Here is a 139,206-nt window from a genome sequence, read left to right as displayed (position 1 = left end):
CATCTGGGTTCTGGGGAGCCTGGGTCATTGGGGGACAGGGGGACCAGGGGGATACAAGGAGCTGGGGAGCCTTGAAGACCTGGGGAGCTGGGGGTCCTGAGGCGTCTAAGGGGCTCTGGGAGGCCTGGGGGGCAGGGTAGCTGGGGAGAGTCTGCAGACTGGGACCAGGGGGGGTCTATGGGCTGGGGATCCGGGGAGAGTCTGCAGACTGGGACGGGGTGGGGGTGGTCTGGGGACTGGGGATCCGGGGAGAGTCTGCAGACTGGGACCAGGGGGGGTCTGGGGGCTGGGGAACCGGGGAGAGTCTGCAGACTGGGACGGGGAGGGGGTCTGGGGGCTGGGGATCTGGGGAGAGTCTGCAGACTGGGACCAGGGGGGGTCTATGGGCTGGGGATCCGGGGAGAGTCTGCAGACTGGGACCAAGGGGCGTCTGGGGACTGGGGATCCGGGAAGAGTCTGCAGACTGGGACGGGGTGGGGGTGGTCTGGGGGCTGGGGATCCGGGGAGAGTCTGCAGACTGGGACCAGGGGGGGTCTGGGGGCTGGGGAACCGGGGAGAGTCTGCAGACTGGGACGGGGAGGGGGTCTGGGGGCTGGGGATCTGGGGAGAGTCTGCAGACTGGGACCAGGGGGGGTCTATGGGCTGGGGATCCGGGAAGAGTGCAGACTGCGACCAGGGGGGGGTCTGGGGGCTGGGGATCTGGGGAGAGTCTGCAGACTGGGACTAGGAGGGGGTCTGGGGATCCAGGGAGAGTCTGCAGACTGGGACCTGGGGGGGGGGTCTGGGGTCTGGGGATCCAGGGAGAGTCTGCAGACTGGGACCAGGGGGAGTCTGGGGGCTGGGGATCCAGGGAGAGTCTTCAGACTGGGACGGGGGGGGGGGAGGTCTGGGGGCTGGGGATCCGGGGAAAGTCTGCAGACTGGGACCAGGGGGGGGGTATGGGGGCTGGGGATCCGGGGAGAGTCTGCAGACTGGGACCAGGGGGGGTCTGGGGGCTGGGGAGCTGGGAAGAGTCTGCAGACTGGAACGGGGAGGGGGTCTGGGGGCTGGGGAGCTGGGGAGAGTCTGCAGACTGGGACCAGGAGGGGGTCTGGGAGCTGGGGATCCAGAGAGAGTCTGCAGACTGGGACCAGGGGGCGTCTGGGGGCTGGGGATCCGGGGAGAGTCTGCATACTGGGACCAGGGGGGGTCTGGGGGCTGGGGATCCGGGGAGAGTCTGCAGACTGGGGCCAGGAGGGGGTCTGGGGGCTGGGGATCCGGAGAGAGTCTGCAGACTGGGACCAGGGGGGGTCTGGGGGCTGGGGATCGGGGAGAGTCTGCAGACTGGGACCAGGAGGGGGTCGGGGGGCTGGGGAGCTGGGTAGAGTCTGCCGACTGGGACCAAGGGGCGTCTGGGGGCTGGGGATCTGGGGAGAGTCTGCAGACTGGGACCAGGGGGGGTCTGGGGGCTGGGGATCTGGGGAGAGTCTGCAGACTGGGACCTGGGGGGGTCTGGGGGCTGGGGATCCTGAGGGGCTGGGGCTGTGTGGCTTGAGGAAGTCTAGGGTCCCTGGGGGACTGGGGGCTCTGGGAGAGTCTGGGGGGGCTGAGGGACCGGGTGCCGGGGAATTGGAGGAGTTCTGAGGCCTAGGGTGTTTGGAGGGCTCCTGGGAGGTAGGGGAGTCTGGGGGCTGGGAGAACCTGCGGAACCTAAGGGATTAGGGGAACCAAGGGAAGTGAGAGTTCTAGATGTCCACCTGCCTGGTCCCCACATGGATGGCCCTGGGCAGGCGTCCTTAGGATGCTAGTATTCACATGAGTGAGTGAGCAAGGAAAGGAGGAAGAAAGGGAGGGAATGAGGCACTCAGGAAAAGCTGCCACTTCCAAGGAGGCTAGGAGAACCCCATTCAGTGGTCAACAACTCAGAAGAGGTCAGGTGGGGGAGGTGGTGGTTGTGAACTGACAGTAACGGCCACCCACTCCCTGGGTGCCCTTGGTGCTGGGACCATGTATGGGGAAATTGAGTGTCCAGGACTCAAGCCAATGAGAGATCCCAGGGGGTGGGTGTGTAGGAAGAAGGCAGGACCATTCTGCAGCGTCTCAGCAGAGCAAGCTGCCCCACACCCTGAAACTGATCGCTGAAATGAAGCCGCAGCTAAATAATTCAGCTCCACAGGATCCAGGCAATCCCAGATGTCACTAGCTCCAAATGGCTCTGTGAGGAGTGTGCACTGAATGTGAGGAGTGTGCACTGAGTGTGAGGTGTGTGCACTGACAGTGAGGTGTGTGCACTGACTGCGAGGAGTGTGCACTGAATGTGAGGTATGTGCACTGACTGTGAGGTGTGTGCACTGACTGTGAGGAGTGTGCACTGAGTGTGAAGTGTATGCACTGACTGTGAAGAGTGTGCACTGACTGTGAGTAGTGTGCACTGACTGTGAGTAGTGTGCCCTGACTGTGAGGAGTGTGCCCTGTGTGAGGAGTGTGCACTGACTGTGAGGATTGTGCACTGACTGTGAGGAGTGTGCACTGACTGTGAGGTGTGTGCACTGACTGGGAGGAGTGTGCACTGACTGTGAGGTGTGTGCACTGACTGTGAGGAGTGTACACTGACTGTGAGGAGTGTGTACTGACTGTGAGGAGTGTGTACTGACTGTGCGAAGTGTGTACTGACTGTAAGGAGTGTTCACTGACTGTGAGGTGTGTGCACTGACTGTGAGGAGTGTGCCCTGACTGTGAGGAGTGTACACTGACTGTGAGGAGTGTGTACTGACTGTGAGGAGTGTGTACTAACTGTGAGGAGTGTTCACTGACTGTGAGGTGTATGCACTGACTGTGAGGAGTGTGCACTGAATGTGAGGAGTGTGTACTGACTGTGATGAGTGTGCACTGACTGTGAGGTGTGTGCACTGACTGTGATGTGTATGCACTGACTGTGAGGTGTGTGCACTGACTGTGAGGAGTGTGCACAGACTGTGAGGAGAGTGCACTAAGTGTGTTCACTGACTGTGAGGTGTGTGCACTGACTGAGATGTGTATGCACTGAATATGAGGAGTGTGCACTGACTGTGAGGAGTGTGCACTGACTGTGAGGAGTGTGTACTTACTGTGAGGTGTGTTCACCGACTGTGAGGTGTGTGCACCGACTGTGATGTGTATGCACCGACTGTGAGGAGTGTGTACTGACTGTGAGGAGTGTGCACTGACTGTGAGGAGTGTGTACTGACGGTGAGGAGTGTGTACTGATGGTGAGGAGTGTGTACTGACTGTGAGGAGTGTGTACTGACTGTGAGGAGTGTGTACTGACTGTGAGGAGTGTGCACTGACTGTGATATGTATGCACTGTGATGTGTGTGCACTGACTGTGATGAGTGTGTACTGACTGTGAGGACTGTTTACTGACTGTGATGTGTATGCACTGACTGTGAGGTGTGTGTACTGACTGTGAGGAGTGTGTACTGACTGAGAGGAGTGTGTACTGACTGTGAGGAGTGTGCACTGACTGTGATGTGTATGCACTGACTGTGAGGTGTGTGCGCTGACTGTGAGTAGTGTGTAGTGACTGAGAGGAGTTTGTACTGACTGTGAGGAGTGTGTACTGACTGTGAGGAGTGTGTTCTGACTGCGATGTGTTTGCACTGACTATGAGGACTGTGCACTGACTGTGAGGTGTGTGCAATGACTGTGAGGAGTGTGCACTGAGTGTGAGGTGTGTGCACTGACTTTGAGGTGTGTGCACTGACTGTGAAGAGTGTGCACTGACTGTGAGGAGTGTGCACACACTGTGAGGTGTCTAATTGACTGTGAGGAGTGTACACTGACTGTGAGGAGTATGCACTGACTGTGAAGAGTGTGCACTGACAGTGAGTAGTGTGCACTGACTGTGATATGTATGCGCTGACTATGAGGAGTGTGCACTGACTGTGAGGAGTGTGCACTGACTGTGATATGTATGCGCTGACTGTAAGGTGTGTGCACTGACTGTGAGGAGTGTGTACTGACTGTGAGGAGTGTGCACTGACTGTGAGGAGTGTGCACTGACTGTGAGGAGTGTTTACTGAATGTGAGGAGTGTTTATTGACTGTGATTTGTATGCACTGATTGTGAGGTATGTGTACTCACTGTGAGGAGTGTGTACTGACTGTGAGGAGTGTGTACTGATGTGAGGAGTGTGTACTCACTGTGAGGAGTGTGCACTGACTGTGAGGTGTGTGCACTGACTTGTGGAGTGTGCACTGACTGTGAGAAGTGTGCACTGACTGTGAGGAGAGTGCACTGAGTGTGAGGTGTGTGCACTGACTGTGAGGAGTGTGCACTGAGTTTGAGGTGTATGCACTGACTGTGAGGAGTATGCACTGAGTGTGAGGTGTGTGCACTGACTGTGAGGAGTGTGCCCTGAATGTGAGGAGTGTGCCCTGTGTGAGGAGTGTGCATTGACTGTGAGGATTGTGCACTGACAGTGAGGTGTGTGCACTGACTGTGAGGAGTGTGCACTGACTGTGAGGAATGTGCACTGACTGTGAGGAGTGTCCGCAGACTGTGAGGTGTGTGCCCTGACTGTGAGGAGTGTGTACTGACTGTGAGGAGTGTGCACTGACTGTGAGGAGTGTGCACTGACTGTGAGGATTGTGCACTGTGAGGAGTGTGCACTGACTGTGAGGAGTGTGTACTGACTGTGAGGAGTGTGCACTGAGTGTGAGGTATATGCACTGGCTGTTAGGAGTATGCACTGAGTGTGAGGTGTGTGTACTGACTGTGAGGAGTGTGTACAGACTGTGAGGAGTGTGTACTGACTGTGAGGAGTGTGCACTGACTGTGAGGAGTGTGCACTGAGTGTGAGGAGTGTGCACTGACTTGAGGAGTGTGCACTGACTTGCGGAGTGTGCACTGACTCTTAGGAGTGTGTACTGACTGTGAGTAGTGTGCACTGAGTGTGAGGTGTATACACTGACTGTCAGGAGTATGCACTGACTGTGAGGAGTGTGCAATGACTGTGAGGAGTGTGTACTGACTGTGAGGAGTGTGCACTGACTGTGAGGTGTGTGTACTGACTGTGAGGAGTGTGCACAGACTGTGAAGAGTGTGTACTGATTGTGAGGTGTTTGCACTGACTGTGACGAGTGTGCACTGACTGTGAGGAGTGTGCACTGACTGTGAGTAGTGTGCACACACTGTGAGGTGTCTACACTGACTGTGAGGAGTGTACACTGACTGTGAGTAGTGTGCACTGACTGAACAGTGTGCACTGACTGTAAGGAGTGTGCACTGACTTGAGGAGTGTGCACTGTGTGATAGTGTGCACTGAGTTGAGGAGTGTGCACAGACTGTGAGGTGTGTGCACTGATTGTGAGGAGTGTGTACTGACTGTGAGGAGTTGAACTGACTGTGAGGAGTGATCACTGACTGTGATGTGTATGCACTGTGAGAAGTGTGCACTGACTGTGAGGAGTGTGCACTGACTGTGAGGAATGTGTACTGACTGTGAGGAGTGTGCACTGACTGTGATATGTATGCGCTGACTGTGAGGAGTGTGCACTGACTGAGAGGAGTGTGTAATGACTGTGATGAGTGTGCACTGACTGTGAGGAGTGTGCACTGACTGTGAGGAATGTGTACTGACTGTGAGGAGTGTGCACTGTGATGTGTGTGCACTGACTGTGAGGAGTGTGTACAGACTGTGAGGGGTGTTTACTGACTGTGATGTGTATACACTGACTGTGTTGTGTGTGTATTGACTGTTAGGAGTGTGTACTCACTGTGAGAGTGTCTACTGACTGTGAGGAGTGTGCACTGACTGTGATGTGTATGCACTGACTGGGAGGTGTGTGCACTGACTGTGAGGAGTGTGTAGTGACTGAAAGGAGTTTGTACTGACTGTGAGGAGTGTGTACTCACTGTGAGGAGTGTGTTCTGACTGTGATGTGTTTGCACTGACTGTGATGACTGTGCACTGACTGTTTGGTGTGTGCAATGACTGTGAGGTGTGTGCACTGAGTGTGAGGTGTGTTCACTGACTGTGAAGTGTGTGCACTGACTGTGAGGAGTGTGCACTGACGTGAGGAGTGTGCACACACTGTGAGGTGTCTACACTGACTGTGAGGAGTGTACACTGACTGTGATGAGTGTGCACTGACTGTGAGGAGTGTGCCCTGTGTGATAGTGTGCACTGACTGTGAGGAGTGTGCGCAGAGTGTGAGGTGTGTGCACTGACTGTGAGGAGTGTGTACTGTTGTGAGGAGTTGTACTGACTGTGAGGAGTGATCACTGACTGATGTGTATGCACTGTGAGGAGTGTGTACTGACTGTGAGGAGTGTGCACAGATTGTGAGGAGTGTGTACTGACTTTGAGCTTTTTGCACTGACTGTTACAAGTGTGTAATGACTGTGAGGAGTGTGTACTGACTGTGAAGAGTGTGTACTGACTGTGAGGAGTGTGCACTGACTGTGAGGAGTGTGCACTGACTGTGATATGTATGCGCTGACTGTGAGCTGTGTGCACTGACTGTGAGGAGTGTTTACTGACTGTGATGTGTATGCACTGATTGTGATGTATGTGTACTCACTGTGAGGAGTCTGTACATACTGTATGGAGTGTGCACTGATGTGAGGAGTGTGTACTCACTGTGAGGAGTGTGCACTGACTGTGAGGAGTGTGCACTGACTGTGTGGTGTGTGCACTGACTTGATGAGTGTGCACTGACTGTGATCAGTGTGCACTGACTGTGAGGAGTGTGCACTGAGTGTGAGGTGTATGCACTGACTGTGAGGAGTATGCACTGACTGTGAGGAGTATGCACTGAGTGTAAGGTGTGTGCACTTACTGTGAGGAGTGTGCCCTCACTGTGAGGAGTGTGCCCTGTGTGAGGTGTGTTCACTGACTGTGATGTGTATTCACTGACTGTGAGGAGTGTGTACTGACTGTGAGGAGTGTGCACTGACTATGAGAATTTTGTACTGATGGTGAGGAGTGTGTACTGACTGTGAGGAGTGTGCACTGACTGTGAGGAGTGTGTAGTGACTGAGAGGAGTTTGTCCTGACTGTGAGGAGTGTGTACTCACTGTGAGGAGTGTGTTCTGACTGTGGTGTGTTTGCACTACTGTGAGGACTGTGCACTGACTTTGATGTGTGTGCTAAGACTTTGAGGAGTGTGCACTGAGTGTGAGGTGTGTGCACTGACTGTGAGGACTGTGCACTGACTTTGAGGTGTGTGCTATGACTTTGAGAAGTGTGCACTGACTGTAAGGAGTGTGCACTGACTGTGAGGAGTGTGCCCTGTGTGATAGTGTGCACTGAGTGTGAGGAGTGTGCGCAGACTGTGAGGTGTGTGCACTGATTGTGAGGAATGTGTATTGATTGTGAGGAGTTGTACTGACTGTGAGGAGTGTGCACTGACTGTGAGGAGTGTGCACTGTGATATATATGCGCAGACTGTGAGGTGTGTGCACTGATTGTGAGGAATGTGTATTGATTGTGAGGAGTTGTACTGACTGTGAGGAGTGTGCACTGACTGTGAGGAGTGTGCACTGACTGTGATATATATGCGCTGACTGTGAGGTGTGTGCACTGACTGTGAGGAGTGTGTACTGACTGTGAGGAGTGTGCACTGACTCTGAGGAGTGTGCACTGACTGTGAGGAGTGTGCACACACTGTGAGGTGTCTACACTGACTGTGAGGAGTGTACACTGACTGTGAGGAGTGTGCACTGACTTTGAGGAGTGTGCACTGAGTGTGAGGTGTATGCACTGACTGTGAGGAGTGTGCACTGAGTGTGAGGTGTATGCACTGACTGTCAGGAGTATGCACTGAGTGTGAGGTGTGTGCACTGACTATAAAAAGTGTGCACTGACTGTGAGGAGTGTGCCCTGACTGTGAGGAGTGTGCCCTGTGTGAGGAGTGTGTACTGACTGTGAGGTTTGTGCACTGACTCTAAGGAGTGTGCACTGACTGTGAGGATTGTGCAATGACTGTGATATGAATGCGGTGACTGTGAGGTGTGTGCACTGATTGTGAGGAGTGTTTACTGACTGTGAGGAGTGTGTACTGATGTGAGGTGTGTGTAATGATGTGACGAGTGTGTACTCACTGTGAGGAGTGTGCACTGACAGTAAGGTGTGTGAACTGATTTTGGAGTGTGCACTGACTGTGAGGAGTGTTCACTGACTGTGAAGAGTGTGCACTGAGTGTGAGGTGTGTGCACTGACTGTGACGAGTGTGCATTGAGTGTGAGGTGTATGCACTGACTGTGAAGAGTATGCACTGACTGTGAGGAGTATGCACTGAGTGTGAGGTGTGTGCACTGACTGTGAGGAGTGTGCCCTGACAGTGAGGAGTGTACTCTGTGTGAGGAGTGTGCACTGACTGTGGGGATTGTGCACTGACTGTGAGGAGTGTGCACTGACTGTGAGGAGTGTGCACTGACTGTGAGGAGTGTGTACTTACTGTGAGGTGTGTTCACTGACTGTGAGGTGTGTGCACTATGAGGAGTGTGTACTGACTGTGGGGAGTGTGTACTGACTGTGAGGAGTTTGCTCTGACTGTATGGTGTGTGCACTGACTGTGAAGAATGTGCACGGTGAGGAGTGTGTACTGACTGTGAGGAGTGTCCACTGACTGTGAGGAGTGTGTAGTGACTGAGAGGAGTTTGTCCAGACTGTGAGGAGTGTGTACTCACTGTGAGGAGTGTGTTCTGACTGTGATGAGTTTGCACTGACTGTGAGGACTGTGCACTGACTGTGAGGTTTGTGCAATGACTGTGAGGAGTGTGCACTGACTGTGAGGGTTGTGCACTGACTGTGAGGAGTGTGCACTGACTGTGAGGAGTGTGCACACACTGTGAGGTGTCTACACTGACTGAGAGGAGTGTACACTGACTGTGAGGAGTGTGCACTGACTGTAAAGAGTGTGCACTGACTGTGCGGAGTGTGCACTGACTGTGAGTAGTGTGCCCTGTGTGATAGTGTGCACTGACTGTGAAGAGTGTGCACAGACTGTGCGGTGTGTGCACTGACTGTGAGGAGTGTGCACTGACTGTGAGGAGTGTGCACTGACTGTGATGTGTATACACTGACTGTGTTGTGTGTGTATTGACTGTTAGGAGTGTGTACTGACTGTGAGGAGTGTGCACTGACTGTGAGGAGTGTGAACTGACTGTGAGGAGTGTGCACTGACTGTGAGGAGTGTGCACTGACTGTGATGTGTATACACTGACTGTGTTGTGTGTGTATTGACTGTTAGGAGTGTGTACTGAATGTGAGGAGTGCGTACTGACTATGAGGTGTTTACACTGACTGTGACGAGTGTGTACTGACTGTGCATAGTGTGTACTGACTGTGAGGAGTGTGCACTGACAGTGAGTAGTGTGTACTGACTGTGAGGAGTGTGCACTGACGGTGAGGAGTGTGTACTGACTGTGAGGAGTATGCACTGACTGTGAGGAGTGTCTCCTGACTGTAAGGAGTGTGTACACACTGTGAGGAGTGTGTACTGACTGTGAGGTGTTTGCACTGACTGTGACGAGTGTGTACTTACTGTGACGGGTGTGTACTGACTGTGAGAAGTGTGCACTGACTTTGAGGAGTTTGCACTGACTGCGAGGATTGTGTACTGACTGTGAGGCGTGTGCACTGACTGTGAGGAGTGTGAATTGACTGTGAGGAATGTGCACTGACAGTGAGGTGTGTGCACTGACTTGCGGAGTGTGCACTGACTCTGAGGAGTGTGCACTGACTGTGAGGAGTGTGCACTGAGTGTGAGGTGTATGCACTGACTGTGAGGAGTATGCACTGAATGTGAGGTGTGTGCACTGACTCTTAGGAGTGTGCCCTGACTGTGAGGAGTGTCCTGTGTGAGGAGTGTGCACTGATTGTGAGGATTGTGCATTGATGGTGAGGTGTGTGCACTGACTGTGAGGAGTGTGTACTGACTGTGAGGAGTTTGCACTGACTCTGAGGAGTGTGTACTGACTGTGAGGAGAGTGCAATGACTGTGAGGTGTGTGCACTGACTGTGAGGTGTGTGCACTTTTTGAGAAGTGTGCACTGACTGTGAGGATTGTGCACTGACTGTGAGGTGTGTGCACTGACTGTGAGGAGTGTGTACTGACTGTGAGGAGTGTGCACTGACTGTGAGGTTTGTGCACTGACTGTGAGGTGTGTGCACTGTGTGAGAAGTGTTCACTGACTGTGAGGATTGTTCACTGACTTTGAGGTGTGTTCCCTGACAGTGAGGAGTGTGCCCTGACTGTGAGGAGTGTGCACTGACTTGAGGAGTGTGCCCTGTGTGCTAGTGTGCACTGACTGTGAGGAATGTGCGCCGACTGTGAGGTGTGTGCACTGATTGTGAGGAATGTGTACTGACTGTGAGGAGTTGTACTGACTGGGAGGAGTGATCACTGACTGTGATGTGTGTGCACTGTGAGAAGTGTGCACTGACTGTGAGGAGTGTGCACTGACTGTGAGAGTGTGTACTGACTGTGAGGAGTGTGCACTGACTGTGAGGTGTGTGCACTGACTGTGAGGAGTGTGCAATGCCTCTGAGGAGTGTGTACTGACTGTGAGGAGTGTGCACTGACTGTGAGGTGTGTGCACTGACTGTGAAGTGTGTGCACTGACTTGCGGAGTGTGCACTGACTGTGAGGAGTGTGCACTGACTATGAGGTGTGTGCTCTGACTGTGAGGTGTGTGCACTGACTGTGAGGTGTGGGCACTGACTGTGAGGAGTGTGTACTGACTGTGTGGAGTGTGCACTGACTCTGAGGATTGTGCACTGAAGGTGAGTAGTGTTTACTGACTGTGAGGAGTGTTTACTGACTGTGATGTGTATGCACTGATTGTGATGTATGTGTACTCACTGTGAGGAGTGTGTACTGACTGTTAGCAGTGTGTACTGATGTGAGGAGTGTGTACTCACTGTGAAGAGTGTGCACTGACTGTGAGGAGTGTCCACTGACGGTGAGGTGTGTGCACTGATTTGCGGAGTGTGCACTGACTGTGAGGAGTGTTCACTGACTGTGAGGAGTGTTCACTGACTGTGAGGAGTGTGCACTGACTGTGAGGAGTGTGCACTGAGTATGAGGTGTATGCACTGACTGTGAGGAGTATGCACTGACTGTGAGGAGTGTGCACTGACTGTGAGGAGTGTGCACAGTCTGTGAGGTGTGTGCACTGACTGTGAGGTGTGTGCACTGACTGTGAGGAGTGTGTACTGACTGTGAGGAGTGTGCACTGATTATGAGGAGTGTGCACTGACTGTGAGGAGTTTGCACTGACTGTGATATGTATGCGCTGACTGTGAGGAGTGTGCACTGAATGTGAGGAGTGTGTACTGACTGTGAGGAGTGTGCACTGACTGTGATATGTACTCGCTGACTGTGAGGTGTGTGCACTGTCTGTGAGGAGTGTGTACTGACTATCAGAAGTGTGCAGTGACTGTGAGGAGTGTCCACTGACTGTGAGGAGTGTTAACTGACTGTGAGGAGTGTTTACTGACTGTGATGTGTATGCACTGATTGTGAGGTATGTGTACTCACTGTGAGGAGTGTGTACTGACTGTGAGGAGTGTGCACTGACTTGCGGAGTGTTCAATAACTGTGAGGAGTGTGCACTGACTGTTAGGAGTGTGCACTGACTGTGAGGAGTGTGTACTGACTGTGAGGAGTGTGTACTGACTGTGAGGTGTGTGCACTGATTGTGAGGAGTGTGCACTGACTGTGAGGAGAGTTCACTGACTGTGAGGAGTGTGCAATGACTGTGATATGTATGCGCTGACTTTGAGGTGTGCTCACTGACTGTGAGGAGTGTGCACTGACTGTGAGGAGTGTGTACTGACTGTGAGGTGTGTGCACTGATTGTGAGGAGTGTGCACTGACTGTGAGGAGTGTGCACTGACTGTGAGGAGTGTGCACTGACTGTGAGGAGTTTGCACTGACGGTGAGGAGAGTTCACTGACTGTGAGGAGTGTGCAATGACTGTGATATGTATGCGCTGACTTTGAGGTGTGCTCACTGACTGTGAGGAGTGTGTACTGACTGTGAGGAGTGTGCACTGACTGTGGGGAGTGTGCACTGACTTTGAGGAGTGTTTACTGACTGTGAGGAGTGTTTACTGACTGTGATGTGTATGCACTGATTGTGAGGTATGTGTACTCACTGTGAGGAGTGTGTACTGACTGTGAGGAGTGTGTACTGATGTGAGGAATGTGTACTCACTGTGAGGAGTGTGCACTGACTGTGAGGAGTGTGCACTGACTGTGTGGTGTGTGCACTGACTTGATGAGTGTGCACTGACTGTGATCAGTGTGCACTGACTGTGAGGAGTGTGCACTGAGTGTGAGGTGTATGCACTGACTGTGAGGAGTATGCACTGACTGTGAGGAGTATGCACTGAGTGTAAGGTGTGTGCACTTACTGTGAGGAGTGTGCCCTCACTGTGAGGAGTGTGCCCTGTGTGAGGTGTGTTCACTGACTGTGATGTGTATTCACTGACTGTGAGGAGTGTGTACTGACTGTGAGGAGTGTGCAATGACTATGAGAATTTTGTACTGATGGTGAGGAGTGTGTACTGACTGTGAGGAGTGTGCACTGACTGTGAGGAGTGTGCACTGACTGTGATGTGTATACACTGACTGTGTTGTGTGTGTATTGACTGTTAGGAGTGTGTACTGACTGTGAGGAGTGCGTACTGACTATGAGGTGTTTACACTGACTGTGACGAGTGTGTACTGACTGTGCATAGTGTGTACTGACTGTGAGGAGTGTGCACTGACAGTGAGTAGTGTGTACTGACTGTGAGGAGTGTGCACTGACGGTGAGGAGTGTGTACTGACTGTGAGGAGTATGCACTGACTGTGAGGAGTGTCTCCTGACTGTAAGGAGTGTGTACACACTGTGAGGAGTGTGTACTGACTGTGAGGTGTTTGCACTGACTGTGACGAGTGTGTACTTACTGTGACGAGTGTGTACTGACTGTGAGGAGTGTGCACTGACTTTGAGGAGTTTGCACTGACTGCGAGGATTGTGTAATGACTGTGAGGCGTGTGCACTGACTGTGAGGAGTGTGAATTGACTGTGAGGAATGTGCACTGACAGTGAGGTGTGTGCACTGACTTGCGGAGTGTGCACTGACTCTGAGGAGTGTGCACTGACTGTGAGGAGTGTGCACTGAGTGTGAGGTGTATGCACTGACTGTGAGGAGTATGCACTGAATGTGAGGTGTGTGCACTGACTCTTAGGAGTGTGCCCTGACTGTGAGGAGTGTCCTGTGTGAGGAGTGTGCACTGATTGTGAGGATTGTGCATTGATGGTGAGGTGTGTGCACTGACTGTGAGGAGTGTGTACTGACTGTGAGGAGTTTGCACTGACTCTGAGGAGTGTGTACTGACTGTGAGAAGAGTGCAATGACTGTGAGGTGTGTGCACTGACTGTGAGGTGTGTGCACTTTTTGAGAAGTGTGCACTGACTGTGAGGATTGTGCACTGACTATGAGGTGTGTGCACTGACTGTGAGGAGTGTGTACTGACTGTGAGGAGTGTGCACTGACTGTGAGGTTTGTGCACTGACTGTGAGGTGTGTGCACTGTGTGAGAAGTGTTCACTGACTGTGAGGATTGTTCACTGACTTTGAGGTGTGTTCCCTGACAGTGAGGAGTGTGCCCTGACTGTGAGGAGTGTGCACTGACTTGAGGAGTGTGCCCTGTGTGCTAGTGTGCACTGACTGTGAGGAATGTGCGCCGACTGTGAGGTGTGTGCACTGATTGTGAGGAATGTGTACTGACTGTGAGGAGTTGTACTGACTGGGAGGAGTGATCACTGACTGTGATGTGTGTGCACTGTGAGAAGTGTGCACTGACTGTGAGGAGTGTGCAATGACTGTGAGAGTGTGTACTTACTGTGAGGAGTGTGCACTGACTGTGAGGAGTGTGCACTGACTGTGAGGAGTGTGCCCTGTGTGATAGTGTGCACTGACTGTGAGGAGTTTGCACAGACTGTGAGGTGTGTGCACTGATTGTGAGGAATGTGTACTGACTGTGAGGAGTTGTACTGACTGTGAGGAGTGTGCACTGACTGTGAGGAGTGTTCAATGACTGTGATATATATGCGCTGACTGTGAGGTGTGTGCACTGACTGTGAGGAGTGTGTACTGACTGTGAGGAGTGTGCACTGACTCTGAGGATTGTGCACTGACGGTGAGTAGTGTTTACTGACTGTGAGGAGTGTTTACTGACTGTGATGTGTATGCACTGATTGTGATGTATGTGTACTCACTGTGAGGAGTGTGTACTGACTGTTAGCAGTGTGTACTGATGTGAGGAGTGTGTACTCACTGTGAAGAGTGTGCACTGACTGTGAGGAGTGTCCACTGACGGTGAGGTGTGTGCACTGATTTGCGGAGTGTGCACTGACTGTGAGGAGTGTTCACTGACTGTGAGGAGTGTTCACTGACTGTGAGGAGTGTGCACTGACTGTGAGGAGTGTGCACTGAGTATGAGGTGTATGCACTGACTGTGAGGAGTATGCACTGAGTGTGAGGTGTGTGCACTGACTGTGTGGAGTGTGCCCTGTGTGAGGAGTGTGCACTGACTGTGAGGAGTGTGCACTGACTGTGAGGAGTTTGCACTGACTGTGAGGAGAGTTCACTGACTGTGAGGAGTGTGCAATGACTGTGATATGTATGCGCTGACTTTGAGGTGTGCTCACTGACTGTGAGGAGTGTGTACTGACTGTGAGGAGTGTGCACTGACTGTGGGGAGTGTGCACTGACTTTGAGGAGTGTTTACTGACTGTGAGGAGTGTTTACTGACTGTGATGTGTATGCACTGATTGTGAGGTATGTGTACTCACTGTGAGGAGTGTGTACTGACTGTGAGGAGTGTGTACTGATGTGAGGAATGTGTACTCACTGTGAGGAGTGTGCACTGACTGTGAGGAGTGTGCACTGACTGTGTGGTGTGTGCACTGACTTGATGAGTGTGCACTGACTGTGATCAGTGTGCACTGACTGTGAGGAGTGTGCACTGAGTGTGAGGTGTATGCACTGACTGTGAGGAGTATGCACTGACTGTGAGGAGTATGCACTGAGTGTAAGGTGTGTGCACTTACTGTGAGGAGTGTGCCCTCACTGTGAGGAGTGTGCCCTGTGTGAGGTGTGTTCACTGACTGTGATGTGTATTCACTGACTGTGAGGAGTGTGTACTGACTGTGAGGAGTGTGCACTGACTATGAGAATTTTGTACTGATGGTGAGGAGTGTGTACTGACTGTGAGGAGTGTGCACTGACTGTGAGGAGTGTGTAGTGACTGAGAGGAGTTTGTCCTGACTGTGAGGAGTGTGTACTCACTGTGAGGAGTGTGTTCTGACTGTGGTGTGTTTGCACTACTGTGAGGACTGTGCACTGACTTTGAGGTGTGTGCTAAGACTTTGAGGAGTGTGCACTGAGTGTGAGGTGTGTGCACTGACTGTGAGGACTGTGCACTGACTTTGAGGTGTGTGCTATGACTTTGAGAAGTGTGCACTGACTGTAAGGAGTGTGCACTGACTGTGAGGAGTGTGCCTTGTGTGATAGTGTGCACTGAGTGTGAGGAGTGTGCGCAGACTGTGAGGTGTGTGCACTGATTGTGAGGAATGTGTATTGATTGTGAGGAGTTGTACTGACTGTGAGGAGTGTGCACTGACTGTGAGGAGTGTGCACTGACTGTGATATATATGCGCTGACTGTGAGGTGTGTGCACTGACTGTGAGGAGTGTGTACTGACTGTGAGGAGTGTGCACTGACTCTGAGGAGTGTGCACTGACTGTGAGGAGTGTGCACACACTGTGAGGTGTCTACACTGACTGTGAGGAGTGTACACTGACTGTGAGGAGTGTGCACTGACTTTGAGGAGTGTGCACTGAGTGTGAGGTGTATGCACTGACTGTGAGGAGTGTGCACTGAGTGTGAGGTGTATGCACTGACTGTCAGGAGTATGCACTGAGTGTGAGGTGTGTGCACTGACTGTGAGGAGTGTGCCCTGACTATGAGGAGTGTGCCCTATGTGAGGAGTGTGCACTGACTGTGAGGATTGTGCCCTGACTGTGAGGTGTGTGCACTGACTGTGAGGAGTGTGCACTGCCTCTGAGGAGTGTGTACTGACTGTGAGGAGTGTGCACTGACTGTGAGGTGTGTGCACTGACTGTGAAGTGTGTGCACTGACTTGCGGAGTGTGCACTGACTGTGAGGAGTGTCTACTGACTATGAGGTGTGTGCTCTGACTGTGAGGTGTGTGCACTGACTTGCGGAGTGTGCACTGACTGTGAGGAGTGTTCACTGACTGTGAGGAGTGTGCACTGAGTGTGAGGTGTATGCACTGACTGTGAGAAGTGTGCACTGAGTGTGAGGTGTATGCACTGACTGTCAGGAGTATGTACTGAGTGTGAGGTGTGTGCACTGACTGTGAGGAGTGTGCCCTGACTGTGAGGAGTGTGCACTGAGTGTGAGGAGTGTGCACTGACTGTGAGGATTGTGCACTGACTGTGAGGTGTGTGCACTGACTGTGAGGTGTGTGCACTGACTGTGAGGAGTGTGTACTGACTGTGAGGAGTGTGCACTGACTGTGAGGAGTGTGCACTGACTGTGAGGAGTGTGCACTGACTGTGAGGTGTGTGCACTGACTGTGAGGTGTGTGCACTGACTTGCGGAGTGTGCACTGACTGTGAGGACTGTGCACTGACTGTGAGGAGTGTGCACTGAGTGTGAGGTGTGTGCACTGACTGTGAGGAGTGTGCACAGAGTGTGAGGTGTATGCAATGACTGTCAGGAGTATGCACTGAGTGTGAGGTGTGTTCACTGACTGTGAGGAGTGTGCCCTGACTGTGAGGAGTGTGCCCTGTGTGAGAAGTGTGCACTGACTGTCAGGATTGTTCACTGACTGTGAGGTGTGTGCACTGACTGTGAGGAGTGTGCACTGACTGTGAGGAGTGTGCACTGACTGTGAGGAGTGTGCACAGAATGTAAGGTGTGTGCACAGACTGTGAGGAGAGTGCACTGACTGTGAGGAGTGTATACTGACTGTGAGTTGTTGTCACTGACTGTGACGAGTGTGTACTGACTGTGACGAGTGGTACTGGCTGTGCAGAGTGTGTACTGACTGTGAGGAGTGTGCACTGACTGTGAGGAGTGTTATCTGACTGTGAGGAGTGTGTACTGACTGTGAGCACTGTGCACAATGTGAGGAGTGTGCACAGAATGTGAGGAGTGTGTACTGACTGTGAGGTGTTTTCACTGACTGTGACGAGTGTGTACTGACTGTGAAGAGTGTGTACTGACTGTGAGGAGTGTGCCCTGACTGTTAGGAGTGTGCACTGACTGTGAGGACTGTGTACTGACTGTGAGGAGTGTGCACTGACTGTGAAGAGAGTGCACTGACTGTGAGGAGTGTGCACTGACAGTGATATATATGCTCTGACTGTGATGAGTGTGCACTGACTGTGAGGAGTGTGCACTGACTGTGAGGAGTGTCTACTGACTGTGAGGAGGGTTCACTGACTGTGATGTGTATGCACTGACTGTGAGGAGTGTGCGCTGACTGTGAGGAGTGTGTACTGACTGTGAGGAGTGTGCACTGACTGTGAGGAGTGTGCGCTGACTGTGAGGAGTGTGTACTGACTGTGAGGAGTGTGCACAGTCTGTGAGGTGTGTGCACTGACTGTGAGGTGTGTGCACTGACTTTGAGGAGTGTCTACTGACTGTGAGGAGTGTGCACTGACTGTGAGGAGTGTGTACTGACTGTGAGGAGTGTGCACTGACTGTGAGGATTGTGCACTGACTGTGAGGTCTGTGTACTGACTGTGAAGAGTGTGCACTGACTGTGAGGAGTGTGCACTGACTATGAGGAGTGTGTACTGATTGTGAGGAGTGTTTACTGACTGTGAGGAGTGTGCACTGACTGTGATGTGTATGCACTGATTGTGAGGTGTGTGCACTGACTGTGAGGAGTGTGTAGTGACTGAGAGGAGTTTGTACTGACTTTGAAGAGTGTGTACTGACTGTGAGCAGTGTTTTCTGACTGTGATGTGTTTGCACTGACTGTGAGGACTGTGCACAGACTGTGAGGTGTGTGCAATGACTGTGAGGAGTGTGTACTGAGTGTGATGTGTGTGCACTGACATTCAGGAATGTGCACTGACTGTGAGGAGTGTGCACTGACTGTGAGGAGTGTGCACACACTGTGAGGTGTCTACACTGACTGTGAGGAGTGTACACTGACAGTGAGGAGTGTGCACTGACTGTGAAGAGTGTGCACTGACTGTGAGGAGTGTGCCCTTACTGTGAGGAGTGTGCCCTGACTGTGAGGAGTGTACACTGACTGTGAGGAGTGTGTACTGACTGTGAAGAGTGTGGACTGACTGTGAGGAGTGTGCAATGACTGTGAGGAGTGTGTACTGACTGTAGGAGTGTGCACTGTGAGTAGTGTGCAATGACTTTGAGGTGTGTGCACTGACTGTGAGGAGTGTGCACACACTGTGAGGTGTCTACACTGACTGTGAGGAGTGTAGACTGACTGTGAGGAGTGTGCACTGACTGTGAGGAGTGTGCACTGACTGTGATGTGTATGCACTGACTGAGGAGTGTGTACTGACTGTGAGGAGTGTGCACTGACTGTATTGTGTATGCACTAACTGTGAGGAGTATGCACTGACTGTAAGGTGTGTTCACTGACTGTGAGGAGTGTACTCCGACTTTGAGGAGTGTGCGCTGACTGTGAGGAGTGTGTACTGATTTGAGTTGTGTGTACTGACTGTGAGGAGTGTGTACTGACTGTGAGGAGTGTGGCTGACTGTGATGTTTATGCACTGACTGTGAGGATTGTGCACTGACTGTGATGTGTATGCACTAACTGTGAGGAATGTGCACTGATTGTGAGGAGTGTGTACTGACTGTAAGGAGTGTGCACAGACTGTGAGGCTTGTGCACTGACTGTGAGGTGTGTGCATTGACTGTGAAGAGTGTGCACTGTGAGGAGTGTCTACTGACTGTGCGGAGTGTGTACTGACTGTGTGCACTGACTGTGAGGAGTGTGCCCTGACTGTGAGGAGTGTACACTAACTTTGAGGAGTGTGTACTGACTGTCAGGCATGTATACTCACTGTGAGGAAGTGTACTGACTATGAGGAGTGTACACTGACTGTGAGGAGTGTGTACTGACTGTGAGAAGTGTGTACTGACTGTGACGAGTGTACTCTGACTTTGCAGAGTGTGTACTAACTGTGAGGAGTGTATACTGACTGTGAGGAGTGTGTACTGACTCTGAAGTGTGTGCACTAACTGTGAGGTGCACTGACTGTGAGGAGTTTGCACTGACTGTGAGGAGTTTGCTGTGACTGTGAGGTGTGTGCACTGACTGTGAAGAGTGTGCACTTTGAGGAGTGTGTACTTACTGTGCGGAGTGTGTACTGACTGTTCGGAGTGTGTACTGACTGTGAGGAGTGTGCACTGACTGTGAAGTGTGTGCACTGACTGTGAGGAGTGTGCACTGACTGTGATGTGTATGCACTGTATGTGAGGTGTGTGCACTGAATGTAAGGAGTGTGTACTGACTGTGAGGAGTGTGTACTGACTGTGAGGAGTGTCTACTGACTCGGAGGAGTGTGTACTGATTGTGCGGAGTGTGCATTGACTTGAGTTGTGTGCAGTGACTGTGAGGAGTGTGCACTGACTGTGAGGAGTGTGTACTGAATGTGGGGAATGTGCACTGACTGTAGGAGTGTGTACGGACTGTGAGGAGTGGGCAGTGAATGTGAGGAGTGTACACTGACTGTGAGGAGTGTGTACTGACTGTGAGTAGTGTGCACTGACTGTGAGGATTGTGTACTGACTGTGAGGAGTGTGCACAGACTGTGAGGAGTGTGTACTGACTGTGAGGAGTGTGCACTGTGAGGAGTTGCACTGACTGTGAGGAGTGTGTACTGACTGTGAAGAGTGTGCACTGTGAGGAGTGTGCGCTGACTGTGAGGAGTGTCCACTGACTGTGATGTGTATTCACTGACTGTGAGGAGTGTGTACTGACTGTGAGGAGTGTGCACTGAATGTGATGTGTATGACTAACTGTTAGGAGTGTGCACTGACTGTAGGTGTGTGCACTGACTGTGAGGAGTGTACTCTGACTTTGAGGAGTGTTCACTCACTGTGAGGAGTGTGTACTGACTGTGAGGAGTGTGTACTGACTGTGATGTCTATGCACTGACTGTGAGCAGTGTGTAGTGACTGTGAGGAGTGTGTATTGACTTGAGGAGTGTGCACTGACTGAGATGTGTATGCACTGACTGTGAGGAGTGTTCACTGACTGTGATGTGTATGCACTAACAGTGAGGAGTGTGCACTGATTGTGAGGAGTGTGTACTGACTGTGAGGAGTGTGCTCTGACTGTGAGGAGTGTGCACGGACTGTGAATTGTGTACACTGACTGTGAAGAGTGTGCACTGTGAGGAGTCTGCACTGACTGTGAGGTGTGTGCACTGACTGTAAGGAGTGTACTCTGACTTTGAGGAGTGTGCACTGACTGTGAGTAGTGTGTACTGACTGTGAGGAGTGTGTACTGACTGATGTGTATGCACTGACTGTGAGGAGTGTGTACTGACTGTGATGTGTATGCACTAACTGTGAGGATTGTGCACTGACTGTGATGTGTATTCACTGACTGTGAGGAGTGTGCACTGAATGTGATGTGTATGACTAACTGTTAGGAGTGTGCACTGACTGTTAGGTGTGTGCACTGACTGTTAGGAGTGTGCACTGTGAGGAGTTGCACTGACTGTGAGGAGTGTGCACTGACTGTGAGGAGTGTGTACTGACTGTGAAGAGTGTGCACTGTGAGGAGTGTGCACTGACTGTGAGGAGTGTTTACTGACTGTGAGTAGTGTGCACTGACTGTGAGGATTGTGTACTGACTGTGAGGAGTGTGCACAGACTGTGAGGAGTGTGTACTAACTGTGAGGAGTGTGCACTGTGAGGAGTTGCACTGACTGTGAGGAGTGTGCACTGACTGTGAGGAGTGTGTACAGACTGTGAAGAGTGTGCACTGTGAGGAGTGTGCACTGACTGTGATGTGTATTCACTGACTGTGAGGAGTGTGTACTGACTGTGAAGAGTGCACCGACTGTGATGTGTATGACTAACTGTTAGGAGTGTGCACTGACTGTGAGGTGTGTGCACTGACTGTGAGGAGTGTGCACTGTGAGTTGCACTGACTGTGAGGAGTGTGCACTGACTGTGAGGAGTGTGTACTGACTGTGAAGAGTGTGCACTGTGAGGAGTGTGCACTAACTGTGAGGAGTGTTTACTGACTGTGAGTAGTGTGCACTGACTGTGAGGATTGTGTACTGACTGTGAGGAGTGTGCACAGACTGTGAGGAGTGTGTACTGACTGTGAGGAGTGTGCACTGTGAGGAGTTGCACTGACTGTGAGGAGTGTGCACTGACTGTGAGGAGTGTGTACTGACTGTGAAGAGTGTGCACTGTGAGGAGTGTGCACTGACTGTGATGTGTATTCACTGACTGTGAGGAGTGTGTACTGACTGTGAAGAGTGTGCACCGACTGTGATGTGTATGACTAACTGTTAGGAGTGTGCACTGACTGTGAGGTGTGTGCACTGACTGTGAGGAGTGTACTCTGACTTTGAGGAGTGTTCACTCACTGTGAGGAGTGTGTACTGACTGTGAGGAGTGTGTACTGACTGTGAGGAGTGTGTATTGACTGTGATTAGTGTGCACCTACTGAGCTGTGTATGCACTGACTGTGAGGAGTGTGCACTGACTGTGATGTGTATGCAGTAACTGTGAGGAGTGTGCACTCACTGTGAGGAGTGTGTACTGACTGTGAGGAGTGTGCTCTGTCTGTGAGGAGTGTGCACGGACTGTGAAGTGTGTACACTGACTGTGAAGAGTGTGCACTGTGAGGAGTGTGCACTGACTGTGAGGTGTGTGCACTGACTGTGAGGAGTGTACTCTGACTTTGAGGAGTGTGCACTGACTGTGAGTAGTGTGTACTGACTGTGAGGAGTGTGTACTGACTGTGATTTGTATGCACTGACTGTGAGGAGTGTGTACTGACTGTGATGTGTATGCACTGACTGTGAGGATTGTGCACTGACTGTGATGTGTATGCACTAACTGTGAGGAATGTGCACTGATTGTGAGGAGTGTGTACCGACTGTGAGGAGTGTGCACTGACTGTGAAGTGTGTGCACTGACTGTGAGGAGTGTGTACTGACTGTGATGTGTATGCACTGTCTGTGAGGTGTGTGCACTGAATGTAAGGAGTGTGCACTGACTGTGAGGAGTGTCTACTGACTGTGAGGAGTGCGTACTGACTGTGAGGAGTGTATACTCACTGTGAGGAGTGTGTACTGACTCGGAGGAGTGTGTACTGATTGTGCGGAGTGTGCACTGACTGTGAGTTGTGTGCAGTGACTGTGAGGAGTGTGCACTGACTGTGAGGAGTGTGTACTTAATGTGGGGAATGTGCACTGACTGTAGGAGTGTGTACGGACTGTGAGGAGTGTGCACTGAATGTGAGGAGTGTGCACTGACTGTGAGGATTGTGTACTGACTGTGAGGAGTGTGCACAGACTGTGAGGAGTGTGTACTGACTGTGAGGAGTGTGCACAGACTGTGAGGAGTGTGTACTGACTGTGAGGAGTGTGCACTGTGAGGAGTTGCACTAACTGTGAGGAGTGTGCACTGACTGTGAGGAGTGTGTACTGACTGTGAAGAGTGTGCACTGTGAGGAGTGTGCACTGACTGTGAGGAGTGTCCACTGAATGTGATGTGTATTCACTGACTGTGAGGAGTGTGTACTGACTGTGAGGAGTGTGCACTGACTGTGATGTGTATGGACTTAATGTTAGGAGTGTGCACTGACTGTGAGGTGTGTGCACTGACTGTGAGGAGTGTACTCTGACTTGAGGAGTGTTCACTCACTGTGAGGAGTGTGTACTGACTGTGAGGAATGTGTACTGACTGTGATGTGTATGCACTGACTGTGAGGAGTGTGTACTGACTGTGAGGAGTGTGTATTGACTGTGAGGAGTGTGCACTGACTGAGATGTGTATGCACTGGCTGTGAGGTGTGTGCACTGACTCTGAGGAGTGTACTCTGACTTGAGGAGTGTTCACTCATTGTGAGGAGTGTGTACTGACTGTGAGGAATCTGTACTGACTGTGATGTGTATGCACTGACTGTGAGGAATGTGTACTGACTGTGAGGAGTGTGTATTGACTGTGAGGAGTGTTCACTGACTTAGATGTGTATGCACTGACTGTGAGGAGTGTGCACTGACTGTGATGTGTATGCACTAACTGTGAGGAGTGTGCACTGATTGTGAGGAGTGTGTACTGACTGTGAGGAGTGTGCTCTGACTGTGAGGAGTGTGCACGGACTGTGAAGTGTGTACACTGACTGTGAAGAGTGTGCACTGTGAGGAGTGTGCACTGACTGTGAGGTGTGTACACTGACTGTGAGGAGTGTACTCTGACTTTGATGAGTGTGCACTGACTGTAAGGAGTGTGTACTGACTGTGAGGAGTGTGCACTGACTGTGATGTGTATGCACTGACTGTGAGGAGTGTGTACTGACTGTGAGGAGTGTGTATTGACTGTGAGGAGTGTGCACTGACTTTGATGTGTATGCACTGACTGTGAGAAGTGTGCACTGACTGTGATGTGTATGCACTAACTGTGAGGAGTGTGCACTGATTGTGAGGAGTGTGTACTGACTGTGAGGAGTGTGCACTGACTTGAGGAGTGTGCACTGACTGTGAGGTGTGTGCACTGACTGTGAAGAGTGTGCTTTGTGAGGAGTGTGTACTGACTGTGCAGAGAGTGTACTGACTGTGCAGAGTGTGCACTGACTGTGAGGAGTGTGCGCTGACTGTTAGGAGTGTACACTGACTTTGAAGAGTGTGTAATGACTGTGAGGAGTGTGTACTGACTATGAGGAGTGTGTACTGACTGTGAGGAGTGTGCACTGATTGTGAGTTGTGTGCAGTGACTATGAGGAGTGTGCACTTACTGTGAGGAGTTTGTACTTAATGTGGGGAATTGCCGGGATAACCTGAGGGTACTTCTTCCCGAGCTACTGCTCCCTGGGTTGGAGAGAACTCAACTGGAGCTGATCTAGGCTGCTGTGTGGGAGAGGGATCAGGAACTCGTGCTGCACCAACTTCCGCAGGAGATACACTCTGGAACTCTCGGAGCCGGAAAGCAATTTCCAAGTGTCTTTAATCAGAAGAGCAGCTGTTTTTATACTCTCCAAGTAGGGTGGAAACAGGATGTGATATAGAGAGGGTGGAGAGAAAAGTGACTGGTGAAAATCAGAGTGTGACAAAGAAGGGATCAGTGTGTGACAAGGAGGGGGTGGAGCAGGAGAGAATCCTATCATAGAACCACCAATGCCCTGGAGTGCTTTATGTAAAAGTGATTTATGTAAATAGACCAAAGCTTTGGATCAGTAAAATCCCTATATAGGCATATGGTTAAGCAGAAACCAGGGGGAGATGGCAACTACCCAACATCTCCCCCTTTTCTTTTTAACTTTTTGCCATAGTATCAGGAGTGCGGGGCACTTTGTGAGGCAGGGAGACTGATAAGAGGCACACCTTTTTTGGGGTTCTACTGTCCCTCCTTGCTCAACCTCTCCGTGGAGAGAGAGACTAACAGGATTGACACACCCCTCAGGCTCAAGCCCTTCCAAGCTCAACCATATCCTCACAATTCCCCAACATCTCTCTCTTACTTAATGGCCATATAGAACTGGGTCAATGTCTGTAAAAGGCTTCATCTCTGTCAGGGGAATAGCAGTGTAGGGGTGAACGGAAACCTGTTGGGAAGAAAGCAGAATGATAGTGTGTAAGTGTCTTCAAAAAGAACTAGCACAAGACAGGGAGGGATAAGTAAGAGTAGCAAGAGACAGAGTGAGCCTGATGGGTGGAGGAGTGGGGGCCTGATAAGCCGAGGGGCTAGAGGGGTGATCTGGCATTGCAAAATCCCGAGTCAGCTGGCGGTAAGTTCTATGAACTGCTACAGTCATTCTTCAAGAAGTCCAGCAGTATAAAAGGAGTGTCCAGCAAGTTCTATAGAAGCATCAGTCCAATGTCAACGGCCAGGAAATAAATGCCACACGTCTATCTTGATGGAGGAGGACGGCCACCGGAACTTTTCTTCTCTGTAGAGAGTGACCTGGAACCGCCAAAACATGATGGGCGAAACAGAAGCAGGAAGAGCAGACACCGATGGTTGAGAGAAAGGCAGTAGGAAAGTCTTGTCCTTTGGAGTCTGTGAATCAGGTTCTCCAGATCGTGTCAGGTCACATCATGGGTTTTGGAGTATGGCTGTAATTGTGGGTGATGTCAGAGGTCAGGGGTCCAAGATGGATTTCTGGGGATTCTATATGAGCAGATGCTTCTTTATGCGAAGGCTTGTCATAGCTGTAGTCAATTACTTATGAAAAAACTTTGTAACAAATTAGAAGTTTACTACAATTGATAACTCAATGATTATAACTGGTTTAGGTATCTTTATAATTTTGTGTAAAGGTCATCTTACGTGACCTCATGTAGCAGTCTTTATATAGCAAAGTTTTCATACCGAATTTAAGTTACATATATTGATTCTTAACTATTTTTACATTGGGTTTTTAAGCAAACTCAGGTTACTAGAGTTAACACATTTTAGTGACAATTTTTTTTTTGGTACATTTACAATATCAGATTGATGCCAAATTTGTTGTGGATTAATTTCCACAAGATAGCTTACAGGACATTTTTGGGAGCCCTCCAAAAATGTCCTGTATAGAGAATCTGTATTTTAACTTAGGAGATGATGAATTGTCACATTGAATATTTAGAGTTTTACCTTAAACACTCAGTTACTTAAATGAATTGATTTTACCTCTTCTCGTAAAATTGTAACTTCGAAGTTACAATTTAACTGTTAAGTTAATGTTTACCAAACTTGAAACACGCATATTAAACATATAGTTTATAACACACAGGAGGAGAAAAACTTGTAAATAAGATATATAATTTCAAATGTGAATTTAGGACTACTGTCATAGTTGAACCATCTTTACTCACACAGTTTAAGACTAAACATTTCATATTGGTATCAAGACTTAAAAAAGAAATCAAAAGGGGGAATGAACAATTTTTGGACTGTTTCTGGACGTCTCCAGAAACCATGGCTGCGTCCAGCCGTTTGATATAAAGTCAGTTAACTTTCAGAGTACTCTGAGCACAATGGGTCATACAAAAATTTTGGTCACTCAATTTTTTTTTCACTCACTCACTCACAAAACACAACTGGCCAGTCATAGCATAAGACATTCATTCGGGGGGGGGGGAAGTTCTGTGAATCAGATTTTTTTTTTGATTCTGCCATGCTGTATTATGGATCCTGGGGTGCATCCTGTAGCCAGTCCTCTTGCAGCCAGTCTTCTTGCAGTGTTTCTTGTTCTTCAGGGATATCAGCGCCATCATGTGGGTATTGCCGGACATGGCGGGCAGGAACCCAAACAGGCTTGGAGTAATTTTGTGGAAAAATACATGCGAAACCCCTCCCCATAGTCAACAGGGGGTCAGGTCCTTTCCAAATTTTATCAAGTGGGTCTTTCCATTTGACTTTAATAGCTGGAAGGGTGGGTGGTGTTTGCCAATGAAGAATTATAGGAGGTTGGTCTGAGTTTTTGTAAATATTAAAGAGATTTAATGTAGTTAAGGCTTTTGCCAGCTGGATATTAGGGGGGTACATTTCCCCTTTTTCTTTATTTAATTGAGCCTTAAGAGTTTGATGGGCCCTCTCAACAATGCCTTGTCCCTGTGGATTATACGGAATGCCTATAGTATGAGTAATGTTCCAGAGGGAACAAAAATCTTTAAATTGTTTGCTGGTAAAAGCAGGTCCATTATCCGTTTTAAGTTGAAGAGGTAAGCCCATTACAGCAAAACAGGAGAGCATATGGCTTATAAGCTTTTTTGAGTTTTCTCCAGTCTGAGCTGTAGCCCACATAAACTTAGAGAAGGTATCAATTGAGACGAACACATATTTTTGTTTGCCAAAGTTAGGTATGTGGGTAACATCAATTTGCCAAAGAGCGTTGGCTTTTAAACCTCGAGGATTAACCCCCAGAGTCTGAATAGCAGGTGTTTTGATTAGACCTGCACAGGAGGAACATGTAGCAAGAATACGTTTTAACTGTGGCAGAGGAATATCAGGAAATCGAGCTCGAAGACCTTTAAGATTAACATGGGTTAGGGAATGAAAGTCAGCAGGATTAGAGACAGAGGCTAGGAGAATTCCTGTGGAGGCAAGGCGGTCAGCTGCAGCATTCCCTTCGGACAGGGGACCAGGAAGAGGGCTGTGGGAACGTAGGTGCTGAACATACAGTGGATGGGTTCGAGAATAGAGCATAGAGGCAATTTGAATTAAAAGAGGAGAAAGTGGGTTGTCATCAATTCTTACATAAGATCGAGCAAGCCATGGAAGTAAGTTAACAGTATACACACTGTCAGAAAAAAGGTTGAAGGATTCTGGTACAGCTTTTAATGCAAGGAAAACAGCATAAAGTTCTTTGTACTGAGGGGAATTATCAGGAAGTTCAGTAAAGAGAGGTTTGGGGTATTGCTGGTCTGGATAATATATAAGGGCAGCAGCTCCCTTTTTTCCACCATCAGTGAACACTGTAGGAGCAGAGGGGATGGGATCTCGAGAGAAAAGTTTAGGTACTAGTAGAGGCAACAGAGGTAAAGAAGCTATCAAATTATTAGAGGGAAAATGATTATCTAATTGTCCTGGAAAACCCATTAAACTTATGGCAAAACAAGAATGGTGGCGTATGAGCCATTCTGTATCAGTGAGAGAAAAGGGAAGAATGATTGAATCTGGTTCCCTTCCTAAGACCTGAACTGATCTGTTTCTTCCTTGGTGAACCATAAATGCTAAGGCATCAATCTCGGTAAGGAGTCTTGGAGCTCCACCTACTGGCGTATGAAGCCATTCGAGAACGCCATGTTTCTGCCACAATGCCCCCACTACCGTGGGGGTGGAGTTAAAGATTAGAAGATTTACTGGAGAGGAGGGGGAGAATCGAACGAGGTGCATGTCCTGGAGAGCCTGGTTAACTTTTTCCAGAGCCAAGGATGCTTCAGGGGTTAACATACGCTTTGAGGAGGGCTGTTTGTTTCCTTTTAACAGATCGAACAGTGGTTGCAGGCAGCTCGTAGGCAGATAAAGATACTGCCTAAGCCAATTCAAATTTCCAAGAAAACTTTGTAAAGAAGCAAGAGTGAGATTAGAAGGAAAAGTAACACAAGGTTTTAAAGGACGAATCTGCGTTAGGGAAATCTCTGAGCCTAAGAAAGATATTGGAGGGATTAGCTGTATCTTCTCAGGAGCTACATTAAGTCCACTTCTCTTTAAGGCAGGGATTAGAAAATCACGTAGGGCTGAGAGATCTGTATCTAATTCTCCCCATATTAACACGTCATCCATATAATGAAAAACCTTAAGGCCCTTATGAATATATGGAAAAAGGGCAGATTTAACAATCTCTTGACAAATAGTAGGACTATTAGCCATGCCCTGGGGCAGTACCACCCATTCAAATCTATCGGCAGGGCTGGCATTATTAATAGAAGGAACAGAGAAAGCAAAACGTTTACAATCTTGTGGGTGTAAGGGAATAGAGAAAAAACAATCCTGTATATCAATAGCTATGATTGGAATTCCTGTGGGAATTGCGGAAGCAAGAGGCAAACCCCTTTGGGGGGAGCCCCAAACCTGCATGGTTTTATTAACTGCACGAAGATCTTGGAGGAGGCGCCATTTTCCTGAGCGCTTTTTAATTACAAAGACTGGAGTATTCCATGGGCTCCGAGAATGACGAATGTGTCCCAAAGATAACTGCTCTTGGACGAGTTTTTTTTAAACATTTCTAGCTTCTCCTTAGGCAAAGGCCACTGTTCCACCCAGACAGGCTCATTAGAAAGCCAATCTAAGCAGGGAGTTCTGTTACGAACAGTGGCAGTTAGTATTGGGGGTGCTGGTTGGGTCTAGCAGTCTCACAGGAGTGAGTGTGGTGTCCTGCAGAGGTGTCTGAGGATATCACTACATCTAAAGATTCCAGCAAGTCTCTTCCCAATAAATTGGTGCTTATATCAGCTATTAAAGGCTGAAAGCGTCCGGTAGTCCCTTCTGGATCTTCCCACACAAGGGAATCTCGTGTGCGGAATGCCTGAGTCAATCCTCCAACACCATGTAAGCGTGGTCCTGGGAGGAGTTCCCAACTCTGGGTAACCTCTGCTTGTCTTAATATTGTCTTATCTGCTCCCGTGTCAATCAAACACTTAAAAGAAATATTACCAATCTTTACTGTCATAGTTGGGTGACCCCTTTCTAAAACAGGGGTGGTCCATAAAATCTCAGGCTCTGAATTCGAGCTGTTCTCTTGCTCCAGCCGGTTATTTCTATGCTGGAAGTTCCCACATACCACGGGTTCCTCCTTCTGCTCACCCTCTGTTATTGTTACTTGGCGTGGTGGGTATAGCGACGGATTGGGTCCCAAGCTGGGCTTCTGTTTGTGGAAGAAGGGCACAGCACCAAGCGGGCGACCTGCTTCCTTCCCTCTTGGGGGCGGGGCTAAGGGAAGCCCCACACCTAGTTTAAATCCCTGTTTACATTTGGCAGAGGCATGCCGTTCCTATGGAACCTTGACCAACAATCTCTCCTCCAGTGAAATCCTTTCTGGCATCTGGGACAAGGCATTCGTAGTCTCTGATTCTGTCTGGAGGCGGGGTTGCCCTGACTGGAGGCGGGGTCGCGGTCTATTTTCTGGACATTGGTTACGCCAATGCCCTTGGCGACCGCACTGAAAGCAAGCTCCTTTTTGCTTATGTAAGGTAGCTGCATAGGCCTGTAACATAGGTCCTTGAAAAGAGCTTGATCTGAGATCCTGTGTAGCTAGAATCCAAGTATCTGGGTGTTCGTTTTTAAGAGTGATACAGGCCTGTCGAAAATGCGGAAGCATTCCATCCCAGACTATGGATCGCAGAAGGAGAAAACGAGCGTCAGGATTATAAATCTTCCTTTCCAAACTCGACTGGACCCTGGCAATGAATTTAGCGAGGGATTCATCAGGTTCTTGTTGCAGGGAGAGAATGGGGGCTGAGGCTGCTCCCATGGGTGGTGTTAATCGCTCCCATGCTTTTAATGCACACAGGCGTACTTGATCAAAATACCCCGCTGGAAACTTGGCTTCCGCCTGTTGAATCCCTGTTTCTAATTGGCCTGTTCCAAACAATGCATCAAAATTACCCTCTGGCTGATTTTGAATATTTTTCCGTGATTGTTGTAAACATTCGTCACGAAAGAATGCCTCCCATTGCAGGAAGAGGGGGCCTGGGAGCGTAGCACGAGTCACATCTCTCCAATCTTGAGGGGTATTAAGGTTCTGAAGCAGGCCTTGTAAAATGGACCTGGTCCATGGGGCGTGAACACCGTCATCTTTGATAGCCTGGCGTAGTTCCTTCAGGTCTGTGGCGGAATATGGATACCAGGCCTGAGGTTTTTGTCTATTGGGGGCAACACTGACCGGAAATGTGTGGACTTGCTCTGATAAGTGTGTAGCGGTAGGAGGAGTCATCGAAGTGGAAGCTTCTGGACAAGTGGCCGAAGAAGTGGTTTTGGAGGCTACAGGAGAATTAGGACATGTGTCTATCAAAACAGGGTGGAGTGAAGAAGCAGCCGTGGAGGCAGCAGGAGGTTCCGGACACGTTTCTGCCAAAATGGGGGTGCCCGAAGAAGTGGCTGTGGAGTCCAAAGGAGAATTCGGACACGTGTCTGCCAAAATAGGGGCCTCAGGGCAAGATGCAGAGGAATTAGGGTGGGTCAAGATCACGACGGGCCTTTGCTTCTTCTTGTTTTTAAGGTGCTGGTTAAGTTCTATGATTACTTCCTTTATCTCTTTGACCTCAGCCTCTAGGTCCTTAAGCCTTTTGAGAGGTTGACCTATATATCCCTTAAAAGCTGCTATGATGATCAACAGGATATAAGGTGAAGCCCTGAGAAAAATGTCCCAGATATATAAAAATTGTATACTGGAAAAAGAATGCAGGATTTGGAAAAGATTTTCCACGGTGGAAAGATCTCCGGAAAACAATAAGAAAGAAAAAAAATCACAGTGCCTTAACACAATATTGCAGATACCCAAAAGGTGTGTACTTATCTAAGATGTCTTCTTGTAAATCTGCTGCTTATGGGTCCCTGTTCCGGGCGCCAGATGCCGGGATAGCCTGAGGGTACTTCTTCCCGAGCTACTGCTCTCTGGGTTGGAGAGAACTCAACTGGAGCTGATCTAGGCTGCTGTGTGGGAGAGGGATCAGGAACTCGTGCTGCACCAACTTCCGCAGGAGATACACTCTGGAACTCTCAGAGCCGGAAAGAAATTTCCAAGTGTCTTTAATCAGAAGAGCAGCTGTTTTTATACTCTCCAAGTAGGGTGGAAACAGGATGTGATATAGAGAGGGTGGAGAGAAAAGTGACTGGTGAAAATCAGAGTGTGACAAAGAAGGGATCAGTGTGTGACAAGGAGGGGGTGGAGCAGGAGAGAATCCTATCATAGAACCACCAATGCCCTGGAGTGCTTTATGTAAAAGTGATTTATGTAAATAGACCAAAGCTTTGGATCAGTAAAATCCCTATATAGGCATATGGTTAAGCAGAAACCAGGGGGAGATGGCAACTACCCAACAGGGAATGTGCACTGACTGTGAGGATTGTGTACGGACTGTGAGGAGTATGCAATGAATGTGAGGAGTGTACACTGACTGTGAGGAGTGTGTACTGACTGTGAGGAGTGTGCACTGACTCTGAGAAGTGTACACTGACTGTGATGTGTATGCACTGGTTGTGAGGATTGTGTACTGACTGTGAGGAGTGTGTACGGACTGTGAGGAGTGTGCAGTGACTGTGAGGAGTTTGCACTGACTGTGAGGTGTGTGCAATGACTGTGAAGAGTGTGCACTGTGAGGTTTGTGTACTGACTGTGCGGAGTGTATAGTGACTGTGCGGAGTGTGTACTGACTGTGAGGAGCGTGCACTGACTGTGAGGTGTGTGTACTGACTGTGAGGAGTGTGCACTGACTGTGAGGATGTGTACGGACTGTGAGGAGTGTGCACTGACTGTGAGAAGTGTGTACTTTCTGTGAGGAGTGTGCACTGACTGTGAGGAGTGTACACTGACTGTGATGTGTATTCACTGACTGTGAGAAGTGTATACTGACTATGAGGAGTGTGTACTGATTGTGAGGAATCTACACTGACTGTGAAGAGTGTGCACTGACTGTGAGGAGTGTGCACTGACTGTGAGTTGTGTGCACTGACTGTGAGTTGTGTGCACTGACAGTGAGGAGTGTGCCCTGACTGTGAGGAGTGTACACTGACTGTGAGGAGTGTGTACTGACTGTGAGGAGTGTGTACTGACCGTGAGGAGTGTATACTCACTGTGAGGAGTGTGCACTGTGAGGAGTGTGCACAGACTGTGAGGAGTGTGTTCTGACTGTGAAGAGTGTGCACTTTGAGGAGTGTGCACTGACTGTGAGGAGTGTGCACTGACTGTGATGTGTATGCACTAACTGTGAGGAGTGTGCACTGACTGTGAGGAGTGTGTACTGACTTTGAGGAGTGTGCACTGACTGTGATGTGTATACACTAACTGTGAGGTGTGTGCACTGACTATGAGGTGTGTGCACTGACTGTGAGGAGTGTGCACTGACTGTGAGGAGTGTGTACTGACTGTGAAGAGTGTGCACTGACTGTGATGTGTATGACTAACTGTTAGGAGTGTGCACTGACTGTGAGGTGTGTGCACTGACTGTGAGGAGTGTACTCTGACTTTGAGGAGTGTTCACTCACTGTGAGGAGTGTGTACTGACTGTGAGGAGTGTGTACTGACTGTGATGTGTATGCACTGACTGTGAGGATTGTGTACTGACTGACTGTGAGGAGTGTGCTCTGACTGTGAGGAGTGTGCACGGACTGTGAAGTGTGTACACTGACTGTGAAGAGTGTGCACTGTGAGGAGTGTGCACTGACTGTGAGGAGTGTGCACTGACTGTGAGGAGTGTACTCTGACTTTGAGGAGTGTGCACTGACTGTGAGGAGTGTGTACTGACTGTGATGTGTATGCACTGACTGTGAGGATTGTGCCCTGACTGTGATGTGTATGCACTGACTGTTAGGAATGTGCACTGATTGTGAGGAGTGTGTACTGACTGTGAGGAGTGTGCACTGACTGTGAAGTGTGTGCACTGACTGTGAGGAGTGTGTACTGACTGTGATGTGTATGCACTGTCTGTGAGGTGTGTGCACTGAATGTAAGGAGTGTGCACTAACTGTGAGGAGTGTCTACTGACTGTGAGGAGTGTGTACTGACTGTGAGGAGTGTATACTCACTGTGAGGAGTGTCTACTGACTCGGAGGAGTGTGTACTGATTGTGCGGAGTGTGTACTGAATGTGGGGGATGTGCACTGACTGTAGGAGTGTGTACGGACTGTGAGGAGTGTGCACTGAATTTGAGGAGTGTACAGTGACTGTGAGGAGTGTGTACTGACTGTGAGTAGTGTGCACTGACTGTGAGGATTGTGTACTGACTGTGAGGCGTGTGCACAGACTGTGAGGAGTGTGTACTGACTGTGAGGAGTGTGCACTGTGAGGAGTTGCACTGACTGTGAGGAGTGTGCACTGACTGTGAGGAGTGCGTACTGACTGTGAAGAGTGTGCACTGTGAGGAGTGTGCACTGACTGTGAGGAGTGTCCACTGAATATGATGTGTATTCACTGACTGTGAGGAGTGTGTACCGACTGTGAGAAGTGTGCACTGACTGAGATGTGTATGCACTGGCTGTGAGGAGTGTGCACTGACTGTGAGGTGTGTGCACTGACTGTGAGGAGTGTACTCTGACATGAGGAGTGTTCACTCACTGTGAGGAGTGTGTACTGACTGTGAGGAGTGTGTATTGACTGTGAGGAGTGTGCACTGACTGAGATGTGTGTGCACTGACAGTGAGGAGTGTGCACTGACTGTGATGTGTATGCACTAACTGTGAGGAGTGTGCACTGACTGTGAGGTGTGTTCACTGACTGTGAGGAGTGTGCTCTGACTGTGAGGAGTGTGCACGGACTGTGAAGTGTGTACACTGACTGTGAAGAGTGTGCACTGTGAGCAGTGTGCACTGACTGTGAGGTGTGTGCACTGACTGTGAGGAGTGTACTCTGACTTTGAGGAGTGTGCACTGACAGTGAGTAGTGTGTACTGACTGTGAGGAGTGTGTACTGACTGTGATGTGTATGCACTGACTGTGAGGAGTGTCTACTGACTGTGAGGAGTGTGTATTGACTGTGAGGAGTGTGCACTGACTGTGATGTGTATGCACTGACTGTGAGGAGTGTGCACTGACTGAGATTTGTATGCACTGACTGTGAGGAGTGTTCACTGACTGTGATGTGTATGCACTAACTGTGAGGAGTATGCACTGACTGTGAGGTGTGTTCACTGACGGTGAGGAGTGTACTCTGACTTTGAGGAGTTTGCGCTTACTGTGAGGAGTGTGTACTGACTGTGAGGCGTGTGTACTGATTGTGAGGAGTGTGTACTGACAGTGAGGAGTGTGCACTGACTGTGATGTGTATATGCACTAACTGTGAGGAATGTGCACTGATTGTGAGGAGTGTGTACTGACTGTGAGGAGTGTGCACAGACTGTGAGGATTGTGCACTGACTGTGAGGTGTGTGCATTGGCTGTGAAGAGTGTGCACTGTGAGGAGTGTGTACTGACTGTGCGGAGTGTGTACTGACTGTGTGGAGTGTGTACTGACTGTGTGCACTGACTGTGAGGAGTGTGCCCTGACTGTGAGGAGTGTACACTAACTTTGAGGCGTGTGTACTGACTGTGAGGCATGTATACTCACTGTGAGGAAGTGTACTGACTATGAGGAGTGTACACTGACTGTGAGGAGTGTGTACTGACTGTGAGAAGTGTGTACTGACTGTGAGGAGTGTACTCTGACTTTGCAGAGTGTGTACTAACTGTGAGGAGAGTATACTGACTGTGAGGAGTGTGTACTGACTGTGATGTGTTTGCACTGACTGTGAGGAGTGTGTACTGACTGTCAGGAGTGTGCACTGACTATAGGAGTGTGCACTGACTGTGATGTGTATGCACTAACTGTGAGGTGCACTGACTGTGAAGAGTGTGCACTGACTGTGAGGAATTTGCTGTTACTGTGAGGTGTGTGCACTGACTGTGAAGAGTGTGCACTGTGAAGAGTGTGTACGGACTGTGCAGAGTGTGTACTGACTGTTCGGAGTGTGTACTGACTGTGAGGAGTGTGCACTGACTGTGAAGTGTGTGCACTGACTGTGATGTGTATGCACTAACTGTGATGTGTATGCACTGTCTGTGAGGTGTGTGCACTGACTGTGAGGAGTGTCTACTGACTGTGAGGAGTGTGTACTGAATGTGGGGAATGTGCACTGACTGTAGGAGTGTGTACGGACTGTGAGGAGTGTGCACTGAATGTGAGGAGTGTACACTGACTGTGAAGAGTGTGTACTGACTGTGAGTAGTGTGCACTGACTGTGAGGATTGTGTACTGACTGTGAGGAGTGTGCACAGACTGTGAGGAGTGTGTACTGACTGTGAGGAGTGTGCACTGTGAGGAGTTGCACTGACTGTGAGGAGTGTGCACTGACTGTGAGGAGTGTGTACTGACTGTGAAGAGTGTGCACTGTGAGGAGTGTGCACTGACTGTGAGGAGTGTGTACTGACTGTGAGTAGAGTGCACTGACTGTGAGGATTGTGTACTGACTGTGAGGAATGTGCACAGACTGTGAGGAGTGTGTACTGACTGTGAGGAGTGTGCATTGTGAGGAGTTGCACTGACTGTGAGGAGTGTGCACTGACTGTGAGGAGTGTGTACTGACTGTGAAGAGTGTGCACTGTGAGGAGTGTGCCCTGACTGTGAGGAGTGTCCACTGACTGTGATGTGTATTCACTTACTTGAGGAGTGTGTACTGACTATGAGGAGTGTGCACTGACTGTGATGTGTATGGACTAACTGTTAGGAGTGTGCACTGACTGTGAGGTGTGTGCACTGACTGTGAGGAGTGTACTCTGACTTTGAGGAGTGTGCACTGACTGTGAGTAGTGTGTACTGACTGTGAGGAGTGTGTACTGACTGTGATGTGTATGCACTGACTGTGAGGAGTGTTTACTGACTGTGAGGAGTGTGTATTGACTGTGAGGAGTGTGCACTGACTGTGATGTGTATGCACTGACTGTGAGAAGTGTGCACTGACTGTGATGTGTTTGCACCAACTGTGAGGAGTGTGCACTGATTGTGAGGAGTGTGTACTGACTGTGAGGAGTGTGCACTGACTTGAGGAGTGTGCACTGACTGTGAGGTGTGTGCACTGACTGTGAAGAGTGTGCACTGTGAGGAGTGTGTACTGACTGTGCGGAGAGTGTACTGACTGTGCGGAGTGTTCACTGACTGTGAGGAGTTTGCACTGACTGTGAGAAGTGTACACTGACTTTGAAGAGTGTGTAATGACTGTGAGGAGTGTGTACTGACTATGAGGAGTGTGCACTGATTGTGAGTTGTGTGCAGTGACTATTAGGAGTGTGCACTTACTGTGAGGAGTTTGTACTTAATGTGGGGAATGTGCACTGACTGTGAGGATTGTGTACGGACTGTGAGGAGTATGCAATGAATGTGAGGAGTGTACACTGACTGTGAGGAGTGTGTACTGACTGTGAGGAGTGTGCACTGACTCTGAGAAGTGTACACTGACTGTGATGTGTATGCACTGGTTGTGAGGATTGTGTACTGACTGTGAGGAGTGTACACTGGCTGTGAGGAGTGTGCGCTGACTGTGAGGAGTGTGTACGGACTGTGAGGAGTGTGCAGTGACTGTGAGGAGTTTGCACTGACTGTGAGGTGTGTGCAATGACTGTGAAGAGTGTGCACTATGAGGTTTGTGTACTGACTGTGCGGAGAGTATAGTGACTGTGCGGAGTGTGTACTGACTGTGAGGAGCGTGCACTGACTGTGAGGTGTGTGTACTGACTGTGAGGAGTGTGCACTGACTGTGAGGATGTGTACGGACTGTGAGGAGTGTGCACTGACTGTGAGGAGTGTGTACGGACTGTCAGGAGTGTGCACTGACTGTGAGGAGTTTGCACTGACTGTGAGGTGTGTGCACTGACTGTGAGGTGTTTGCACTGACTGTGAGGTGTGTGCACTGACTTGAAGAGTGTGCACTGTGAGGTTTGTGTACTGACTGTGCGGAGTGTGTACTGACTGTGCGGAGTGTGTACTGACTGTGAGGAGTGTGCACTGACTGTGAGGTGTGTGTACTGAGTGTGAGGAGTGTGCACTGACTGTGAGGAGTGTGCACTGACTGTGAGGATGTGTACGGACTGTGAGGTGTGTGCACTGACTGTGAGGAGTGTGCACTGACTGTGAGTTGTGTGCACTGACTGTGAGGAGTGTGCACTGACTGTGAGGAGTGTGTACTGAATGTGAGGAGTTGCACTGACTGTGAGGAGTGTGAACTGACAGTGAGGATGTTTATGGACTGTGAGGTGTTTGCACTGACTGTGAGGAGTGTCTACTGACTGTGAGGTGTGTGCACTGACTGTGAGGAGTGTACACTGACTGTGATGTGTATGCAATGACTGTGAGAAGTATGTACTGACTGTGAGGAGTGTGTACTGATTTTGAGGAGTGTACACTGACTGTGAGGAGTGTGCACTGACTGTGAGTTGTGTGCACTGTGAGTTGTGTGCACTGACTGTGAGGAGTGTGCCCTGACTGTGAGGAGTGTACACTGACTGTGAGGAGTGTGTACTGACTGTGAGGAGTGTGCACTGACTGTGAGTGGTGTGCAGTGACTGTGAGGAGTGTGCACTGACTGTGAGGAGTGTGTACTTAATGTGGGGAATGTGCACTGTCAGTGAGGAGTGTTTACGGACTGTGAGGAGTATGCACTGAATGTGAGGAGTGTACACTGTGAGGAGTGTATACTGACTGTGAGGAGTGTGCACTGACTCTGAGAAGTGTACAGTGACTGTGATGTGTATGCACTGTCTGTGAGGAGTGTGTACTGACTGTGAGGAGTGTGTACTGACTGTGAGGAGTGTGCACTGACTGTGAGGAGTGTGTACGGACTGTGAGGAATGTGCACTGACTGTGTGGAGTGTGTACTGACTGTGAGGAGTGTGCATTGACTGTGAGGAGTGTGTACTGACTGTGAGGAGTGTGTACTGATTCTGAGGAGTGTACACTGACTATGAGGAATGTGCACTGACTGTGAGGAGTGTGCACTGACTGTGAGTAGTGTGCACTGACTGTGAGTTGTGTGCACTGACTGTGAGGACTGTGCACTGACTGTGAGGTGTGTACACTGACTGTGAGGTGTTTGCACTGTGAGGTGTGTCAAGTTTTTGTTGAAGGAGAGACTTGCACTTGAAATCAACACCACACTTTATTACCTCCTTTACTGTCTTTCTTGTCCCTGATTCTGTTCCTGACCCTTATCTTTGTCCCTGTCCCTCTCCTCTGTTTCTGTCTTGTCCTCTGTCTTTGCCTTCTCTCCTCTCCCTGCCCTCTCTTATGTCCTCTATCCCCTGTCTCTGCCCTCCCCTCTGTCACCTGTCCCCTCTCTTCTGTCCCCTGGTCTTGGCTCTGTCCTCTGCCATCTCCCCTATTCCCTATTCCCTGTCCCTGTCCCTCTCCCCTGCCTTTGTCTTTATCCTTCTTTCCTGTCCCTGTCCCCTATATACTGTCCACTTCCCCTGTCCCTATCCCCTGTCCATGCCCCCTGTCCCTGTCCCTCTCCCCTGTCCCTATTCCCTCTCCCCTGTCCCCCATCCCCAGTCCCTGTTCCTCTGCCCTGTCCCTTGTCCTTGTCCCCTGTCTCTGTCCCCTGTCCCAGTCCCCTGTTCCCTGTCCATCTGCCATGTCCCCTGTCCCTGTTCCCTATCCCCTCCTTCTGCCCTGTCCCCCTGCTCTGCCCCTACCCCCTGCCCAATCCCTGTCCCTGACCCTGACCCCCACCCTATGACCCCTGTCCCCTGCCCCTGTCAGGAGCCTAGGCAAGCAGGCACATTCCTGACTTGGAGGTGGGGGCTGAGTCCTCAGCCACAATGCCCTTCATGTCGTCGGGCATCTGCCCGTCTTCTCGCCACACGTTCAGCTCCCCAAACACTCCTGTCTCAATCATCTCCTCCTGCCAGGGCACTGGGCAGTTCCCGGTGGCAAACGCCTGGAAGAAGGCGGCATCACTCTGGTCCAAGACCACGCCCTTGACAGTGGAGAAGGCCCCCACGTCCTGGATGCTCTTGGCGTACACGGTCCTGGAGTCAGGCACGAAGGGGGGCGTCAGCAGTCCTGCAGAGAGGACCCAGTGAGTGCCAGGGTGCCACCCTCAGGGCGCCCGGGCACTGCGGATTCTCCAGGGCCAGCGGCCCTACCTCACCGGGTACCTGGGCCGTACCTCACTGGGTACCTGGGCCCTACCTCGACGGGTACCTGGGCCCTACCTCACCGCGTACCTGGGCCCTACCTCGCCGGGTACCTGGGCCCTACCTCGCCGGGTACCTGGGCCCTGCCTCACCGGGTACCTGGGCCCTACCTCGCCGGGTACCTGGGCCCTACCTCACCGGGTACCTGGGCCCTACCTCGACGGGTACCTGGGCCCTACCTCACCGCGTACCTGGGCCCTACCTCGCCGGGTACCTGGGCCCTACCTCGCCGGGTACCTGGGCCCTACCTCACCGGGTACCTGGGCCCTGCCTCACCGGGTACCTGGGCCCTACCTCACTGGGTACCTGGGCAGAGGGGAGTCATGAGGATCCAGAGATTCTGCCCCACAGGACACCTGGGGTGCGCAGAGCTGGGCGTGCTCCAGCAGTGTGGGTGCCCAGCCCGACCTAAAAGGACCTGACCTCACCTGCTCCCCTCCCCCAGCCTCACCTGCTCCCCTCCACCAGCCTCACCTGCTCCCCTCCCAGCCTCAACTGCTCCCCTCCCCCAGCCTCACCTGCTCCCCTCCTAGCCTCACCTGCTCCCCTCCCCCAACCTCACCTGCTCCCCTCCCAGCCTCACCTGCTCCCCTCCCCCAGCCGCACCTGCTCCCCTCCTAGCCTCACCTGCTCCCCTCCCCCAACCTCACCTGCTCCCCTCCCCAAGCCTCACCTGCTCACCTCATCTCAAGCCCCTGAACCCCAGAAATCCAGAGCCACAGAGACCTGAGCCCTGAGCCCCTGAGCCTGATCCCCTGAGCCTGAACCCCCTGAGCCCAACCCCAAGCTCTGCACCCCTGAGCCTGAACCCGAGCCCCAACCCCGAGCACTGCACCCCTGAGCCTGAACCCGAGTCCCGGCCCCAAGCTCTGCACCCCTGAGCCTGAACATGAGCCCCGGCCCCGAGCTCTGCACCCCTGAGCCTGAACCCGAGCCCCGGCCCCGAGCTCTGCACCCCTGAGCCTGAACCCCCGAGCCCCGGCCCCGAGCTCTGCACCCCTGAGCCTGAACCCGAGCCCCTGCCCAGAGCTCTGCACACCTGAGCCTGAACCCCCGAGGCCCGGCCCCGAGCTCTGCACCCCTGAGCCTGAACCCCCGAGCCCCGGCCCCGAGCTCTGCACCCCTGAGCCTGAACCCGAGCCCCAACCCCGAGCACTGCACCCCTGAGCCTGAACCCGAGTCCCGGCCCCAAGCTCTGCACCCCTGAGCCTGAACATGAGCCCCGGCCCCGAGCTCTGCACCCCTGAGCCTGAACCCGAGCCCCGGCCCCGAGCTCTGCACCCCTGAGCCTGAACCCCCGAGCCCCGGCCCCGAGCTCTGCACCCCTGAGCCTGAACCCCCGAGCCCCGGCCCCGAGCTCTGAACCCCTGAGCCTGAACCCGAGCCCCGGCCCCGAGCTCTGAACCCCTGAGCCTGAACCCGAGTCCCGGCCCCGAGCTCTGCACCCCTGAGCCTGAACCCGAGCCCCGGCCCCGAGCTCTGAACCCCTGAGCCTGAACCCAAGCCCCAACCCTGAGCACTGCACCCCTGAGCCAGAACCCGAGTCCCGGCCCCGAGCTCTGCACCCCTGAGGCTGAACCTGAGCCCCGGCCCTGAGCTCTGCACCCCTGAGCCTGAACCCGAGCCCTGGCCCCGAGCTCTGCACCCCTGAGCCTGAACCCCTAAGCCACGGCCCCGAGCTCTGAACCCCTGAGCCTGAACCCGAGCCCCAACCCCGAGCTCTGCACCCCTGAGCCTGAACCCCCGAGCCCCTGCCCCGAGCTCTGCACCCCTGAGCCTGAACCCCCGAGCCCCGGCCCCGAGCTCTGAACCCCTGAGCCTGAACCCGAGCCCCGGCCCCGAGCTCTGCACCCCTGAGGCTGAACCCCCGAGCCCCGGCCCCGAGCTCTGCACCCCTGAGCCTGAACCAGAGCCCCTGCCCAGAGCTCTGCACCCCTGAGCCTGAACCCCTGAGCCTGAACCCCCGAGTCCCGGCCCCGAGCTCTGCACCCCTGAGTCTGAACCCGAGCCCCGGCCCCGAGCTCTGCACCCCTGAGCCTGAACCCCCGAGCCCCGGCCCCGAGCTCTGCACCCCTGAGCCTGAACACGAGTCCTGGCCCCGAGCTCTGCACCCCTGAGCCTGAACCCCTGAACCCTGACCCGAGCTCTGAACCCCTGAGCCTGAACCCGAGTCCCGGCCCCGAGCTCTGCACCCCTGAGCCTGAACCCGAGCCCCAACCCCGAGCACTGCACCCCTGAGCCTGAACCCGAGTCCCGGCCCCAAGCTCTGCACCCCTGAGCCTGAACATGAGCCCCGGCCCCGAGCTCTGCACCCCTGAGCCTGAACCCGAGCCCCGGCCCCGAGCTCTGCACCCCTGAGCCTGAACCCCCGAGCCCCGGCCCCGAGCTCTGCACCCCTGAGCCTGAACCCCCGAGCCCCGGCCCCGAGCTCTGCACCCCTGAGCCTGAACCCCCTAGCCCCGGCCCCGAGCTCTGCACCCCTGAGCCTGAACCCCCGAGCCCCGGCCCCGAGCTCTGCACCCCTGAGCCTGAACCCCCGAGCCCCGGCCCCGAGCTCTGAACCCCTGAGCCTGAACTCGAGTCACAGCCCCGAGCTCTGAACCCCTGAGCCTGAACCCGAGCCCCGGCCCCGAGCTCTGCACCCCTGAGCCTGAACCCCTGAGCCTGAACCCCCGAGTCCCGGCCCCGAGCTCTGCACCCCTGAGTCTGAACCCCCGAGCCCCGGCCCCGAGCTCTGCACCCCTGAGCCTGAACCCGAGCCCCGGCCCCGAGCTCTGCACCCCTGAGCCTGAACCCCCTAGCCCCGGCCCCGAGCTCTGCACCCCTGAGCCTGAACCCCCGAGCCCCGGCCCCGAGCTCTGCACCCCTGAGCCTGAACCCCCGAGCCCCGGCCCCGAGCTCTGCACCCCTGAGCCTGAACCCGAGCCCCGGCCCCGAGCTCTGCACCCCTGAGCCTGAACACGAGTCCTGGCCCCGAGCTCTGCACCCCTGAGCCTGAACCCCCGAGCCCCGGCCCCGAGCTCTGCACCCCTGAACCTGAACCCGAGCCCCGGCCCCGAGCTCTGAACCCCTGAGCCTGAACCCCCGAGCCCCGGCCCCAAGCTCTGAACCCCTGAGCCTGAACCCGAGTCCCGGCCCCGAGCTCTGAACCCCTGAGCCTGAACCCCCGAACCCCTGAGTCCCGGCCCCGAACCCCGGCCCCAAGCCCCGGCCCGCACCAGCCTCCAGCTGCCTCCAGTCCAGGTCCTTGAAGAGAGGCTGGGCTCTCAGCTTGTCACAGCTGCCGCCTTGGAAGCCCAGCCTCCGCTCGGGGTCCTTCTCCAGCAACGCCTCGCAGAAGTCCCTGCTGGCCGGGCTGAAGGAGTCCGGGTACTGCACCCGCTCCGAGAGGATCCTCTGCTTCAGCTCCTTGTTCTCCACCTGCAGGGCCGCACCCGGGACCCGGGACACAGCCGGTCAGCCCCGCCGATCCGCTCCGCCCCTGCGGTGGGCACGCTGCCGCCCCCCTGCGCCCCAAGCTCCCTGCACGAGCTCCCGAGGGCCCACCTACCCGTCTGCTGAGAGGCCCCCACCCTGCTGCACCGCGGCACCTGCCTTCTCTCCTCGAGCTCGAAAGGGCCCTCTGGCCGCAATCATCTCATACAGGGTGACGCCCAGGGCAAAGTAGTCCACAGAGAAGCCGTACTCCTCACCACGCAGCAACTCAGGAGCCATGAAGCCTGCGGGACATGGAGACTCTGCGTGAGGACAGCAACAGGGACGGGGCATGGGGACATGGGGGCCAGGAAGACACAGGACAGAGCACCAGACAGGGACAGGGGGACATGGGGACAGAGCATCAGACAGGGACAGGGGGACATGGGGACAGAGCACCAGACAGGGACAGGGGGACATGGGGACAGAGCACCAGACAGGGACGGGGGACATGGGGACAGAGCACCAGACAGGGACAGGGGGACATGGGGACAGAGCAGTAGAGAGGGGCATGGGGACAGGGGGACACAGGGACATGGGGACAGGGGGACACAGGGACATGGGACAGAGCACCAGACAGGGTCATGGGCACAGGGGCAGTCTCCATGAGGACCCCAGACAGAGACACATCCCCCTAGCCCTCGGCCCGTGTGGCCCTTCCTGACCACCGAGTGCGCAGCTCAGCAAGTCCAGGGGTGTCTGGGCAGTGCTGGCCATGGCCCCTCCAAGAGGAGCCTGACCTCTGGGTCCACTCCGCAGCCTCCCAGCCGGGGTGCCCACACTCCATCCCCAGAGAGTGGCATCCTGGACTGTGGCCATGCTGAGCTGACCGCAGAGCCGTGTCCCCAGACGTCCGCGGTGGACACCGGTGAAGACAGGCTGTTTGGGGAGTCCTCAGCTGGACGACCTGGGTCTCAGCACCCAACCCAGAGACACAGACACCCACCCCACGTGACCGTGAAGGATGAGCGGGAGTCTGTGGACGTGTGGGCTCTGGGCACCAGACTGGCAGGGTTGGCAGGTGCCAGGAAGGTTCTGGAAGCCGTCCACTTTGCTGCACTGAGCAGCCCTGGGCTCTGAGCGCGCCATGCCCCCTGTGGCCAGTGGCCAGCGCTCGGCACGCCAGCGCCCTCTGGTGGCCCGACGGATGCTTGCAGAGGGTAAAGGGGTCTTTGGGGGGCAGGGGTCTCTGGGCTTAGCTGAGGGTCGCCCTACCCAGGGGCCAAGGGTAAAGACGCCTGACACGGGGGATCCCAAGTATGTTGGGACCATGTGTAAGCCTGACAGAGCTTAGGGAGAACCACCCCCGTCCTTGGATGGAGGTCTGAGAAGATACCCTCTTGGTGAGTCTCTCAGCCGAGTGAGCATAAGGGGGAAACTCAGACTTGGTTCTTTAATCTCGACTCTCAGGCCCACAGAAACCCCAGTACTTCCCTCCATTAACTGCAGGCCATGTGGCCGCCTACTTTAAGATTCACGCACTCAGAGTTCACACATTCCACCTCACCTTTTGATCCCAGAGGAAGAGCACATCCTGTCACACATCCTAACACCGGACAAGTGAGAAGCCCCCAAGACCTTATTTCCTGGAGCCCTTCTGATGTCTTTGAAGCCTCGTTCTTCCTTCTCTATCTCACCCCTATTCTTCTCTCAAATGCCTTTGGATCATTAAATGCCTGCGTCAGGAGACTAATTGTATTGATCTTTATGTGTCAACTCTTGGCACACCAGCCCCTGCCATAGGGGCAAGCTGACCTTTAAGAAACCTGTGAATTCTGACGTATGTGAAAACTGTTCTTTCTCTAGCCTTCTAGATCAACCCAAACCTCCCCCCAATAAAGGAGTGTGTTTGTACCAGAATCCCCCCCCCCCCAGTTTCTTTCTTTTCATGCAGTCTCTTGAACTGGTGATGGAAATTCGCTAGTTTACCTTTCACCTACGCGAGCTCCAACACAAGTAAAGGACAGAGGACAGCCACCTGGGGACACTGTGACCCAGAGTCTGGGGCAGGAGAGGGGTCAGCCCACACCCCATCTCTACCCCAGATGACCCCTGTTGTGACCCCTGGCCCCTTGGCCCCAGCTGACCCCAATATACCCCTTGGCCGTCCTGGCCCCAGCTAACCCCTGCCTTGTCCCCAGCTGGCCCCCTGTCCCCAGCTGACCCCTGTCCTGCCCACCAGGCCCCCTGCCCCCATCTGACCCCTACACTGCCTACCGGGCGTCCCCGCATAGCCCTTGGTCTTGGTCTGCCCTTCTTGGAACTCCACGGCCAGCCCAAGGTCAGAGATGCGGACATTACCTGGGGATAAGCAACCAGGTCACAGCAGGGCCCTGGGGACACTGGCAGGGAGGCGTGGGGGAGGCAGGCTAGGACTTGAGGGGTGAGCAGGTGGGGCCCCGTGTGGGTCTGGGGGGCCTGGGGTGGGTTGGTTGGGCAGTGGGGGCCTAGGGTGGGATTGGGAGGGCCCTGAGGATGGTGGAGGGTTAACGGGCAGAGGGGCCTAGAGGGGCTATGAGAGCCGGGGGTGGGGGCCCTGGGAGGGTTGCGGGGTTGGGGGGATGGGGGTTTGAGGGCCCTGGGGGGCTGAGGTTTGGGGGTGGGGAAGTGGAGAGGCCCAGGGAAAGAGCTGGGGACCGGGGTGAGGCCCGTGGGGGAGTGGGGGGGGGGTGGGATGCCTGGGGTGGGGGGGTGTGGAGGGTTGGTGGCCCAGGAGGTGCTGTGGCAGTGCAGGACCTGGGATGAGGTGCTATAGGCTGGGGTCCCAGGAGGTGCTGTGGGCTGGGTCCCAGGAGGTACTGTGGGCTGGGTCCCAGGAGGTGCTGTGGGCTGGGTCCCAGGAGGTGCTGTGGGCTGGGTCCCAGGAGGTGCTGTGGGCTGGGTCCCGGGAGTGCTGTGGGCTGGGTCCCGGGAGTGCTGTGGGCTGGGTCCCGGGAGTGCTGTGGGCTGGGTCCCGGGAGTGCTGTGGGCTGGGTCCCGGGAGTGCTGTGGGCTGGGTCCCGGGAGTGCTGTGGGCTGGGTCCCGGGAGTGCTGTGGGCTGGGTCCCGGGAGTGCTGTGGGCTGGGTCCCGGGAGTGCTGTGGGCTGGGTCCCGGGAGTGCTGTGGGCTGGGTCCCGGGAGTGCTGTGGGCTGGGTCCCGGGAGTGCTGTGGGCTGGGTCCCGGGAGTGCTGTGGGCTGGGTCCCGGGAGTGCTGTGGGCTGGGTCCCGGGAGTGCTGTGGGCTGGGTCCCGGGAGTGCTGTGGGCTGGGTCCCGGGAGTACTGTAGGCTTGGTCCTGAGAGTACTGTGGGCTGGGTCCCGGGAGTGCTGTGGGCTGGGTCCCGGGAGTGCTGTGGGCTGGGTCCCGGGAGTGCTGTGGGCTGGGTCCCAGGAGTGCTGTGGGCTGGGTCTCAGGAGTGCTGTGGGCTGGGTCCCAGGAGTACTGTAGGCTTGGTCCTGAGAGTACTGTGGGCTGGGTCCCGGGAGGTGCTGTGGGCTGGGTCCCAGGAGGTGCTGTGGGCTCGGTCCCGAGAGGACTGTGGGCTGGGTCCCAGGAGGTGCTGTGGGCTGGGTCCCAGGAGTACTGTGGGCTTGGTCCCGAGAGTACTGTGGGCTGGGTCCCGGGAGTGCTGTGGGCTAGGTCCCGAGAGTGCTATGGACGGGGGTCCCCGGGAGGTGCTGTGGGCTGGGTCCCGAGAGTGCTGTGGGCTGGGTCCCGAGAGGACTGTGGGCTGGGGTCCTGGGAGTGCTGTGGGCTGGGTCCCAGGAGTGCTGTGGGCTGAGTCCTGGGAGTGCTGTGGGCGGGGGTCCCGGGAGAGTGTGGGTGGGGGTCCCGGGAGAGTGTGGGTGGGGGTTCCGGTAGTGCTGTGGGCTGGGTCCCTGGAGAGCTGTGGGCTGGGTCCCAAGAGTGCTGTGGGCTGGGTCCCGGGAGAGCTGTGGGCGGGGGTCCCGGGAGAGTGTGGGCTGGGTCCCGGGAGAGTGTGGGTGGGGGTCCCGGTAGTGCTGTGGGCTGGGTCCCTGGAGAGCTGTGGGCTGGGTCCCAAGAGTGCTGTGGGCTGGGTCCCGGGAGAGCTGTGGGCGGGGGTCCCGGGAGAGTGTGGGTGGGGGTCCCGGTAGTGCTGTGGGCTGGGTCCCTGGAGAGCTGTGGGCTGGGTCCCGGGAGAGCTGTGGGAGTACTGTGGGTCGGGGTCCTGGGAGGGTGCTGTGAGCTGGGGTCCTGGGAGGGTGCTGTGTGCAGGGTCCCAGGTGTGCTGTGGGCTGGGTCCCGGGACTGCTGTGGGCAGGGATCCCGGGAGAGTGTGGGTGGGGGTCCGAGGAGTGCTGCGGGCTGGGTCCCAGGAGTGCTGTGGGCTGGGTCCCAGAGGTGCTGTGGGCTGGGGTCCGGGGAATGCTGTGGCCTGAGTCCCGGGAGTGCTGTGGGCTGAGTCGCAGGACTGCTGAGGGCGGGGGTCCGGTACCATTGTCATCTAGCAGCAGGTTCTCCGGCTTGAGATCTCTGTACAGGATGCTGTGCTGGTGCAGGTGCTCCAGGCCACTGATGATCTGGGCCGTGTAGAAGACAGCACGTGGCTCCTCGAACCCAGGCTGCTCTTCATTCACGTTGTAGATGTGATACCTGGGGGGCACGCTCCATGGGGGCCGTGTGTCAGGGACTGGGGGACTGTGCTCCATGGGGGCCGTGTGTCAGGGACTGGGGGACTGTGCTCCATGGGGGCCGTGTGTCAGGACTGGGGGACTGTGCTCCATGGGGGCCGTGTGTCAGGACTGGGGGACTGTGCTCCATGGGGGCCGTGTGTCAGGACTGGGGGACTGTGCTCCATGGGGGCCGTGTGTCAGGACTGGGGGACTGTGCTCCATGGGGGCCGTGTGTCAGGGACTGGGGGACTGTGCTCCATGGGGGCCGTGTGTCAGGGACTGGGGGACTGTGCTCCATGGGGCCGTGTGTCAGGGACTGGGGGGACTGTGCTCCATGGGGGCCGTGTGTCAGGAACTGGGGGACTGTGCTCCATGGGGCCGTGTGTCAGGGACTGGGGGACTGTGCTCCATGGGGGCCGTGTGTCAGGACTGGGGGACTGTGCTCCATGGGGGCCGTGTGTCAGGACTGGGGGACTGTGCTCCATGGGGGCCGTGTGTCAGGACTGGGGGACTGTGCTCCATGGGGGCCGTGTGTCAGGGACTGGGGGACTGTGCTCCATGGGGCCGTGTGTCAGGGACTGGGGGACTGTGCTCCATGGGGCCGTGTGTCAGGGACTGGGGGGACTGTGCTCCATGGGGGCCGTGTGTCAGGACTGGGGGACTGTGCTCCATGGGGGCCGTGTGTCAGGACTGGGGGACTGTGCTCCATGGGGCCGTGTGTCAGGGACTGGGGGACTGTGCTCCATGGGGCCGTGTGTCAGGACTGGGGACTGTGCTCCATGGGGGCCGTGTGTCAGGAACTGGGGGACTGTGCTCCATGGGGGCCGTGTGTCAGGGACTGGGGGACTGTGCTCCATGGGGGCTGTGTGTCAGGGACTGGGGGACTGTGCTCCATGGGGGCTGTGTGTCAGGACTGGGGGACTGTGCTCCATGGGGCCGTGTGTCAGGGACTGGGGGACTGTGCTCCATGGGGCCGTGTGTCAGGGACTGGGGGACTGTGCTCCATGGGGCCGTGTGTCAGGGACTGGGGGACTGTGCTCCATGGGGGCCGTGTGTCAGGACTGGGGGACTGTGCTCCATGGGGGCCGTGTGTCAGGACTGGGGGACTGTGCTCCATGGGGGCCGTGTGTCAGGGACTGGGGGACTGTGCTCCATGGGGCCGTGTGTCAGGGACTGGGGGACTGTGCTCCATGGGGGCCGTGTGTCAGGACTGGGGGACTGTGCTCCATGGGGCCGTGTGTCAGGGACTGGGGGACTGTGCTCCATGGGGCCGTGTGTCAGGACTGGGGACTGTGCTCCATGGGGGCCGTGTGTCAGGACTGGGGGACTGTGCTCCATGGGGGCTGTGTGTCAGGACTGGGGGACTGTGCTCCATGGGGGCCGTGTGTCAGGACTGGGGTTCTGTGCTCCATGGGGGCTGTGTGTCAGGACTGGGGGACTGTGCTCCATGGTGCCGTGTGTCAGGGACTGGGGGACTGTGCTCCATGGGGCCGTGTGTCAGGACTGGGGACTGTGCTCCATGGGGGCCGTGTGTCAGGACTGGGGACTGTGCTCCATGGGGGCTGTGTGTCAGGACTGGGGGACTGTGCTCCATGGGGCCGTGTGTCAGGGACTGGGGGACTGTGCTCCATGGGGCCGTGTGTCAGGGACTGGGGGACTGTGCTCCATGGGGGCCGTGTGTCAGGGACTGGGGGGACTGTGCTCCATGGGGTTTTTGTCTTGGCACTGAAGGGGGCAGGGTTTCAGGGGGCTATGACCCCGGGACTGGTAAGGGGTCCATGCTGGCTCCATGGGGTCTGTGACCCCAGACTGGGGTTGAGGGCTGACTCCATGGGCGGGGGGCAGTGGGTCCCCATGTTGTCTCAGCGGCCCAGCCTCTCAGTCTGAGCCCTGGCAGCAGCCCCCCAGCCTCTCAGCTCTGCTCTGCAGTCCTCAGAAACGTCCCCCATGTGCCCCCGACCCCCACTGCAGGATCACCAAGCCCAGCACCCAGGCCTCAGCACTGAGTTGCCCCTCGGTGGAGTGTGGGCAGCCTTGAGTGATGTGGGGGGTGTCACAGTGCTGTGTGAGCAGGGGCAGGGCTCACAGTGCGGGGAAGGACCTTCCCTGCCGCCCCCGGGTCCTCCTCTGCCTCCACGTCCCTGCTGGCCCCTTGACCCCATCTGTCACCCAACCCCATGCCCGCCTGCCCTGCCCCACATCCCAGCCTGTCCCTCTGTCCTTACCTGGCCAAATTCTGTCCCTGCCTGCCCCCTCCCCACCTGTCTGCCCCCATCCCTGCCTGCTCCCCTGCCCTGTCCCTGCCAGCCTGAATCCCCACCTGTCCAGCCCCTGGGTCCTAGCCTGCCTCCATCACCTGCCCCCCTGGGCCCTGGCCTATCCACCCATCTCACCTGCCCCTTCCATGCCCACCTGCCCACCTTATCCCCACCTGCTGCCCGTCCCAACCTGTCCTCCCATTTCGACCTGTCCCCTTCCTTCCTCTCCTGCCCCCCTTCACCCCACCTCCCTCCCTGGGCCCTGGCCTATGCATCCACCCCTCCCCACCTGCCCCTTCCATCCCTGCCTGGCCTCATCCCCACCTGCCCCCTGCCCCCCCGGCCCTGGCCTATCCACCCACCCCTCCCCACCTGCCCCTTCCATGCCCACCGGCCCACCTTATCCCCACCTGCCCCTACCCCAGCCTGCACTCATGACACACTGCTGGCGTGTGGCGCCCAGCCCGGCCTCACCTGAGGTCACCGCCGTTCATGAGGGTCATGACCAGGCAGAGGTCCGTCTTGGTCTCGAAGGCGTAGGCCAGGGACACGATGAACCTGCTGTGCACCTTGGACAGGATCTTCTTCTCCACCATGGCGCCCTGGGGTGGAGGAGCCGGTTGGGGCAGGACGTGGCCACAGCGCCACACCAGAAAGCAGCCCCGGCCGCCGGCGCCACAGAGGCCACGTGCCGGCACGCCTGCCGCTCCCGTGCCGGGCGACACATGTGCACGCGTGTGCCGTGCGGACACGCCGCCCAGGGCCGTGCGTGTACACACGTGTCCTCGCGACGTCACGTGCACACAGCCCTCCCCCACGGTGTCACGCGCACGCAGCCTCGCGCACGGCCTCACGCAGTGCACACGCAGGGCTCCCCGCGCCGCCCACCTGGTAGCCCTTCCTCTTCTTGAGCCGCTTCTTGTTGAGCTTCTTGCAGGCGTACAGCTTGCCGGTGGCCTTCATCTGGCAGGCGGACACCTCGCCGAAGCCGCCCTTGCCCAGCACCCGGAAGTCCAGGAACCAGTCCTGGCCGAGCGGCTGGGCCTCCAGCCACTTCCACTGCAGAAAGCGCAGGAAGTGCAGGCTGTCCAGGAAGGCCTGGAAGGGCCGCCCGGCCAGGTGGGCCAGCGTGGCCTCCAGCAGCGGCCCGAAGCGCCCGTCCCCGCCCGCCTCCCGCACCTCCCGCGCCAGCTCGGCCAGCCCCGCGTCTGGGGCCTCGCAGAAGAGCTCGGCCTTCGGGTCCAGGTGGTCCCGCAGGATGGCGCGGGCCTTCTGTGGCCGCAGGGCACCCTCGGCAGTGCCGTAGTCCTCCAGGGCCCGCCACAGCCCCAGGGCCGCGCCGTGGCCGCCCGCCTGCAGGAACTGCTGGAACAGACGCTTGCCGATGGGCTGCCGGGCGCACACCGCGGAGAAGCTCAGGTCCAGGCTGTGGCGCAGCCCCTCGCAGCGGGACAGGGCCGGCAGCCGCAGCCGTGCCAGGTACTTGCGGTCCCGCGCCGCCGGCCCACTGGCCCCGTCGAAGCTGCCGCGGGCGGCGATGAACGCCGAGTTGGCCACCACCGTCTCCAGGGACCCGAAGTCCATGGTGGCCGCTCAGGCCCAGGGGCGCACAGGGGCCATGGCCGGGGAGCCCGGCACAGAGCAAATCCCAGCTCAAGGAGGACACTGCCCTGGCCAGCAGGCACCTGTCTGCCGGACACAATCCCCTAAGCCGTACGGATTAGCCCGCCACCACCTCAGAGCAAGCGCCCCTGCTGATGACCCCCCCGCCCCCGTCTCCCGGGGGGACAGAGGGCACGGCCCCAGGAAGGTCCTGACCCAGACACACAGCTGTCCTCCCCGCAGGCCTCACCCCTGCCTGAGACAGACAGTAAGCAGCGGGGCAAGAGAACGGGGGCTCAGGCCATGGGCCACCAGGCCACCAGGCCACCAGGTCACCAGGTCACCAGGGCCACTGAGCCCCCAGGGCCAAAGGCCACCAGGTCACCAGGTCACCAGGCCACCCAGCTACTAGGGCCATAGTCCACCAAGGCCAGCAGACCACCAGGCCACCAGCAGGACCACCAGAGCAGCTGCCCTCAGGGTCAGCTCCACAGCCCCCCGCCTGAGGGTAGATGGACAGAGACAGAGCAGAACTGAGAGGGAGAGGGAACGGAGACACCTGCAGCTCTGCCTCACTGCTCGGGAAGCCTCCCCCCACAGGTGGGGAATGGGAGCTCAGACCTGGGTCCTTGCGCACTGTCACATTTCTCTCTGTCTCTATCCCAAATGAGTGCACAAGACAAACAAGTGTTAAGGTATTGATCTTAAAAAGAGGGGTGATAGGAGCTGCCGGCTGGGGAGACACCGTTAGCTTTGAGCTGTACAGCAGGCGGCCACTCTCGTAAGCTACTCCTGGTCTTCTTATAACGGTGCCTTAAACTCTGTGGGGTTCCCATCCCTTTTTAAAAATCTTTTATTTGGTTCGAGCCCCCGGCTCCCCACCTGCAGGGGAGTCGCTTCCCAGGCGGTGAAGCAGGTCTGCAGGTGTCTGTCTTTCTCTCCCCCTCTCTGTCTTCCCCTCCTCTCTCCATTTCTCTCTGTCCTAGCCAACAACGACGACATCAGCAATAAAACAACAAGGGCCACAAAAGGGAATAAATAAATAAAATAAATATATTTTTTAAATCTTTTATTTGTTTTGGATAGAGACAAAAAGAAATTGAGGGGCTGGGCGGCGGCGCACCTGGTTGAGCGCACGCTCCAGTGCGCAAGGTCCCAGCTTCAAGCTCCTGGTCCCCACTCGCAGGGGGAAAGCTTCCTGAGTGGTGAAGCAGGGTTCAAGCATCTCTCGGCCTCTCTTCCTCTCTGTCTTCCCCTCCCTCTCAAATCTGGCTGTCTCTATCCAATAAATAAATAAAGATATTAAGAAAAAAAATTGCGAGGGAAGGGAAAAAGAAAGGGGGAAGTAGAGAGGGAGGGAGACAGAGAGAGAAAGGGAGAGAGGGAGAGAGACACAGAGAGAGACCTGCAGCCCTGCTCCACCTGAAGATTTTCCCCTGCGGGTGGGGACTAGGGACTCAGACCCAGGTCCTTGTGCCTGGTGACATGTGAGCTCAACCAGATGTGCCGTTACCTTCTCTAATAATGTTACTTGTTTGCTTTCATTCATTCACTCACTCACTCATTCATTCACTCACTCATTTACTCACTCATTCATTCATTCATTCACTCACTCAGTCATTCATTCATTCACTCACTCACTCAGTCATTCATTCATTCACTCACTCATTCATTCATTCATTCATTCACTCACTCATTCATTCACTCACTCATTCATTCACTCATTCATCCGCTCACTCATTCATTCATTCACTCATTTACTCACTCATTCATTCATTCACTCACTCACTCAGTCATTCACTCACTCACTCATTCATTCACTCACTCACTCATTCACTCATTCATTCATTCACTCACTCATTCACTCACTCATTTACTCACTCATTCATTCATTCATTCACTCACTCACTCAGTCATTCACTCACTCACTCATTCATTCATTCACTCACTCATTCATTCACTCATTCACTCATTCATTCATTCACTCACTCATTCACTCACTCATTCATTCACTCATTCACTCATTCATTCATTCACTCACTCATTCATTCACTCATTCATTCACTCACTCATTCATCCACTCACTCATTCACTTTCATTCACTCACTCATTCACTCATTTACTCACTCACTCATTCATTCATTCATTCACTCATTCACTCACTCATTTACTCACTCATTCATTCATTCACTCACTCACTCAGTCATTCATTCATTCACTCACTCATTCATTCACTCATTCATTCATTCACTCACTCATTCATTCATTCACTCACTCATTCATTCACTCATTCATTCACTCCACTCACTCATTCACTTTCATTCACTCACTCATTCACTCATTTACTCACTCATTCATTCATTCATTCACTCACTCATTTACTCACTCATTCAATCATTCATTCATTCACTCACTCATTCACTCACTCATTCACTCATTCATTCATTCACTCACTCATTCATTCACTCACTCACTCATTCACTCACTCATTCATTCATTCACTCATTCATTCAATTGCCACCAAGGTCGTCACTGAGGCTTGGTGCCGGTACTATGAATTCACTACTCCCAGTGGTTATTTTCTCATTTTATTCAATCTTATTTTTGTCAGGTACAGAGAGAAACTGAGAGGGAAGTGAGAGACAGAGAGGGAGAGAGACCCCTGCAGCCCTGCTCCACCACTCCTGAAGCCTTCCCCTGCAGGTGGGGAGCAGGGCTGGAACCCGGGTCCTTGCACATGGTTGACGTGTGCGCTCAACCAGGTGTGCCGTCTCCTCCCCCCACGCTCATCTTGTACCCGCTGTGTGGCGTGGGGTCGCTCATGACTGGCACGAGGTCCTGTGGGGGAGTGCGTGCCACCAGCAATGTCTCTGACTTTATTATTATTATTTTTTATTATTTATTTTCCCTTTTGTTGTCCTTGTTGTTTTATTGTTGTTATAGTTGATGCTGTTGTTGTTGGATAGGACAGAGAGAAATGGAGAGAGGAGGGGAAGACAGAGAGGGGGAGAGAAAGACAGACACCTGCAGACCTGCTTCACTGCCTGTGAAGCGACTCCCCTGCAGGTGGGGAGCCGGGGGCTGGAACCGGGATCCTTACGCCGGTCCCTGCGCTTTGCGCCACCTGCACTTGACCAATGCCTCTGACTTCTACAGCCAGCCACTGTCTATCCCCATGGCCGCTCGCGTCGGCTATCTGCCTGCCAGACTCTCCCTCTGCTGCCTCTGTCCAGGTGGGGCACAGAGGAGACGCCGGTCAAACAGGGCGTAGGGACGCGGCCGGGACTTTCTGGAGGCTGCGGCATGCCAGGCTCAGCCCTGGGGAATGCCACGTGGGGCACTGCCGAGAGGGCCTTCGAGGCCGGGGGCTTTGTGGTACTGCTATCTGGGCTCCGTCCCCTCAGAGACGCAGGGGATGGATCAGTGCTGTCTGGGACCCTGGGGGGCTGGGAGGGGTCGGAACCCCTAGGTTCTGCGGGTCAACCTGCTGGCCACACACATTACAGTCACGTCCCCCGTCCCCACCTGCAGGGGGGAGGCTTCACGAGCAGTGGAGCAGGGCTGCCGCTGTCTCTGTCTCTCCCCTTCTCTATCTCCCCATTCCCTCTCAATTTTTCTCTGTCTTCTGAAAGAAAGAAAGAAAGAAAGAAAGAGAGAGAGAGAGAGAGAGAGAGAGAGAGAAAGCAAGATCACTGGCCATGAAAGCCTTGGATTCAGCATGTTGGCACTCAGAGGCAACTGTGGTGGCAATAAAAAAATAAAACTCAGGGAGTCGGGCAGTAGCGCAGCAGGTTAAGCGCAGGTGGCGCAAAGCACAAGGACCGGCGTAAGGATCCCGGTTCGAGCCCCCGGCTCCCCACCTGCAGGGGAGTCGCTTCACAGGCGGTGAAGCAGGTCTGCAGGTGTCTGTCTTTCTCTCCCCCTCTCTGTCTTCCCCTCCTCTCTCCATTTCTCTCTGACCTATCCAACAATGACATCAATAATAATAACTACAACAATAAAACAACAAGGGCAACAAAAGGGAATAAATAAATTAAATAAATATTTTTAAAAATTTGAAAAAAAATAAAATAAAATAAAAATAAAAATAGAATTAGATTAAAGAAGGACTCCAGAGCGACAGCAGTCTGCTCTGTGTGCAGGGGGGGGGGGGGCTCTGCTCAGTGTTGAGGCGGCCCTCAGCCCACACCCAGTGCACCCCAACTCTGCAGCCTTTCCCCAGGAACAAGACAGGCCCAGGTGTCCCAGAGTCCCGCCCGCCCTGGGCTCCTCCCCCACTCCGTGCCCTGCAGGGAGCAGCGGCCTCAGACTGGTCCCCTCTGCTATCAGATCAGATAGTGGGCAGCCAAGGGCACCCCGGGTGGCGCCAGCCCTGATTCCAGGGGGCCTGATATCTGGAGAACCCGCAGGCCCCGTTGCCTGGCGGGCCTGATAACCAAGGGTGCCCTTCAGCTGGTGGCAGAACTTAAAGCCCGAGGCCACCCGTGTACGGGAACAGTCATGGCGGCCTTGCAGGAGAAGAAGACGTGTGGCCAGCGGATGGAGGAGTTCCGGCACTATTGCTGGAACCCGGACACGGGCCAGATGCTGGGGCGCACGCCCGGGCGCTGGGGTACGGGAGCGGTGCTTGGTGGCCGGGGTGGGGACAGACAGGGGCACTAGACCAGGTGACACTGAGGCTGCCCACCTGCCCTCCAGAGACTGTCCTGTGACCTGGGGAGTGGAAAGGCCGTAGCCGTGAGACGCAGCCCCCGGGCTCTGGGTGGGGGAGAGACCCGGGGAGTGGGATGGCCGTAGCCGCGAGACGCAGCCCCCGGGCTCTGGGTGGGGGAGAGACCCGGGGAGTGGGATGGCCGTAGCCGCGAGACGCAGCCCCCGGGCTCTGGGTGGGGGAGAGACCCGGGGAGTGGGATGGCCGTAGCCGCGAGACGCAGCCCCCGGGCTCTGGGTGGGGGAGAGACCCGGGGAGTGGGATGGCCGTAGCCGTGAGACGCAGCCCCCGGGCTCTGGGTGGGGGAGAGACCCGGGGAGTGGGATGGCCGTAGCCATGAGACGCAGCCCCCGGGCTCTGGGTGGGCGAGGGCTGGACAGTGGCAGACCTGAGCCCCAGCTGGCGTCTGCAGACGGGTCTGGGCAGCTAAGCAGGCCGTGTGTGGTTAGCACTCCTGGGGGGGCTGCGGGGGGGGGGCAGAGGCCAGTGTGTGCAGCCAAGTGACCACACCTGTCCCTCCGCCCCACCCATGTCCACCAGAACCACCCCACCACATCCCCTAAGAACCCCAGCCCCCCATCCCATGTCCCCCGCCCCCTAAGCCCCAGGTCCCCTGGGACCCTCCCTGCACCCCATCCCCTGGGGCCCCTTGCTCCCCGGCTGAGCTCACAGCCCTCAGAGCTCCCCAGGTGGGCGGGCGCAGAGGACAGTGGGAGAACGTTTCGGAACCCCCGCCCGCCCCAGTGCTGATCAGCCTGTACTACGTGGGCTTCTACGTGGTCATGACCGGCCTGTTTGCCCTGAGCCTGTACGTGCTCATGTGGACCATCGACCCCTACACACCGGATTACCAGGACCAGCTCAAGTCACCAGGTGCTGGAGGGGCGCGGCTGGGGCAGGACGGGGCAGGCTGGGGGCAGGACAGGACGGGCTGGGGGCAGGACGGGGCAGGCTGGGGGCAGGACGGGGCAGGCTGGGGGCAGGCTGGGGGCAGGACGGGGCAGGCTGGGGGCAGGACGGGGCAGGCTGGGGGCAGGCTGGGGGCAGGACGGGGCAGGCTGGGGGCAGGACGGGGCAGGCTGGGGGCAGGCTGGGGACAGGCTGGGGGCAGGACAGGGCAGGCTGGGGGCAGGACGGGGCATGCTGGGGGCAGGACAGGGCAGGCTGGGGGCAGGACGGGGCATGCTGGGGGCAGGACGGGGCAGGCTGGGGGGCAGGATGGGGGCAGGACAGGGGGCAGGACAGGGGGCAGGCTGGGGGAATGCTGGGGGACAGGACGGGGCAGGCTGGGGGACAGGCTGGGGGGCAGGCTGGGGGCAGGCTGGGGGGCAGACTGGGGACAGGACAGGGGGCAGGACAGGGGGCAGGCTGGGGGGCAGGACGGGGCAGGCTGGGGGCAGGGTGGGGACAGGCTGGGGGCAGGACGGGGCAGGCTGGGGGTAGGACAGGGGGCAGGACGGGGCAAGCTGGGGGCAGGCTGGGGGCAGGACAGAGCAAGCTGGGGGGCAGGCTGGGGGCAGGACGGGGCAGGCTGGGGGCAGGCTGGGGGGCAGGCTGGGGACAGGACAGGGGGCAGGACAGGGGGCAGGCTGGGGGAAGGCTGGGGGCAGGCTGGGGGCAGGACAGGGAGCAGGCTGGGGGCAGGCTGGGGACAGGACAGGGGGCAGGACAGGGGGCAGGCTGGGGGGCAGGCTGGGGACAGGACAGGGGGCAGGACAGGGGGAAGGCTGGGGGAAGGCTGGGGGCAGGCTGGGGGCAGGCTGGGGGGCAGGCTGGGGGAAGGCTGGGGGCCGGACGGGACAGGCTGGGGGCAGGACAGGACAGGCTGGGGGGCAGGACGGGGCAGGCTGGGGGCAGGCTGGGGGCAGGACAGAGCAAGCTGGGGGGCAGGCTGGGGCCAGGACAGGACAGGCTGGGGGCAGGACGGGGCAGGCTGGGGGCAGGCTGGGGGGCAGGACGGGGTAGGCTGGGGGCAGGATGGGGGCAGGATGGGACAGGCTGGGGGCAGGCTGGGGGGCAGGATGGGACAGGACAGGGGGCAGGCTGGGGGCAGGCTGGGGGCAGGACGGGACAGGCTGGGGGCAGGCTGGGGGTAGGACAGGGGGCAGGACAGGGGGCGGGCTGGGGGCACACCGAGTGTGGGGGCAGGATAGGGTATGGGGGGGGACCCTGAGATGGGGGCAGAACAAGGAGGCAGAGGTTCTCTCCCAGGCTTGGAGAGAAACCCCCCAGGGTGGACAGGTCCCCAGAAGGGGACAGGCCCCCACCTGGACAAACTCCCACCTGGACAGACCCCCCAGCTGGACAGGCTCCCACCTCTCCCCACTAAAAAGGCTGGGCACAGCCTCTGGTCTGCCGGGCTGCTGGGGCATGTCCAGCTGTGGTCAGTGGCCCACCCCCTCGGCTCTGCCAGCGCCACCTGTTCGGCCCCACCTGGAGCCGGTGACCATGGACTCTTCCAGGGGTGACGCTGCGGCCGGACGTGTATGGCGAGCACGGCCTGGACATCTCCTACAACCTGTCCAGCCCTGACAGCTGGAGAGGCCTCGTGCTCACACTGCACAACTTCTTGGCAGGTGGGCAGCGGGCAGTGGTGCAGGTGGGCCCGCAGGTGGGTCCCACGCCCGTGGCCCCGTCTGCAGGATGCGGTCAGCCGTGGTCAGCCGCGGTCTCTCCCTCAGGCTACTCGCCGGAGCTCCAGGAACATAACCTGAACTGCACGGAGGAGGGCTACTTCCTGCAGCCCAGCTTCCGGGCCCCGAACCACACCAAGTTCTCCTGCAGGTTCACGGCCGACATGTTGCACAACTGCTCTGGCCAACAGGACCCCAGCTTCGGCTTCATGGAGGGGAAGCCCTGCTTCCTGCTGAAGATGAACAGGGCGCGTCCCAGGCTGGGGGCTGGGGGAGAGGGGCAGGCAGAGGCCAGGGGAAGCAGGCCAGGGGCCAGGGGACGGGCAGGCTGGGGTGTCAGAGGGCCAGGGGACGGGCAGGCTGGGTGTCAGAGGGCCAGGGGACAGGCAGGCTGGGTGTCAGAGGGCATGGGGAGGGCAGGCTGAGGCCAGGGGAGGGCAGGCTGGGGGCCATGAGAGCTAGGCGTGTGGGCAGGGTGGGTGCAGGCAGCCGGGGTGCTGGGCACCCTTTGCCAGCCAAGGTGTCTGGAATGGGCTGGTCCATGCTCATCATGGACTGGGGAGCAGTTACGGGGATCCTGGGGGTCAGGGCGGGGCACACCTGGGCTGGGTGAAGGTGGTCCCGCACCTTGTGGCCAGGTCCACGTTCCTCCCACATGGTCAGCCAGGCGTCTGTGCCCTGCAGCTCCCAGCAGCCAGAAGTCCTAAGAGACCTGTCCCAGCTGCGTGGGTGCTGGTTCCACAGAGGGCACCCAGGACCGGGCGAGACTGGGGAGCCAGGACAGAGACGTGGGCACCACCGGCCCGTGGGCGGGAGTCGGATGTCATGCCAGCATGCCCCCAGCTGCAGTGATGTCCTCAGCCTCCCAGTGCTCACAGCCCCTCCATCCACAGATTGTGGGGTTCCTCCCTGGTAACACCACGGTGCCCAGAGTGGACTGCGCCTTCCTGGTGAGTGGCCCTGAGCCCTGGGAACCCGTCAGCCCCCAGGCTACTCCCCACCCACTAGGCTGCCACCCCCTCAAGACACTGCAGCCCCTCACCTCAAGGTACCAGTCCAACCCCCAGACTCCCAGAAACAGCCTTCTGCATAGAATATAAAGCTCGTTACCACCACTGCACCCAAGCCCGGCCCTGCTCCCCAGAGGCCCGGGACACCAGGACCGAGCCCCAGAGCACCGGCCCTTCGAGGCCACCCACCCCTGCCCCAGGCCCCCAACCCAGCCCCCACTGCTCTGGTGTTCAGTGCCCCCACCCCCACCCTGGGGCAGGTTGTTTCTTGGTCTGTCACTGCCCCCAAGGGACCAGATCTCCCCTCCAGACAAGCTCGGCCATCACGGTGAGGACAGAGTCCATGGCAGCGGTGGCTTCTGACCCATATGTTCACCTGGCTCTCAGCCCCTCCAGGCAGGGCTGCCCCTGCCCACTCCACAGCCTCCAGACGGGGGCTGCAGGGCCTGGTCATCTCACACAGGTGCATGCCCCGGGAGCTTAGTGCTGGTCACCACACCAGACCCAGGCCGCTGACCACACCAGCACAGGGCAGGCACACACACACGGCCCAGGCAGGCGTGTGCAGAGCGGGCGGGCGGGCGGACACGCTTGCACACACACCCAGGCAGGCGTGTGCAGAGCGGGCGGGCGGGCGGGCGCACAGACACGCTTGCACACACACACGGCCCAGGCAGGCGTGTGCAGAGCGGGCAGGCGCACAGACACGCTTGCACACACACAAGGCCCAGGCAGGCGTGTGCAGAGTGGATGGGCGCGCGTACACACTTGCACACACACCCAGGCAGGTGTGTGCCCTGACGCCGTCTCCCCGCAGGACCCAGCCCGCCAGCACCAGGAGCCTCTGCAGGTGGCCTTCTACCCCCCCAACGGCACCTTCGACCTGCACTACTTCCCTTACTACGGCAGGAAGGCCCAGGTAGGCCTTGGCCAGTGGATACGGGGCAGTGTGGACAGGTGGTCCCGGCCAAGGAAGCACAGACAGACAGACAGTCCCCAGGCCCAGCTGCTGACCCATAAGACAGTGTCCACATGAAGGACCGGCGTAAGGATCCCAGTTCGAGTCCCCGGATCACCACCTGCAGAGGGGTCGCTTCACAAGTGGTGAAGCAGGTCTGCAGGTGTCTGTCTTTCTCTCCCCCTCTGTCTTGCCCTCCTCTCTCCATTTCTCTCTGTCCTCTCCAACAATGACGACATCAGTAACAATAACTATGATAAAAAGACAAGGGCAACAAAAGGGGAAAAAAAAGTGTCCACATGGGCAGAGCAAACCTGCCCTAGAGCCCTGGGCCCTGCTCTTCCTTCCCAAGGCCTCCACAGCTGCCCAGTGCTGACCACTGCCTATCTGTGTCTAGGGGTCTGGTCAGGACAGGTAGCCATGACAGGGGAGCGGGCTGGACACTGAGACTAGTCACTGAGATGGGGGCTCATCACTGAGACGGGAGGCTGGTCACTGAGACGGGGGGGCTGGACACTGGACACAGATGAGGGGGCTGGTCACTGAGATGGGAACTGGACACTGATATGGGAAGCTGGACACTGAGACGGGGGCTGGTCACTGAGATGGGGAGCTGGACACTGAGATGGGGGCTGGACACTGAGACGGGGCTGGTCACTGAGATGGTGGGCTGGTCACTGGACACTGAGATGGGGGCTGGACACTGAGATGGTGGGCTGGACACTGGACACTGAGATGGGGGCTGGACACTGAGATGGGGGCTGGTCACTGAGACGGGGGCTGGACACTGAGATGGTGGGTTGGTCACTGGACACAGATGGGGGGCTGGACACTGAGATGGGGGCTGGACACTGAGATGGTGGGCTGGTCACTGAGATGGTGGGCTGGTCACTGAGATGGTGGGCTGGTCACTGAGATAGTGGGCTGGTTACTGAGACGGGGGCTGGTCACTGGACAGATGGGGGGTAGACACTGAGATGGTGGCTGGACACTGAGACGGGGGGCTGATCACTGAGATGGGGGCTGATCACTGAGACGGGGGGGGGCCGGTCACTGAGACGGGGGCTGGACATTGAGACGGAGGCTGGTCATAGAGACCGGGGCTGGTCACTGAGACGGGGGGCTGATCACTGAGATGGGGGCTGATCACTGAGACGGGGGGCTGGTCACTGAGACGGGGGGCTGATCACTGAGATGGGGGCTGATCACTGAAACGGAGGCTGGTCATAGAGACCGGGGCTGGTCACTGAGACGGGGGGCTGATCACTGAGATGGGGGCTGATCACTGAGACGGGGGGGCCGGTCACTGAGACGGGGGCTGGACATTGAGACGGAGGCTGGTCATAGAGACCGGGGCTGGTCACTGAGACGGGGGGCTGATCACTGAGATGGGGGCTGATCACTGAGACGGGGGGCTGGTCACTGAGACGGGGGGCTGGTCACTGAGATGGGGGCTGATCACTGAGACGGGGGGCTGGTCACTGAGACGGGGGGCTGGTCACTGAGACGGGGGGCTGGACACTGAGATGGGGGCTGATCACTGAGACGGGGGGCTGGTCACTGAGACGGGGGGCTGATCACTGAGATGGGGGCTGATCACTGAAACGGAGGCTGGTCATAGAGACCGGGGCTGGTCACTGAGACGGGGGGCTGATCACTGAGATGGGGGCTGATCACTGAGACGGGGGGCTGATCACTGAGACGGGGGGCTGGTCACTGAGACGGGGGGCTGATCACTGAGATGGGGGCTGATCACTGAGATGGGGGCTGATCACTGAAACGGAGGCTGGTCATAGAGACCGGGGCTGGTCACTGAGACAGGGGGCTGATCACTGAGATGGGGGCTGATCACTGAGACGGGGGGCTGATCACTGAGATGGGGGCTGATCACTGAGACGGGAGGCTGGACACTGAGCCGGGGGCTGGTCACTGAGACGGGGGGCTGATCACTGAGACGGGGGGCTGGTCACTGAGACGGGGGGCTGGACACTGAGCCGGGGGGCTGGTCACTGAGACATGTCCACTGCCCACCCCTCCCTGACCCTTCAGCCCACCTATACCAACCCGCTAGTGGCCGCAAAGCTGCTCAATGTGCCCCGGAACACGGAGGTGGACATTGTGTGCCGGGTCCTGGCCGAGCATGTGACCTCCGACAACCCCCACGACCCATACGAGGGCAAAGTGGAGTTCAAGCTGCAGATCCAGGAGGGGGGTACACCCCTGTCCCCCACCCCCACACGTCGCCTGAGCCCCCCGGGACCCATGACAGACAATAAAGGTTAAAGCTGCGTCACTGCTGGGGCTCCAGTGCTCGGCCAGCTCCTCAGGGGCGAGGGATGGGGGCCGGGGGTGGCTGTGGGCACCACACAGCAGGTACACAGCCCACTGAGCCGCCTTGCCAGCCCTCAGACAGCTCTAACACTCTGGGTGTTGGGGGGCTTGCCTGGAAGAGCACTGCCCCCCCAGATGCTGGGACTGAGCCCCAAGGATGGCAGTGCCAGCTGTGCTGTGCCAACCTCCTCTCTCCAGCCCCCCACGCCCTTGCCCTCGCCAGCCTAGGCCTTGAGCAGGACGTCACACCTCCCACTCACGTGGCCACAAGCCACAGATGACAGGTGGCCCAGCGCCAGAGGGCAGACGCCTCCCCCAGGACCCAGCTGCCCCATAGGCCCCCACCCACCAGGGACGTGCCTACCCGCTCTGAACATGACCCCTGCCACAAACACACGCACTCGACCACCTGCTTTAAACACACCCGCACCCTACACACTCCCACAGCAGAGACCCCTCGGCATGCCCACGCCCTGGTCACGCCCACCCCCACTGGACACAACCCCACACCACACGTGCCCTGCATGGGACGTGCCCACGTGCCCCGTCAGCCTGCCAGCCTCAGGGTGAAGGCTGAGCTGTTTCTGGCCCTGCAGGGTGGGGCCCCAGGGTGTCGTCCATGCGGACCCCCACCCCATGAGAGCCCTGGACCACCAGGCCCCCCATGCCTCAGGCCCGCCACCCTCCCGTCATCAAACTCTTGAGCCTCAGAACCGGGCTCCAGGCCCCAAGGCAGGGTCGGGGGCTGGGTGCCCGGCTCAGTGCCTACGGCAGCATCCCAGTCAAGAGACACGGCCGTTTAAAATGCTCATGCGCGTTTTATTAATAAAAACTAACAGTGTTGAGTTAAACAAGTCAGACGATTAAAGTCTCTTTATATTCCATAAAATATTACAGAAAAAGTTTATTTGTGTTTCAATAAAAAGACTTGCTTCTCAACAGGCAGTCCAGCCATGCGTCATGGTTCCTCGCCAATAGTTTTAAAACAGGCGACTGTCCTCAGATGCCTTTTCTTTATAAAAAGGAACTATTAAAAATGATCGACAAATTCTGAGTTAAAAAACTGTTAAAACATTCTCTATATTTAATCTCAACTTTATAATAGATCACAGAAGATACCGTCAGAACAGATGCGACTGCTCCGTTGCGTCCTCAGACGCCTCTGTAAACAGCTATGTGACCGCGCCCGCCAGCGGCTCCAACCAGACTCCCAGAAGGGCACAGGGCCGGGGTGGGGAGGGGCCGCGACGCTACTGGGGGTGCCCACCAGCCCGGGCACTGTGAGAGGGACGGGCCGTGGGCGCAGGGGCCGCGGCGTCCTCAGGCCAACAGGAGCGGGGATGGACGGGGACAAGCCATCTCTCAAAAAGCAGGGAACACAAACACAGAATCGCCCTGAGTGGCGGGGCCAGGCAGCAGGGCCGCAGTGCAGTGCCAGGGCCACGCAGGAGCCGGGCAGGCGTGTCAGTCCTCCTCCTCGTTCTCAAAGTCCTCGTCGTCCTCGTCCTCGTCCCCCACGCACGACACGGGCGTCTCCACCCGAGACCCGCTGTACTGGGACCCGCTGGAGCTGGTGGCCAGCATCCCGTCCCCTCCGTTGGTTAGGTCACTGCAGAGGCGTGGGGACGCAGTGAGGGGCCAGACCCACCAGCAGGGACAGAGGGACAGTCAGGGGACAGACCCACCAGCGGGGACAGAGGGACAGTTGGGACAGACCCACCAGCGGGAACAGAGGGACAGTCAGGGGACAGACCCACCAGCAGGGACAGAGGGACAGTCAGGGGACAGCACCACCAGCAGGGACAGAGGGACAGTCAGGGGACAGACCCACCAGTGGGACAGAGGGACAGTCAGGGGACAGACCCACCGGCAGGGACAGAGAGACAGTCAGGGGACAGACCCACCAGCAGGGACAGAGGGACAGTCGGGACAGACCCACCAGTGGGGACAGAGGGACAATCAGGGGACAGCACCACCAGCGGGGACAGAGGGACAGTCAGGGGACAGACCTACCGGCAGGGACAGTCAGGGGACAGACCCACCAGCACAGAGGGACAGTCAGGGGATAGACCCACCAGCGGGGACAGAGGGACAGTCAGGGGACAGACCCACCAGTGGGGACAGAGGGACAGTCAGGGGACAGACCCACCAGCGGGAACAGAGGGACAGTCAGGGGACAGACACACCAGCAGGGACAGAGGGGCAGTCAGGGGACAGACCCACCAGTGGGGACAGAGGGACAGTCAGGGGACAGCACCACCAGCAGGGACAGAGGGACAGTCAGGGGACAGATCCACCAGCGGGGACAGAGGGACAGTCGGGACAGACCCACCAGCGGGGACAGAGGGACAGTCAGGGGACAGACCCACCAGCGGGGACAGACCCACCAGTGGGGACAGAGGGACAGTCAGGGGACAGACCCACCAGCGGGGACAGAGGGACACTGTGGGTACAATACCACCAGCGGGGACAGAGGGACATGATTGGGGGACACCCACCAGCAGGGACAGAGGGACAGACACAGATGGATATAGGCCAGAACCACCCTGAAGCCCTCCTTCTCCCCGCCATGCCCACCCCCCCTTGGGCACCCCATCTTGAAGGTGAAGGGCCCCAAAGAGGCAAGCCACCCCCCGTGACACAGGTGACCCTGCTGTGTGGGTGACCGAGCACCTGGGGGTGTGGCTGGCTGGGGTGGGGCGCTGCACCCGGCTGGGGCTCAGACCAGTGAGTCAGAGCCGGAAAGGCCAGAGCCCTCTGGGGACAGGGGGCACCAGCAGGCCTCTCGGGGACAGTGAGGACACCGCACGTCTGAGCAGCTGCTGTGGGGACGGTCCCATCCTCGGGCTCTGTAACAATCTCGGGGGCTCGGGGCCCGGGCCCACGTCCAGGTGCCATCTCTGGGGACTGGGGACGGCAGGGAACAGCAGGGAGGCCGCGGCAGACAGCCCCGGGTGCCACCCACCTGGCCGAGAGCCTCGTGCCGTTAGAGCCTGAAATGGTGGATGCCAGGAAAACGCCGCCGATGGTCCCCTGAGCCATTTCTGGGGGACAGAGGAGGGCAGCTCAGGGGACCCGAGGCCACCAGCCGCCCCGCCGCCCGTCCCCGGATGCTGCGCAGGCTCAGGGCCCCACCCGCCTGCCCGCTGACCTGTGACGTAGGGCTCCAGCGCCTTGGGCACCAGGCTGCGGGCCGTCCTCAGATCTTCAGCCGAGCAGCTGCCCGAGTCCAGCCCGCAGGCCAGGCCCATGCGCTTCAGCACCTCGATGTCATCGTGGATCTCAAACGTGTTGTCAAAGTTGAACAGGTACTCGAACCTGCGGAGGGAGGGCGGGCGGGCGGGGCGTCGGCCAGGGGCAGCCATGCCGGGCGAGAGGCCGACGCTGCCCAGCTTCTGGCCCGCACCCGCTCACACCTCCAGACCACAGCGGGCAGACACCCAAGGGACGGGGTCCGAGGGGAGGGGACGCACAGGGAGCGCCCCAACTCGACCGAGCATGGAGCTGCCAGCACGGAGTAGCCGGCCCCAGCATTCACGGCAAGCTCTGCAGCGTGGGCACAGGGCACAGCCGGGCCAGCCAGGGACACTGAGGACACCCAGGGCACAGCTGGGGACGCTAAGGACACCCAGGGCCACTGAGGACACCCAGGGCCACAGGACACACCCAGGGCCACAGGACACACCCAGGACACACCTGGGCCACCCAGGCCACCCCGGGCCCCAGGCTGCTCCCCTCCCCCAAGGGGCCATGGGCAGTGAGGGACGCGGCCGGGCACAGGTCCCGGGTCCTGGGTCCCGGGCCTACTTGTCGTTGGAGATGCTGCAGTCGATGACGGTCTTCTTGCTGGTGTTGACGATAATGAAGGGCAGGTGGATGACGGAGTTTGGGGGCGGCGGGCGGCCCGCCTGCTGCTCAGCCTGCCGGTTCCTCTGCACCAGGTTCTTGAACGCGATTTGCTGGGGGCGGGGCTCAGACCTGACTCACCCCTGCCGGGACCCCACGCCTCACCCCCCCCCCGACCTCACGCACCTCCCGTGCCCCTGCTCTCTGCCCTCCGAGGGCACGTGAGGCTGCCAGCCCTGCCCAGCCCCTCACCTGCAGGATGAGCTCCTGAAGTTGGGACTGTTTCTGCTTTATCCTCTCCAGCCTCCTCTGCCGCTCCACCTTCAAACACCACACACAACTCACCACTGTGCTGCTGTGGGGACCAGGCCGGCCACACAGGGTGAGGGGCCCAGGGGACAGGCTCCAGGGAGGGACGAGGGCCCAGGGATGAGAGGTGTCAGGGCCAGGGTGATACCCCTGGGCGGCAGGCTGGGTGTGTAAGGGCAGAGGCCTGAGGGGACAGGCCCGGGGGCGGGGGGGCAGGCCCAGGGACAGGCCGGGCACGTGAGGGCAGGCCCGGCTGGTGCTGTCGCCCCTCTCACCTCCCCACGTGGGCTGGCGGCGGCTGACGTCAGCGCGCAGGACGAGGGTGGAGCCCGCCGGGCCGCAGGGGGCCGTACCTCGAGGTTCTGGCATTCCTGGGCCGAGTTGGTGGGCAGCCCAATCCATTTAATTTCCTTCTTCTCCTTGGAGATGATGTTCATGGCCATGAGCACGTTGAGGGCATCGTACACCCGGCGTCTAATGTTCTTCTGGTCGTAGGCCTGCGGGGCAGACGCTGACCACCCGCCCAGGGCACTGCCACCCAGGGGACGCAGGGCAACGCTGACCACCCGCCCAGGGCTCTGCCGCCCACACAGTGGACGCGGGGCAGACAGTGACCACCCGCCCAGGGCACCGGCGCCCACGCAGGAGAGGACCCGGTCGAGGGGGCCACAGGAACAGGGCAACAAGCTCCAGCCCACGTGGGCCCAGACCCTGGGACCGGAAGCCACGGCCGGGAAAGTCCAGACCCCACGTCCACCGGGCCAGGCCCGCGGCCGCCCACGCCGTGCAACCCGCGTGACGCACCGACTCGCTGGGCAGCAGGTGTGTGTCCCCGGCGCTGAACTCGGCCACCAGCTCGTCGGCCACTTCGTTGTAGGAGGTGGTGCCTTTGCGCTGCACCTTCTCACAGACCTTCATGGAGAAATGCCGCAGCCCCTTACCGTTCTTCTCGCCCTTGCGGCCGCGCTTCCTGCAGGAAAAAGTTAGCATGCAGCCCCTGGCGCCAGAGACGGACGGACAGACCCAGGAGGACAGCCCACGGACACGAGGGACAGAGCAGGCCACAGCCCTCGGACACGGGGGACGGAGCAGGCCACAGCCCTCAGACACGGGGGACGGAGCAGGCCACAGCCCTCAGACACGGGGACAGAGCAGGCCACAGCCCTCAGACACGGGGGACGGAGCAGGCCACAGCCCTCAGACACGGGGACAGAGCAGGCCACAGCCCTCAGACACGGGGGACAGAGCATGCCACAGCCCTCAGACACGGGGGACAGAGCAGGCCACAGCCCTCAGACACGGGGACAGAGCAGGCCACAGCCCTCAGACACGGGGGACAGAGCAGGCCACAGCCCTCAGACACGGGGGACAGAGCAGGCCACAGCCCTCAGACACGGGGGGACAGAGCAGGCCACAGCCCTCAGACACGGGGGACAGAGCAGGCCACAGCCCTCAGACACGGGGGACAGAGCAAACCACAGCCCTCAGACACGGGGGACGAAGCAGGCCACAGCCCTCAGACACGGGGACAGAGCAGGCCACAGCCCTCAGACACGGGGACAGAGCAGGCCACAGCCCTCAGACACGGGGGACAGAGCAGGCCACAGCCCTCAGACACGGGGGACAGAGCAGGCCACAGCCCTCAGACACGGGGGGACAGAGCAGGCCACAGCCCTCAGACACGGGGGACAGAGCAGGCCACAGCCCTCAGACACGGGGGACAGAGCAAACCACAGCCCTCAGACACGGGGGACGGAGCAGGCCACAGCCCTCAGACACGGAGGGACGGAGCAGGCCACAGCCCTCAGACACGGGGGACGAAGCAGGCCACAGCCCTCAGACACGGGGGACGGAGCAGGCCACAGCCCTCAGACACGGGGGACAGAGGAGGCCACAGCCCTCGGACACGGGGGACAGAGCAGGCCACAGCCCTCAGACACGGGGGACAGAGCAGGCCACAGCCCTCAGACACGGGGGACAGAGCAGGCCACAGCTGACACGGGGGACAGAGCAGGCCACAGCCCTCAGACATGGGGGACGGAGTAGGCCACAGCCCTCAGACACAGGGGACAGAGCAGGCCACAGCTGACACGGGGGACGGAGCAGGCCACAGCCCTCAGACATGGGGGACAGAGCAGGCCACAGCCCTCAGACACGGGGGACAGAGCAGGCCACAGCTGACACGGGGGACAGAGCAGGCCACAGCCCTCAGACATGGGGGACGGAGTAGGCCACAGCCCTCAGACACAGGGGACAGAGCAGGCCACAGCTGACACGGGGGACGGAGCAGGCCACAGCCCTCAGACACGGGGGACAGAGCAGGCCACAGCTGACACAGGGGACGGAGCAGGCCACAGCCCTCGGACACTGAGGACAGAGCAAACCACAGCCGACACGGGGGACAGAGCAGGCCACAGGCCTCGGATACTGGGGGTGGAACAGAACCACAGGCCTCCTCAGAAGCCTTGCCAACTGTGTCCCTGTGTCCTTGGGGACAGGCCCATAGGAGCAGGTGGGGGTGGGCAGCCAACTGGGTAACTGCACGTCCCTCAGAGGTGGGAGTCTGACAGGGCCAGAGGACCCGGGGCCATGGAGGGGTCACCGCGGGGGCGTGGGCAGTTCTGAGGAACAGCTGGCCAGGAGGCACCAGGGACCATCCTGGGAGGGCGACCAAGGGGCCGCTGGCCACCCAGTTGGGCCCTCTCGTTCTCAGAGTCCAGCAGAGGCAGGTGCAAGGCCACAGCTCAGGGCCAGCCGGCCAGCCCCCCACCTTCCCATCGGTCAGTCCCACTCCTGAGGGCCCTGCCACGGCGTGCTCACCCGGCTGACCAGGGAGACGGCTCCGACGGCTGGTTCTGGGAGACGAAATGAGTGTTGGGCGTGTGAGGGCTGCTCACCACCACCGAGCTGGCCGCGGCCGGCCGCTGTGGCGTGCCGATCACCTGCAGGAGGGGCCACATCTGCAGTCACCAGGCCGGCCACCGGGCCCATCCCCACGGGAGGCAGAGGGGCTGGCGCCGTCCCCAGGCCGGAGACCCCGCCGTCAGAGGAAGCCACACGGCTATACACGTGCGCCACGGTGCCTGCCCTGGGGGCTCGGGGTCAGGGGTCGTGGGCCCCCCTCACCTTTCTGAGACCTGGACACCCATCCTCCATCTGAGCTAAGCCAGCTAATCCGCAGAGACTGGGGTCATTCCCATGTCCCGGAAGCGACCCCGGGATTGGCACAGGGACTCTGGGGGGTCAGGGCCGTGGGATCTGGGTCCTTGGGGGGTGGAGTGGTCATGGGACCTGGGTCTTGGGACATCTAGGGAGACCTGGGACGCTGGCCGGATATTAATACTCAAAGGGGGATGACTGACTGGCCTCAGGTCAACGGGGACACCCCCTGCAAGCCCGGCTTCACCCCAGGGCAGCTGGCTCTCCCAGGACACCCCTGTACCAAGGGCCTGTCTCCAGGGAGGGGCCGAGGGTTATTTCAGGCAGACGCATCTCCGTGCCCTTCTTAGTGGGATCCGTGAGCCTCGCGGAAGCTGACCTGGCGCTTTATAAATTAGCCTGAGCCCAGACCTCGGTCACTCCATGTCCCTGGCCAGGGACCCAGAGCAGCCCGGCCAGGCTGCACACCGTGCCACCATGAGCACAGAGCCAGCGGCCGGGAGGCCGGGTCCCGGCCAGGCTGCAGCCCCCAGGCGGGAGGTCGGTCCCTGGCAGTGCTGAGCTGGTTCCACCGTCTGGCCTAGCACCCAGGTCCATGCCCGCCCCGCCCGTGCCCGCCCTGCCCGTGCCCGCCCGTGCCCCGCCCCGCCTTGCCCATGCCCCGCCCCGCCTTGCCCATGCCCGCCCTGCCCGTGCCCGCCCTGCCCGTCCCCTACCTGCCCGTCCCCCCCTGCCCGTGCCCTACCTGCCCGTGCCCGCCCTGCCCGTGCCCGTCCTGCCCGTCCCCCACCCTGCCCGTGCCCACCCTGCCTGTGCCCACCGAGATGTGCGTCGCCAGGCCCTGAGCTCAGAGACGCCCGGGAAGCCCTGCAGGCTGGGACCCCCAGACACCCATGCTGGCCGTGAGTCCACGCGCCAGGCCCCCAGTGGAGCAGGGGCAGTCGGCCCAGCCCCCCTGCAGCCCCCCCCCGCCCAGGGCCCCCACGGCCCCTCACCACTTGCTGGGCTATGTTGACATTGGAATGTCCGAAGGTTTTGGGCAGGAGCTGCTTCCCAAGGGTGTTCACAGTGGACGGGTGCACGGCGACCAGAGACACCACACCTGCAACGGCACACCTGTGAGCTGGGGAGGGGCCACACCTGTGAGCTGGGGAAGGGCTCACACCTGTGAGCTGGGGAGGGGCCACACCTGTGAGCTGGGGAGGGGCCACACCTGTGAGCTGGGGAGGGGCCACACCTGTGAGCTGGGGAGAGGCCACACCTGTGAGCTGGGGAGGGGCCACACCTGTGAGCTGGGGAGGGGTCACATCTGTGAGCTGGGGGAGGGGTCACACCTGTGAGCTGGGGGAGGGACCACACCTGTGAGCTGGGGGAGGGACCACACCTGTGAGCTGGGGGAGGGGCCACACCTGTGAGCTGGGGGAGGGGTCACACCTGTGAGCTGGGGGAGGGGCCACACCTGTGAGCTGGGGGAGGGGCCACACCTGTGAGCTGGGGGAGGGGCCACACCTGTGAGCTGGGGAGGGGCCACACCTGTGAGCTGGGGGAGGGGCCACACCTGTGAGCTGGGGAGGGGCCACACCTGTGAGCTGGGGAGGGGCCACACATGTGAGCTGGGGAGGGGCCACACCTGTGAGCTGGGCGAGGGGCCACACCTGTGAGCTGGGGAGGGGTCACACCTGTGAGCTGGGGGAGGGGCCACACCTGTGAGCTGGAGAGGGGCCACACCTGTGAGCTGGGGAGGGGCCACACCTGTGAGCTGGGCAAGGGGCTACACCTGTGAGCTGGGGAGGGGTCACACCTGTGAGCTGGGGGAGGGGTCACACCTGTGAGCTGGGGGAGGGGCCACACCTGTGAGCTGGGGGAGGGGCCACACCTGTGAGCTGGGGGAGGGGCCACACCTGTGAGCTGGGGAGGGGCCACACCTGTGAGCTGGGGGAGGGGCCACACCTGTGAGCTGGGGAGGGGCCACACCTGTGAGCTGGGGAGGGGCCACACATGTGAGCTGGGGAGGGGCCACACCTGTGAGCTGGGCGAGGGGCCACACCTGTGAGCTGGGGAGGGGTCACACCTGTGAGCTGGGGGAGGGGCCACACCTGTGAGCTGGAGAGGGGCCACACCTGTGAGCTGGGGAGGGGCCACACCTGTGAGCTGGGCAAGGGGCTACACCTGTGAGCTGGGGAGGGGTCACACCTGTGAGCTGGGGGAGGGGTCACACCTGTGAGCTGGGGGAGGGGCCACACCTGTGAGCTGGGGAGGGGCCACACCTGTGAGCTGGGGGTAGGTGGAGATTGATGGGGCAGGTGGGGAGCAGCTAGGTACTCACTGACAACCAGGTGACACCCAGGCTGCCCTCCCAGGACTTGGGCCAGTCCGGCCCTGTGGGGACCCAGGTTGGGCCGTGCTGCTGAGGTCTGCGGTGCCGGCCGGCCAGGAACGAGCTCTGCTCCCACACCTCAGGCTCCCGGCCCAGGACGGGCAGCGAGGGCCTGGTCAGCACCGGTGACCGCCCTGGGACACCCGGCACCTGAGAGGTATGGCTTCGGTGCCCCCACCCCGTGGCTTCTGTGTGGGCGCTGTGTCACCAGCTTACGCAGGACACGGGAGCTCAGGGGAGACGGCCCTCGGCCGGGGGCCCTGGCCCTCCCCTGCTGACCCTCCGCGCTCTGCAGCACGGCACTCAGGCCCACACAGCCATCTGCTTACATGGCGGAAGCTCCCGGATTTGCTCGACTGTGAGTCTGGCTTGTGGCTGCCTGCAAGGCCCTAGGGACTCTGTGGGCCGTGGCCAGATGTCCCCACTGCTGACCTGTGGGGCGCTGCCTCCCCGGGGCCTTAGCACCTGTGGGTAAGGGGGGCAGTGGGAGCGACAGGTGGACGGGTCAGGAGGTGTGGCCCTGTGGGGTCAGGGGTCAGGGTGTGTGGCCCTGTGGGGTCAGGGGTGTGGCCCTGTGGGGTCAGGGGTGTGGCCCTGTGGGGTCAGGGTGTGTGGCCCTGTGGGGTCAGGGGTGAGGCCCTGTGGGGTCAGGGTGTGTGGCCCTGTGGGGTCAGGGTGTGTGGCCCTGTGGGGTCAGGGTTTGAGGCCCTGTGGGGTCAGGGTGTGTGGCCCTGTGGGATCAGGGTATGTGGCTCTGTGAGGTCAGGGGTGTGGCCCTATGGGGTCAGGGTGTGTGGCCCTGTGGGGTCAGGGTGTGTGGCCCTGTGGGGTCAGGGTGTGTGGCCCTATGGGGTCAGGGTGTGTGGCCCTGTGGGGTCAGGGTATGTGGCCCTGTGGGGTCAGGGTTTGAGGCCCTGTGGGGTCAGGTTGTGTGGCCCTGTGGGGTCAGGGTATGTGGCCCTGTGGGGTCAGGGTGTGTGGCCCTGTGGGGTAAGGGCTCAGGAGGTGTGGCACTGTGGGGTCAGGGGTCAGGGTTTGTGGCCCTGTGGGGTCAGGAGGTGTGGCCCTGTGGGGTCAGAGTGTGGGGTCTGTGTGGAGTGTCCAGTCGCCAGCCCTGTCTGGATGGGGGGGTGCATTCCCACAGCCACACCCATACTGACACCCTCACCCATGGAATGGCCCTGGGACCAGTGAGTGAAGGGTTTTATCCTCAGGCTCCTGCAGGACAAAACCCAGAGCAGGACAGACCCCAGAGCAGGACAGACCCCAGGGCAGGACAGACCCCAGGGCAGGACAGACCCCAGGGCAGGACAGACCCCAGGGCAGGACAGACTCCACAGCAGGACAGACCCCAGAGCAGGACAGACCCCCAGAGCAGGACAGACCCCCAGAGCAGGACAGACCCCCAGGGCAGGACAGACCCCAGGGCAGGACAGACCCCAGAGCAGGACAGACCCCAGAGCAGGACAGACCCCAGGGCAGGACAGACCCCAGGGCAGGACAGACCCCAGAGTAGGACAGACCCCCAGGGCAGGACAGACCCCAGGGCAGGACAGACCCCAAGGCAGACCCCAGGGCAGGACAGACCCCCAGGACAGACCCCAGAGCGGGACAGACCCCCAGAGCGGGACAGACCCCCAGGGCAGGACAGACCCCAGGGCAGGACAGACCCCAGGGCAGGACAGACCCCAGAGCAGGACAGGACAGACCCCAGAGCAGGACAGGACAGACCCCAGAGCAGGACAGACCCCAGAGCAGGACAGACCCCCAGAGCAGGACAGACCCCCCAGGGCAGGACAGACCCCAGGGCAGGACAGACCCCAGGGCAGGACAGACCCCCCAGGGCAGGACAGACCCCAGGGCAGGGCAGGACAGACCCCCAGCTCCCCTGGCCCCCAGAAGACCCCAGGGCTGGGCACTGTGTCCGTACCTTTCCCAGGGCTCAGGTTCTGGTCAATAAACACCTTGAGTTCTCCGTTGGCTTCTATTAGCCCGGCCTGCGGGGACAGAGCGGTCAGCGGCAGCACAGGCCAGCACCCAGCCAGCAGGGCCACACAGCCCGTGGCCGCCTGACCGCAGCCAGCGTCCACCCGGGGTACCAGTGACCCGGCCAAGTCTGAGGCTGGGTCGCCACGAGCAGAGGCCGGCACCCATCTCCCACGGGCCTCCCTGCCCACCTCCCTGAGGCCACCACGGCCTGGCGGGGCTATTCCCCGGCTGGCGACAAGGAGGGTCTCCCGGGGTCAGGGATGGCCGGAAGGGGGTCAGCTGAGACCCGCAGAACCTGAGTCCCCGAGTCCCGGCTGCCAGACCCCATGCTCAGCAGGTGCCACCCAGAAGGGCAGCCCCACCAGGGTCGTGGGGCGCCGGGGCTCCAGACCTCTGGAACGTGGGAAGAAACGGGGTCCCCACAGACACGGGGGCAGGCGCCTCTCCTCCTCGCTTCCCCCAAGGGCACCCGGGGCGGCAGCCCAGGCTGTGTGCCCCAGCTTTCCTGCAGACGCCCCCTGCCCACGGCACCCAGCTCCTCGGGGCCCGGGCCACACGCACCACGGCACAGGCTACACGGGCCTGGGGCGCTGCTGAAGTCGTCTCCCCCCCGTTCCCGGGACAGCCCCCCAATGCCCGCCCACTAGCTGAGCTGCGCCGCGGCCGACCTCAGAACATGCAGCAGCCACGCCACGGCCAGCCCCTGGTGTCACGGCGACGCGTGTGGAGCACAGACCCACGGGACGGCCCAGGCTGCGGTGCGTGAGCCCCGGGCACGTGGAGAGCCCCACGGCACGACGTGACACGAGGCCCCAGAGTATGAGGCTGCCTGGCGGCCCCACGACGTGACACAGGGTGGCACAGACCCTGCTACGGCAGTGTGGCACATGGGCCCACGACACTGAGACCACAGCACGCCGCTGGCACCTGCCACACTGACACGCAGGCCGCATGATGTGGCGGTGTAGCGAGCAGGTCAGGGTGTAACAACGTAGCAGGGCTGGCCTCGCTCTGCTGAGGGTCTCCTGGCTGCAGCCTCAGCTGCTGGTGCCGGGACAGCCGGGTGGGGGCAGAATTCCCCGCCTTCCTGCTCCCTCTGTCTGTCTGTCTGTCTGTCTGTCTGCAGAGGTGAGACTGTCCCCTCAGCTCCCTTTCCTCCCCACTCGCCCTCCCGACCTGAGACAGAGCTCAGAGCTCAGGGCTGAGGGTGACCTCCCGCCGACAGCCCAGAGGAACCTAGTTGCTGGGGGGTGGGGGGGGGGGCGAGAGGAGGACAGAGTGGCATCGGGGACCCGTCAGTCCTGTGGAAAGGTGGCCCGGTGGGCTGCACAGCAAAGCCATCGCCCTGACATGCCACCTTTGGGGGAGCTACAGCTCACCAGGCGGAAACAGACCCCAGAGCGTGAAAGGACGGGGTGCGGCCAGGACTTGCTGAGGTCCTGGGTTCAAGCCCCAACGCCACCAACACTTTGCTCAGTGCTCTGGCCACAGAAAGGAAGAAAGACTGAGTGGGGACAGCAGAGCGGGCGGGTGTGAACAGCACGGTGCCCGGAGCAGCCAGACAGCCCCAGAGGGACTGAGCACACAGCACCAAGCCCCTGCTCCCCACGCCTAGGGGAGCAGGACACCCCGGGCTCTGAGAGACTTACCTCCTGCCGTCTCTCCCCGGGGAGACAGTTGTGACCGGGCACATGGCGACAGGCCCACAAGCACCCTCGGGGAGACGCAGGAGTGACCAGGACATGGCGTCAGGGCTGTAAGCACCGTCACCCGGGGGCGATGGGCAGACAGACAGGAGGACAGGGGGACGGGAGACAGCCGCCCGAGGACCCTCTGTTCGCAGTGACCTGAAAGGACCCCAGCTACCTGCCTCAGTCTCTCTCGAGGGGGGTTGACACACGTGTGAGGCCAGGGCTCATGGTGGGACACGTGTCGGCTCGCACCCTGAGCCCACGGTCCCCCAGCCCAGCGGCTGCCTGCAGCAGCAAGGCTCCACCTTCCAGCATGCACGAGACCCCGGGCTCAGACCCCCAGCCCAGCGGGGGGAGCATCATAGGGGAGAAGTACTGCGGGCGTCTTTCTCCATCCGTCTCTCACCCTCTCCAAGGAAGATGGCCACCAGGAGCCGCGGGCAGTGCGGGCAGCGCGGCAGCAAGCTGACCCGCGCCAGGTAAGACATGAGGGGCCCTGGAGGCGGGACATCCACAGGCCTGAAGCCCCAGAGCTGCTGGGGCAGATGGGGAGGCTGTGGGGCCGTGATGGGGGACACCCCCCGTGATGGGGGACACCCCAGGAAGGAGGGCAGCACCACCCATCAGCAGGTGACGGGGGCCGGCCCTTGGGGCCCCCACGGAGCTGAGAGGCACACGTGAGGCCCTGCGGGCTGGGGGTGGGGGCACTCTCAGAGCCCCGTGTCCTCGTCCCAACGGGGACACAGCACAGCAGTGACAAGCACCCCCCAGAAGCCAAAGGCCAGCCGTGGGGACATCTCTAGCTGTCCCCGGCAGTAGGTGGGTGACACTGCAGGCCCCGCACACAGCCCAGCCCAGCCCAGCAGGGCCTGTAGCTGCCCACCGCCAGGCTCAGGCTCCCACAACGCAGGAGGCAGAGCTGAGCTGCAGGCTGGGATGGGGAGGGGACAGGAAGGGGTGGGGGGGACAGAGAGGGGACCGGGAGGGAACAGAGACGAGACAGAGAAAGGGTGGGGAGGGGACAGACAGGGGGTGGGGAGGGGACAGACAGGGGATGGGGAGGGGACAGAGAGGGGACGGGGAGGGGACAGACAGGGGATGGGGAGGGGACAGAGAGGGGATGGGGAGGGGACAGACAGGGGACGGGGAGGGGATAGACAGGGGATGGGGAGGGGACAGACAAGGGGTGGGGAGGGGATAGAGAGGGGATGGGGAGGGGACAGACAGGGGACGGGGAGGGGATAGACAGGGGGTGGGGAGGGGACAGACAGGGGGTGGGGAGGGGATAGAGAGGGGATGGGGAGGGGACAGACAGGGGACAGGGAGGGGACAGACGGGATGGGGAGGGGACAGACAGGGGATGGGGAGGGGACAGACAGGGGACGGGGAGGAGACAGACAGGGGACGGGGAGGGGACAGACGGGACGGGGAGGGGACAGACAGGGGACAGGGAGGGGACAGACGGGATGGGGAGGGGACAGTGGGACCCCAGCTTTGGCCCGGGCACCCCAGGGGCACGAGGGCCCAGCCTCTCCTGTTGTGTGTGACTCCAGGGCTCGGCCACGTCTGCTCTGCCTGCTCAGCCTGGTCCCACAAGGAGTGTGAAGCTGATGGACGTGGGTGCTGCGGTCCGCACGTGGGAGCACACCGCGCCCCCCGCCCAGGCTGCGGCAGCTGAGGGGAGGAGGCCAGGACCACCCACGGGGGGCCCTGGACACCTGCCCAGCCACCGTCCCCTCCCACAACGGGGTCCCGGCTGGCCTCTGGTGTCACAGCAAGAACTAAGGTGGCCTCTGGCCTGGACACAACCCACTTGCGGATTCACGGCTGCCTGGGCTGCAAAACCCTGGGACTGTCTGACCCTGGGGCTCCTCTGGCTGAGCTGCACGTGCCCAGGGACGGGGGCCCACAGCCCGGGACCCCTACCTCTCGCTGCCCCCAGCAGGCAGAGCGGCACTGGCGGCAGGGGCCTCTCTAGCCGGAGCCAGCCTGGGCCCTGCTCTCCCAAGCACACACCACAGAAGCGGGGCGGGCCTTCACGCAGTGCGCATGTGCGTGTGTTTGTGTGTGTGTATACACACACATTCACACTCACACTCATACACACACACTCTCATACGCGCACACTCACACAAACACATTCACACTCACACACACTCATACGCACACACACACACTCACAGACAGTCATACACACATTCACACTCACTACACACACTCACAGTCATACACACATTCACACTCACTACACACACACACACATTCACACACTCACACACAGACACACACTCACACAAACACATTCACACTCACACACACTCATACGCACACACACACTCACAGTCATACACACATTCACACTCACTACACACACTCACACACACACAGACACACATTCACACACTCACACACACACAGACACACAGACACACACACACTCACACATACACACACACACTCACACACAGACACACATTCACACACACATACCCACACACACACATTCACACACACACTCACACTCACACACACACTCACACACATTCACATACACACACACTCACACACTCACTCACACACACACTCACACACACTCACTCACACACACACTCACACACACTCACTCACACACACACTCGCACTCACACACACACTCACACACACACAGTCACACACACTCATACTCACACACACACTCACACACACTTACACACTCACACACACAGTCACACACACACTCACACTAACACACTCACACACACACTCACACACACACTCACACACACACACACACACACTCACAAACACACTCACTCACACACACACACACACACTCACACACACACACACTCACACACACACACACACACACACTCACATACTCACACACACACTCACACACACTCACACTCACATACTCACACACACACACACACACACACTCACACGCACGCCCTGGGGTCCAGGTTCAATCCCCAGCACCAGCCAGCCTGGTGGCACTCGGGCAAAAAGCTAATAGCAACGGGCTGAAGCAGAAGCAGAGCCAGGTCGGCGGGACACACGGCTGAGGGCGACACACAGCCAAGGGCAGACACACAGCCGAAGGCGACACACGGCCAAGGGCAGAAACACGGCCGAAGGCAGACACACGGCCGAGGGCAGACACATGGCCGAGGGCAGACACACAGGCTCAGCCCGTGCAGCTCAGAGCCGGGCGGCAGAGGGTCTGGGTGAGGCCCCAGGACGCGGCCTGGGCAGCAGAGACCAGCCAGCACGGTCAGCGCAAGCCCCGCACAGGAAGCCGGCACCCACTCGAGACCCCTGCCCGTCCAGGCTGCAAACCAGCCGCCTGGAGTCCGCCGAGCTGATCGGAGCACTCCCAGGGGCCCGGCACAGGGGAGCACGGGGGACAGCGGAGTGGGTTCTAGGCGCTCCCCCAGACAAGGGTCTCCACGTGGGCCTGACAGCCATCGACCGCAGGGTTTCCTGTGGGGCCCAGAGTTCACGTGGGAAGCTCAGCACACTGAGTCACACACAGGCACGTGCGCCGTCATACACACATCCACGCTCACGCACGTCCACGTGTCCATGCAACACACATCCCACTCAGACTCAACCGCACGTCTCTCACGCACGCTCACACACGTGCTGCCACACACACGCTCACGTGCACGCTCAGTCTCACGTTCACGTGCCGTCACACATGTTCACACAGACACACCAGGCACGTGGGCAGACCTGCCCCACAGCGGTCACGGCAGCCCGGCGACCAGAGCGGCCAGAGCGGGACAGGCTCCTCTCCAGATTCGGCTTCGGAGACCCTGTGGCAGACGGACGGCGAGTGTCCCCGGCACTGTGTGAGTGGAGGCCATAGAGAGGCTGATCCGTCTCTCCCGGGGCTGACCGCAAGTGGAGCAGTGGCCTCGAGCGCACGCGTGTGCCTCCCGTGTGCTTCAGTGTCGAGGCGGGGGGGCACCTCAGCCAGCACAGGGAGACCCACGTCCAGGAGTCAAGACCACTGGCTCTGCCGACACAGCTCACCCGTCCTCTCTAACACGGGCTGAGGCAGCACGGGGGTGGACGAGGCTTGAGGCTGGACCCCCGGAAACCCAGGACCCCATGTCCCGCACATACCCCAGTCCCGTGTCCCCCATATACCCCAGTCCCCGTGTCCCCCACATCCCCCAGTCCCATGTCCAACACATCACCCAGTCCCGTGTCCCCCACACCCCCCAGTCCCGTGTCCCCCACACACCCCAGTCCCGTGTCCCCCACACACCCCAGTCCCGTGTCCCCCACACACCCCAGTCCCGTGTCCCCCACACACCCCAGTCCCGTGTCCTCCACACACCCCAGTCCCGTGTCCCCACACACCCCAGTCCCGTGTCCCCACAAAACCCAGTCCCGTGTCCCAAACACACCCCAGTCCCGTGTCCCCCCACACACCCCAGTCCCGTGTCCCCACACACCCCAGTCCCATGTCCTCACACACCCCAGTCCCGTGTCCCCCACACACCCCAGTCCCGTGTCCCCACACACCCCAGTCCCGTGTCCCCACACACCCCAGTCCCGTGTCCCCTATACACCCCAGTCCCGTGTCCCCTATACACCCCAGTCCCGTGTCCCCCACACACCCCAGTCCCGTATCCCCAACACACACCCCAGTCCCGTGTCCCCCCACACCCCCAGTCCCGTGTCCCCACACACCCCAGTCCGGTGTCCCCACACACACCAGTCCCCGGGTCCCCCACACACCCCAGTCCCCGTGTCCCCACACACCCCAGTCCCGTGTCCCCAACACACACCCCAGTCCCGTGTCCCCAACACACACCCCAGTCCCGTGTCCCCAACACACCCCAGTCCCGTGTCCCCAACACACACCCCAGTCCCGTGTCCCCAACACACACCCCAGTCCCGTGTCCCCAACACACACCCCAGTCCCGTGTCCCCAACACACACCCCAGTCCCGTGTCCCCAACACACACCCCAGTCCCGTGTCCCCAACACACACCCCAGTCCCGTGTCCCCACACACCCCAGTCCCCGTGTCCCCCACACACCCCAGTCCCCGTGTCCCCACACACCCCAGTCCCGTGTCCCCAACACACCCCAGTCCCGTGTCCCCAACACACACCCCAGTCCCGTGTCCCCAACACACACCCCAGTCCCGTGTCCCCACACACCCCAGTCCGGTGTCCCCACACACACCAGTCCCCGGGTCCCCCACACACCCCAGTCCCGTGTCCCCAACACACACCCCAGTCCCGTGTCCCCAACACACCCCAGTCCCGTGTCCCCAACACACACCCCAGTCCCGTGTCCCCAACACACACCCCAGTCCCGTGTCCCCAACACACACCCCAGTCCCGTGTCCCCAACACACACCCCAGTCCCGTGTCCCCAACACACACCCCAGTCCCGTGTCCCCAACACACACCCCAGTCCCGTGTCCCCACACACCCCAGTCCCCGTGTCCCCCACACACCCCAGTCCCCGTGTCCCCACACACCCCAGTCCCGTGTCCCCACACACCCCAGTCCCGTGTCCCCACACACCCCAGTCCCGTGTCCCCACACACCCCAGTCCCCGTGTCCCCACACACCCCAGTCCCGTGTCCCCACACACCCCAGTCCCGTGTCCCCACACACCCCAGTCCCGTGTCCCCACACACCCCAGTCCCGTGTCCCCACACACCCCAGTCCCGTGTCCCCCACACACCCCAGTCCCGTGTCCCCACACACCCCAGTCCCGTGTCCCCACACACCCCAGTCCCGTGTCCCCCACACACCCCAGTCCCGTGTCCCCACACACCCCAGTCCCGTGTCCCCACACACCCCAGTCCACACCCCAGTCCCGTGTCCCCAACACACACCCCAGTCCCGTGTCCCCAACACACACCCCAGCCCCGTGTCCCCAACACACACCCCAGTCCCGTGTCCCCAACACACACCCCAGTCCCGTGTCCCCAACACACACCCCAGTCCCGTGTCCCCACACACACCCCAGTCTCGTGTCCCCACACACCCCAGTCCCGTGTCCCCACACACACCCCAGTCCCGTGTCCCCACACACCCCAGTCCCGTGTCCCCCACACACCCCAGTCCCGTGTCCCCACACACCCCAGTCCCGTGTCCCCACACACCCCAGTCCCGTGTCCCCCACACACCCCAGTCCCGTGTCCCCACACACCCCAGTCCCCGTGTCCCCACACACCCCAGTCCCGTGTCCCCACACACCCCTGTCCCGTGTCCCCCACACACCCCTGTCCCGTGTCCCCACACACCCCAGTCCCGTGTCCCCACACACCCCAGTCCCGTGTCCCCCACACACCCCAGTCCCGTGTCCCCCACACACCCCAGTCCCGTGTCCCCACACACCCCAGTCCCCGTGTCCCCACACACCCCAGTCCCGTGTCCCCACACACCCCAGTCCCGTGTCCCCACACACCCCAGTCCCGTGTCCCCACACACCCCAGTCCCGTGTCCCCACACACCCCAGTCCCGTGTCCCCCACACACCCCAGTCCCGTGTCCCCACACACCCCAGTCCCGTGTCCCCACACACCCCAGTCCCGTGTCCCCAACACACACCCCAGTCCCGTGTCCCCAACACACACCCCAGTCCCGTGTCCCCAACACACACCCCAGTCCCGTGTCCCCAACACACACCCCAGTCCCGTGTCCCCAACACACACCCCAGTCCCGTGTCCCCAACACACACCCCAGTCCCATGTCCCCACACACACCCCAGTCCCGTGTCCCCACACACCCCAGTCCCGTGTCCCCACACAGCCCAGTCCCGTGTCCCCACACACCCCAGTCCCTGTCCCCACATACCCCAGTCCCCGTGTCCCCCACATACCCCAGTCCCGTGTCCCCACACACCCCAGTCCCCGTGTCCCCCATCTCCACCATATCTCCCATCTCCCCCAGCCCATGTCCCCATCTCCCCCAGCCCATGTCCCCATCTCCCCCAGCCCATGTCCCCATCTCCCCCATGTCCCCCATCTCCCCCAGCTCATGTCCCCCCTGTCCCCCATGTCCCCCCAGCCCATGTCCCCCGTCTCCCTCATGTCCCCCGTCTCTCCCATGTCCCCCGTCTCCCCCATCTCCCCCGTGTCCCCAATCTCCCCCGTGTCCCCAATCTCCCCCGTGTCCCCCATCTCCCCCATGTCCCCCAGCTCCCCCATGTCCCCCGTCTCCCCCATGTCCCCGTGTCCCCCATCTCCCCCATGTCCCTGTGTCCCCCATCTCCCCCATGTCCTCCCGTCTCCCCCATGTCCCTGTGTCCCCCATCTCCCCCATGTCCCCGTGTCCCCCATATCCCCCATGTCCCCTGTGTCCCCCATATCCCTCATGTCCCCCAGCCCATGTCCCCTGTGTCCCCCATGCCCCCCGTGTCCCCCAGCCCGAGTCCCCTACACTGCCAGTCCGTCCTCAGGGGAGGTAACCCCACAGTGGCCACAGGGAGCCCCGCTGCCCGAGGTGGTGTGAAGGCTCGGGTCTGGGGGGTGCCCGGGCCCCAGGAGGGACAGACAGCCGGCAGTGGCCAGGAGCCTGAGGCTAGGCTGGCCCCCAGCCCGCCGTCCTGCCCGCTGACCAGCGCCGCCCCCAGGACTCGGACGGCCCCGCTCAGGACCCCGCTCCCAGGAGCGGCAGGCAGGCAGGCAGGCGGGCGGGCGGGTGGCGCGGCCAGCCCCCACAAGCTCTCCTGACCCAGGCCTGCGGCTGGGGCTCCCGACGGGCAGGCCGGAGCCCACCTCCTTGTCGACACGTTCCAGACCGGGGCCGCCGCAGCCAGACCGGGACCCTCCATCCCGAGCCCCAGAGCCCCTCGCTAGTCCCCCGGACGCCCCCGGGACAGGCCTCCCCCAGATGCCTGACGCGGGCAGGGCCCCTGGGACGGGGTCTCGGCGCAGGGGCAGCAGGGCGCGTACTCACATCTTTGGCCATGATACCAGCTCCCCGTCGGATGCGGTGAGGGCCTCCGGTCAGCCGCCTTCCTGGGCAGGGGACAGGGGACAGGGAGGGTCAGCCCGCAGCTGCCACCTGCCGCGGGCCCCTCCAGACCTCTGGACGCCGGTGTCGGCCCAGACCGGCCCGGGACCCCCGCCCCTGGACCCTCCCCAGAACCTGAGTCCCAAGTCCCCAGACACCACAGGCCGTGTCCCCCAGCCCCCACCCCGTGTGCCCACATCCCCCGTGTCCCCAGCCCGCCATGTCCCCACATCCCGTGTCCCCACGTGCCCAGTGTCCCCCATACCCTGTGTCCCCCCATACCGTGTCCCCGTGTCCCTCCATATCCCCCATATTCCCCCGTGTCCCCCACGTCCCCCGTATCCCACCGTGACCCCCGTGTCCCTTCATATCCCCCGTGTCGCCCATATTTCCCCATGTCCCCCATATCCCCCGTGTCCCTCCATATACCGTGTCCCCCACATCCCCCGTGTCCCCGACGTCCCCCGTGTCCCCCACATCCCCCACATCCGTGTCCCCCACATCCCCCCGTGTCCCCCGTGTCCCCCACATCCCCCCGTGTCCCCCACATCCCACGTGTCCTCCATGTCCCCCACATCCCCCGTGTCCCCCACATCCCCACGTGTCCTCCACATCCCCCGTATCCCCCGTGTCCCCCACGTCCCCCGTGTCCTCCACATCCCCGTGTCCCCTGTGTCCCCCACATCCCCCGTGTCCCCAGTGTCCCCCACAAACCCCGTGTCCTCCGTGCCCCCTACATCCCCGTGTCCCCCACATCCCCCGAGTCCACCGTGTCGCCCACATCCCCCGTGTCCCCCTCGTCCCCTGTGTCCCCCACGTCTCCCGTGTCCCCCACATCCCCCGTGTCCCCCACATCCCCCGTGTCCCCCACATCCCCCGTGTCCCCCACATCCCCCGTGTCCCCCACTTGCCCCGTGTCCCCCACATCCCCCGTGTCCCCCACATCCCCCGTGTCCCCCACATCGCCCCGTGTCCCCCACATCCCCCGTGTCCCCCACATCCCCCGTGTCCCCCACTTGCCCCGTGTCCCCCACATCCCCCGTGCCCCCCACATCCCCCGTGTCCAATTGCCCCGTGTCCCCCACTTGCCCCCGTGTCCCCCACATCCCCCCGTGTCCCCGACAACCCCCGTGTCCCCCACATCCCCCGTGTCCCCCAATTGCCCCGTGTCCCCCACTTGCCCCCGTGTCCCCCACATCCCCCCGTGTCCCCGACAACCCCCGTGTCCCCCACATCCCGCCGTGTCCCCCACATCCCCCGTGTCCCCCACATCCCCCGTGTCCCCCAATTGCCCCGTGTCCCCCACTTGCCCCGTGTCCCCCACTTGCCCCCGTGTCCCCCACATCCCCCGTGTCCCCGACAACCCCCGTGTCCCCCACATCCCCCGTGTCCCCCACTTGCCCCGTGTCCCCCACATCCCCCGTGTCCCCCAATTGCCCCGTGTCCCCCACTTGCCCCGTGTCCCCCACATCCCCCGTGTCCCCCACATCCCCCGTGTCCCCCACATCCCCCGTGTCCCCCACTTGCCCCGTGTCCCCCACATCCCCCGTGTCCCCCACTTGCCCCGTGTCCCCCACATCCCCCGTGTCCCCCACATCCCCCGTGTCCCCCACATCCCCCGTGTCCCCCACATCCCCCGTGTCCCCCACTTGCCCCGTGTCCCCCACATCCCCCGTGTCCCCCAATTGCCCCGTGTCCCCCACTTGCCCCGTGTCCCCCACATCCCCCGTGTCCCCCACATCCCCCGTGTCCCCCACATCCCCCGTGTCCCCCACATCCCCCGTGTCCCCCAATTGCCCCGTGTCCCCCACTTGCCCCGTGTCCCCCACATCCCCCGTGTCCCCCACATCCCCCGTGTCCCCCACATCCCCTGTGTCCCCCACATCCCCCGTGTCCCCCACTTGCCCCGTGTCCCCCACATCCCCCCGTGTCCCCCACATCCCCCGTGTCCCCCACTTGCCCCGTGTCCCCCACATCCCCCCGTGTCCCCCACATCCCCCGTGTCCCCCACTTGCCCCGTGTCCCCCACATCCCCCCGTGTCCCCCACATCCCCCGTGTCCCCCAATTGCCCCGTGTCCCCCACTTGCCCCGTGTCCCCCACATCCCCCGTGTCCCCCACATCCCCCGTGTCCCCCACATCCCCTGTGTCCCCCACATCCCCCGTGTCCCCCACTTGCCCCGTGTCCCCCACATCCCCCCGTGTCCCCCACATCCCCCGTGTCCCCCACTTGCCCCGTGTCCCCCACATCCCCCCGTGTCCCCCACATCCCCCATGCCCCCACGTCCCCCGTGTCCCCGTGTCCCCAGCCCCTGCGCCGCCCACCTGGTCCAGACCGCGGGGGGCGGGGGGGGGGGGGGTCCGGCCGCGGGTCCCTCCGGAGCCGCCGGGGCTCACCCTGGACCCAGCGTCGGCGGCGTGACGTCGCGACGCGGTGACGTGGGCGGCTGCGCCTGCGCGGCTTTTCGCGCCTTCGGCTCCCGCCCCTCCCCCCGCCCCTCCCCCCGCCCGCCGCCAGGCCCGCGCTCGGACGGCCGCCACTGCGCATGCGCCGGAGGGGGCGGGGCGCACGTGGGGCGCAGCGGGGGGGGGGCGGGGTCCCGGGGTGCGCACGCGGGGGAGGGCGTGAGGGTCGGGTCCCGGTGCACACGCGGGGGAGGGCGTGAGGGACGGGGTCCCGGGGTGCACACGCGGGGGAGGGCGTGAGGGACGGGGTCCCGGTGCACACGCGGGGGAGGGCGTGAGGGTCGGGGTCCCGGGGTGCACACGCGGGGGAGGGCGTGTTCGGGTCCCGGGGTGCACACGCGGGGGAGGGCGTGAGGGTCGGGTCCCGGGGTGCACACGCGGGGGAGGGCGTGAGGGACGGGGTCCCGGGGTGCGCACGCGGGGGAGGGCGTGAGGGTCGGGTCCCGGGGCGCACACGCGGGGGAGGGCGTGAGGGTCGGGGTCCCGGGGCGCACACGCGGGGGAGGGCGTGTTCGGGTCCCGGGGCGCACACGCGGGGGAGGGCGTGAGGGTCGGGTCCCGGGGTGCACACGCAGTGGAGGGCGTGAGGGTCGGGGTCCCGGGGTGCACACGCGGGGGAGGGCGTGAGGGTCGGGGTCCCGGGGTGCGCACGCGGGGGAGGGCGTGAGGGTCGGGTCCCGGTGCACACGCGGGGGAGGGCGTGAGGGACGGGGTCCCGGGGTGCACACGCGGGGGAGGGCGTGAGGGACGGGGTCCCGGTGCACACGCGGGGGAGGGCGTGAGGGTCGGGGTCCCGGGGTGCACACGCGGGGGAGGGCGTGTTCGGGTCCCGGGGTGCACACGCGGGGGAGGGCGTGAGGGTCGGGTCCCGGGGTGCACACGCGGGGGAGGGCGTGAGGGACGGGGTCCCGGGGTGCGCACGCGGGGGAGGGCGTGAGGGTCGGGTCCCGGTGCACACGCGGGGGAGGGCGTGAGGGACGGGGTCCCGGGGCGCACACGCGGGGGAGGGCGTGAGGGTCGGGGTCCCGGGGCGCACACGCGGGGGAGGGCGTGAGGGTCGGGGTCCCGGGGTGCACACGCTGGGGAGGGCGTGTTCGGGTCCCGGGGTGCACACGCGGGGGAGGGCGTGAGGGTCGGGTCCCGGGGTGCACACGCAGGGGAGGGCGTGAGGGTTGGGGTCCCGGGGTGCACACGCGGGGGAGGGCGTGAGGGTCGGGGTCCCGGGGTGCACACGCGGGGGAGGGCGTGAGGGTCGGGGTCCCGGGGTGCGCACGCGGGGGAGGGCGTGAGGGTCGGGGTCCCGGGGTGCGCACGCGGGGGAGGGCGTGAGGGTCGGGGTCCCGGGGTGCACACGCGGGGGAGGGCGTGTTCGGGTCCCGGGGTGCACACGCGGGGGAGGGCGTGAGGGTGGGTCCCGGGGTGCGCACGCGGGGGAGGGCGTGAGGGACGGGGTCCCGGGGTGCACACGCGGGGGAGGGCGTGTTCGGGTCCCGGGGTGCACACGCGGGGGAGGGCGTGAGGGACGGGGTCCCGGGGTGCACACGCTGGGGAGGGCGTGAGGGACGGGGTCCCGGGGTGCACACGCGGGGGAGGGCGTGAGGGTCGGGGTCCCGGGGTGCGCACGCGGGGGAGGGCGTGAGGGTCGGGGTCCCGGGGTGCGCACGCGGGGGAGGGCGTGAGGGTGGGTCCCGGGGTGCGCACGCGGGGGAGGGCGTGAGGGACGGGGTCCCGGGGTGCACACGCGGGGGAGGGCGTGAGGGACGGGGTCCCGGGGTGCACACGCGGGGGAGGGCGTGGCGACGGGGTGTGGGCGCCTGGAAGGCCGGTCGCCCTCATGGGAGGTATGCTGGCTGTGGTGAAGGCAGGGGCCTTGCAGGGCTGACCCTCAGGGAACCCCCACTCCGTGGGCTGGTGGCCCCTTGCCGGGCCTCCAGGGGAGAGGAGACCTGTCTGGGTGCAGGGGTGCAGCGGTAATTAGGGGGAAACCAAAGGCTGGGGTGTCATTAGCGCGGCCGCCTGTCTCCAAACCCCCTTTCATGTGCGCCGCCCACTCCTTGTTCCAGGGAGGCCTCGCTGGGCGCCTCCGGCCCCACATCCCGCTGCCCCCCCCTTGCCCTCATGGACTTCACGCCCCCGCCCCGCCTGGGCCACCCAGTCATGGGAACATGGTGGAAGTGTCTGAAAAAGATCTTTTAAAAAACAAAAAAATCTCCTTTTATTGCCCTTGTTCTTTATCATTGTTGTGGTGATTGATGTCGTCGTTGTTGGACAGGACCGAGAGAAATGGAGAGAGGAGGGGAAGACAGAGAGGAGGAGAGAAAGACAGACACCTGCAGACCTGCCTCACCGCCTGTGAAGCGACTCCCCTGCAGGTGGGGAGCCGGGGGCTCGAACCGGGATCCTTACGCCGGTCCCTGCGCTTTGTGCCACGTGCGCTTAACCCGCTGCGCTACCACCGGACTCCCAAAAGTCAGGTCTTTTTCTGTTGTTTTTTTATTACCAGATAGAGACAGAGAGAAATAGGAGTGGGGGCAATCAAGAGACCCCTGCAGCCCTGCCTCACCACTCATGAAGCTTCCCCCTGCAGGTGGGGCCCGGCGGCTTGAACCCGGGTCCTTGTGCGCTGTGACGTGTGCGCTGAACCAGGTGCGCCACCACCTGGCCCCCAAGGTCTTTGTCCTTTAAAAAGACAGGGCAGAGTGGTGGCCCCCGTGACCATGCGCAGGGTCCCGGGTTTGAGTCCCTGGGAAAGTGCCGCCGGGGTGGTGGCTCCGTAGTGCGGGCACCGACTCCCGCGGAACCCTGATGGCGGAAGGGAAAAAAAGATCTTATTAGAGAGAGCGGCAGCGGCGTGTGTGATGCTGGAGGTCAGCCTGGGGGTCTCACGCACAGAAGCCCAGGGCTCTGCCCACCACACCACCCGCCGGGCTCGGCGTCTGCCGTGCGGGACGGAACCAGGGCACACTGGCCTCCCCGCTCAGCCGGCTCTCCTGCCCAGGGGCCACTCCTGCTTCACCCGGAAGCTTCCCTGCTCCCACAGTGAAGAAGCCATCACACCATCTCGTCTACCTCCTCGATCCCAGGCTCCTCCGTGTGGCTCAGCCCTGCCAAGGACGCCGGGACGGGGACGGGGACGGGGACAGGGACAGGGCGTGCGGACGTGACGTGAATGGGGCACAGAAGCAGAGCACTCTGGGAGGACTCTCAGGCAGAGTGAGTGATGCGCATGTGCACGCGTCTGTGCAGACTGCCCGAACCCCCCTGGGGTTCCCCTCTGAGGACCCTCCTTCTCCTGGGTGGGGAGTAGGCTGATGGGGGCCCCTCCAGAGCACCAACCTGCCCGTGGGGGCTCCTCAGTTGCCGCCTGAGAGGAGAGCTCGGGCACCAAGCCGCTGGAGGCAGACGGGGGCCTGGCACAGGCCTGTGCACTCAAGTCAGGCACAGAGGACAGGGTGAGGGTGGTGAGGGTGCCTCTGTTGCCTAAGGATGCCGCTCAATGTCACCACACGTCACCGAGCTCACTAGCTTGCCCGGCTACTTCCTGGGAGGCCAGCTTCTGTGACCCCAGGGTGCCCACCTCCAGGGCAGGTGTGCGACCTGGTCTGGGCCCAGGTGTCCCTGGCTCAGGGTCCAAGGCGGCCCACAGATGTGGTGACTTCCGTTGTTTCCAGTTGGTTCCAAGCACGCGCTCTGTGTTTGCACGTAAATGCATGAGCCCTTGGTCTAGGCGACGCAGGCAGGAGCACACCCAGCAGAGCACACAGGACAGTGCACAAGGACCCGGGTTCAAGGCCCCGGCCCCCACTGCAGGGGGAGTTTCTCCAGCAGTAGAGCAGGGCCGCAGGTGCCCCTCTCCATTTCTCTAACTAGAGGAAGAGAGGAGGGGGCGGGGTGCTGACGCACCTGTTACAACACACAGAACCCGGGTTCAAGCCCCTGGCCCCCACCTACGGGGGGGAAAGATTTGCCCTGTGAGTGGTGAAGCAGGGCTGCAGGTGTCTCTCTGTTTCTCCCCCTTCCTTCTCAGCTCCTCTCTGTATCTATACAATAATAAAAACTCTTAAAAATATGGTTCCAGTGGTCCAGGAGGTGGCGCAGTGGATAAAGCACTGGATTCTCAAGCATGAGGTCCCAAGTTCAATGCCCAGCAGCACATGTACCAGAGTGATGTCTGCTTCTTTCTCTCTCTCCTCCTTTCTCAATAAAGTCTTATATATATATTTAATATCTATTGATAATATGTATAACTATATATATTATATATAATTACATATATATATATATATATATATATATATATATATATATATATATGGTTCCAGGGGCCAGGCGTTAGTGCAACAGGTTAAGCGCACGTGGCGGCAAAGCGCAAGGACCGGCGTTAAGGATCCTGGTTCGAGCCCCTGGCTCCCCACCTGCAGGGGAGTCACTTCAAAAGCAGTGAAACAGTGTTTTTCTCTCTCTGTCCTATTCAACAACAGCAATAACAAGGGTAACAAAGATGGGAAAAGTAGCCTCCAGGAGCAGTGGATTCATAGTGCAGGCACCAAGCCCCAGCAATAACCCTGGAGGCAAATCTGTGTGTGTGTGTGTGTGTGTGTGTGTGTGTGTATGTGTCTGCGTGTGTGTGTACACACATGTATATATGGATATATGGTTCCTGGGGCCAGGCAGGGGTGCACCACTTGAGTTCACACATTACCATCTGTGTGAAGACCCAAGTTAAAGATGCCAGTCCCCACCTGCAAGGGGGAAGCTTCCTGAGGTGAAGCAGGGCTGCAGGTGTCTATCTCTCCTCCCCTTTACCTCCCCCGCCTCTCAATTTCTGGCGGTTTCTATCCAGTAAAGAAGGGGAAAAACAGTAAAGAGAGAACGAGGTCCTGGGGTAGTGGGCTCACCAGCAGGCACCAGGCCCAGAGAGAGGCGGCTGGTTTGAGAGCGCGGAGAACACGCCTGGCACAGGGCGGCCACCACCCACCCTCGAGGCCAGGACACAGCGCCACTGGCCACTGCACTGTCCGTGGGTCTGTCTGTCGCACAGCCACTGGCAGGACCTGCTGTCACTCAGTGAGACACTGTCCTGGGGGAGGCTTCCTGCTAGCTGGGGGGACGGGGGACACAGAGGTAGGGAGAGCACACAGAAGCTCCAGAGCACCAAAGACCCCTTTCCCACATCCACCGTGGGCGGTGAAGGGGTTGGAGGCGGGTACTGGGGGGCACAGTGACCCCTTGGGGGCCCCCTAAGCGCTCGCCACATCTATTGTCCAGCCGAACACCCCCAAAGGGAGACCAACGCTGGAAGCCTCTGGGCCAGAAGACAGGAGGGACAGGCAGCAGCAGTCAGGAACGGAGTCAGCACGGTCAGCGCTGGGCACAGGGGCCATGGGGCTGCTGTCCTCAGACATCTGTCTGCACAGGGGCCACGGGGCTGCTGTCCTCAGACATCTGTCTGCACAGGGGTCACGGGGCTGCTGTCCTCAGACATCTGTCTGCACAGGGGCCACGGGGCTGCTGTCCTCAGACATCTGTCTGCACAGGGGTCACGGGGCTGCTGTCCTCAGACATCTGTCTGCACAGGGGCCACGGGGCTGCTGTCCTCAGACATCTGTCTGCACAGGGGTCACGGGGCTGCTGTCCTCAGACATCTGTCTGCATGAGGGGTCACGGGGCTGCTGTCCTCAGACATCTGTCTGCATGAGGGGTCACGGGGCTGCTGTCCTCAGACATCTGTCTGCACAGGGGTCACGGGGCTGCTGTCCTCAGACATCTGTCTGCACAGGGGTCACGGGGCTGCTGTCCTCAGACATCTGTCTGCATGAGGGGTCACGGGGCTGCTGTCCTCAGACATCTGTCTGCACAGGGGCCACGGGGCTGCTGTCCTCAGACATCTGTCTGCACAGGGGTCACGGGGCTGCTGTCCTCAGACATCTGTCTGCACAGGGGCCACGGGGCTGCTGTCCTCAGACATCTGTCTGCACAGGGGTCACGGGGCTGCTGTCCTCAGACATCTGTCTGCATGAGGGGTCACGGGGCTGCTGTCCTCAGACATCTGTCTGCATGAGGGGTCACGGGGCTGCTGTCCTCAGACATCTGTCTGCACAGGGGTCACGGGGCTGCTGTCCTCAGACATCTGTCTGCACAGGGGTCACGGGGCTGCTGTCCTCAGACATCTGTCTGCATGAGGGGTCACGGGGCTGCTGTCCTCAGACATCTGTCTGCACAGGGGTCACGGGGCTGCTGTCCTCAGACATCTGTCTGCATGAGGGGTCACGGGGCTGCTGTCCTCAGACATCTGTCTGCACAGGGGTCACGGGGCTGCTGTCCTCAGACATCTGTCTGCACAGGGGCCACGGGGCTGCTGTCCTCAGACATCTGTCTGCACAGGGGTCACGGGGCTGCTGTCCTCAGACATCTGTCTGCATGAGGGGTCACGGGGCTGCTGTCCTCAGACATCTGTCTGCACAGGGGTCACGGGGCTGCTGTCCTCAGACATCTGTCTGCATGAGGGGTCACAGGGCTGCTGTCCTCAGACATCTGTCTGCACAGGGGTCACGGGGCTGCTGTCCTCAGACATCTGTCTGCACAGGGGTCACGGGGCTGCTGTCCTTAGTCATCTGTCTGCACCCTCTGCTCTCTGGGTCCGCCACACAGTCTATTCAGAGTCTTCACAGCTGGGGCAAGCCACCCCAGGCCCTCCGGTTCCTCCTATCCCCCTTCCTCCCACGCCCCCCCCCTCACCACCTCTCCCCGTCACCCCTCCCCACACCCTTCCCTTATTCCCCCCCCCACCCCTCCCTGCATTCCCTCCCTATCCTCCCCCTTTCTCTCAGTGGGGTGCCCTCCCTCCCAAAGCATAGCTGCCCTGGTGGCTCCCTGTAGCCCCAGAGCCAAGAGACCACTGTCACCTAGCTGGGTCGGTGCCCCCGACCCCCAAGTGTACTGAAGGATCCTTGGTGCTGGTGCCTGCAGGGCTCCAAGCCCCCTGCCCCATGGGCAGGCCTCCGTCCTGGGCCCGTGCCCACGTGTCACTGCCCCAGATGCCCTGCATGGGCCCAGCCACCCACGGTTGTTGTCCGGCCCCAGGAGTCCTCAGGGGACAGGCTGAGGACAAGGCAGCCGTGCCCCCCCCCCCCCCCCCCCGCCCTCGCCATCTCTCCTGCATAGCTCCATCCATGTCTTCAGCTGGTCATGGGGCCCGGGAGAAGCTTGTTCTGTGGTCCAATCCAAGTCTCTTCTCACCTCTGCCTGGCACACGCCCCTCCTGGCAGGAGCTGAGTACGTAAATTCACTTGGTAAGAACTGAGGGGGTGCTTCACTGGGAGATGCTAGTCTGACTCAGCCACCGCTTACAGTGACGTGAGGGACTGCAGTCCGGCGCAGACCAGGCCACGGGGCAGTACAATAAATAAAAGCCTTTTAATCACTCCTCACAGAAAGGCCCCGACTGACAGACGGTAGGGAGAAGGCACATTCGGGCAAGTCCTCAGGTGAGCACGGGTCCTCGGGGCCACGGGCTGGACGCCCCACAGCCAGCATCCAGGAGGCGGCCGAGCCACCCCACCTGGCCAGGTGCCCCCCAGCCAGGCGCCGAGCCCCCCGCCGGCCAGGTCAGAGGCTGGACCTGCGTTCGGGCCGTGGTACACACCTGGCCAGGGCCACCCGCCACAGCGCCGGGGCCAGCAGCAGGCTGAGCGTGGTCACACTCAGGATGAGGAGGTACACCTGTGGGGTGGGGGTAGAGGCTGCCTCACCCGGCGTGTGCAGGGGAGAGGGAGGTCCTGTGGGGACAGGAGACACCCGCCCAGCCCTCCGCCGCAGCCCTCACCTCCCGGGAGATGATGCCGGCTCTGCGCGCCCGGCTGCCCAGCACAAAGGAGAACTCGCTGACCTGCGCCAGCCCCGCAGCCACGATCCACTTGACGTACTGGCTGGCCTTCGGCAGGAGCAGGGACAGGACAAGGACTGCCAGGACAAACTGCCACACAGCACCGTCACCCAGCCAGGGACAGCCCTGAGGACTGGGACACGGGACAGCCCCGGGGACACGGGACATGGGACACGGGACGGCCCTGGGGACACGGGATACGGGACACAGGGGACAGCCCTCAGGACTGGGACACGGGACAGCCCTGAGGACTGGGACACAGGACACAGGGGACAGCCCTGAGGACTGGGACATGGGACACGGGACAGCCCTGAGGACTGGGACATGGGACACAAGGGACAGCCTTGAGGACTGGGACACGGGACAGCCCTGAGGACTGGGACATGGGACACAGGGGACAGCCCTGAGGACTGGGACACGGGACAGCCCTGAGGACTGGGACACGGGACATAGGGGACAGCCCTGAGGACTGGGACACGGGACAGCCCCGGGGACACGGGACACAGGGGACAGCCCTGAGTACTGGGACACGGGACACAGGGGACAGCCCTGAGGACTGGGACACAGGACACAGGGGACAGCCCTGAGGACTGGGACACGGGACACAGGGGATAGCCCTGAGGACTGGGACACGGGACAGCCCTGAGGACTGGGACACGGGACACGGGACAGCCCTGAAGACTGGGACACGGGACAGCCCTAAGGACTGGGACATGGGACACAGGACAGCCCTGAGGACTGGGACATGGGACACACGGGACAGCCCTGAGGACTGGGACACGGGACAGCCCTGGGGACATAGAGAACAGGGACGCAGGGGCACAGGGACGCAGGACAGAGTGCTGTCAGGGCCCAAGGAGGACAGCGGTGGGGACGGGCAGGGCTTCTGCAAAGATGGCCCTTGGGAACAGAGTCACACAGAACACACCATGGCCAGGGGTCCTTCTGGGCGGCCAGGCTCCCTGCCTGGAGTCACAGCGCCAAGTACCCAGTACTCCCACTGACCCAGTACTCCCGCTGGCCCGGACACCTCCGGCCGGGCACGTGACCCTGGGGGAAGGAAGCAGCAAGCCCACCCTAGACCAGAGCACGGATGTGGGGCCACGGCCCCAGGACCCACCTTCATGACCACCACGGCCAGCGTGAGGACCAGCAGCACCGTCAGTTCGTAGATGACGAAGGTGGGAAACACGTGGAGGCCTGGGGGGACAGTGACAGCAGACCTCGTGGCTCCCAGTCGCCCCCAGGCCTCCACGTGAGGGGCCGAGGCCGTGGCCCAGTCAAGATGGCGCTCTAGCCAGACACCGGGAGGCAGCTGGCCACAGCCACAGGGGGACACAAGGACGTGGGCGACACAGGCCAGTCTCGTGGGGACACAGCCACGCGGGGTGGGGGGCAGCTGCTCACCTATGGACGCAAAGAAGATGACGGCCAGGAAGTCCCGGATGGGCTCGACGACAGCCACGACCTCTTCTGTGAGCAGGTGTCCCTGTGAGGACACGAGGGCCCCCGCCAGGAAGCAGCCCAGCTCCATGGACACGTGCAGCAGATCTGTGACCTGGGGGCAGGCACGCGGGGGGGTGGGGAGGGAGCCAGCTTGTCGCTGACTGTCCCGGGGGGGCTGCCCACCGGCCCCAGGCCTGGCACGGAGGACAGACGGCAGGCCGGGGACAGCCCGCCTGGTGGGGTTCCCGCCTCGCTGCATGAGATGCGGGTTCGAGCCTTGGGGTCCTCTGGGGACAGCGCCGCAGCCCCCTCCTCACACAGGGGACAGGAGGTAGTGGCTGGGTCGGGTCAGCAGCGCAGGGACCCGCGTGCGGCTGGGAAGAGGCCAGGTGCTGACTGTGACTGCTGGGCATGGCCATACACAAGCTTCCTTCCTTCCAGGGCCCGGTCAGGGGGAAGCTGCCAAGGGCCAGGGTCTGGGTTCAAGCCCTGTCCCCACCCTCATGAGAGGTCAGAGAGCGCTACAGGCATCTTTCTCCTCTCTGTCTCTGAGCAAAAAAAAAAGAACTACTGGCTGTCAGAAACGGTGGGGCAGCGTGAACCGCAGTGAAAGAGAAACACAGAGTCACAGGCCAGCTGTGAGAAGCTGCACGGACCCCACAGGCCCCAGAGAAACAGGCAGCGGCCAGCAGGGCCTGAGGACCGTCCCACAGCTGCCACCGCAGGCCACCTGCTGCCCGGGGTGCCCAGCCTCCCCGTACTGCACAGCCAGGGGATGTGGGCTGCCATCTCCCCAGGCCAGACACTCACACGCCCTGACCAGCTATTGAGAAACAGGCATGTGAAGACGCCACCACCAGGAAGGCCACCAGGTCATCCTCCCCGGGGCAATTCCACGGCAGACGGCCACGGAGACTCAGGAGGCGGCGCAGTGGTCAGGACAGGACCCTCAGAATAGGCTCTGCCTCTCCCTCCCTCGCTCCTCTCCCTCCAGCGATCTCTCTCCTTTCTCTCTTCTCTCCCCCTCCATCGCTCTCTCTCCCTCCCCTTCTCCGACTGAGAAACACAAAGGAAGAGAAAGACTACGTCTGTGGGGCCCACGCAGGCCCCACGCAGGCCCCCAGTGCCTACCATGAGCATGAGGAAGGTGAAGGCAGCAGCACCGAGAACCAGCATCTCGCGGCTGCCCCGGCCCTGGGCGTGCAGCTTCCGGCAGCAGGGGCCCAGAGGCCCCGCCCTGAGCAGCAGACAGATCACGGCCACGGCCGCCAGCGCCAGCAGCGTCTGCCCCAGCAGGACCAAGAGGCGCAGGGTCTCCCGGAGGACGCTGCAGGGGCGGGGAGGCAAGCTGGGGGCCCTCCCGCGGGCCCGTGGGGGCAGCGGCGCTCGGCTGTCCCGGGGACCCAGAGGAAACGCCCCTCAGAGCGAAGGGGGAGCGGGTCTCAGGGAGGTTCTGGGTCAAGCGCACGGCCCCCATGTCAGTGCCATCACCGGGGTCCAGCGTGGCCTCCTCAAGGCCGGGCCCTCCACCCCACAGCCCACGGGAGGCACGGCGGTACCTGGAGTGGGCACCGGCGCCCACCTGGATCAGCGTGGGCAACGCAGCCATGAGGAGGCCCAGCTGCACGTCCTGTACCACCAGCATCCCCAGAAGCAGCGCGCTGTAGTCTGCCTCACCTGCGGGCGGGCGGGCGGTCACTTCCCTCTCCATAAGTCTCTAGCAGTGCTGACGCAGCCACACACGGACTCCATCTACCCAGGTCCCCGGACGTACCCCCACCCCCAACCCAGGCTGGGTCCCAGGACCTGTCCCCCTGCCCACCCCCCAACACCCAGGTCAGTTCCCAGGACCTGTCCCCCTGCCCACCCCCAACACCCGGGTCCGTTCCCAGGACCTGTCCCCCTGCCCACCCCCAACACCCGGGTCCGTTCCCAGGACCTGTCCCCCTGCCCACCCCCCAACACCCAGGTCAGTTCCCAGGACCTGTCCCCCTGCCCAACCCCCAACACCCGGGTCCGTTCCCAGGACCTGTCCCCCTGCCCACCCCCAACACCCGGGTCCATTCCCAGGACCTGTACCCCTACCCACCCCCAACACCCGGGTCCGTTCCCAGGACCTGTCCCCCTGCCCACCCCCCAACACCCGGGTCCGTTCCCAGGAACTGTCCCCCTGCCCACCCCCCAACACCCGGGTCCGTTCCCAGGACCTTTCCCCCTGCCCACCCCCCAACACCCGGGTCCGTTCCCAGGACCTGTCCCCCTGCCCACCCCCCAACACCCGGGTCCGTTCCCAGGACCTGTCCCCCTGCCCACCCCCAACACCCGGGTCCGTTCCCAGGACCTGCCCCCCTGCCCACCCCCAACACCCGGGTCCGTTCCCAGGACCTGCCCCCCTGCCCACCCCCCAACACCCGGGTCCGTTCCCAGGACCTGTCCCCCTGCCCACCCCCAACACCCGGGTCAGTTCCCAGGACCTGTCCCCCTGCCCACCCCCAACACCCGGGTCAGTTCCCAGGACCTGTCCCCCTGCCCAACCCCCAACACCCGGGTCCATTCCCAGGACCTGTCCCCCTGCCCAACCCCCAACACCCGGGTCAGTTCCCAGGACCTGTCCCCCTGCCCACCCCCAACACCCGGGTCCGTTCCCAGGACCTGTCCCCACTCCCAGGTTCGAGTCCAGCCCCTCGGCACTGAGGCAGCCACAGGCCTGTGTCTCTCACTGTCCTCCCCCCACATCCCCTCACCCACCTTCCCTGTCCCCACGGGTGCTGCCGGCCAAGAAGCGGGACACCAGGGGCGTGCTGGACAGGGACAGGCAGCAGGACACGAAGACACTCTGGGTGGGCTTGATGTGCAGGAGGTGGCCACCCAGCAGGCCGCAGGCTGTCATGAGCAGAGCCATGAGGCAGGGGCCTTGCAGCGAGATCTTCCACACCTGCCAACAGCCCTCAGCTCAGGCTCCTCCCCAGGGGCCCAGGGGTCAGGCTCCTCCCTAGGATCCAGGGATTACGGTTCTTTCCCAAGAGACCAGAGGCTCCTCCCTGGGATCCAGAAGGTCAGTGTCCTCCCCAGGGCCCCAGGGCGTGCAGATGCTGGGCAGCAAGGCCAACACGCAGCTCCCCCACCGTCCGCCATGGCCCCTGACACAGCTGTCCCGCTGGTGTGGGTGAGGGGCCTAGAGCCTGGCAGGGCAGCACCCGAGGGCCCGGCCCCAGCAGTCAAGGGACCGCCAGGCTCCATGGGAGCGGCCCTCCTGGCCTCCCCCCAGCCGCCATCCTCCACAGTCCACGTCAGGGGATGGCGGCCTCCCAAAGCCGCAGCCTCACCTTCCGCAGCTTTTCAGGGGAAAACTCTAAGCCGACGAGGAAAAGTGTGAAGAACACACCAAATTCTCCCAGGGTCTCCACTTGTACAATAGACTGCAAACACAGGACGGGGAGTCACAGGCTGCAGACAGGGCCCCCCACCCCTAGTTCAAGCTGAGAGCCGGATGGCTTCCTGGAGGAGGTTCCAGGGACTCCGTAGCCATCTTGTCCTCTTGAGGAAGCAGCCCTGGAATCCGTGGAGCTGGGACAGCTGGCCGGGCCGCGAGGACATAGCCGTGGCTCTCCTCCAGGGGCCCCGTCTGCTGCCCCCACGGCCCACACCCCCGCGCCCACACGCCCACTGCCCACACCCCTGCGGCCCACTCCCCTGCTGCCCACACCCCCGCGGCCCACACCCCCATGGCCCACACCCCCAACTGCCCACACCCCCATGGCCCATACCCCCGCTGTCCCTGCTGTCAACACCCCCACTGCCCACACCCCCGCTGTCCCCACTGTCCCCGCTGCCCACACCCCCACTCTCCCTGCTGCCCACACCCCCGCTGTCCCAGCTGCCCACTCCCCACTGTCCCCACTGCCCACACCCCCGCTGTCCCCGCTGCCCACACCCCGCTCTCCCCGCTGTCCACACCCCCGCTGTCCCCGCTGTGCACACCCCTGCTCTCCCCGCTGCCCACACTGTCCACACCCCTGCTCTCCCCGCTGTCCACTGTCCACACCCCCACTCTCCCCGCTGTCCCTGCTGTCCCCGCTGTCCACACCCCCGCTCTCCCCGCTATCCACACTCCCGCTGTCCACACCCCCACTGTCCCCTGCTGCACAGACGTGGCCTTCACACGACCCGCTGGGTCCACTTTCCACACCCCCCAGAGCAAGTGCCGCCACAGCTGCCAGTTCCGCACAGACCCCCGGCGCCCCTGCCACCAAGCTGCCACCCTGGAGGGCCGTACGCCGGCCCCACAGACCACGGCTCACCCTCTCTCCAACTCCTCCTCGGGCAGGCAGACACTCAGACGGACAGAGAGACCCTTGCTGAACTCTCACCTTGACGCCGTTCTGACGTGAGCATCTCCTCCACGTTCCAGCAGGCAGACAGACACACAGACAAATGAAGGCAAGCAGACAGACAGACAGACGGGCAGGCAGACAGACAGGCAGGCAGCTGTGGCGGGAGGCTCACCTTGATGCTGTTGAGGCCCGACGGCCCCAGGAGCAGCCCGCAGACCACGTAGCCGAACATGGAAGGCAGGCCGACGGCGGAGCAGAGCCAGCCACAGGGCAGGGACAGCGTGCAAATGGCGGCGATGTCCTGTGGGTGGGGACGCACAGGCCCGTGGGCACGGCCAGGCTGGCGGACGGACGGATGGCCGCACGCTCCCCGGGGACGCACGCGGGTCAGCACTGCCTCGGCCCGGGGCCCTGCAGAGTCCCAGAGCCTCACGGCCGCACCGGGGCCCCGAGCTGCAGCCGCCCCCCAGCCTGACAGAGCGGAGCGCCACCCACCCTCGCGGCAGGCTCCCCCAGGAGCGGACCCCAGGGGAACGGCCCCACGCACCCTGATGAAGTGGCGGTCGGCCCGGGGGACGGTGGCGTCGCGGGGCCGCGTCAGGATGTACTGGTTGTTCTGGGAGTCGATCAGCAGGCTGAGTCCCAGGCCACCGTCCTCGTGCCGGCTGGCATTCTGTCTGGAGCCGGCCTCCTCCTCCTCCTCCTCCACCCGCAGCACGGCCTCAAAGTTCACCCCCTTCACCTGCGACATGACACGGCTGGGGTCACACGGGAGGAGCCCCCGGCCTGCCCGAGCCCCGCGGGCGAGGCGCCTACCTCCTTGTTGTCCGCGAACGCGTGCTCCTCGATCTCCTGCTCCAGGCGGTCGGCCGCCCGCCGCACGTCTTCCAGCAGCTCGTCCAGCATGGACAGGCTGCGGTTGCGCCGCTGCGAGCTCCTGAGGGCGGCCTGGTGCCTCTCCGCGGCCAGGAGCTCCACGTACTCTGTCTCCTCCTGCCGGGAGGGAGGCCGCGGGGTGAGGGCGGGAGCCAGACGGCGTCCGGCGGCACCTGCCCCGCCCGCCGGGCTCGCGGCTCTGGGTTTGGGCTCCCGAACGAGACGGTACGGGAGCGGTGTGCAGAGGGCAGGCTGCTGCGTCCCCCTGAAACGGCGAGCACCCAAAGGGCCCAGGAGCAGTGGGGCCCCGCAGCTCTCAGAGGACAGGTGGCCGGAGGATGGCACCGGGCTGTCGCCTGCAATGCCAGTCTGCCAGCGCACAGCCTGCCTCCTGGCCACAGGGGGCGCTCTCCAGGCTGGTGGCCCACGTGCCTGTGCCCGGCACGTGTCCACACTCAGGCCCCCACAGCCCGGAGGGAGGGCGCTGGAACACAGGGCACGGCCCCACCCCAGGTTGGCGCCCGGCTGAGGCCGAGCCGGGAGGGAAGAGCCTGCGTGGCAGCGGCAGGGCCAGAGCCAGAGCCAGAGTCAGCGGACGACAAGCAGGTGCCCGGCTGTGGGGGACCGTGGCCTCCTCCTCACACTGTGACCAGCCCGGTCCCCAGGGGAGCCTCCGCAAGACCACAGCGGCCTGTGTCGCCCGTCCTTGGGGCCTGGGGCCAGGGTCACACGCTTGTGGGGGTGCCCGCGACGAGGGGCCTCGCCCCCGGCAGCGGTGACCCCCCAGGCGGACGGCGGACTGCTGAGCCCGAGCTCTGACGGCAGGCGACCCGCGAGAGGACGGGGGGTGTCACACGAGGGCTGAGCCGCGGCTTCGTTCACGGAACGTGGGCCTGGACACACGGCCTGTGCCACAGCTCAGCATACCCCGCAGCCACCCTACAGCCGGGCGCACGGGAGGCCTGCCACCCCGCCCCGCAGCTGTCTGTCCTGTGGCTCTGCCCAGGCGTCACCGTGGGCACCTGAGCACCCAGACCCGGCCCAGCACTGGCCCCACTGCCTGCCCAGGGCTCTGTACAGTCCATCTGGGTTCCGTCTACCTGCCCTGTCCACTCTGGCTTCTGTCTGTATCCGTCCAGGGCTCTGCCCGTCTACCTAAGGCCCTAAATGTCTTTCTGCGCCTCTGTCTGCCTGTCCATTTCGGGCTCTGTTCTTCTGCCTGTCCGGGGCTCTGTGTCCACCTAGGGCTGTGAGAGCCTGTCTGTCCAGAGCCCTGTCCACCTGTCCATTCTGGGCTCTGCCTGCCTGTCTGACTAGGGTTCTGTGTCCACTTAGAGTTGTATGTGCCTGTCTGTCCAGGGCACTGTCCCTCTGTCTGTCCAAGGCTATGTCCACCTAGGGCTGTGTGCGCCTGTCTGTACAAGGCCCTGTCCTCCTGTCTGTCCAGGGCCCTGTCTGTATAGGGTTTTGTCCTCCTGTCTGTCTAGATCCCTGTTTGCTAGGGCTTTGTCTCCTGTCTCTCCTGGGCCCTGTCCGTCTAAGGCTGTGTCCTCCTGTCTGTCCTGGGCCCTATCCATCTAGGTCTGTGTCCTCCTGACTGTCCAGGTCTCTGTCCATCCAGGGCCGTGTGCGCCTGTCTGTCCAGGTCCCTGTCCGTCCAGGGCCGTGTACGCCTGTCTGTCTGGGGCCCTGTCCGTCCAGGGCCTTGTGTGCCCGTCTGTCCAGGTCCCTGTCCGTCCAGGGCCGTGTGCGCCTGACTGTCCGGGACCCTGTCCGTCCAGGGCCGTGTGCGCCCGTCTGTCCCGGTCCCTGTCTGTCCAGGGCCGTGTATGCCTGTCTGTCCAGGGCCCTGTCCATCCAGGGCCGTGTACGCCTGTCTGTCCGGGGCCCTGTCCGTCCAGGGCCGTGTGCGTCTGTCTATCCAGGGCCCTGTCCGTCTAGGGCTGTGTCTTTCTGTCTGTCCTGGGCCCTGACCGTCCAGGGCCGTGTGCGCCTGTCTGTCCTGTGACCCTGTCCATCCAGGGCCGTGTGCGCCTGTCTGTCCTGTGACCCTGTCCGTCCAGGGCCGTGTGCGCCTGTCTGTCCTGTGACCCTGTCCGTCCAGTGCCGTGTGCGCCCGTCTATCCGGGGCCCTGTCCATCCAGGGCCGTGTGCGCCTGTCTGTCCGGGGCCCTGTCCGTCTAGGGCTGTGTCTTTGTCTGTCCTGGGCCCTGTCCGTCCAGGGCCGTGTACGCCTGTCTGTCCTGTGACCCTGTCCGTCCAGGGCCATGTGCGCCCGTCTGTCCCGGTCCCTGTCCATCCAGGGCCCTGTGCGCCCGGGGGCCCTGTCCATCGACAGTCTGTCCCGGTCCCTGTCCGTCCGGGGCAGTGTGCGAGTCTGTCCCAGTCCCTGTCCGTCCAGGGCCGTGTGTGCCTGTCTGTCCGGGGTCCTGTCCATCCAGGGCCGTGTGCGCCTGTCTGTCCGGGGGCCCTGTCCGTCCAGGGCCGTGTACGCCTGTCTGTCTGGGGCCCTGTCCATCCAGGGCTGTGTGCGCCTGTCTGTCCGGGGCCCTGTCCGTCTAGGGCTGTGTCTTTCTGTCTGTCCTGGGCCCTGTCCGTCCAGGGCCGAGTGCGCCTGTCTGTTCTGTGACGGTGTCCGTCCAGCGCCGTGTGCGCCCGCTGTCCGGGCCCTGTCCATCCAGGGCCGTGTACGCCTGTCTGTCCTGGGCCCTGTCCGTCCAGGGCCGTGAGCGCCCGTCATCTGGGACCCGCCCTCACCTGGATGGCTGCCTGCCGCAGGGCCTCGAGACGCTGCCGGCTGCTGTCCCTCACGTTGCCCAGGTCCTTGTAATCCCCCTGCAGGGCCCGCTGCAGCCCCTGCACGGCCTGGAACACGGAGCTCTCGCTCTCGTTTAGCTCCTTCTGGAAGATCTCGAACATGTGCACCTGGAACAGCTTCTCCTCGGCCGTGAGCCCAGGGTCCCTCTGCACGGCGCGCACGGCCCCGCGCAGCTTGCTGAGCACCACAGCCTTCTGGCGCAAGAGCCCAGTCAGCTTCCTGCAGCTGCCCACAGTCCACTGGCCGCCATGCTGCGGCCTGACGGCATCCTTGGCCTCATGACTGTGCCCTGCCACGCCCGCCAGCAGGTGGAACAGCGGCAGCAGAGCCCACGCGGGCGGCGTCCCAGGGAACTTCATGATCCCAGTCGCGGGAAGGGATGAGCAGGCTGGAGAGTCCGCCGAGTCCGTTGCATCTCAGACAAGGATGCTCAGCTGAAAAGAGACCAGTGGTCACACAAAGCGATGACCCCTGAGCCGGGTCGGCAGCCAGGAGAGTGGAACACTCAGGAGGATCCAGCAGGGGCGAACTCCCTAAAACCGGGCACCTGAGCCCCACATAGGAGATGACTAGAACCCAGCACCTGAGTCAACACAGGAGCAGACTAGGACCCGACACCTGAGCCCCACACAGGAGCAGACTAGAACCCGACACATGAGCCCCAAACAGGAACAGACTAGGACCCGACACCTGAGCCCCACACAGCAGACTAGAACCCGACACCTGAGCCCCACACAGGAGCAGACTAGGACCCGGCACATGAGCCACACACAGGAGCAGACTAGAACCCGACACCTGAGCCCACACAGGAGCAGATTAGAACTCGATACCTGAGCCCACACAGTAGCAGACTAGAAGGAGACACCTGAGCCGACACAGGAGCAGACTAGAACCCGGCACCTGAGCCCCACACAGGAGCAGACTAGAACCCAGCATCTGAGCCCACACAGGAGCAGACTAGGATCCGGCACCTGAGTCCACACAGGAGCAGACTAGAACCCGGCACCTGAGCCCCACACAGGAGCAGACTAGGACCCGACACCTGAGTCCACACAGGAGCAGACTAGAACCCGGCACCTGAGCCCACACAGGAGCAGACTAGGACCCGACACCTGAGCCCACACAGGAGCAGACTAGAACCCGGCATCTGAGCCCACACAGGAGCAGACTAGAACCCGGCACTTGAGCCAAACAGGAGCAGACTAGAACCCGGCACCTGAGTCCACACAGGAGCAGACTAGAACCCGACACCTGAGCCCACACAGGAGCAGACTAGGACCCGACACCTGTGCCCACACAGGAGCAGACAAGAACCCGGCACCTGAGTCCACACAGGAGCAGACTAGAACCCGACACCTGAGCCCACACAGGAGCAGACGAGAACCAGACACCTGAGCCCCACACAGGAGCAGACGAGAACACGGCACCTGAGCCCACACAGGAGCAGACTAGAACCCGGCACCTGAGCCCACACAGGAGCTGACGAGAACCCGGCACCTGAGCCCACACAGGAGCAGACTAGAACCCGACACCTGAGCCCCACACAGGAGCAGACTAGAACCCGACACCTGAGCCCCACACAGGAGCAGACTAGAACCTAGCACCTGAGCCCACACAGGAGCAGACTAGAACCCGACACCTGAGCCCCACACAGGAGCAGACTAGAACCTGGCACCTGAGCCCACACAGGAGCAGACTAGAACAAGACACCTGAGCCCCACACAGGAGCAGACTAGAACCTGGCACCTGAGCCCACACAGGAGCAGACTAGAACAAGACACCTGAGCCCACACAGGAGCAGACTAGAACCCGACACCTGAGCCCCACACAGCAGACTAGAACCCGACACCTGAGCCCCACACAGGAGCAGACTAGAACCCGACACCTGAGCCCACACAGGAGCAGATTAGAACTCGATACCTGAGCCCACACAGTAGCAGACTAGAAGGAGACACCTGAGCCGACACAGGAGCAGACTAGAACCCGGCACCTGAGCCCCACACAGGAGCAGACTACAACCCAGCACCTGAGCCCACACAGGAACAGACTAGGACCCGGCACCTGAGCCCCACACAGGAGCAGACTAGAACCCGGCAACTGAGGCCACACAGGAGCAGACTAGGACCCGACACCTGAGCCCACACAGGAGCAGACTAGAACCCGGCATCTGAGCCCACACAGGAGCAGACTAGAATCAGGCACCTGAGTACACACAGGAGCAGACTAGAACCCGACACCTGAGCCCACACAGGAGCAGACTAAAACCAGACACCTGAGCCCCACACAGGAGCAGACTAGAACCCCACACCTGAGCCCACACAGGAGCAGACTAGAACCTAACACCGGAGCCCACACAGGAGCAGACGAGAACCGGGCACCTGAGCCCACACAAGAGCAGACTAGAACCCTGCATCTGAGCCCACACTGGAGCATACTAGAACCTGGTACATGAGTCCACACAGGAGCAGACTAGGACCCAACACCTGAGTCCACACAGGAGCAGACTAGGACCCGACACCTGAGTCCACACAGGAGCAGACTAGAACCCGACACCTGAGTCCACACAGGAGCAGACTAGGACCCGACACCTGAGTCTACACAGAAGCAGACTAGAACCCGGCACCTGAGCCCCACACCGGAGCAGACTAGAACCCGGCACCTGAGCACATACAGGAGCAGACTAGAACCCGGCATCTGAGCCCACACAGGAGCAGACTAGAACCCGGCACCTGAGTCCACACAGGAGCAGACTAGAACCCGGCACCTGAGCCCCACAGAGGAAAGACTAGGACCCGGCACCTGAGTCCACACAGGAGCAGACTAGGACCAGACACCTGAGCCCACACAGGAGCAGACTAGGACCCGACACCTGAGTCCACACAGCAGACTAGAACCCGGCACCTGAGCCCCACACAGGAGCAGACTAGAACCCGACACCTGAGCCCCACACAGGAGCAGACTAGAACCCGGCACCTGAGCCCACACAGGAGCAGACTAGAACCCGGCACCTGAGCCCCACACAGGAGCAGAATAGAACCCAGCACCTGAGCCACATAGCAGACTAGAACCCGACACCTGAGCTCCACACAGGAGCAGACTAGGACCCGACACCTGAGCCCACACAGGAGCAGACTAGAACCCGGCATCTGAGCCCACACAGGAGCAGACTAGGACCCGACACCTGAGTCCACACAGGAGCAGACGACAACCAGACACCTGAGCCCACACAGGAGCAGACGAGAACCCGGCACCTGAGCCCACACAGGAGCAGACTAGAAGCCGGCACCTGAGCCCCACACAGGAGCAGACTAGAACCCGGCACCTGAGCCCACACAGGAGCAGACTAGAACCCGGCACCTGAGCCCACACAGGAGCAGACTAGAACCTGGCACCTGAGCCACATAGCAGACTAGAACCCGACACCTGAGCTCCACACAGGAGCAGACTAGGACCCGACACCTGAATCCACACAGGAGCAGACTAGAACCCGGCACCTGAGCCCACACAGGAGCAGACTAGGACCCGGCACCTGAGCCCCACACAGGAGCAGACTAGGACCTGGCACCTGAGTCCACACAGGAGCAGACTAGAACCCGGCACCTGAGCCCCACACAGGAGCAGACTAGGACCCGACACCTGAGCCCACACAGGAGCAGACTAGAACCCAAAACCTGAGTCCACACAGGAGCAGACTAGAACCCGGCAACTGAGGCCCACACAGGAGCAGACTAGAACCCGACACCTGAGCCCACACAGGAGCAGACTAGGACCCGACACCTGAGCCCACACAGGAGCAGACTAGAACCCGGCACCTGAGCACATACAGGAGCAGACTAGAACCCGGCACCTGAGCCCCACACAGGAGCAGACTAGAACCCGGCACCTGAGCCCACATAGCAGACTAGAACCCGACACCTGAGCGCCACACAGGAGCAGACTAGGAACCGACACCTGAGCCCAGACAGGAGCAGACTAGAACCCGACACCTGAGCCCACACAGGAGCAGACTAGGACCCGGCACCTGAGCCCACACAGGAACAGACTAGAACCCGGCACCTGAGCCCCACACAGGAGCAGAATAGAACCCGACACCTGAGCCCACAAAGGAGCAGACTAGAACCTGACACCGGAGCCCACACAGGAGCAGACTAGGACCCGACACCTGAGTCTACACAGAAGCGGACTAGAACCCGGCACCTGAGTCCACACAGGAGCCGACTAGGACCCGACACCAGAGCCCCACACAGGAGCAGACTAGAACCCGGCACCTGAGTCCACAAAAGAGCAGACTAGAACCCGGCACCTGAGCCTACACAGGAGCAGACTAGAACGCGGCACCTGAGCCCCACACAGGAGCAGACTAGAACCCGACACCTGAGCCCACACAGGAGCAGACTAGGACCCGACACGTGAGTCCACACAGGAGACTAGAACCCGGCACCTGAGCCCCACACAGGAGCAGACTAGGACCCGACACCTGAGCCCCACACAGCAGCAGACTAGAACCCGGCACCTGAACACATACAGGAGCAGACTAGAACCCGGCATCTGAGCCCACACAGGAGCAGACTAGAACCCGGCACCTAAGTCCACACAGGAGCAGACTAGGACCCGACACCTGAGCCCACACAGGAGCAGACCAGAACCCGGCACCTGAGCCCCACACAGGAGCAGACTAGGACCCGACACCTGAGTCCACACAGGAGCAGACTAGAACCCGGCACCTGAGCCCCACACAGGAGCAGACTAGGACCTGGCACCTGAGTCCACACAGGAGCAGACTAGGACCCGACACCTGAGCCGCACACAGGAGCAATCTAGGACCCGACACCTGAGTCCACACAGCAGACTAGAATCCGGCACCTGAGCCCACACAGGAGCAGACTAGAACCCGGCATCTGAGCCCACACAGGAGCAGACTAGAACCCGGCACTTGAGCCAAAACAGGAGCAGACTAGAACCCGGCACCTGAGTCCACACAGGAGCAGACTAGAACCCGACACCTGAGCCCACACAGGAGCAGACTAGGACCCGACACCTGGGCCCACACAGGAGCAGACTAGAACCCGGCACCTGAGTCCACACAGGAGCAGACGAGAACCCGACACCTGAGTCCACACAGGAGCAGACGAGAACCCGGCACCTGAGCCCACATAGCAGACTAGAACCCGGCACCTGAGCCCACACAGGAGCTGACTAGAACCCGGCACCTGAGCCCACATAGGAGCAGACTAGAACCCGACACCTGAGCCCACACAGGAGCAGACTAGAACAAGACACCTGAGTCCACACGGGCAGACTAGAACCCGGCACCTGAGCCCCACACAGGAGCAAACTAGAACCTGACACCTGAGCCCCACACAGGAGCAGACTAGGACCCGACACCTGAGCCCACACAGGAGCAGACTAGAACCCGGCACCTGAGCCCCACACAGGAGCAGACTAGAACCCGGCACCTGAGCCCCACACAGGAGCAGACTAGAACCCGGCACCTGAGCCCACACAGGAGCAGACTAGAACCCGGCACCTGAGCCCCACACAGGAGCAGACTAGAACCCGGCACCTGAGCCCACACAGGAGCAGACTAGAACCCGGCACCTGAGCCCACACAGGAGCAGACTAGAACCCGGCAACTGAGCCCACACAGGAGCAGACTAGGACCCGACACCAGATCCCCACACAGGAGCAGACTAGAACCCGGCACCTGAGCCCACACAGGAGCAGACTAGAACCCGGCACCTGAGCCCACACAGGAGCAGACTAGAACCAGACACCTGAGCCCACACAGGAGCAGACTAGAACCCGGCACCTGAGCCCCACACAGGAGCAGACTAGAACCCGGCACCTGAATCCACACAGGAGCAGACTATGACCCGACACCTGAGCCCACACAGGAGCAGATGAGAACCCGGCACCTGAGCCCAGAAAGGAGCAGACTAGAACCCGGCACCTGAGCCCACATAGCAGACTAGAACCCGGCACCTGGGCCCACACAGGAGCAGACTAGAACCCGGCACCTGAGCCCACATAGCAGACTAGAACCCGGCACCTGAGCCCACACAGGAGCAGACTAGAACCCGGCACCTGAGCCCACACAGGAGCAGACTAGGACCCGGCACCTGAGCCCACACAGGAGCAGACTAGAACCCGGCACCTGAGCACATACAGGAGCAGACTAGAACCCGGCACCTGAGTCCACACAGGAGCAGACTAGAACCCGGCACCTGAGCCCACACAGGAGCAGACTAGAACCCGACACCTGAGCCCACATAGCAGACTAGAACCCGGCACCTGAGCCCCACACAGGAGCAGACTAGAACCCGGCACCTGAGCCCACACAGGAGCAGACTAGAACCCGGCACCTGAGTCCACACAGGAGCAGACTAGAACCCGGCACCTGAGCCCACACAGGAGCAGAATAGAACCCGGCACCTGAGCCCACACAGGAGCAGACTAGAACCCGGCATCTGAGCCCACACAGGGGCAGACTAGGACCCGGCACCTGAGCCCACAAGGAGCAGAATAGAACCCAGCACCTGAGCCACACACAGGAGCAGACTAGAACCTGACACCTGAGCCCACACGGGAGCAGACTAGAACCAGACACCTGAGTCCACACAGGAGCAGACTGGGACCTGACACCTGAGCCCACACAGGAGCAGACTAGAACCCGGCACCTGAGCCCACACAGGAGCAGACTAGAACCCGACACCTGAGCCCACACAGGAGCAGACTAGAACCCGGCACCTGAGCCCCACACAGGAGCAGACTAGAACCCGGCACCTGAGCACACACAGGAGCAGACTAGAACCCGGCACCTGAGTCCACACAGGAGCAGACTAGAACCCGGCACCTGAGCCCACACAGGAGCAGAATAGAACCCAGCACCTGAGCCCACACAGGAGCAGACTAGAAGCCGGCATCTGAGCCCACACAGGGGCAGACTAGGACCCGGCACCTGAGCCCACAAGGAGCAGAATAGAACCCAGCACCTGAGCCCCACACAGGAGCAGACTAGAACCTGACACCTGAGCCCACACAGGAGCAGACTGGGACCTGACACCTGAGCCCACACAGGAGCAGACTAGAACCCGGCACCTGAGCCCACACAGGAGCTGACTAGAACCCGGCACCTGAGCCCACATAGCAGACTAGAACCCGACACCTGAGCTCCACACAGGAGCAGACTAGGACCCGACACCTGAATCCACACAGGAGCAGACTAGAACCCGGCACCTGAGCCCTACACAGGAGCAGACTAGAACCTGACACCTGAGCCCACACAGGAGCAGACTAGAACCCGACACGTGAGCCCCACACAGGAGCAGACTAGAACCCGGCATTTGAGTCCACACAGGAGCAGACTAGAACCCGGAACCTGAGCCCACACAGGAGCAGACTAGGACCCGGAACCTGAGCCCACACAGGAGCAGACTAGAACCCGGCACCTGATCCCACAAAGGAGCAGACTAGAACCCGGCACCTGAGCCCCACACAGGAGCAGACTAGAACCCAGCACCTGAGCCCACACAGGAGCAGACTAGAACCCGGCACCTGATCCCACACAGGAGCAGACTAGAACCCGGCACCTGTGTCCACAAAAGAGCAGACTAGAACCCGGCACCTGAGCACATACAGGAGCAGACTAGAACCCGGCACCTGAGCCCACACAGGAGCAGACTAGAACCCGGCACCTGTGTCCACAAAAGAGCAGACTAGAACCCGGCACCTGAGCACATACAGGAGCAGACTAGAACCCGGCACCTGAGCCCACACAGAAGCAGACTAGAACCCGGCACCTGAGCCCCACACAGGAGCAGACTAGGACCTGGCACCTAAGCACACACAGGAGCAGACTAGGACCCGGCACCTGAGCCCACATAGCAGACTAGAACCCGGCACCTGAGCCCACACAGGAGCAGACTAGAACAAGACAACTGAGCCCACACAGGAGCAGACTAGAACCTGACACCTGAGTCCACAGAGGAGCAGACTAGAACCCGACACCTGAGCTCCACACAGGAGCAAACTAGGACCCGACACCTGAGCCCACACAGGAGCAGACTAGGACCTGGCACCTGAGTCCACACAGGAGCAGACTAGAACCCGGCACCTGAGCCCCACACAGGAGCAGACTAGAACCCGGCACCTGAGGCCCACACAGGAGCAGACTAGAACCCGACACCTGAACCCACACAGGAGCAGACTAGGACCCGACACCTGAGCCCACACAGGAGCAGACTAGAACCCGGCACCTGAGCACATACAGGAGCAGACTAGAACCCGGCACCTGAGTCCACACAGGAGCAGACTAGAACCCGGCACCTGAGCCCACACAGGAGCAGACTAGAACCCGGCACCTGAGCCCACACAGGAGCAGACTAGAACCCGACACCTGAGCCCACACAGGAGCAGACTGGGACCCGGCACCTGAGCCCCACACAGGAGCAGACTAGGACCCGACACCTGAGCCCACACAGGAGCAGACTAGAACCAGACACCTGAGCCCACACAGGAGCAGACTAGAACCCGGCACCTGAGCCTACACAGGAGCAGACTAGAACCTGGCACCTGAGTCCACACAGGAGCAGACTAGAACCCGGCACCTGAGCCCCACACAGGAGCAGACTAGAACCCGGCATCTGAGCCCACACAGGGGCAGAATAGAACCCGGCACCTGAGCCCACAAGGAGCAGAATAGAACCCAGCACCTGAGCCCCACACAGGAGCAGACTAGAACCTGACACCTGAGCCCACACAGGAGCAGACTAGAACCAGACACCTGAGTCCACACAGGAGCAGACTGGGACCTGACACCTGAGCCCACACAGGAGCAGACTAGAACCTGGCAACTGAGCCCACACAGGAGCAGACTGGGACCTGACACCTGAGCCCACACAGGAGCAGACTAGAACCCGAAACCAGAGCCCACACAGGAGCAGATGAGAACCCGGCACCTGAGCCCAGACAGGAGCAGACTAGAACCCGGCACCTGAGCCCACATAGCAGACTAGAACCCGGCACCTGAGCCCACACAGGAGCAGACTAGAACCCGGCACCTGAGCCCACACAGGAGCAGACTAGAACAAGACACCTGAGCCCACACAGGAGCAGACTAGAACAAGACACCGGAACCCACACAGGAGCAGACTAGAACCTGACACCTGAGTCCACACAGGAGCAGACTAGAACCCGGCACCTGAGCCCACACAGGAGCAGACTAGGACCCGGCACCTGAGCCCACACAGGAGCAGACTAGAACCCGGCACCTGAGCACACACAGGAGCAGACTAGAACCCGGCACCTGAGCCCACACAGGAGCAGACTAGAACCCGGCATCTGAGCCCACACAGGAGCAGACTAGAACCCGGCACCTGAGTCCACACAGGAGCAGACTAGAACCCGGCACCTCAGCCCCACACAGGAGCAGACTAGAACCCGGCACCTGAGCCCACACAGGAGCAGACTAGAACCCGGCATCTGAGCCCACACAGGAGCAGACTAGAACCCGGCACCTGAGTCCACACAGGAGCAGACTAGAACCCGGCACCTGAGCCCACACAGGAGCAGAATAGAACCCAGCACCTGAGCCCACACAGGAGCAGACTAGGACCCGGCATCTGAGCCCACACAGGGGCAGACTAGGACCCGGCACCTGAGCCCCACACAGGAGCAGACTAGAACCTGACACCTGAGCCCACACAGGAGCAGACTAGAAGCAGACACCTGAGTCCACACAGGAGCAGACTGGGACCTGACACCTGAGCCCACACAGGAGCAGACTAGAACCCGGCACCTGAGCCCACACAGGAGCTGACTAGAACCCGGCACCTGAGCCCACATAGCAGACTAGAACCCGACACCTGAGCTCCACACAGGAGCAGACTAGGACCCGACACCTGAATCCACACAGGAGCAGACTAGAACCCGGCACCTGAGCCCTACACAGGAGCAGACTAGAACCTGACACCTGAGCCCACACAGGAGCAGACTAGAACCCGACACGTGAGCCCCACACAGGAGCAGACTAGAACCCGGCATTTGAGTCCACACAGGAGCAGACTAGAACCTGGCACCTGAGCCCACACAGGAGCAGACTAGAACCCGGCACCTGAGCCCACACAGGAGCAGACTAGAACCCGGCACCTGAGCCCACACAGGAGCAGACTAGAACCCGGCACCTGAGCCCACACAGGAGCAGACTAGAAACCGACACCTGAGCCCCACACAGGAGCAGACTAGAACCCGGCACCTGAGCCCACACAGGAGCAGACTAGAACCCGGCACCTGAGTCCACACAGGAGCAGACTAGAACCCGGCACCTGAGCCCCACACAGGAGCAGACTAGAACCCGGCACCTGAGCCCACATAGCAGACTAGAACCCGGCACCTGAGCCCACACAGGAGCAGACTAGAACCCGGCACCTGAGCCCACATAGCAGACTAGAACCCGGCACCTGAGCCCACACAGGAGCAGACTAGAACAAGACACCGGAGCCCACACAGGAGCAGACTAGAACATGACACCAGAGTCCACACAGGAGCAGACTAGAACCCGGCACCTGAGCCCACACAGGAGCAGACTAGGACCCGGCACCTGAGCACATACAGGAGCAGACTAGAACCCGTCACCTGAGCCCACACAGGAGCAGACTAGAACCCGGCACCTGAGCACATACAGGAGCAGACTAGAACCCGGCACCTGAGTCCACACAGGAGCAGACTAGAACCCGGCACCTCAGCCCCACACAGGAGCAGACTAGAACCCGTCACCTGAGCCCACACAGGAGCAGACTAGAACCCGTCACCTGAGCCCACACAGGAGCAGACTAGAACCTGACACCTGATCCCACACAGGAGCAGACTAGAACCTGACACCTGAGCCCCACACAGGAGCAGACTAGAACCCGGCACCTGAGCCCACACAGGAGCAGACTAGAACCCGGCACCTGAGCCCACACAGGGGCAGACTAGGACCCGGCACCTGAGCCCACAAGGAGCAGAATAGAACCCAGCACCTGAGCCACACACAGGAGCAGACTAGAACCTGACACCTGAGCCCACACAGGAGCAGACTAGAACCAGACACCTGAGTCCACACAGGAGCAGACTGGGACCTGACACCTGAGCCCACACAGGAGCAGACTAGAACCCGGCACCTGAATCCACACAGGAGCAGACTAGAACCCGGCACCTGAGCCCTACACAGGTGCAGACTAGAACCTGACACCTGATCCCACACAGGAGCAGACTAGAACCCGGCACCTGAGCCCACACAGGAGCAGACTAGAACCCGGCACCTGAGCCCACACAGGAGCAGACTAGAACCCGACACCTGAGCCCCACACAGGAGCAGACTAGAACCCGGCATTTGAGCCCACACAGGAGCAGACTAGAACCCGGCACCTGAGCCCACACAGGAGCAGACTAGAACCCGGCACCTGAGTCCACACAGGAGCAGACTAGAACCTGACACCTGAGCCCACACAGGAGCAGACTAGAACCCGGCACCTGAGCCCACACAGGAGCAGACTAGAACCCGGCACCTGAGCCCACACAGGAGCAGACTAGAACCCGGCACCTGAGCCCACACAGGAGCAGACTAGAACCCGGCACCTGAGCCCACACAGGAGCAGACTAGGACCCGGCACCTGAGCCCACACAGGAGCAGACTAGAACCCGGCACCTGAGCCCCACACAGGAACAGACTAGAACCCGGCACCTGAGCCCACACAGGAGCAGACTAGAACGCGGCACCTGATCCCAAACAGGAGCAGACTAGTACCCGACACCAGAGCCCCACACAGGAGCAGACTAGAACCCGGCACCTGTGTCCACAAAAGAGCAGACTAGAACCCGGCACCTGAGCACATACAGGAGCAGACTAGAACCCGGCACCTGAGCCCACACAGGAGCAGACTAGAACCCGGCACCTGAGTCCACACAGGAGCAGACGACAACCAGACACCTGAGCCCACACAGGAGCAGACTAGAACCCGGCACCTGAGCCCCACACAGGAGCAGACTAGAACCCGGCACCTGAGCCCACACAGGAGTAGACTAGAACCCGGCACCTGAGCCCACACAGGAGCAGACTAGAACCCGACACCTGAGCCCACATAGCAGACTAGAACCCGGCACCTGAGTCCCACACAGAAACAGACTAGAACCCGGCACCTGAGTCCACACAGGAGCAGACTAGAACCCGGCACCTGAGCCCACACAGGAGCAGACTAGAACCCGGCACCTGAGCCCCACACAGGAGCCGACTAAAACCTGACACCTGAGCCCCACACAGGAGCAGACTAGGACCCGGCACCTGAGCCCACATAGCAGACTAGAACCCGGCACCTGAGCCCACACAGGAGCAGACTAGAACCCGGCACCTGAGCCCACACAGGAGCAGACTAGAACCCGGCACCTGAGCCCACACAGGAGTAGACTAGAACCCGGCACCTGAGCCCACACAGGAGCAGACTAGAACCCGGCACCTGAGCCCACACAGGAGCAGACTAGAACCCGACACCTGAGCTCCACACAGGAGCAGACTAGAACCCGGCACCTGAGCCCACACAGGAGCAGACTAGAACCCGGCACCTGAGCCCACACAGGAGCAGACTGGGACCTGACACCTGAGCCCACACAGGAGCAGACTAGAACCCGGCATCTGAGCCCACACAGGAGCAGACTGGGACCTGACACCTGAGCCCACACAGGAGCTGGGTGCCTGAACTTTCCTGAAAGACACCAGGACACTGCGGGCCTGCGGCTGGCACCGCACCACCAGGTAAACTGGACAAACTCCGATGCTGGCACAGAAGGAGGCCGGGTGGTGTGATGGAGGCTGACCCACACCCGGGTTCTGACTGCACTGAGCGCCGGGTGGTGGCGTGGAGACCTGAGGCCGCCTGTGAAATGCCCCTGCGCCCCAAACCGCTCTGTGACTCTGCTCCTGGGTTCGACCCCGGCCCATCCGGCCCTCGGGGAGTCTGGACGCCAGGTGTCTCTCCTGCTCGTGCAGCCGGGATGGCGCCCGGGGACAAAGGCCAGGCCGGGGCTGCAGGGCAGGGACGCCCCTGAGTGACCGCCACGCCTCCAAGACAAACAGCAGGTTCCGGCCGCCCCTTGCTCAGGGCCTCCACCTCCTGTTCCGCCCGACTGACGCAGGCTGGGTGCCGGGTGCCAGGTGCTGGGTGCCAGGTGCCAACTACTTGGTGCTGTGTGCCGGGTTCCAGGTACTGAATGCTGACTACTGGGTGCCGGGTGCTGGGTGCCGGGTGCCGACTGCTGGGTGCCGGGTGCCAGGTGCTGACTACTGGGTGCCGGGTGCCGACTGCTGGGTGCCGGCTGCCGACTGCTGGGTGCTGACTGCTGGGTGCCGAGTGCCAGGTGCTGGGTGCTGACTACTGGGTGCCGGGTGCAGACTACTGGGTGCCAGGTGCCAGGTGCCGACTGCTGGGTGCCGGGTGCTGGGTGCTGACTACTGCGTGCCAGGTGCCAGGTGCCGACTGCTGGGTGCTGGGTGCTGACTACTGGGTGCCAGGTGCCAGGTGCCGACTGCTTGGTGCCGACTACTAGGTGCCGGGTGCCGACTGCTGGGTGCCGACTACTGGGTGCCGGGTGCTGACTACTGGGTGCTGGGTGCCAGGCGCTGGGTGCTGGGTGCCGGGTGCCGACTACTGGGTGCTGGGTGCCGGTTGCCGACTGCTGGGTGCCAGGTGCCGGGTGCTAGGTGCTGGGTGCCAGGTGCCGACTACTGGGTGCTGGGTGCCGACTGCTGGGTGCCAGGTGCCGGGTGCTAGGTGCTGGGTGCCAGGTGCCGACTACTGGGTGCTGGGTGCCGACTGCTGGGTGCCGGGTGCCGACTACTGGGTGCCGGATGCCAGGTGCCGGGTGCCGACTGCTGGGTGCCGGGTGCCGGGTGCCAGGTGCCGACTGCTGGGTGCTGGGTGCCGGGTGCCAGGTGCCGACTGCTGGGTGCCGGGTGCTGACTGCTGGGTGCCGGGTGCCAGGTGCCGACTGCTGGGTGCTGGGTGCTGGGTGCTGACTGCTGGGTGCCGGGTGCCGACTGCTGGGTGCTGGGTGCCGGGTGCCTACTGCCGACTGCCGGGTGCCGGGCTGGGGCCGGGTGTCTGTGGGCACAGCACCTCCCAGGTGCCAGGCTGCCAGGTGGGGCCCGGGCTCGGGACCTCGGCTCCCCGCTCAGACCCCGGGCAGTGGGTGCTGTTAATCTGGGGGAGCGGGGACCCCGACACCCGGGGAGCGGCGCGGGGGGGCAGAGCAGGGGGCAGAGCAGGGGGCAGAGCAGGGGGGCAGAGCAGGGGGCAGAGCAGGGGGCAGAGCAGGGGGCAGAGCAGGGGGCAGAGCAGGGGGCAGAGCAGGGGGCAGAGCAGGGGGCAGAGCAGGGGGCAGAGCAGGGGGGGCAGAGCAGGGGGCAGAGCAGGGGGGGCAGAGCAGGGGGGCAGAGCAGGGGGCAGAGCAGGGGGCAGAGCAGGGGGCAGAGCAGGGGGCAGAGCAGGGGGGGCAGAGCAGGGGGCAGAGCAGGGGGCAGAGCAGGGGGGGCAGAGCAGGGGGCAGAGAGCAGAGGGGGGCAGAGCAGGGGGCAGAGCAGGGGGGCAGAGCAGGGGGGGCAGAGCAGGGGGCAGAGCAGGGGGCAGAGCAGGGGGCAGAGCAGGGGGGGCAGAGCAGGGGGCAGAGCAGGGGGCAGAGCAGGGGGGCAGAGCAGGGGGGGCAGAGCAGGGGGGCAGAGCAGGGGGGGCAGAGCAGGGGGCAGAGCAGGGGGCAGAGCAGGGGGGGCAGAGCAGGGGGGGCAGAGCAGGGGGCAGAGCAGGGGGCAGAGCAGGGGGCAGAGCAGGGGGCAGAGCAGGGGGGCAGAGCAGGGGGGGCAGAGCAGGGGGCAGAGCAGGGGGCAGAGCAGGGGGCAGAGCAGGGGGGGCAGAGCAGGGGGCAGAGCAGGGGGCAGAGCAGGGGGCAGAGCAGGGGGGCAGAGCAGGGGGCAGAGCAGGGGGGCAGAGCAGGGGGCAGAGCAGGGGGCAGAGCAGGGGGCAGAGCAGGGGGGCAGAGCAGGGGGGCAGAGCAGGGGGCAGAGCAGGGGGCAGAGCAGGGGGCAGAGCAGGGGGGCAGAGCAGGGGGGCAGAGCAGGGGGCAGAGCAGGGGGCAGAGCAGGGGGCAGAGCAGGGGGGCAGAGCAGGGGGCAGAGCAGGGGGCAGAGCAGGGGGCAGAGCAGGGGGGGCAGAGCAGGGGGGCAGAGCAGGGGGCAGAGCAGGGGGCAGAGCAGGGGGCAGAGCAGGGGGCAGAGCAGGGGGGGCAGAGCAGGGGGCAGAGCAGGGGGCAGAGCAGCAGAGCAGGGGGGCAGAGCAGGGGGGCAGAGCAGGGGGGCAGAGCAGGGGGGGCAGAGCAGGGGGGGCAGAGCAGGGGGCAGAGCAGGGGGGCAGAGCAGGGGGCAGAGCAGGGGGGCAGAGCAGGGGGGCAGAGCAGGGGGGGCAGAGCAGGGGGGCAGAGCAGGGGGGGCAGAGCAGGGGGCAGAGCAGGGGGCAGAGCAGGGGGGCAGAGCAGGGGGGGCAGAGCAGGGGGGCAGAGCAGGGGGGGCAGAGCAGGGGGCAGAGCAGGGGGGCAGAGCAGGGGGGGCAGAGCAGGGGGGGCAGAGCAGGGGGCAGAGCAGGGGGGCAGAGCAGGGGGGGCAGAGCAGGGGGGGCAGAGCAGGGGGGGCAGAGCAGGGGGGGGGCAGAGCAGGGCGGCGCGGGGGGGGCTGCGGCGCGGGGCCCCGACAGGCCGCGGTGAACGGCTGTGCGGGCCGCGCCTGAACCCGGGAAGAGCCCCCGGGGGGACTCGGGCGGCGCCCAGGCCCCGCTCACCGCGCTCACCGCGCCCCCGGGGTCCCCCGGCCTCGCCATCCCGGCCTCGGGGCAGGAGCTCGGGCCGCCGCCGTCCGCCTCCGCGAGCCGAAGCAGCCGGCCGGAAGTGCGGCCACTTTAAAGGGCGGGGCTCCGTCACGGCCGCGCGGCGAGGTCGGCGAGGTCGGCGCGGGGCCCGCCGGGAGTTGTAGTCCCGCGGCCAGGCTCCCGACCCGGGCGGGGGAGGGGTGCTCCCCGGGGGCGGGGCTCCGTCGGTCCGCACGGCGAGGTCGGCGCGGGGCACGCCGGGAGTTGTAGTCCCGCGGCCAGGCTCCCGACCCGGGCGGGGGAGGGGAGGTCCCCGGGGAAGGAGGGAAGCCGGAGAGGGAGGGAACTGGGCGGAGGGGACGTGGGACAGCGGGTGCGGTGGCGGGTGAGCGACCAGGACGCTGAGTCCACCCCAGGTGTGCGGGTTCCAGACCAGGTGTCGGTGCTGAGCCGGGAGGGCTGGGACGTATCTCCCTGCGGCCAAGTCACGCCTGCCCTCTCCGCCTCCATCGCTGCCTCGTCTTCTAGAAAGAGGAGAGAAAACTGCTTAAAAGTCGCGGTGGGGAAGCCTGGGATGGCGCAGCGGGTTGAGCGCAGGGGGCGCCAAGCGCAGGGACCGGCGTCAGGATCCCGGTTCGAGCCCCCGGCTCCCCACCTGCAGGGGCGTCGCTTCCCAGGCGGTGACGCAGGTCTGCAGGTGTCTGTCTGTCTCTCCCCCGCTCTGTCTTCCCCTCCTCTCTCCATGTCTCTCTGTCCTTCCAACGACATCAATAACAACTACAGCTGTAAAACAACAAGGGCCACAAAAGGGAATAAATGAATAAATATTTTTAATTAAAAAAAAAAAAGAAAAATCCTGGGATAGCGCACCTGCCAGAGCCCACCTGGGATCATGCACCTGCCTGAGCTCACCTGGAGTAGCGCACCTGCCAGAGCTCACCTGGGGTAGCGCACCTGCCAGAGCTCACCTGGGGTAGCACACCTTTCAGAGCTCACCTGGAGTAGCGCACCTGCCAGAGGTCACCTGGAGTAGTGCACCTGCCAGAGCTCACCTGGGGTAGCACACCTGCCAGAGCTCACCTGGGGTAGCACACCTGCCAGAGCTCACCTGGATAGCACACCTTTCAGAGCTCACCTGGAGTAGCGCACCTGCCAGAGGTCACCTGGAGTAGCACACCTGCCAGAGCTCACCTGGAGCAGCGCACCTGCCAGAGGTCACTTGGGGTAGCACAAGTTTCAGAGCTCACCTGGAGTAGCGCACCTGCCAGAGGTCACCTGGAGTAGCACACCTGCCAGAGCTCACCTGGAGTAGCGCACCTGCCAGAGGTCACCTGGGGTAGCACACCTGCCAGAGCTCACCTGGATAGCACACCTGTCAGAGCTCACCTGGAGTAGCGCACCTGCCAGAGGTCACCTGGGGTAGCGCATCTGCCAGAGCTCACCTGGGGTAGCACACCTGCCAGAGCTCACCTGGAGTAGCGCACCTGCCAGAGGTCACCTGGGGTAGCACACCTGCCAGAGCTCACCTGGAGCAGCGCACCTGCCAGAGGTCACTTGGGGTAGCGCACCTGCCAGAGCTCACCTGGATAGCACACCTGTCAGAGCTCACCTGGAGTAGCACACCTGCCAGAGGTCACCTGGGGTAGCACACCTGCCAGAGCTCACCTGGGGTAGCGCACCTGCCAGAGCTCACCTGGGGTAGCGCACCTGCCAGAGCTCACCTGGAGTAGCGCACCTGTCAGAGCTCACTTGAGGTAGCGCACCTGTCAGCTCACCTGAAGTAGCACAGACAAGAAGCTAGGGACCAGGGACTTGAACCCAGGTCCTTGTGCACTGTAGTGTGTGCGCTCAGCCAGGTTCAGCACCGCCTGGCCCCTTCTTATTTAATTTTTATATATAGGACAGGTAGAAATTGAGGGGAGAGAGAGAGGGCAAGACACCCACAGCTCTGCTCCACCGCTCAGGACTAGGACCCTAAGCTAACCCGAGTCCCCAGCACAGAGGCTTGTGGGCAGGGGCGGGGCAGGCGGGCTGGGGCCCAGTGCAGCCTGAGGGGAGTGCAGGGGCGGGCCGGCTGGGGGGCTGACAGCTGGGGGTTTGGCCTGCCGCTCATTGGTGGGCCGGGTGGGCGGGCGTCCCCAGCTGTCCCTCCCCAGCCCGTCTTGCCGTGCAGAAGGCCAGCAGGTGGCATGGAGGCCTTCCAGGCGGCCATGGTGCTGGGGGCCGTGGGGGACGCGCTGGGATATGGGCACAGCCGCGAAGGGTGGACCTGTCCTGAGGAGCCCCCGGGGGGCCTGGACGCCTGGGTCCCTGCTCCCTGCGCCGTGAGCCACAACACCGTGATGCACATGGCCACAGCCTCGGCACTCACCACAGGTGAGGGAGCCTCAGGGGGGGCCGAGGGTGGGGACCACAGGTGGGGAGGTCACAGGTGGGGGTCACAGGTGGGGAGGTCACAGGTGGGGGCCACAGGTGGGGAGGTCACAGGTGGGGGTCACAGGTGGGGAGGTCATAGGTGGGGCCACAGGTGGGGAGGTCACAGGTGGTGATCACAAATGGGGGTCACAGGTGGGGAGGTCACAGGTGGAGAGGTCACAGGTGGGGGTCATAGGTGGGGGCCACAGATGGGGAGGTCACAGGTGGAGAGGTCACAGGTAGGGGGAAACAGGTGGGGGCCCCACAGGTTGGGTGAGAGATGAGGGCCACAGGTAAGGGGATCCACAGCTGGGGTGGGGGAGCCCAAGGGACCATGACTGACAGCCTGGCCCTGTGACAGTGAGGTCCACAGGTGTGGGGGCCTGGGGGGTGTTGCTGAGGAGTTATTCTGATGCAGTCTCCAGACCACCACAACAACAGGGGGGCTAAGCTGTCTCCAGGTTCCCAGAAGCCCCCTCGGAGCCTCCCTAGGCCAGGGCAGCTGGGTGCAGTGGGCAGAGCTGTGGACTCACCCCGGGCAGCTAACACAGCAGGTCACTGGACACCTGGATGCAGACACAGCTGTGGGGTCACCTCTCTCCACCAGGTGGGGAGGGGCCTGTGACGGTCAGTGCGGGCGGGGCGTGTGGACTCGGGGCCTGTGACGGTCAGTGCGGGCGGGGCGTGTGGAGTCCGGGCCTGTGACGGTCAGTGCGGGCGGGGCGTGTGGACTCGGGGCCTGTGACGGTCAGTGCGGGCGGGGCGTGTGGAGTCCGGGCCTGTGACGGTCAGTGCGGGCGGGGGCCGGGCAGGGTGTGGGCTGCATGAACAGAACCTGCCTGGCCCCAGACCCCACACTCGGGTGCACGGCCAGTGTCTGGTGGTCTCAGTGTGCGGCAGTCCCGGGTCTGTGGGTCCTGGGGTCCGAGGCGGGCCGCTTCCGCTGCCATCTTTGGCTCTGCGGTCACCTCAGAGGAATGCGGCCTCACGGTCAGGCCCACAGGAGGCTTCGCGAGGGGCCCTCGGCAGGGCGACTCTGGGCTCTTCCAGGCCTGGCCTCTCCCCTGCTCAGGCTGCCTGCTGTCTCCTCCCCAGTTCACACTGTCGTCCACCCCTCCCCAGCCTGGGACTGTCCTCAGGTCTGTCTGTCCCCCAGAGTTCAGCTGTCTGTCTGTCCCCCAGAGTACAGCTGTCTGGCTGTCTGTCCCCCCAGAGTACAGCTGTCTGGCTGTCTGTCCCCCCAGAGTACAGCTGTCTGGCTGTCTGTCCCCCCAGAGTACAGCTGTCTGGCTGTCTGTCCCCCCAGAGTACAGCTGTCTGGCTGACCTGTACCGGGAGATGGTGCAACGCTACGTGCACATCCTGCAGGAGCCCCTGGAGATCCCCGCCGACCCAAGCTCCCAGGAAGGCCCCACGCCAAGGTCCGACGGCTACCTCCTGGCCTGGCACACGCCGTCCAATGAGAAGGGTCAGGCTCTACCACTGTCACTGCGGCAACTAACACCTGCTCCTAACACCGCCAGGTGTGCACCTGCCCGCTCTCAGACACCAGGGTGCCACCTGTCACCTAACACCGCCAGGTGTGCCCTGCCCGCTCTCAGACACCCAGGGTGCCACCTGTCACCTAACGCCGCCAGGGTGCCTCCCGCCCACTCTGACACCCACGCGCATGTGGCTTTTGAGTGACCCGCTGGCTCTGAACCCACACGGGCCTGTGGAGGGAGGGGAGTCCTGACTCCACGGACCCTGGGGACCCCCCGGCTGCACCAGGGACCCTGAGCACCACATCTGTCACCAGCCCTGGCTCTGAGTGGAGGACATTCTCACTGCTTTGCCGTCTGTCCTCAGAGCCATTCACCGGCGGGATGCAGGGTGTGGGACGCGGGCTGGGACTACCAGGAGCCGCAGCCCCAACAGTCCACTGGGAGCTCGCTCAGCCTCAGTCCGGCCGCACCCTGCCTCCACCGTCCAGGCTGACGGCCAGCAGCACTGCGCCCCTCGCCCGCCCCATTCCCAGGCTGCCCTCTGACTGACTGCCTGCGGCTCCGGGTGAGGATGAATGTCACCTGTCCCACAGGCTCGGGCTTTGGTGCGGCCACCAAGGCCATGTGTGTTGGCATGCGTTACTGGACGCCTGGGCAGCTGGCCACACTGGTGGAAGTGAGCTTGGAGTGTGGACGCATGACCCACAGCCACCCCACAGGTGAGTCAGCCAAGCACAGACAGCACCCACAGGGTCAGCACCCACAGGATCAGCACCCACAGGGTCAGCACCCACAGGGGACAGCACCCACAGGGACAGCACCCACAGGGACAGCACCCACAGGGTCAGCACCCACAGGGACAGCACCCACAGGGTCAGCACCCACAGGATCAGCACCCACAGGGGACAGCACCCACAGGGACAGCACCCACAGGGTCAGCACCCACAGGGACAGCACCCACAGGGACAGCACCCACAGGGTCAGCACCCACAGGGTCAGCACCCACAGGGACAGCACCCACAGGGGACAGCACCCACAGGGATAGCACCCACAGGGACAGCACCCACAGGGGACAGCACCCACAGGGGACAGCACCCACAGGGTCAGCACCCACAGGGACAGCACCCACAGGGACAGCACCGACAGGGTCAGCACCCACAGGGACAGCACCCAACCCACAGGGGACAGCACCCACAGGGACAGCACCGACAGGGTCAGCACCCACAGGGACAGCACCCAACCCACAGGGGACAGCACCCACAGGGACAGCACCCACAGGGACAGCACCCAACCCACAGGGGACAGCACCCACAGGGACAGCACCCAACCCACAGGGGACAGCACCCACAGGGACAGCACCCACAGGGTCAGCACCCACAGGGACAGCACCCACAGGGACAGCACCCAACCCACAGGGGATAGCACCCACAGGGACAGCACCCACAGGGTCAGCACCCACAGGGAAAGCACCCAAAGGGACAGCACCCACAGGGTCAGCACCCACAGGGACAGCACTCACAGGGACAGCACCCACAGGGTCGGCACCCACAGGGACGGCACCCACAGGGACGGCACCCACAGGGTCAGCACCCACAGGGGGACAGCACCCACAGGGACAGCACCCACAGGGGGACAGCACCCACAGGGTCAGCACCCATAGGGACAGCACCCACAGGGGGACAGCACCCACAGGGTCAGCACCCACAGGGACAGCATCCACAGGGTCAGCACCCACAGGGTCAGCACCCACAGGGACAGCACCCACACTGGACAGCACCCACAGGGTCAGCACCCACAGGAACACCACCCACAGGGGGACAGCACCCACAGGGACAGCACCCACAGGGACAGCACCCACAGGGGACAGCACCCACAGGGTCAGCACCCACAGGGACAGCACCCACAGGGACAGCACCGACAGGGTCAGCACCCACAGGGACAGCACCCAACCCACAGGGGACAGCACCCACAGGGACAGCACCCATAGGGTCAGCACCCACAGGGTCAGCACCCACAGGGTCAGCACCCACAGGGACAGCACCCACAGGGTCAGCACCCACAGGGTCAGCACCCACAGGGACAGCACCCACACTGGACAGCACCCACAGGGTCAGCACCCACAGGAACACCACCCACAGGGACAGCACCCACAGGGACAGCACCCACAGGGTCAGCACCCACAGGGACAGCACCCACACTGGACAGCACCCACAGGGTCAGCACCCACAGGAACACCACCCACAGGGGGACAGCACCCACAGGGACAGCACCCACAGGGGACAGCACCCACAGGGTCAGCACCCACAGGGACAGCACCCACAGGGACAGCACCGACAGGGTCAGCACCCACAGGGACAGCACCCAACCCACAGGGGACAGCACCCACAGGGACAGCACCCATAGGGTCAGCACCCACAGGGTCAGCACCCACAGGGACAGCACCCAACCCACAGGGGACAGCACCCACAGGGACAGCACCCACAGGGTCAGCACCCACAGGGAAAGCACCCAAAGGGACAGCACCCACAGGGTCAGCACCCACAGGGACAGCACCCACAGGGTCAGCACCCACAGGGACAGCACCCACAGGGACAGCACCCACAGGGGTACAGCACCCACAGGGTCAGCACCCATAGGGACAGCACCCACAGGGGGACAGCACCCACAGGGTCAGCACCCACAGGGACAGCACCCACAGGGTCAGCACCCACAGGGTCAGCACCCACAGGGACAGCACCCACACTGGACAGCACCCACAGGGTCAGCACCCACAGGAACACCACCCACAGGGACAGCACCCACAGGGACAGCACCCACAGGGACAGCACCCACAGGGGACAGCACCCACAGGGACAGCACCCACAGGGGGACAGCACCCACAGGGGACAGCACCCACAGGGACAGCACCCACAGGGTCAGCACCTACAGGGACAGCATCCACAGGGTCAGCACCCACAGGGTCAGCACCCACAGGGACAGCACCCACAGGGGGACAGCACCCACAGGGTCAGCACCCACAGGGACAGCACCCACAGGGACAGCACCCACAGGGTCAGCACCTACAGGGACAGCACCCACGGGGACAGCACCCACAGGGTCAGCACCCACAGGGACAGCACCCACAGGGTCAGCACCCACAGGGACAGCACCCACGGGGACAGCACCCACGGGGTCAGCACCCACATGGACAGCACCCACAGGGGGACAGAACCCACAGGGTCAGCACCCACAGGGTCAGCACCCACAGGGACAGCACCCACAGGGGGACAGCACCACAGGGGGACAGCACCCACAGGGTCAGCACCCACAGGGGGACAGCACCCACAGGGTCAGCACCCACAGGGTCAGCACCCACAGGTGGACAGCACCCACAGGGTCAGCACCCACAGGGTCAGCACCCACAGGGACAGCACCCACAGGGTCAACACCCACAGGGACAGCACCCACAGGGTCAGCACCCACAGGGTCAGCACCCACAGGGGACAGCACCTACAGGGTCAGCACTATGTGGGCAAGCCTCCCTCAGGGAGAATTAACACCCATGTGGGAGACAGAGACATCCTGGAGTGACAGCATGGGTGTCACTGAGCCCATTCCTCCTGTCCTTTGTCCCCTGCCCCTCAGTCCCTATCTCTCAGCCTCATCTCTGAGCCCTTATTTCCCAACTCTGTCTCTCAGCTCCGTCTCTCAGCTCCGTCTCTCAGCTCCGTGTCTCAGCTCCGTCTCTCAGCTCCGTGTCTCATCTCTGTCTCCCAGCTCCGTCTCTCAGCTCCGTGTCTCAGCTCCGTGTCTCAGCTCCGTGTCTCAGCTCCGTGTCTCAGCTCCGTCTCTCAGCTCCGTCTCTCATCTCTGTCTCTCAGCTCTGTCTCTCAGCTCCGTGTCTCAGCTCCGTCTCTCAGCTCCGTCTCTCAGCTCTGTCTCCGTACAGGCTTCCTGGGGTCTCTGTGCACGGCCTTGTTTGCCTCGTACGCACTGCAGGGGAAGCCGCTGGAGCTCTGGGGCCGAGACATGCTGGGGACACTGCCGCTGGCCGAGGACCACTGCAGGAGGACACTCCCAAACCTGGAGGGTGAGGCCCCCTGCCCACTGCACTGCCCAGCCACTGCCTCGTGCCGCCTGCATGCCGGCCTGTCCCCAGGCCTCCGCTGGCCACCCTTCCATCCCCGAGTGCAGCTGGGCGGGTGTTCCCCAGAGACCTTTGCCGCATCCTCAGAGAGGACGCAGATCCTGACCCCATCGCTGCCCTCGGACCTCAGCCGCCCGGCCCCCAGTCACCTGTCCCTTTGTCCCCAGAGTCTCGGGAGCACTGGTTCTACTTTGAAGCCAAGTGGCAGTTCTACCTGGAAGAGCGAGGAGTCGGCAGGGACACGGGGAGCAGAGCCACATTCCCCGCCAGCTACAATGCCCAGGACAGGGATAAGGTCGGTGCTGGGGGAGACGTGGCTGGGGACAGGGGATAGGGGACAGGGGAGAGGGACAGGGGATGAGGACAGACCAGGGGAGATGGGAGAGGGGACAGGGAAGAGGGGACAGGGACAGGGGATGGGGACAGGGGAGAGGGGAGAGGGACAGGGGATGAGGACAGACCAGGGGAGATGGGAGAGGGGACAGGGAAGAGGGGACAGGGACAGGGGATGGGGACAGGGGAGAGGGGAGAGGGACAGGGGATGAGGACAGACCAGGGGAGAGGGGAGAGGGGACAGGGAAGAGGGAACAGGGAGAGGGGACAGGGGACAGAGGACAGGGACAGGGGATGGGGACAGGGGAGAGGGACAGGGGATGAGGACAGACCAGGGGAGAGGGGACAGGGAAGAGGGGACAGGGGACAGAGGACAGGGACAGGGGATGGGGACAGGGGACAGGGGAGAGGGGAGAGGGACAGGGGAGAGGCACAAGGGACAGAGGACAGGGACAGTTGATGAGGACAGACCAGGGGACAGAGGACAGGGACAAGGATAGGGGACAGGGGCAGGGGTAGGGAACAGGGGAGATGGGAGAGGGGACAGGGGACAGAGGACAGGGACAGGGGATGGGGACAGGGGATAGGGGATAGGGGACAGGGACGGGAAGAGGGGACAGGGGACAGGAACGAGGAGAGGGGACAGGGACAGGGGAGAGGGGACAAGGACAGGAGACAGGGCCAGGAGACAGGGACAGGAGACAGAAGCAGGGGATAGAGGACAGGGGACAGTGCTGGGGGGGGACAAGGGACCAGGGATAGGGGACAGGGACAGTGCTGGGGGGGACAAGGGACCAGGGATAGGGGACAGGGACAGTGCTGGGGGCAGGGGACAGAAAGAGGTCGGTGCTGAGGATAGGAGACAGGGACAATGCTGGGGGGACAGACATGAGGTTGGTGGTGGGAGGGGGAGAGGGCCTCAGGTCCCCTGTCCCCTGGCAACCTGGGTAGGGGGTCCCACAGGCAGCCCAGGCCATGGCCACACTCAGCAGCACAGGAGACCCCAGTGACTCTGCTGTCCCCATCCCAGGGCTGTGGAGGTGCCATGGGGGCCTCAGCCTCACGGCTCAAGACAGCTGCCCAGCTGCCTCCAGCAAGGGAGAGTGGGGTCCACTTCCTGCAGCCTCCACCCCCTGCCACCTCTCCCTGTCCAGTGATCATCCTGCCAAAGTCAGAGACAGAGCAGGGACCGAGCGGCACTCAGACACTGACCAGCGCCCCCCCCCCCAGACATACAGGAAGTGGAGCTCGGAGGGCCGAGGGGGCCAGGGGGGCCATGATGCTCCCATGATCGCCTATGACGCCCTCCTGGGCGCTGGGGACAGCTGGACAGAGCTCTGCCGCCGAGCCATGTTTCACAGAGGTGAGCTGCCCGCAGGGTCGCCCAAGCCGCTGCAGGAGAGGAGGCTCCTGTCCTCAGGCACCCTGTGGCCGGGAGTCTGTCCCCAGGTCCCCAGTCCCTGGGTGTCCTATCCCCCAGGGTCCCTCTGGCTGCCCCTCAGCTCAGCGGATGGCCCCACGGGTCCTGGAAACATGGGGGGGGGTCTAGCAGGGCGGTGGTGACAGCGGCCGTGTCCTCTCAGTACTGAGCACCGCCCCTTGCAGGTGAGAGCGGGGCCACAGGTTGCATCGCGGGCTGCCTGTTTGGGCTCCTGCACGGCCAGGCCACTGTCCCCGCCGGCCTGTGCGGAGCGCTGGAGCAGCGGGCAGAGCTGGAACGGCTGGGGGCAGCCCTGCACCGCCTGTCCACACAGAGAGGGCACACAGAGGGCCCTGCACCACCTCTCCACAGGTAAGTATGAGGCCACAGAGCCCGCGCCACCTCCCTGGGGCAGAACCCTGGCCCAAGGGTGCTCCCAGCATGGCACAGGGTGGGCGGAGGCTGCAGGGGCAGGGGAACCTCCACAGACACAGGTCTCACTGAGCAGTGGGCTTCCCAGGACTGCCCCTCCACCCTTCCTGCCAGTTGGCCCTGGACACCCCCCTGCCAGACTGTGTCCCCTTGACCCTACTCTCAGGCTGCCCAGCATCCTCCTGGGGCGCCCGGGACCCCCATGCAGGCGCCCCCCCCACAGGCCGGGAGCCCTGTCCTCCCCAGAGCCCCTGGCAGGGGTGGCCGGGCAGCTGGAGAACATTCCGGCCCTTCCATAATCAGGGGTGGGCGTCCCTCCTGCTGGGCCCGAGGGCCATGCTCCCCTGCCCCCCCCAGCTGAGGTGGCACTGAGGTGGCACTGAGGTGGCACTGAGGTGGCACTGGTAGCCCAGCTGGGGGACAGAGTCGGCCGCCATGTCCCTGGTCCAGGGGCCTCTGCGGGTGGCCAGTGACGGGGCTAAATCGGGCACTTGCTGACTGCTGTGGACACTGGCCCAAGGACACAGATCCCTTCCTGGGCCTGGGACATTCTGGGACTGGGGCCTGTCACCTTGGGGATGGCAGCTGAGCCGGGCACAGGCCCGGGCGGCCCCAGAGCATTGAGGACGCAGGTGCACGGGGCGGGGGGGGACCCCGTCGTGGTCACTGTTCCCCAAGGGAGCAGGGACCTCTGACCTCAACCAGTCTGCAGCGGGGACCTGGGTGGCCTCAGCCCACTGACCAAGGAGGGGGGACACAGGGGTGTGTGCTGGGCCTGTGCGGGTCCAAGAGACAGGACAGCAGGCCCTCACATGTGTCCACAGCGGGCAGAACTCACCCCTGCCTCTCTGCAGGGGCCAGAGCCCTGGGGACAGGCCAGTGTCTCCGCAGGTGGACAAGACAGTGCCAGCCCCTCATGTCCTGCACACAGAATTGGGGGGGGGGGTCCAAGGCCACCGCCCTGTCACAGCCATGCAGGTGAGGCCCGGGGCCTTGCGGCAGAGTCTGCGGCCCTCGCGGCCACCAGAGTGACCACCCAGCCCGGTCACAGCTTCAGGTCTGCACCGGCCTCGAGGGAAACAGGATGTGACAGAGATGCCTCAGAGCTGTGGGACCCTTCCCAGGCAGAAACAGTCCTGCTACAGTGGGCGCGATGTCACCAGTGCCCCACCCCCGGCCAGGAATAGCGGGAGGGTCTGGGTGGGGAACCAGTCTCCCATCGGTGGCAGAGAGGGTCTGAGTGTGAGCCTTTGCCTGGACATCTTGGGTGGGGGATGAGGTTTCTCTCCTTTTTTATTTTAAATGTATTTATTTACTGAATAGAAACAGCCAGAAGTTGAGAGGGAAGGGGGAGATAAAGAGGGAAAGACAGACACCTGCAGCCCTGCGTCACCACTCGTGAAGCTTTTCCACCTGCAGGTGGGGGCCAGGGGCTTGAACCTGGGTTGTCGTGCACTGTAGTGTGTGCATTTAACCGGGTGCGCCACCACCTGGACCTTGGGGTTGCGGTTTCTCTGTGAGGGGCCGGGGTGGAGGGGCTCGTGCACGGGCACCTCCAGCTTCCACAAGTCCACTTCCCTCTTCAGAAAGCAGGAGCGGCACCACAGCGAAGAGCTTCCCCATGAGCCATAGCACCCCCCGTGTGGTGCCCGGGCTCCAGCCTGCTGTGTGGCTGTGCTCCAGGCGGAGTGCTCCCTGAGGGCGTTAGGTGGGAAATGTCTCTCTCTCTCTCCTGTAGCCCCCCAGCTGGCCAGACGGGCAGCGCCGGGAGACGCACGGACACCCAGACCCTGGCACGACAGCTGGACCGGGCGGCCTGGGCCCCTGCCCCCCACGCTGTGCTCAGTGGCCTGTTTCTCTACATGACTGGCCTGGAGGCCGGGCCACGGGGGTCCCAGGACAGGGCCAGGCGAATGCCCCCCACCCCAGGACCCCCCGACGCCCGCAGGCCCACCCGCTTCCAGCTGCTGCAAGCCAAGTTCTTGGGCCCTGGTCGGGAGCCCCCCCTCAAGAGGACGCGGGAGGTGGGACGTCTCATCAGCCGGGACCGTGGGCGGGTGACAGCACCCCCCCACAGGCCACTGGACGGAGGTCCGGGGGGCAGGGAGCCCGCCCGCGGGGACCGGCCAGCCAGGGGCACTGTCAGGGACATGGTGCGCTTATTCCTGGCCGCTGGGCAGCGGGAGGGGGCTGCCGGGGGACCGGGGGCCCTGGGGGCTCGGGTGGGGGGCCCGGGGACTCGGGCGGGGGGCCCAGGGGGGCGGCGGGTAGTGGCCAGGCTGCGGGAGAAGTTTGAGCAGAGCGGGCTGGTCGCAGAGGCCAGTGTGACCCCACCAAGGAGGCCGGGGCCCAGCCAGCCACCCATGGCTGCCCCTCACCCCCGGACACCCCCAGGCCCCCTCCCTGTCTGCCAGCCCCCACCCGCCCGTGGGCACCCCCTAGGCCTGAAGCCAGTGCCCCCATCAAGCCCTTCACTGGCTGCTGTGTCCCCGGCCCCCGCAAGCAAGGCCCCCCCAGAAGCTGCCGTTCCCACCAGGGGGGCCCTGCGCACCCCAGAGCCCATGCCACCAGTCAGCCCTGAGGACACCATGGACTCCCAGGCAGGGGTCACACCCAGTGACTCCCAGGGGGTCCAGGGGGCAGAGGAGGATCCTGAGGTCATCCGGGGGTCAGGGGAGGGACTTCAGACCATCAGGGAAGCAGGAAATGGCCCTGTGGCCACCTGGGGGGCATGGGAGAGTTTTCAGGTCACCCAGAGGGGAGGGGAGGGCCCTGGGGTCACCCAGGGGGGCTGCAGGTATGAAGAGGACATGCTGGGGGCCCCCACCACCCGGCGAGGCCCCTGCTTTGCACCCCAGAGGAGTCTCTCAGAGCAGAAGGCCTTGGAGCTGCCGCCCTGCAACCTCCCACCACCAGCCCAGGCCACCTGGGCCGTGCAGCCAGCCATGGACCCCCCGCAGGTCATCACCAGGTTCCCCGTGGTCCACGAAATGCCAGTACACCCTGCCAGGCAGCACCCCAGCACGCACAGTGAGGACAAGCACCCGTGGGTGCTCAGAGCAGAGTCTGCTCCAGCCATACCACCCATCCCAGAGAAGGGGAGGGCCGCAGCCTTGGTGGGGGGCCACACACCTGCCGGGGCACCTGCAGGTCCCAACGTAACTTCCAGGATGTCTTTGAGCCCCAGTACACCTGCTGGGGATTCTGTAAGACCCAGCACACCTGTTGTGCCATCCATGGCCAACAGAACACCTGCAGCTTCCAGAGCACCTATGGCACCCAGCACACCAGACGGGGCACCTGCAGCTCCCAGAGCACCTAACGGGGCACCTGTGGCACCCAGCACACCTGACAGGGCACCTGCAGCTCCCAGAGCACCTGACAGGGCACCTATGGCTGCCAGCGCACCTGACAGGGCACCTATGGCTGCCAGCGCACCTGACGGGGCACCTGCGGCTCCCAGAGCACCTGACGTGGCACCTGCGGCTCCCAGAGCACCTGACAGGGCACCTATGGCACCCAGCACACCTGACGGGGCACCTGCGGCTCCCAGCGCACCTGACGGGGCACCTGCGGCTGCCAGCGCACCTGACGGGGCACCTGCGGCTGCCAGCGCACCTGACGGGGCACCTGCGGCTGCCAGCGCACCTGACGGGGCACCTGCGGCTCCCAGAGCACCTGACGGGGCACCTGCGGCTCCCAGCGCACCTGACGGGGCACCTGCGGCTGCCAGCGCACCTGACGGGGCACCTGCGGCTGCCAGTGCACCTGACGGGGCACCTGCGGCTCCCAGAGCACCTGACGGGGCACCTGAGGCTCCCAGAGCACCTGATGGGGCACCTGTGGCTCCCAGCACACCTGACGGGGCACCTGTGCCCCCCAGAACATTTGACAGGACACCTATGGTCTCCAGCACACCTGATGGGACACCTGAGGCCCCCAGCACACCTGACAGGGCACCACCTGCAGCCCCCAGCACACCTGATTGGGCACCTGCAGCCCCCAGCACACCTGACGGGGCACCACCTGCAGCTCCCAGAGCACCTGACGGGACACCTGTGTCCTCCAACACTCCTGACAGGGCACCTATGGCCTTCAGCACACCTGATTGGGCACCTGCGGCTCCCAGAGCACCTGTGCCCCCCAGAACACCAGACAGCGCACCTGCGGCCCCCAGCACACCTGACAGGGCACCTGTGGCCCCCAGCACACCTGATTGGGCACCTGCAGCTCCCAGCACACCTGATGGGGCACCTGTGGCTCTCAGAATACCTGCAAAGCTACCTGTGGCCTCCAACACACCTGCAAGGGCACCAGTGGCCCCCCTCACAGCTGCTGAGGAAATTGAGGGGTTCAGCACACCTGCTAGGATGCCCTTGGGCCCTAGCACACCAGTCAGGGCACCTGTGGGGCCCAGCACACCTGTAGGGGCACCCTCAGAGCCCAGTGTACCTGACAGAGAACCTGTGGATATCAGAACACCTTCCAGGGAAGCTGAGGGATTCAGCACACCTACCAGGGCACCTGTGGGGGCCAAACTCTCATCTCTGCCTGGCTTGTGGGCAGACCCAAGCATCCATCTGTGGCCAGGGCCTCCTCTCGCCAGTGGGGATGTCCCGGTCATGCAGGGTGATTGTGCTGGAGGGACAGCAAGCCCACATGGCCGGGGCCCCCAGGACACACTAAGGGGAGGGAAGGACCCCCTAGAAGGTGACCTGGAGCTTGAGGCCAGGAGGCCGTGGAGAGGAGCCTGGGGAGCCCCGAGCATGGAAGGTGTCTGGCCCCGGGAGCCCCTGACATCTGAAGGCCGTCGGCGAGGATCCCCCGATGGCACCTCCAGTGAGCAGACGTGGTCCCCCGGTGGGGACAGCGCTTCTGGGGTCACCAGCCTGAGGGGGGCACTAGCCAGGCAAGGCTCAAGCTCAGACAGTGGGGCCTCCCTGGACAAACAGACCCCATGGGGACCAAAAGGAGGGGTGTCCCTCCCCACAGGCCTCCATGCTGGTGGGCAGGACCTCAGCAAATGCAGGCCTGCCTCCAGGGAGCACCCCGGGCCAGGCAACAGGGCCCCCAGGCAGGGCCTGGCTGTGGTAGATAACCTCACAGTGACGTCCCCAGGCAGCACCCAGAAACTATCAAACAGAGGGACAGGTGAGAGGGACAGGCAGGACAAGGCGCTGGACTTGTCACCACGTCAGCACCAGGAGAGAGGGCCCCCCCTTCCTGAGCCTGGCCACCGGCCCCCCGCCCCCCGGGAGCCCTCACAGCCTGGCCGAGAGCCGCGTCCAGCCCCCAGGCCCCAGCCCCTGACCACACCCACGAAGGCCAGCACCGGAACTCAGGGTTCACGATGTGACCCTCAGGGACCCGGGCTGGCAGCGAGTAGGCCTGGGGGCCCTGCTGGATGGACAGAAGCTGTGACCCAGCCAGGAGCCCCCTGTGGGGGTGACATGAGACCCCCCACCCCACCCCAGGGTGGCCCCCTGCCCCAAGGAAGCTGTGCTGGGGAGACCCTGAGCCTCAGTCTGGAGAAGCCGCTGCCACCCTCCACCCTGCAGCCGGCCCAGCTCAAGAAGGCCACCGTGTCCCTAAAGCCACGTCCCCTGGGAGGCACTGAAGTGCCTCACCAGCCTCCCCCGGGGACCTTGTTGGCAGCAGAGGGGCAGAAGGGGGACAGGGTGTCCCCAGAGCCCTCTCCATGAGAGCCTGCTGCTCATGCCCTCCTCACGGGCCAGCATCCCCAAGGAAGATGGGGTCAGAGAGAAGCTGCAGCCTGGGCCAGGCCCCGGGGCCCAGGGCAGAGGGCAGGGGCAGGGGCAGGGCTGGGGCAGGCCCTGGAGGAAGGGGGCAGACCCTCAGTGTCACACTGCCAACTTGAATACCACCCGGCCCCCCGAAGATGGGGCAGCCCGACCTCAGAGTCAGAGCCAGCACTGCAGGGGCGATCTGAAGCAGTGGCCTCCAGGGTGGGGGGAGAGGGGCCTGGAGGGGCCCACCCCGCAACTCGGGGGCCCGGTGGAGGGCCCTGCACTCAGAGACAGCCCGGGGGGCCTGACCCAGGCAGGCAGAGTGACACCCCCTCACAGGGCACAACCCACGGGCGGCTCTGTGGTGACAGCGGCTGTGTCCACAGAGGGTGACGGCCTCAGAGAGCACAGGATGCCGGACCTGGGGGGTGGTCGGGGGGCACTGGGAGGAGCCCCGGGCCTAGCGACCTCTGTCCCCAAGCCAGCCCCCGGCTCCACGGTGCCCACACCTGAGTCTGGTGGCCAGACCTCCTGTGTCCCCTCCCAGGAGGGACCTCCCAGTGTCCCCAGCGCCAGGACCAATGCTTGGGAGTATAGACACCATAGAAGGCCAGCCCCCCCAGAAAAGTACAAAGCCCAGAGCTTCAGAGACCAGAGGGCCTTCGAGCTGTCCTTCAGACACACCGTCGTCAGAGGCCCCGACACATCCCAGCCTCCCCAGTGACACCACGTCCCAGCCACGTCCCACCATGGCATTCTGGGGTTCCCGTCCCAGCCACGTCCCACCACGGCATTCTGGGGTTCCCTGTCCACAGGAGCACCTCTGAAGGGTCATCAGAGACAAGAGGGGGTCTTCCCAGGGTCACGGGAGGATTGGAGTAGTGGGAGGTAGCTGGTGACTAAGCAGTGCATCCCACTGACCCAGGACAGGACGGTGGAACTCTGCTGCTGGTGTGGCGCAGAGCGGAGGCCTGGCCTCGCTACACTGTGACACTTGGTGGCACAGCTGATGCATCGCCAGGAAGGGCTGATAACTGCGGACACACCGCCATGGTACACCGGGACACTGCACGCGCGGCACATTTGCAGCGTGTAATGAGACATTGTGGTTCGTAGCAGAGACGTTGTTGACATACACTAGATGCCTGGTGGTGTGTGATGGGTACATTGTGAAACATGGTTGCTGTTGTGATTAAAAAATAAGGACTTTGTGGCGTGGTTTAAGACAATCAAAGATTGATTACATTACATGGCGGTGCAGCAGTATGGAGCGGTGCATTTTAGGTACAGCAAGGAAGACGATTGTCGACGGAGATGTAGGCTCCCCACTGTGACCAGAGAGTCGAAGAAGCCAGGTTTACCGGCTAGGTCCGTTACACGTGCTCAGTTCCCGGGAGAAACAGCCGTGTGAGCGCTCGGGACGCCAGGAGCGGGAAGAGCCAAGTCCAGAAACAGGGAGGGGGGGAGAGGGGCTGCATCTCCTGCCGCCTGCAGGTTTAGTGACTTGGTTTATGTTTCATCCACCGCCATATGCTCCTTGTGTCCAAATCAGCCAGTCAGCCATATGCTCCTTGTATCCAAATTCCTGTTGTGAGCCCATGCGCAGTGTCACAGCTGTGTGCACGGGAGACACTTCAGCACGAATGTTCAACACGTCCTGCTACACACACTGCCCGTCGTACAATCTGATGTGTATGCACAATTAAGAATTATTTACTTGTTACTGGATAAAGACAGAAACTGAGAAGAGAGGGGGAGACAGGGAGAGAGACAGAGAGACACCTGCAGACCTGCTTCACCACTCATGAAGCTCCCCCCCCCCCGCAGTTGGGGACTGGGGCCTTGAACCCAGGTCCTCGTGCACTGTAGTGTGAGCGCTTCACCAGGCGCACCACTGCCTGGCCCCTGTGTGCATGACTGAGATGGCTGTTTCTTACATTCTTGGCCCAGCTCACAGAAGAGGTGGGACAGACCCAGGGGTCTCTGCAGCACGTTGGTCCCACAAGGTCTCTCTGCAGCTTGGGTGCCAGGAGGGCACACACCCCACATGCGTCTCAGCCAGGGTGTTTGGGGCTCCGAGTCGGGTGCTGAGCTGCGTGGTCCAGGGCTGCCACAGGCCCGTGTGGGCTTAGCCATGCTCCCAAGCAGGGCAGAATCTCAGCTTGTTGTGTGACTCCAGGGGTGAGCCGGGTCCTGTCCAAACCTGGCTGGGTGACATCAGGACTGGGCAGCTGGCACCTTCTGTCCCAGCTCAGGAAGCCAGAGCCAGACCCCTGGGCTTGAGGTGTGTTCTCACCAGGCTCTCCTCTGTCCCCGCTGCCAGGCCTGCCCACTCTGGGCATCGTGGGGCAGGGAGGTGGCCGTGCCTGGAGCTGCCTCCCCTAATCCCAGCGGGGCTTTGGCAGGTGGTGGTAACAGACAAGGTGACATGCCATCACCAGCACCTGTTAAAAATAAGCCACGGGGGGGGGGGGGGTTTGGCTATTTTTACATGCAGGCCTGAGCCCAGAGGAGGCATTTTAAATGTTCAGGGGTGGGGGGATGGGGGTGGGAATCTCAGGCCCTGGGCACTGTGGCCTTGGGAGGCGGGGGGAGAATGGAGGGCCACTGGCTCCTGTTCCCAGCTCAGAGAGTCCCCAGCAGCCTGGTGAGTGTGGTCACCCAGCCCCACCCTCAGAAGAGCCCCTGCCGCCCTGAAGGGACCTGCTTGGGCCTGGCAGGGGGTCGCAAGCTTAGCAGCCTCCCAGGACCCTCACCTGGCCATGCTCCTGGGCCATGGCCACCAGGGGAGTGAGGCCTGGCAGATGTGGAGGCTCGTGGGTGTGGCTGCACCCATGGCCCCACGGGGATGGCCCAAGGACATTTGGTGGCTTGGAGCTGTCACCAGGAGCTGTCCCCACTGGTCACTCAGAGGGAGGGGACGGGCAGGGACTGGCCAGTGGAACGGACTGGGTGAGGGGAATGGGTGGTGGGGGCCCAGGTCTTTGTGGAAGAGACAC

The 139,206-nt window shown here is 61.3% G+C and overlaps 6 protein-coding genes across 18 annotated transcripts; 2 read left to right on the top strand and 4 right to left on the bottom strand.

Annotated features, from left to right (window-relative positions):
* Positions 1 to 39,154: 39,154 nt before the first annotated feature.
* Positions 39,155 to 51,518, bottom strand: GRK1 (G protein-coupled receptor kinase 1). Its single transcript, XM_007537444.2, has 7 exons — positions 50,823 to 51,518; positions 50,409 to 50,536; positions 47,499 to 47,656; positions 45,279 to 45,362; positions 43,182 to 43,306; positions 42,806 to 43,007; positions 39,155 to 39,453 (listed from the first exon to the last, which is right to left on the bottom strand). Exons 1-7 carry the CDS (start codon positions 51,516 to 51,518, stop codon positions 39,155 to 39,157), a joined length of 1,692 nt encoding a protein of 563 aa, XP_007537506.1.
* Positions 51,519 to 55,989: 4,471 nt separating this feature from the next.
* ATP4B (ATPase H+/K+ transporting subunit beta) lies at positions 55,990 to 63,479 on the top strand. The gene is made up of 7 exons (XM_007537454.2): positions 55,990 to 56,148; positions 56,992 to 57,120; positions 58,710 to 58,823; positions 58,929 to 59,128; positions 59,774 to 59,830; positions 60,708 to 60,809; positions 62,898 to 63,479. Exons 1-7 carry the CDS (start codon positions 56,037 to 56,039, stop codon positions 63,129 to 63,131), a joined length of 948 nt encoding a protein of 315 aa, XP_007537516.1. The 5' UTR covers positions 55,990 to 56,036; the 3' UTR covers positions 63,132 to 63,479.
* Positions 63,480 to 63,977: 498 nt separating this feature from the next.
* TFDP1 (transcription factor Dp-1) lies at positions 63,978 to 86,972 on the bottom strand. 2 transcript variants are annotated; one of them, XM_060183747.1, is made up of 12 exons: positions 86,870 to 86,972; positions 84,489 to 84,550; positions 74,801 to 74,867; positions 71,489 to 71,616; positions 70,155 to 70,276; positions 68,139 to 68,304; positions 67,688 to 67,831; positions 67,278 to 67,346; positions 66,987 to 67,138; positions 66,331 to 66,497; positions 66,145 to 66,223; positions 63,978 to 64,788 (listed from the first exon to the last, which is right to left on the bottom strand). In XM_060183747.1, the coding sequence occupies exons 2-12, from the start codon at positions 84,498 to 84,500 to the stop codon at positions 64,644 to 64,646; spliced, it is 1,251 nt and encodes a 416-aa protein (XP_060039730.1). In that variant the 5' UTR covers positions 84,501 to 84,550; positions 86,870 to 86,972; the 3' UTR covers positions 63,978 to 64,643. The 2 variants fall into 2 exon arrangements, with proteins under 2 accessions (XP_060039730.1, XP_060039731.1); XM_060183748.1 differs by having other exon boundaries at positions 71,489 to 71,595.
* Positions 86,938 to 92,394, bottom strand: LOC132536104 (basic proline-rich protein-like). Its single transcript, XM_060183714.1, has 3 exons — positions 92,263 to 92,394; positions 91,989 to 92,111; positions 86,938 to 88,824 (listed from the first exon to the last, which is right to left on the bottom strand). Exons 1-3 carry the CDS (start codon positions 92,392 to 92,394, stop codon positions 86,938 to 86,940), a joined length of 2,142 nt encoding a protein of 713 aa, XP_060039697.1.
* A 2,013-nt stretch (positions 92,395 to 94,407) lies between these two features.
* TMCO3 (transmembrane and coiled-coil domains 3) lies at positions 94,408 to 120,302 on the bottom strand. 7 transcript variants are annotated; one of them, XM_060183758.1, is made up of 13 exons: positions 120,224 to 120,302; positions 104,309 to 104,803; positions 101,492 to 101,668; positions 101,223 to 101,417; positions 100,848 to 100,976; positions 99,668 to 99,760; positions 99,090 to 99,276; positions 97,924 to 98,018; positions 97,473 to 97,668; positions 96,303 to 96,453; positions 96,016 to 96,095; positions 94,899 to 94,985; positions 94,408 to 94,732 (listed from the first exon to the last, which is right to left on the bottom strand). In XM_060183758.1, the coding sequence occupies exons 2-13, from the start codon at positions 104,726 to 104,728 to the stop codon at positions 94,494 to 94,496; spliced, it is 2,049 nt and encodes a 682-aa protein (XP_060039741.1). In that variant the 5' UTR covers positions 104,729 to 104,803; positions 120,224 to 120,302; the 3' UTR covers positions 94,408 to 94,493. The 7 variants fall into 7 exon arrangements, with proteins under 7 accessions (XP_060039741.1, XP_060039740.1, XP_060039745.1 ...); XM_060183757.1 differs by having other exon boundaries at positions 94,836 to 94,985; positions 120,224 to 120,300; XM_060183762.1 differs by having other exon boundaries at positions 97,901 to 98,018; positions 120,224 to 120,298.
* A 2,129-nt stretch (positions 120,303 to 122,431) lies between these two features.
* ADPRHL1 (ADP-ribosylhydrolase like 1) lies at positions 122,432 to 137,418 on the top strand. Of its 6 annotated transcripts, none has more exons than XM_060183751.1 (9): positions 122,432 to 122,626; positions 123,972 to 124,133; positions 124,743 to 124,868; positions 128,078 to 128,218; positions 128,443 to 128,570; positions 129,839 to 129,971; positions 130,214 to 130,400; positions 132,199 to 134,471; positions 134,613 to 137,418. In XM_060183751.1, the coding sequence occupies exons 1-9, from the start codon at positions 122,440 to 122,442 to the stop codon at positions 136,160 to 136,162; spliced, it is 4,887 nt and encodes a 1,628-aa protein (XP_060039734.1). In that variant the 5' UTR covers positions 122,432 to 122,439; the 3' UTR covers positions 136,163 to 137,418. The 6 variants fall into 6 exon arrangements, with proteins under 6 accessions (XP_060039734.1, XP_060039739.1, XP_060039735.1 ...); XM_060183756.1 differs by lacking the exon at positions 134,613 to 137,418 and adding an exon at positions 131,315 to 131,438 and having other exon boundaries at positions 132,199 to 132,898; XM_060183752.1 differs by lacking the exon at positions 124,743 to 124,868.
* Positions 137,419 to 139,206: the final 1,788 nt, after the last annotated feature.

This window comes from Erinaceus europaeus (assembly GCF_950295315.1).
Source record: "Erinaceus europaeus chromosome 5 unlocalized genomic scaffold, mEriEur2.1 SUPER_5_unloc_1, whole genome shotgun sequence".
Classification (NCBI taxonomy): Eukaryota; Metazoa; Chordata; class Mammalia; order Eulipotyphla; family Erinaceidae; genus Erinaceus; species Erinaceus europaeus.
Note: the sequence above shows the minus strand (reverse complement) of the source record. Positions and strands in the feature narration are given on the sequence as shown.

Coding starts and splice junctions, on each gene's coding strand:
- GRK1 (XM_007537444.2), bottom strand. CDS start 51,518: ATGGACTTCGGGTCCCTGGAGACGGTGGTGGCCAACTCGGCGTTCATC. Junction 43,008..43,181: donor TTCGAGCTCGAGGAGAGAAG/GCAGGTGCCGCG, acceptor GCGGCCCTGCAG/GTGGAGAACAAGGAGCTGAA. Junction 39,454..42,805: donor CTGGAGGCAGCTGGAGGCTG/GTGCGGGCCGGG, acceptor TCCTCTCTGCAG/GACTGCTGACGCCCCCCTTC.
- ATP4B (XM_007537454.2), top strand. CDS start 56,037: ATGGCGGCCTTGCAGGAGAAGAAGACGTGTGGCCAGCGGATGGAGGAG. Junction 56,149..56,991: donor GCGCACGCCCGGGCGCTGGG/GTACGGGAGCGG, acceptor CGCCCGCCCCAG/TGCTGATCAGCCTGTACTAC. Junction 58,824..58,928: donor ACTGCACAACTTCTTGGCAG/GTGGGCAGCGGG, acceptor TCTCTCCCTCAG/GCTACTCGCCGGAGCTCCAG.
- TFDP1 (XM_060183747.1), bottom strand. Junction 68,305..70,154: donor CCGTCTCCCTGGTCAGCCGG/GTGAGCACGCCG, acceptor TTTTTCCTGCAG/GAAGCGCGGCCGCAAGGGCG. Junction 66,224..66,330: donor GCTGGAGCCCTACGTCACAG/GTCAGCGGGCAG, acceptor TCTGTCCCCCAG/AAATGGCTCAGGGGACCATC.
- LOC132536104 (XM_060183714.1), bottom strand. CDS start 92,394: ATGGCCCCTGTGCCCAGCGCTGACCGTGCTGACTCCGTTCCTGACTGC. Junction 92,112..92,262: donor TCGGCTGGACAATAGATGTG/GCGAGCGCTTAG, acceptor CCGTCCCCCCAG/CTAGCAGGAAGCCTCCCCCA. Junction 88,825..91,988: donor GCTGTGTCCTGGCCTCGAGG/GTGGGTGGTGGC, acceptor CCGGCCTTCCAG/GCGCCCACACCCCGTCGCCA.
- TMCO3 (XM_060183757.1), bottom strand. CDS start 104,728: ATGAAGTTCCCTGGGACGCCGCCCGCGTGGGCTCTGCTGCCGCTGTTC. Junction 101,669..104,308: donor TGCGGCAGGCAGCCATCCAG/GTGAGGGCGGGT, acceptor CCCTCCCGGCAG/GAGGAGACAGAGTACGTGGA. Junction 100,977..101,222: donor CCGACCGCCACTTCATCAGG/GTGCGTGGGGCC, acceptor CCCCACCCACAG/GACATCGCCGCCATTTGCAC.
- ADPRHL1 (XM_060183751.1), top strand. CDS start 122,440: ATGGAGGCCTTCCAGGCGGCCATGGTGCTGGGGGCCGTGGGGGACGCG. Junction 128,571..129,838: donor ATGCCCAGGACAGGGATAAG/GTCGGTGCTGGG, acceptor CCCCCCCCCCAG/ACATACAGGAAGTGGAGCTC. Junction 134,472..134,612: donor ACCTGCAGCCCCCAGCACAC/CTGACGGGGCAC, acceptor CCCCCAGAACAC/CAGACAGCGCACCTGCGGCC.